Source organism: Colius striatus, chromosome 12, assembly GCF_028858725.1.
Source record: "Colius striatus isolate bColStr4 chromosome 12, bColStr4.1.hap1, whole genome shotgun sequence".
Taxonomy (NCBI): domain Eukaryota; kingdom Metazoa; phylum Chordata; class Aves; order Coliiformes; family Coliidae; genus Colius; species Colius striatus.
The window spans coordinates 4944590-5088768 of record NC_084770.1 but is presented as its reverse complement, the minus strand read 5'-3'; the positions used below and the strand labels follow the sequence as shown (position 1 = coordinate 5088768).

The 144179-nt window shown below is 41.5% G+C and overlaps 1 protein-coding gene across 1 annotated transcript; it reads left to right on the top strand.

Annotated features, from left to right (window-relative positions):
* The first annotated feature begins 32229 nt into the window (after window positions 1–32229).
* Window positions 32230–137515, top strand: EPHA4 (EPH receptor A4). Its single transcript, XM_062005363.1, has 18 exons — window positions 32230–32320; window positions 33281–33348; window positions 37744–38407; window positions 74920–75075; window positions 90218–90556; window positions 110726–110850; window positions 112040–112199; window positions 113287–113398; window positions 118525–118583; window positions 119360–119473; window positions 119655–119840; window positions 123836–123897; window positions 124434–124643; window positions 127172–127321; window positions 129666–129859; window positions 132291–132446; window positions 132727–133609; window positions 135764–137515. The coding sequence occupies exons 1-17, from the start codon at window positions 32230–32232 to the stop codon at window positions 132839–132841; spliced, it is 2961 nt and encodes a 986-aa protein (XP_061861347.1). The 3' UTR covers window positions 132842–133609; window positions 135764–137515.
* The last annotated feature ends 6664 nt before the right edge of the window (window positions 137516–144179 follow it).

Below are 144179 nucleotides of genomic sequence, written 5' to 3'. Positions count from 1 at the left end.
GGTGTGAGTGCACCCAGCACTGAGGATTGTGCTCTAATGTGCCCTCCTGCTCCAGCCATGAATTTGGCTTTTAGACTTATGTTTGTTTGAGTTGCATGCTAAAGGAATGTGCAGGCATATGGGCATTGTTCTGTTGGCATGGAAGTCACCCAGACTTATGAATGTTTATTTTACTGAATCTATGGGATGAAGTACTTGATATGGTTAATTTATTATGAGACATAAATTCAGTACCACGGTAAAGAACTTACTGTGAAATGATGGACAACTTGTATTAGAATTCCTCTACTAATGCTGTGCAGTACTCATTTATTATTATTATACATCCAAAAGTGCTTTTGGCACGGTTTTGACACACTCTGCTAACAGACATCCAGTCCAAATTTATTGCCAAAGATAGATCCCCATAGGAATGGCAAACTATCCACACTGTTCCTGTACTGTCAGATACCATGCTCTGCCAGCTATCCAAACAAGTGCAGGCAGGGGGCCAGGGAAAACATATTATAACATATTATAAAACTCTATTTTGACTTGCACCTTTGTTAAAAAAATAGGAGACTGAGTTTTAAAATAATAATAATAGAAAAAAATGCTTTTGAATTTGGGACATAGTAATCTGAAGGTAATTCAGTGACCTATCAGACTAATCACATATAAAGACTAGGCATAAGCATTCAGTAAAATTCTGCAGTCGGTGCGGGGAAGTGAAATGCGAACTCCTACACCTCACCATTAATTTTTTCTTCTCTTTATGATTTAATATTGAACAACGATGAAATATGTCATCCATAATGGGGGAATTGGCTCAAGTGATTTTCCAGTAATTAAAAAAACTTATGGAATCTGGGTCAGTCTCCCAGCAAAATACCCAATATAAATTGATTCAGAGAAAGCTTAATCCATGAAACATATGATTTCAGTTCATTATCTGATTTCTGAAATGTTGCAGTACCTGAGGATCTTGTTTTCATTATCTAGGTGGATAGAGAGTAATCCAAAGTTCCTTTAAAATGAGAGGGAGTATTGTAGCTTCCTCACGATAGAAAGCCTACTAGCCATGATTGCACTGAGTGTCAAAACTTCAGTGAGTTCAATGTGTAGATAGGTGAAAAGTGTATTCAATCTCTTCCCTTTCCTCGAAGCAATTTTCTTGGCTGCTGTGGTGTTCCCTAGGCCTCTCCAGCAGTGATGTCCCAAATCCTGTTTGTTGCAGCCATGCAGTTAGTTTTCTTGAAGCCAACAGGATTATTTTTCTAAGTAAGAAGAACAGTCTTTAGTTGCATGAATTGCATTCATTTTTTTTCTATATTTGTCCAATAGACTGTCCATTGATTTCAGGTCCTGGCAGGTCTGTGAGATCATTCCAACTGCAAAGTAACTCTCTGGTAGAATATTTATGCCTTTTTCAGGGTTTTTTTGGTGGCATCAGGAACTATAATCTCACTTGAGGCCAGACAGTTCCCCTGTTCCATCATCAGTAACTTCAGCAAAGTGGATTTTTGAGATTTTGTTGTTTTAAAATTAGAATCTCTGTATTCCTATTTCATTAGAAGATGTTCAACAGATTTGTAATAAAGGATTTGAAATCACTCTTATTTAATGGAAGCTCTTTCCTAATATGAATAATAGAACTGGTACATGACTAATCAAATCTATTAGTGCACAAAATGGAGATTGCAAAGGCTCATTTGTCTTTTTGTCCATGTTTTATATTATCATTATTTTACTCTTTTTTTTCCATCTTCCCTTTACCTTTTCTCTGAACTTCAACTGGACAAATTCACTTAGAGTTCACTGTAAGATGGTCCTGGAGTAGATTACATAGTGCTTAATGGATTGTATTTCTGCAAGACCATTTAAACTGTATTTATTAGGGAGTTTAGGTTTATAGAAAATTAATACAGATATATATAAAAAAAGTAACATTGTATATGTTTCTGGGTTCCATCATTTTAACAGTTTTATGTGTAGGTCTACAATCTTTCTAGATCCAGCAAGTGCTACGTCAAAGAAACACATTTGCTGCTTTCTATAGAGTTTTGATGTTTCACTCCAGTTGCTTAAGATATTTTAAAAATCAAGAAGTCTTATAAAAGTTAATTAGGTCTTTAAAAAACGTGAAATGTAATCAAAGAGTTTTGCTTGTCTGAATTTCGGTGTTAGACTATTGGCATCAATTGCATGATTAAGAGTCACTCTTCTAATTTAGCTATTAGACAATCATTAGCCTGATTACTACATATTGACTGCTGTACTTAGCTCTCAGATCATACTACAGGAGGAAAAAAAATATACCAGCAGAAAGGAATAATTTACTGATGACAGCTTTGCTTAACAGTTCTCAGAGCTGTTTTGGTTTTTAAAACATTTTCCCTTTCAAAGTCAACGCTCACCTTGGCATTTAGAGATGTAAAAGCCTGTCAGGTTGTTACAGCAGACTGTGTGACCGGGGCTGGGTTTCATGCTCTGAATGAGGCCAAATACTCCCTTTGTATCTCAGGCTCTGAAGGTCACTCCAAAGTCGGGCTGTATTTTCATACATCAGTAGGAGAATGCAGAGTTTTATTCTGCATCTGAGACCCAGAAAGCTTGAAAGCTGTATTTTCGAAACATTTAGGTTCCCAGCTCCTATTGAAATCATTCTATGTCACAGCTTCCTATTTGGAAAGTAGGAATGATGTTAATTTGGTCTGTCTAGCCTAGTTAGACTGTAAACCCTCAGGGAGAGGGGCTGTCTCTAACCATATGCTTGTGCAGTGCCTGGCACAGTGGGGACGCAACTTCAGCTGAGGCCTCCGAGGGTAATGGCAGTACAAACAGCAATAATATGAAGTCAAAGAGGAATTTTCAACTTGTACAAAGTTAAAGTGATACTGCATGATCTGGAGCCTTCAGCGTTGCTTTTCACCAGAAGCGTGGTGGCAGGGGACAGCCACGCGTAACAGGACCCAGGGGTCAGTGTCAAGCATGAAGCTTCCCAGAGATTCCTCTTCTGCCCAAGTCTTTAAGGCATCTCCTCCCTGCATACGAAGTCAACCCCCACAGGACAAGAGTGAAGAGGAGTTTTTGCTGAAAGAGAGGAGCAAGAAATCTTTTATCTCTCTTTTTCCTCTGTACCTCAGCATCCCCCTCCAGGCTGCCCCAAGCTCATCAAAGTCCCCTTTTCCTGGGACACCTCACCAGGGCACAGGCATGATTTGGTACTGGGAGCATATAGTCTTCCTGGATCTAGGGCAATCCTGAGCACAGCTCTACTGTCTTTGCATCTCTTATAATACTTTGTGGAAATATGCCTTAACTGGGCTCAGGGATGGACAACCAAACCAGGACAATTGTTAGTGTAAAAATGGTTTCCAGTGAAGTGTAATGAAAATTTGATTTAATTTTGGGCAAATTTCTCACTTCTGAGTTTGTTTTGGCATAATCAGTCTTTTCAAAGATGAAGTCCTTGGAACATTGCTCTGTATCACCTGCATTAGGGCTGATAACTGTTGGTAATGACCGACACTTTCATTCTTATTCAGCCCAGCCTCATGACCACTTTTCGTGATAGCCTATTTGGTGCTGAAATGGAGCTGATCATACCTAGGATGAGCACAGAAAGCATTATAATCCACTGCTGCTGTGAGGCTTGCTCTGTGACTGAGCTCAGCAGCATAGTGAATATCATCCATAGTAAGTAGCTAATTTAGCATCTCCTATCTGAAATTCTGGGAGTGATGAATAATCAGTGAGGATTTAAATGATCAGGAACTTAGCTACTTTTTGAAAGACTGAAAGATGAAATTGAGATCTTCTGTTATGATATTCTATGTGTATTATGTAATGCTAAGTGCCTATACAGACACTTATGTTAAAAAGGTAACATGAACATTGTTGGGACTTCACCCCGTGTAATGCATTTTTATTCTCTCACCAAGCAATCTTAAATTATTTTCCTTGTCAGGATGATTGACTGATCTTGATTGAAGAATCTTTCATTGTTAGAGAATACCTTTTTGTTTTATAATTTCCCTAATTAGCTCTAAATCCTGCCACTCCTCTCTGTAAAGAACTGACGTCTGCCAGAACTGAAGTAACTGCCCACATAAATGCAGGACCCTTCAATCGCCTCACAAAAGTTTCTTTTCCATATCAAAAGACATACATGCCACACAATAACGTTAAATCACTTCAGCTAGAAAAATGAAATTAAGCACAGAAAGACTGCCTTGGATAAAACACCAACCTACGCAAGCCTCCTTGGCATACACAAGCCAGCTCTGGACTGCTGGCACATGAATGCATTCTGCTGTCTTTTGAGGACAAACCCCAGCTTTGGGGGCCTTGCTGTGCAGCATCTCTCCATGGCTTTGCTGGGAAAATAGCCCTGATGTGTTTTCTGACTCATGGAGACAGGCTGAGGCTGATGGCTGCCTCAGGTGCCTATTCTTGCATCAAAAGCCCAAAGCATCTCACTTCTACGTCCTGTCAGCTTCCTACCATGCTCCTGAAGGTGCTTTCCCTTTAGGTGTGCAGTGTGTAGCTTCAGGGCAGGGGGAGGCAGAAGGCAGGAGGAAAGCAGAAGGGGCCAGTGCCCAGAGGCAGCACAGCAGTCAGAGTGCCTGTGCCCGGAATGAGTGGCCTGCAGAGCCCTGCCAGGCTGGCTGAGCCATGGCAGCTGGGCCACCCATCCCCTCACCACAGTGCGGCACTGCCTGGGTCATGTCACCAATTAGGACTGTTCCTGTGATGGGGAGGTGACCTTCCTGAAACCAGAAAATAGGACCAGTCTTGGTTTTCTGAGGCTTTCAGCTGTATAAAAGGTTTAGATCAGCTTTGGACAAGTTTCTGAGCTTAAGCTTTTGTGGAGCATGAATCTTTTTTCTGCTCACGTCAATGTGTTTTGAATCAGGCCCCTTGTTGGGATAGGCTGACTCTTTTGATATATCAGCCTGTTGCTGATTAAATATATATTTCACTTTTTAATTTTCGCTTTTTGGAGTAGCCATTGCTCTAATGGAGGCCCATTTAGCCATCGCTTTAGATCAAAAAAGCCAAGCTTCCTCTGCACTGCTATGGATTTTCCATGGAGCTGCCTATAAGAGCCTTGAAGTTATTAAATCCTTTTGTTTTGCTGTCAATTAAAGACGGGTAAACATCTGTCAAGGAAGGGTGGGTTGGTTTTTTTTTGGCTTGGTAATTAATCAGTGAGCCCCTTCTCTCTTTCCTCTCCACTTTCCTCCTCTTTTCTGTGCTTTATTTTATCTCTGTCCTGGTTTCTTTCTAACAGTAGCAGGCAGCTGTAGAGCGTGGACTTCAGTGCTTTAGTAGCAGAACTCTGTGCCTGGATCAGTCACAGCCTCACAAATTAGAACAATCCCTGGTACGCATGTCGAAATATGAAAGAAAATGGTCTCCATTTCATTTCATTTTATTTCATTTCATTTTATTTTATTTTACAGTGCTGCTTTGCACACAGCACACACAACGTCCTTTTACATTAAGAAATTAGTTACATTTCCTTGATGGCTCACTTTCTTATTAGGTCACTTTTGGCATAACTGTTCAGAGCTACTTCTAATTATTCATATAATATCATCTTACGTATGAGGATGGCCCATTTTCCACTAATTTCTCAACTCTGTTTTTCTTTCTCTAATGGCATATGACCAGTTCCTAACATAAAAGAAAAGAAAGGAGGGTGAATAAAAGGATAGGAAAAGAAAAAGAACTCTGCTGTACAACTGAAACGGGTAATTATGCTCCTCTAAGCACATCGCTAGAGCCCAGCTGGCACAATTAAAGAAATAGCTGATCAGTTCCAGTTATTGATTCTGCTAACATGTTTGTTCACGGTTGCTTCTTGTCTAATTAGTTTTTTCTGCTTTCTTAGTCTGAAAGCATACCTTTTCAGTCAAATCTGTTTTCAGGCATCAGATAGCAATGCTTTATTTAGACCACTTGCTAGCCATTTATTTTAGTGCAACAGTACTTCTGTTCACTTTTTTTTTTTAGCCCAACGTGGGGCTGATTCTTTGAAATGGTGTTGAATTTCCTAGAGCTTTTGGAGATAGGAGGAAGTTTAAGATGATGCGTTGTAACAGTGAAATGAACAGATCTGAAAGTTGGGGTTAGGCAACCTCTTGGGAGCACCTAAAAATATGAAGATACCTCTTGCACGTTGTGAGAAATTACTGGCTGTTGGTAATTAGCAAAGAGTGAATGTTAGAGCCTTGTGCTTGTGTTTTCATTGTGAGGACAGGCAATTTTGACTGTTCAAAGACTCTTCTGTTTACCTGAATCGGGTCTCTTTTTTTTTTTTTCCTCTTTTGGAAAAACAGCTACTCTGTAGAAAATAGTGACACAATGGCCCTTCTTCACAAAATGGGGACTGGACAAAGAAAAAACGGAGCGGGAACCCAAGTGTACTGGGTTTTGTCATCTCTGAAGTGCAAAAGTGTAGCTGTAAAAAGCTTTTGGCTTAAAATGTACACTTTACATAACAATGAAGCCAACTGATATATCAAACAAATAATAATTCCTCTCCTGTAGAATCATAGCATGTGAAAACATTTAGAACTTTAGCTTTTTGCCTTGATTCAGAATAGTATAACAAAGAAGAATTCTTTGACTGTTTTGCAGGACAGAAAATCTATTTTCTAACCAGCTCTAGTTCAGGTGTCCCTTTGTGCCACCAAGCAGCTCTCACACTGCATCTCAAACACAAACGTATTTCAGTGGTGGATGAAGCTTTATGTATTTCAATAAAGAATAAATAGATCATTGCAATCCAAATAACTTTTATCCTATATTTAAAAACACCAAACAGGGAAGAACTGCTGCAGTCTCCATGACACAATGTGTGTGTCTGCACACATGAATGAACACAGTAAGTCTAAAATGGATAGTAGTAGTCTTGACAGATTTAAAGGTGCAGAGCATAGAAAAGAGATCATAATTCTCTAACTTAGAAATGTTGTTCAGGCAATGATTTCTTCAGAAAAGACAATTGCTTATTGCTTTGTGCAAAGAGGTTTCAAAGGGTGCATTATCTGGAATGAGAGAATAAAAATTACTTTTATGTCTGTTTGAATGATGCTGTTCTTAAGATTTGGTTTTGGGTTATTAGAGCTGTATAAATACAGGTTGTTATTAGCTGCTTTCAGCACCTGAAGATGTATGTGTGTTTTAGATATTGCAGTAGTCCTTGTCTTAGTGATTGACATCACTCTTTCCTTATTTCCCATTTTCTATTCAGGGGGGGAAGCCAATGTTTGCAGTTTAAACCTGAACACTACAACCTGGTTATTATTCCAGGATCATCTAGCACAAACATCCAAACACTTTGGACACATCTGGGCTTCATCACTTCTTCCCTTGCCAGAATCTTCCATGCAGCTTAATCCCAGGTCTTGTCCCAGCCTCCTTCCCTCTGCTCCCTGGGACACTGTGTCCCTCCTGCTACCCTAAGCTACCTTCTGTGAGTATATTCCCGTGACTACACTGCTCTCCAAATGTGGAGGAGGTGTGGGGAAGGAAGGAAGGAAGACCTGCTCTGTGTACCTGGGATAGGTGCTGGAAAAGTCTGAAGAGCTGCTGCTGCTTCCTGGGGATGTGCTGGGAAAGCACCTGGGGAATGTGGGGACCTGCAGAAGATGGCTGAGCTGGATGCAGCATGCAGGTCAGCATTACCCAGCACAGAGGTATTTCCAACTTTCAGCCTGCCCAGGGCACAGGTGGAATGTTGAAGCAGGCTGGCAGAGAGGCCAGGAACACTCCCCACATTAAACAAGGAATTGGAGAGGCTGAAGTTCAACCTCCCAGCCCTTTCATAAGTTGCCCAGGAGATTTTGGGCAGGTAATCTTATTTCACTCTGCCTCAGTCTGCTGTCTGTAAAATAGAGAAAGTAGAACAAATGTGCTTCGCTCTGCCTGAGGGCATCTGTGAAGATAAAAGCTATCGGGGTGTGGTGGCATGATGGGCAGCGCAGCTTGTGGAGGTGATGAAGAGGAGACTGCCTTTGACACGGGGCTGCAGCGCTGCCTGGGCTGGGACTGTGTGCAGGGCACAGCCAGACGTGGGGGCCGTCTGATCTGTCTAAATGGAAGCTGCAGCTCATTGTGCTGAAGCTTTCTCCTCTTCCTACCATAAAAAAAGATGTAAATTGGAAGGGTACAGCACTTCTCATAAAAACTCTGTGCATTTATATTTAAACACTGAAGTCACACCACTCCCTATTGAAAAGCCCTGGGCTCTATTGTTGCACATGACTAGAGCAGAAAGGGACCATTATTCTCGGCAAAAATGTATTTTCCTTGCTCATTTCCCTGGAAACAAAACCTTCCGAGCCCTGGTGGCACAAACCTCACCAAATGGTATTGATAAAGGCAGAGAAATTGCACATGGCACAAGATCACCATCTCCATCCAAGAGGGAAGGAATAAAGCTCCAAAATATGGCAACAGATGCCTGTGTGAAATGGTGAGATTGCCTTTGTGGCAACACAGAACAGTTTACCAATAAAGCTCTCTCTGGCTGTTATAGTTGTGTTCAATAGCAATGACAGCTGTCAAGGAGCTCAGGGACTTGCTGTGATGCCTTCAACATTTTAATCACTTCAGCAAAGGCATGGAAAAAAGTGTTCGTGTTTGGAGCACTGTTGTTGCCATATAATGTTTAAAAGGAATCAGTAATTGTTATTTACCTAAAAATTATAGAGAGCTTTTGATTGTTGTGATACAGCTCTCATTTCTGTAAACAGAGAAGACAGGTCCTCTCACATTTTAATTCTGTGCAGTTAATTGGTGATTTACATAGCCCCTTTTGCCATCATGCTCTCAATCCTCAAACGATGAACTATTTTTCCCTGAGAAGCTCAACTGACAGATTTTAATATTCCATTAACTTTACAGTTTTACTATAACATTGCATCTTAAGACACTGGGGCACTTTGATTCAAACTACAGGAAATTAATTTTCTGTCTTTTATTATACCACCAGTAACTACCTCAAAAAAAGAGAAACTTTAAAATTCCTGGTGTCATGAGTATAATATGTAAAAAATGACAAGAAGAATTATGAATTTTAATTCCATAAGAGAAGGAAAGGGGGGGGTAATTATAGTGCTGAACCATTGTATTCAATGTGAAATTAAGATACTTTTCTAAGACATGAAATTCTCATAGCGAAGAAACGATCAGGATGTAAATCTTTGCAGTAAAAAGGTATTAACAGTTGTTAACCCCTTTTTGTTGCAGCCAAAATGTTTTGACTCAGTATTTCTATAAAATAGAAAAAAAACCCCCACAAAATCTGGTATCAAGAAGACTGAACTTTTTAATCTTGTCTAAAATGACCACAGTCCTTCGGGGGGTGTGTGTGGGGGGGGTGGAAATAGCAACTTCACTTCAATTTTCCTTCTGATTGAATAAGTTCAGTTTCTTGGAAATATTCTATTGTAGCAAAGGTTTAAAATGTTGTTGAAACACTTGTGAGTTATGGCACTGTATTAACCTAAATTTTATATGTGAATATAGAATATATGGAAGAATCTAGAGTACAGATTCGTCTGTATTGTACAGACAAAGGTGTATCTCAGTATATAAGAGTATGTACATATTCCCTGGGCACAGTCAAACAGTGGTTAAAAGCTGAAATACTTTTGACTGGAAGAACATGTTATCTTTCAAATACTAAAAAAAAAGTGAAAAGACCAATAAAGATTGTGTTTTATGTCATTTTCCCAAACTGCAGAAACGCTATGAAGTCAGGAGAGTTCCTGGCAGATTTCTGTTCTCCCAGCCACTCTTCTCTCTGCTGCCATGCTCCGTCCCCCATTCCCTCTGGAGCTGCTCACCGTTCCCTGTCCCCGGTGTGGATCAGGCACCAGTGCAGTGCTGCGCTGTTTCCACTATCAGGCACAAAATACCTCATTTTTCACATTGAATGCTAGTGACTGCAGGAAATGTTATAGATGGGAGTTGTATGGCCTGACTGTATTGTCTAAGCCCTCTCTCTAACCCTAATTACTGAAGCTGCCAAAGGCAAATTAAAAGAGGGGTTTAGACTCAGCAAAAGGGAGTCCCTGGTGCTGGCAGCCTCTGCCCCGCTGAGCCTGCAGGAAACCAGTGACACCCTGCACTGCTGCACCCCAGGAAACAGGCACGCTGCATGGGGATGCTGCTCCTCATGTTAGCTCTGGGAACCATCAGAGCCCTAGTCTCATCTGGGCCTGCAGAAGTGCAGGGAAAGCTTGTATGGAGCTTTTCCCCAGCTGCTCAGGAGAGGAGATATGAGCCAGAGGCCAGGTGAAGAACAGGAACCCACATGTAATGGGCAGGTGTCAGTGCTGAGGGGAGAAGGAATGGCAATGGTATTACAATGGCACTTCAACTGAGGTGATGCAGATCTTCTTCAGAAAATGTTAGCAAATACCTATCTGAAATGATATCCTGCTCTGGGACAGGATCTCTGTTTAGACCTCTTGAGATACCATTTGTTCTGTTTATTTTTAACAGTTTAGTGATTAAAATGGGACAAGAGGTACAGATTTATGAATCAGTCTGACCAAGCAATGGCTGAGAATATTAAATCGTTTCTGAAATATGGTAGTATAATCCATATTATGGGGATCATGAAGGAATGGGAGGATTTAAAACATCTTTGTTCTACTTGGTTTTCTTTAATTTCAAATCAAACGAGGATTTACAGGCTCTCATGCCATAGAATACTTTTAAAAATGGGATTATACCTATGGAGGTTCATTTCTATTTATCTTACATTTAAATAGAAAGGGTTTTCCTATAGAGTATTGTGTTGGCTTGCAAAAGACCTGGATGTCTGCACACTGTCCAAGAGAGTAAATGGTATAATTGCTGTACAATTTGCAGCTCAGGTGGAGAAGGTGCATAAGTTGCAAGAGGAGGAATCCTGCAAGCAAAACGGTGTTGATTGCAAAGTATCCATTGATTCTGCTTTAAAGAAAGAGAAGAGTAATAGTATGGGAAATGCCCAGCCACAGTAAGAAAATGAGATTTCTGATGCACTTTTGGAAGGCGGGAGAAAATATGAACATTTCTGCCAAGGAGGTTGGGATGAATTCCAGTACAAAGCAAATGAGCACTTGATCTGTATTTCTAGAAGTAAAACTTGCATCTTCATAGAATTGTAGAATCCTAGAATGGTAGGGGTTGGAAGGGACCTTTAGAGATCATCTGGTCCAACACCTTTATATCCATGGGTGAAGAATATCACATGGAGAGGAACCTGGGCAAAGTAAGCAATGTCACACTATATTCCCTGCTGAGATAATGACTCTACTTTCACGACAGGTTGAGTAGAGAGGTAATTGAGATCTCAGAGAAATTAATTACATCTACATTGCAAGCAGAGACTATGGCACTGTTTTCCGTTACCATGACATAGTAGCTCTATCATAACTTCCATGTCCTTTAGAGGAAGCCAAACAGGGATTCAAGAGCTTTTCAGTGCTAGAATATAGTATGAATATATGTGGCTGCTTGAGAATTGTACTGAGATTTGGTAAATAATCTTCGACATTTAGAAACAACTTTCCTGATGAACTTTTCCGCCCCTCATCCTCATTTCCCATGGCTTGAGAAATTCTAGCGCAAAAGTGTTGACTAATCTATATAAATTCTCAGATGGAAACTGTCATTCATCCAACCCTGTAGCCTCCTCTGATGACTCTGTATTTATTATTGATATAAGATTTTGTCTGTGAGGTGATAAGGGAGAGCAAAGGATACTCGTCATGCTTGTGTCACGTAGATCTCCTGTCAGCCCTCTGCAGTTTTAGCCAAGCCAGCACAGTGGAGGGGGATGATAAATGCCAATCGTTTCACAGTAAAGAAGTGTTTGTGAGTGTTGACTGATTTGGGGGTTTGAGACAGTTGTTTTATGTAGCTTTTACCTGTCCATGCTTTTCCTCTTGTAAGTGGAGATCCATCTACTCTTTGAGCTTAATCCCCGTGAAACACTGTAGTAAATTTAGGTCATCTTACTACAGTAATTCTGAGCCCTGGAAATTTTACTCCTCTGTTCTACTTTGATACCTTGTGAAGAACCATAAATCCAAATCCCCTTGACTTCAAGTGCTAGAGCTGGCACAGTCTCCTGGCCCCACGGAGGAGCTCCTTGCTAAGCCCAGGACCAGCACTGCACGGGATACCAGTAAGGACGGCCCTGATACTTTTCCCATTTTAGCATTAACAACCCAAGCACCTGAGAAATCGCAGGGATTTATTGCTTCCCTAGATTTATTTGTATAATACCAGTTGTGGGGTAAGCGGAGCATAAAGTTGCTTTGGATGCTGAAGCTTTCCACCACGGCCACAGCTGCGGAGCCTGTCCGGGGCGGCGGGGAGGGCTGCGGGACGCGCCCCGCTCGCTCGGCGAAGGGCTCCTGCCGTGCTCTCCCCCTGCCGCTTGCCTGTTGCCATGGCGAGCACATTTTGTCATGCACACTAGTGAGTCCCGCGCGGCTCCTCTCTGCCAGAGTAATCTGCTGTCACTGCGGTCATCACAATAACCGGGCTGCTTTTTAATTTTTTTTTATATACTCAGTACCACAGATTACTTTCAGCTGCCTAGGTGCATCCTTGACATTAGCAGCATGATGTGCTGCTCATTTAAACTGGGAGGCAAAACCCACATGAGCTCAGCTCAAAAAAATTGCACGGTGCCACTCTACATCCTGCAAGGTTACTCGGGATACACGTGCCAGTGTTTCACCTTTTGTCTTTAAAGTGATGTAGGATGAGCATCTTTCAAATGAAAAGACAGGCAACTTGGAAAAAAAAGGAGGGGGGGGGAGAGGGAAATAAGTAACAAGATCAAAGACATAAATAGAACAAAATATGCACAGGAGATCTCATCTGAGATCAAAGATGTGAGCATAATTACCATGAATGAGACGTGCAGAGCTCACCAGAACAGAATGGTTTGTGTGTCTGGAGAATTCTGCAGAAATACACCATTCTGTGGGAAATTGAGCGCTTCACAGAGTGAGGAAAGGACATTTATGATGCATTGGCAGGGGGATAGTGGAAAGCCCACCGTTATGGCAGCGTTGCTTATTGCTGGATGACCCCGTGCAGGGCTGCAGCCATCCAAGTAGCTCAAAGAAAAACGCCAAACCCTTTATATTGAAAAGATTCTGATTTGGGGGGAAAAAATCCAAACCCAGCTCTCTAACCCTGGAAGATGTGCAGTTTTCTGACAGATATTTTGAAGGTTAAATGTAGTGATTGTGCTACAGGTGCAGTTGGAAGAAAAACAATTGCTTCTGTTGAAGTAGCTTAACACATAGAAGAATTGTACAGAACATGAAGAATTCCTTTTCACTAACTCTGTTCAGTCAGGGATTGCAAATATATCTGTGATTTTTATGGCTGTTATGTACATGTGCCCACAGGCCCTAGCAGAACATCCTTAAAAATGGAATAAAGAAGTTGTCTAGAAGAGTAGATAAGGAAAGTTACAGTGACTGAGCTGAAGTTGCAAAATGCTGATTCTTCCCAGAGAAAGATATTATGAGCTAATATGCTGGTCATATATACCAGAATATTGTTTGATTTTTAGTGGAGTTACTCCAGATTTATGCTTCTTTTCCTGAGGACATACCCTGGACACTGATCAGTCCTTGCTCTGCTTCCAAATAAAGATGTGTCTTCTCCATGAATACCTCAAATGTGGTGGGAGCATGGAAACTCAGGAAGTTTTAAGAGTGATTTTTATTTTAAGACCCCTCTCTTTCTGTCAGCGTGAAACAGAAATTCAGACACAAGTCCACGTCAGGCTTATTTCCACTTGGAAGAGGGGACAAAAAGCAAAGCATGTACACTGAGCATACTGTCAAGGCTTATTTTCACAGAAAGATTACTGTTACTGGAACTGTGTTTAGCACGTAGGTGATTTTTTTGTTTGTTTCAGCAGTAGCTTTCTCCATCTTTGTATAGAAACATCTGCTGTAGGGAATCTGAAAGCATGAGCAGTTTATAAATGAATATTTCTCCTGTTTTCATTCTTCTGGCTGCTCTTTTTTGTGGGGGAAGAGCCCAGCCCTGCCCATAGGTTCTGCTGACCGTGATTTTGAGTCTAACACTGAAAATACAAGAGCTGCCTGTGTCAGATCTATCGATCTGTGAACTGTACAACCTGTGGTGACAAACCTGCTTTCCATGACAAGAGGCTGTCTCCTTTGCAAAACCCCTATCAACAGTTGTGGAGAAATACTATGATGGATAATATGTTCAAAGGGTCATTTCTGCATAAAGCACATTTCCTCCATTCACCACAAAGACAGGGACTGATTCTGCTGCAAACAAGCATTTTTCAGGTATAGTAGATTTCTTTACTATTAAATGAGAAAAAAAAAGAATCTTCAATTTTAACATGTACCATTTTCAGTTGGAAAAAGTTTAGTTTACTTAGAAAAAAAATTGCTTCCTCTACTCTCTTCAGAAGAGTAGACCCAATTCTATCTTCTGTCATGTCCCCACAGTCTTTCTGAAATAGAAGTATAAACTGAAAGAAGATTTTGTCCTTTTGCAGGAGATATTACTTCACAAAAAGAACTCTGTCAAGTCTTTAGGCCAGGATGATTTATGATTTATCATCTTAAGATCATCAAATGTTGTCAGATTAGAGACTGGGGAGAGTTTATTCTATAGCGTCTGCTACTATTTCTGTTCTCCTGAGACCCTTTGCTTTGACTTCAGTGCGATCAGGGATGTGTAAACTCAGTTAGAAAATGAATAATATCTTGATTGTTTTGTAGTTGTTTTTTTTTTTTTATAGTTTTAAGGTGTTGCTAGTCTTCACAAACGCTTTCTAAATAACAAGTATACAAATGGTCCTGGGCAGCATGCTTGAATAAGGGGATTGGATGAGATACTTCCAGAGGTCCCTGCCCACCTCAGCCAGTCTGTGGCTCTAACTCCTCAGTCTTTTCATTTTCATTCAGATGACAAAATAGAAACCTCTGCCCTATTTTATTCTATAAATGGAATCCATTCTACAAAGTGGGCTCCACAGGAATGGTGATCACAAATTTTCTATGTGTCTAATATATTCAGTTATTTTCATTAGATAAGGCTGTGGGCTTTGGTTCAAAGAAGTGCTTAAATGCCAAAGGCAGGCACGCAAATAATCCCAAGGAAGTTAAGAGAGATGCTTTTCTAGTGAATACTTAAGCTTAAGTGCCTGGCTGAATAAGAACCAGGCTCATGGTTTTCATTAAAGTGGTACTGAGAAGAGTCTGTAGTTTGTACAGTGGAGAGAAGGATGGGCATTGCACTTGTATCTCTTCCATTTCCATCATCTCTGAAGTTTTGATGCTTAGCCAGAAGTGTTAGTGAAAGGTGTAGAGCTGGCTCTGAAAACACAATTCATGCTTAGCAAGGAAGCAAACTGGATTTTGGGCAGACATTGTCTTGACTCATAACCAAAACATTATTTGGGGTTTTGGCTAGTAAAAGTGAGCTGTCAAACCAATTTCCTGAGCCAACAGCAACTGAAGAGAGAGTCTCCTCCCCGTTGCCTCATCCAGCAAGTATTCAGTCAGGTCAAATAATCTATTATTACCTGGGAGCTGCAGCAGCTCATGACAACTGTGAACAGCTGCAAGGGCATCAGAAGGCAGGTGAAAAACAGCACACCAAAAGAAAGCCATAGGTATATTTTTGTGGTTTAACCCCAGCCAGTAACTAAACACCACACAGGCATTTGCTCATTGCCCCCAACTCCCCAGTAAAAAAAGGAAATATTGTGAGTTTGAGGTAAGAACTGTTTACTGATGAAAATGAAATAAAATATAGTAATATCAATCATTTAAAAATATGTAATAATAATTGGAATGAAAAGGAGTATAACAAAAAAGAGAAATGAAAAAAGAAACAAGTGATGCCCTGTGGTCACCACCTGGTGACTGATTCCCAAGCAGAAATCTGCCCCTCCCCACCAAGTCACCCCAGTTTCTATACTGGGCATGACATTTTGTGGTATGGAATACCATTTGGCTAGTTCAGGTCAGCTGTCCCAGCCATGCTCACTCCCAGCTTCATGTATATCCCCAACCTGCTCACTGGCAGGGCAGGAGGAGGAGCAGAAAAATCCTTGATGCTGTGCAAGCACTATTTAGTGAAAAGAAAAACATTCCTGTGTTAGCAGTGATGATTTTTGGCACAAACTAAAAACAAAGTCCAGTACCAGCTACTAGGAAGAAAGTTAACTATCCCATCTGAAACCAGGACAATCCTCAGAAGAGCTCTCCTTTTTTCTTGACTCATTTAGCCCAGGTTAGATTGAATTTATCAAAGTTGTAAGATTAAGATAATAGTGCCCAGGAGCTGGGTCACTACGGCGTGTTGTGGGAGATAGCAAGCTTGTTCCTTGCCTGCAAAAGCATGCCCAGAACTGTGACTGCTCACCATGGCAGAGTGCATAGGCTCATTTACTTTCATTCATAAATGCTTCCTCTGTCTTTACTTGCATCTAAGAAGTTCTACACATCCATGGCATTTAGGTTTGGTTTCAGTACAATAGGATTGATACAGAGCTTTGATATAAGCTAGGGTTAAGCTTTTCATTTTGTGGTTGGTAGTGCTATTTCTGCTGCATGATACCTCCCATTTGAATTGGCAACTTCAAATATGTTGCGCTCTCAAAATATTTTGGTCTGTCTTCTTCCTAAAACTAAAGCGTTCCTTGTGATTCCAGCAGTGAAAACAGTTTTACAGTGGGTGTAAAGATAATGCAAACCTTAGTTTAAGTGGGAACTGGGCCCAGAGTGTGTGTATCGAGGACTATTTGAATTACATTCACCACTGTTTATGGCTTCTCAGGAGTTGTAGAGCCTGTTAAAAATGAAATACTGCTTACAGAAAGGGGCTTATGTTTTCTATTCTGCTGAAAAAAGAAATAAGGAGGAAAACATATTTGTGCCTGTTCAAAGGCTGCCCAAGGACAGCTTTCATTCTTTGTGACCCACTTACATGAAATGCTTTCACAGGAGCTCCTCAGATACTTTTTTTTTAAAAAAAAAAAAAAGAAGGGAAAAAGGGAAGAACATAGATCAGTGCTTCTGATCTTCACCCTGAGGACACATCCAGGCTTGGAGCCATTGATAGATATCTCGCATCCCTAGTTACCTGTATGAAAATTAAACAAACCAAGAGATGAGTAGCACTGGAACTGAGAAATTAACTCTCTCCATGACTATCTCCATGTAAATATTAAATAGTATCATTTAAGATAATTTTGTTCTCAGGAAACAAGACAATCAATTGTAACTCCATCCAGCACAAGCTGACCTATTGCTCTTGTCTTCGTTCTTGTACAATATGAGTACTTTGGGTATTTTGTCTAGTATTACCAGACCAACTTGAGTCCATCTGGAAGCTTTCACTGGCTTTATACAGTAGATAGACACCTCCAAGATGTATGTACAGTGAAAGTGGTGCTTACTGGACTCTTATCAGACAGGAATCTGATGACTTTGAAACCTCTTTGTGTGGCAAGTGAACAGCACTGGTGGGCTTCAGCCTGCTCTACCTCTTGAATACTTACTAGATTGACACAGGAGATGATCCCTCTACTTATATGACTCAGAACAGATATTGTCGATAAATGAAATGTGTTATAGGCCTTGCTACATCCTATCCAAAAAAACAGATCAGTATGTGCTCTGAGGAAAGATAAAGTTTTTTCTGATACTTCTTAATATTGTATCTGAGTGACAGTGTTTGATGCTACTTGGAGAACATGCAAATGGAAGGATGTCTTGGGAGTTGTGGTACATCCCTTTACCCCTCCCAGGTCTTACAGAAGTGAAAGAGAGAGTGCATAGAGCTCCAGAGAGCATTGGACAGCAGTACTGCATGTACACAGCGGCAGAAAAAGCCTTTTGTGGAAACAGAGAGCCACAGGGATAGATGTGGTAGAATGCATCCACTTGGAGCTCCTTTGGATGTCTTGTTCTCAGTGACTAAAGTAATGGTAAATATGTTCTTGGTGTTGCTGCTTCCTAATGAAGAAGAAAATAGAAACTGATAAAGTCTGTTGTGGTTAATGGTTGTAATTTGAAGAAGTTAGGTTATTCATTATTCACTATACAAATTCCCCTGATACTGTGCTGTGTCAGATCTGCCAAAATAAAAAAGATATCTTAAAATTCAAAGTTTTCTTGATACGAGCCCTGAATTCTTGTTTTTCCCATCATATGAATACTGAGTCATTGATATTTTATGTGTCACAGACTAGTTGAGATATCAGAGAAAATTGATGATTTGCATAAACATCCTAGAGGCATTTTTGGCTTTCCAGTATGCAGAAACCTTAGCCTGCTGCTTTTACATGGAGTCTGCTGTAATGCTGCATGCCAGAGATGATAATTCACTTTGTGAAATATGATCAGAAGAACCTTTATGGAGGTGTGACTGATGCAGCTGTAACCATCACTCGAAGCACTTTCCCATAACCTGAAAAATACATCTCCTTCTGATTTTCTTTCTTGATGACTTTTTAAGGTATTATTGACTTGCAACTGTTGCATGCAATTAAACTCCTAAAAGAGCAAGGGGATAAAAAGGTTAAAGTGCCCGCAGCCACAGTTTCAGGAATTAATTGGACTCTAGCAGCTTAACTATGAGCATTCCCCCAAAGAATGGTGGAGTTCTTGTAGGCTTCGAACAATGGAGATGCGTGGGTTGATGCCATCTGCAGCCTAGGGCCTGTGGAACAAAAAGATGTTTGAAGAAGAGGGAAATTCTCAGAGATATGTTAGAATGGGGATGATCTGAAGGTAATCAATCATTATGGTGACATAAATCACAACGCACAACAGCCCACAGCCAGAAGATGTCAAACACCGCCCGCAGCGCGTCAGTCTCTCTGGCATCATCACTTTTGTGTGTTGTGCCACTGCTCTTTTGTGGGCCATCAATTTTGTTGGGCGATGAAACTCAAGAATGCTGCTGTTTCTCCTTCCCCACTAATGCAAGCTTTATGGTTGCGCACCCTAACGTGCACTTAAGGCACATTCATCCTTTGACCCGAACTAACAATTGATTGTGAACCGGGTGCCAAACCCGCCAGATGTTGCTTGATCTCATAATTACGTTAGTGCTGTTGCTCCAGCGCAACAGCATCAAAACAATACCAGCCAACCTGGGGCACAAAGGGAGTCTGCAACTCTCATGTGGTCAGCTGGTCTACGCCTGACATTTTTGCCTAAAGCTCTCAGATGTTAAACTTAATTTCCCTTCCTTGATTATAAGCAAAATGATCTGTGTGCAATATTAAAAAAACATTTATCAGCTGGAGAACAGTAAAAAGCATGGCATAAACTCATATAAATGTTAATGAAAGGCAGACAATATTAAGCAATAGTATTGTGTTCCTTGGGCTCTTACACACTTTTACTTAAAAGAGAATCTAGTAGAGGCTGTCAGAACAGAGTTGGAGGATAAGCATAAAAAACATTGTTTCGAAATTTACTCCAGTTCTCGCGATTCAAAACACTGGTCTGAGAGTCCTGTTAAATGGAGTGAGCATAATCCTCCTTTAACTTATTCCACTATTGATCATCAGACCAGTATAAATCCTAAATCACTTCATTTTAATAGAAAGGCTCCATCTTTCTGCTCTGAAACAAAAGACAGATGATGCGCTGCATGTACAAAGTACCAAAGCAATGACCATGGTGATTGTCTGATGGGGTCTACTCCTCCAGGCTAGAGCACTGCCATGTGCACGGTCTATAGGGCAGACTGAGCACAAGGTTCCAAATCTCAGTGCAAAAATACCTCAGTGCAAATAACCAAAGTGACGTTATCTTTATCTTGTCATATTGAGCTGTAATTTTCTAACCTAGGGATGAAATATAGGAAGGACATTTTCATCCCATTTTCTTCAGCCCTGTGCCAGATAGCCAGTGGGCAGTGTCCCTCTCTCCTTCACTTGCCTTCCAGTCTACACAGCTCTGAGATCTGCACTCAAGTTGTTCAGCACTGGTGGTTTAGGTGGGAGCAGAGGTTTGGGATGCATGAGGGCACCCAATAGTCCACTGTAATTTTCTGCTTTTTTAAAAAATAAAATAAAAAATGAGTGAGTTCTCATCAGCAGCAACTGCAAAATTACAGCACTTTCCTTCCCTCTCAATTGTGAGCTACAACACATATCTCAAACTAGGCACAGGGAAAATTGCAGCGCAGGACCATAACTATCAGCTAAACAGAATTTCTAAACAATACAGGTTGGCTTCAGCATGCTCTACTAATATTCTTCATCTTACAGTATTTTCATTTCAAACGAGAATATAAAGTCCTACCACATATAAGAGAAATTTTATTTCCTGTACTACTACAGTTTTTAAGAATAATGGCCCTTGTAGACCAGTGGGCAAATATTATATCCTAAAGTTTCAAATAATTGTCATCTTTATGCTTCATATCTCATCTTTAATAAATGTTATTTTACACAGTATAATTAGACTTCAGGATGTAAAACTCTGAGAGTAATCCTGACCCTTTTAGCAGAACTAGGTATTTTCAGGGTGCACTGACATCTAGATTCTGATCTAAGTAACAGCACAAATCTGGAGCAATTTCCTTGAAATCAATACAATTGCATCAGTATAAACCTCATAAAAGTGAGATGAGAGTCAGACCTTTATTTCTTTTCCAGTCAGCTCTGGAGATACAGTATTTTCCATTCAGTCAACTGAAAAGAACTGTAAAGGCACAGAAAGAAATGATAGAACTACATTTTATTACGTAACATATGGGAAACTCGGTTATTATTTTACCATAAGCATATGCAGGAAAAAGAGTGTGCTGAAGTAAAATGGAAAATATTCACCTCAGGTGTTGTATCGTGAAATACAAGCAAGTGACATCAAAGATTAAACCTGGTCCATCTATTTTTCAGCTATTTTGTTTAAGTATCAGATTTTCTGTCTGGAGGTTTTCTCTATGCATTTTAATTTATTTATTTGTTGTAAATATGAAACTGAATAAGAATTAAAAAAATTTCACCTTTTCACCTCAGTGCTGCCAGAAGACCCTCATATCAGTCACTCAAATTCTTTTAACAGTTTTTTTGACAGATTTTGTGCATAGAAGAGTTGCAAACTGGGGTCAATGTTCCCAGCAAATATGATGCACTGGTGGTAGTAGCCAAGGAGAAGGCAATCATTTGCCCATGGAGAAGCCATGTCTTGGTTTCTGCCAGAGAAGCCTTGTTATTCAAAGGACATTCTTCTGGATTACCTAGACACATTAAGGCAATCTTAATTTTATGTTAGATAACACTACCCCTTGGTCATTCCTTTTTCTCGAAAGAAGTGTGAGTACTAGCATTGTCTGGGCAGTTAGTGTAGCTGTCATGTCTCCTCTTACTCTGTTAAGCCGTAGCCCGTTGCACCAGCTGGAGAAGAGGTGTGATTGACAGGGCTTCTGCCTTCTCCAGGCTGCCAACCCTTTCATTTGATTCATTTCACTAGGTCAGAAGAGCGAGAGATGATCCCTTGGGAACCATAGGAAAACTTCCAAAATCTTACAGGGAGACGAATTAAATGGACACTAATGTCCTTGTTTTGGTTAACAAGAGCAAATAGGCCATGTAAGGAAGAGCTGAGGTGAGGACAGTGGGAGAGATGGCTCCAGGCTGACCCATTCTCTGTGGGCAGCCTGATGCCCTGGAAGTCCTCAGCACACAGAGACCTTCTTTGTTGCTTTCTGGTAAGGACTAGACCACATCCCTGGGCTGGTGTCCTCGGGATTATTTACCTGGACTTTCCAGAGCTGGGGAAGTTCAGAGGAGTGTGGAAAGCCCAGTACAGTTAAGATACGTATCCATCATGCTAAAGTTTGTTCCAAGTCCAAAACCAGAAACCTTTTTGTGGGAAGAAGTTAACTGGAACTGCTGAAGTTTCTTTTCATGGATTATTTAAGCAGTACAAGATGTTGTTAATTCTGAGTTTCTTCCATGTTATTCAGGAAAGTATGTCTGATTATGTAAATTAAAAGTTGCTGCTTAAAAATATTTTGCTTGAAAGATTGCAAAGGCATCATGGTAAATGAATTAAGATCAGAGAGTCTTGTTCGAGTGAGGAGATTGCATAAGTAACCGCATGTGTTATTGAAAAATACATATTGTTTACAATGTATTCTTGCAAGATCCTTAAATATTTCACTTTGAGATTTGCTTGATATAAAATATTGCATTTGTTCAAGCTGTCACACAGGCTGGGCCCTAAGATGATTTGCAGCTACATGCAGATTAAACCCACGATGCTGTCCCACTGCAATTTTTTGATTTAATTTGGTTACTTTCTGTCTTTTTAAGAGAAACTAGAGAGTTTTCAAACCAAAAGGCATTGACTGCTTACCTAATTAAAAATGTATCCATCTGCTGGTTTGGTGGCTGACTTGTTATTCAAAGCATGCAGATCTAAGTAGGTTGATTTATTTATGAAGACCTTATGACACTGAGAGATACGCATTCAAAAACATGTAAAAATAAATGTGACTGCAGATGGGTAGACACATACAGATCTTTATGGGGTTCTAAATAGTAGATAGGGAGAATTTGGAAAATGCGCTTTACAGGGAAGATCCTTTTATGTTGCTTCCACATGTTTAACATTTAGAGCTCAAATAACAAAGCAGACAGCTAATATGTTGTGAGATAGCTCTAGCCTAAATATCCTATAGTGCCTTTTAAGTTGCATGGATTGTTTCTGAAGGCTTCATGTGAGTGATAGACTCTTGAGGAGATGCTGTGCTTTAAGCAATGCTTTATTTAGAGAACACTTTAAAGTGAATTTTAACTAAAGGAGAAAAAAAAAATCATTATCACTCACAAACATCATGTGTTAGAAGCAGTGTAAATGCTGTCGTCTTATATTTTATTTCATTGATGTATTGGTATATGTCTCCCAAATTAAGTTTCTTAGTAACTATGCTCAGGCTTTAGAAACATCAAGTTCTAATGGATTTGTTCTCAATGCTATAAATACCATTACAATCCTCAGGTAACATTTATGCACCAGTTTATGGGCTCTAGGAAATTCCCACTGTAAAGAAATCATCATATTTCCACATGGGGTGTGGAGCTGCTGGTGTTAAACCTCAGATCATTACTGGTGCAATTCCACTGGTATGAGCTGACTTCTTAAACTAGTACAAATGGAATAATACCCGTCTTGCATATAATGTTCTCCATAAGGCTGAGTTTGTAGGTGGTCTGCACAGGCCACCTGAGAGGTATGAGGAAAACAGAGAATGACGAGGCTGGGAACAACTTTGGAGTAGCTTTATGGCCTCTGACTCTGTTTACAGCGTGGTTCCTAGTGGGTCCTGCTCATTTTTCCTTCCACTCATGTGCCTGGCAGCATGTTTATTCAGGTTTTGTACATGTTTGCATGTGTATTTGCTTTCATAGGTAAAACGAGTAATTTTATCCAAAACAGACAGAAATGATTCCTTTATAGATCACCTGATCATGCTGGTATCCTCTTACATTGAAAATGTCTTGCACAACAGTAATGTTACTTTCAGCAGAAATGTGTCTTTTACTGAATCATGCATTGAAAATTGTGTTCAGCTTCATGAAAAGATATTTCTCTAACACCAGAGTCAGTTTTAACTGGTTCCCCTGTATATACATTCTCAGATTGCCTTTGAGTCTCTTTTTATTTCTATATCAAGACAAGTATGTAGGTTTCTTAGTGCCAACAAAGTATAGAAACACAGTTTGTATGTAGATTTAGCCAAGGAAGATATTAGACTGAGCTGCCTTTTGGTAGGAAGTCGTCCTGGCACTTCTTTGGAAAACTCTAGATATGTTTGAATAATCCTTATACTAACAGTTGTCACCACTGGGAATCTGTTTTACTTTTACAGCTCTTTATTTGAATATCTTGATGGCATTTTTTGATAGTTTGGAATGGAACGATGGAGGAAACTTAAACAAATCTACATTGTCTTTTACTTTGATCTCTTCCAAAGATATATTTTAATGAAAGTTTCAGATAGTAATTAAGAGAAGAAAAAAGAGTAAATTTTACTGGGCTATATCCTTTTGTGTAGAAAGAAGTGGACAAAAAAATGACCAGTAATCCTCTCCTTTTGTTTCCAATACACTGGAAATGGCTATTTTCTGTTTTCCTTATGCTGTGCAAGCCCTTGAAATGGGGAACAAAGGATCACAATGGGTCAAGGCAAAAAGTCACACTCTTCATTAGACTGAACCCATTGTTCACATAGGGTAAGCAAGTTTTACACTACTAATTTTAGTCTTTGTTAGACTATGGCCAATGTGGCAATGTGAATAAGGATTAGTAAAGGTGAATGGGCAGGGGAGAGAGCTAAGGGGAAGAGCCTGTAAAAGCTGTAGTGGTTGCACATTTCTCCCCAGACAGAATATTTTTGCTGTTTACCTCAAGATACAGCAAGAGGAAATGTTTGGGGGAAAAAACCCCAACATGCTTGGAACTATAACCTGCATGTGTGTTAGGAAAGTCTTATAGTAAAGCAATACCAGTGAGTCATTTCTAAAGGAAACCCTGCCATAAGGCAGAATTCAGAGAGATATGTTGCTGCTCTTTACCATCACTTATGGACCTATGTCCAAGAAAATACACTCGGGATTTGGGGCTGACTTCCATTAAATGAATGATACAGTTACTGCTGAAGGAAAACACAGAGGGGAATGGGATTGATGAAGTGTGGTTGCAACCAAAGAAAAAAATGTTTCTTGGTGCTGTCATTGTATAACATAAAAGGACCTAATTTGTAAGCCATAAATTTAAAGAATTTTTAAAGGGATTCATGCCCCTGTGATGCAGGATGCAGGTACAGAACTGCACACGTCTTTTGTTTAATGCTACAGTGATGCTCAGATCCCTGACAGTGGATTTGAGACCTGGTTATGCTAGAAGCTGTACAAGAATATCTCGATATATGACAAGACAGAGCAAATGGGTATAAATGAAAGAGAATAAGGAAATACAGTGGCAGTGTTGCCCAGCACAACAAACTACCTTCCTATCTGAATGCTTATAAGACCAGTGGCTTATAAGAAAAAGAAAACAATGGCTGTCACTTTTCTAACATAAAAGCAAGGAATGTTTATTTTTCTGTTGTCCTTCCTGCAGGTTTTCATTTCTGTGCCTACTATTTTGCTTATATGAAGTTAATTCAGAATTTGCAATGTTGTGGTATAAAATCAATGCAAATACTGAGCTAGAACACATGCATATGCATATACTTATACTCACTTTCCCCATTCAGTGGTTCCTCTAAAATAGGACAAATAATGTCTTAGATAATAAATAACCATTCTATGGTATATATAGCTTCTCTGAAATCAGGACAGAGAAGCATAGGTAATGCTCAGGATTCTGAGGTGAGACCACCATCATTACTTTAAGGCTGGCCAGCCTATAAACCACAAATCTCTCTCTGTCTACTAGATGTTATCAGATGAAATGGTACACAGGCACTGGGTACCTAGAGACCTTTCTGACTTGATATTTGTCCAGCATTGCTGTTTTAAGGCGGGCATTTGAGGTAATTACCTACACATAACTTCAGAAGTTTTGCTGAAGTGGCTGTTTAAGGAAGTCTGTGCAGAACTCAGAGTAGAGCCCTTCTCCCAGATGCAAATTCCCAATATTAATCTTTCTTCCATCCTGTGAATGTATCAGTCATGCCTGCATGCACAGAAAAAAACACACAAATGCTTTCCACTTTTTAAAAAGCAAGGATTTTATATTTAATTCTAAGGAAAATCAAAGAGTCTTCCTCTGCCCTGCTATTAAAAAAAAATAGAGCACGTTAAAAAAGAAGGAGGGGTCAGCTTTGTTTCTTAAACACAGTTTTCTTCTATATGGTTGCTTGCAAACATTTTGTACATAATAATGGGTGGACTACCTTACATAGGATGGTTTAATCTGAGTTAATTAGGATTTACACTCTATTAAAAGCGCTAGAAATCTTCAGTGCTCTATAGGGAACCCTTTTTTTTTTTTTTTCTTTGAAATTGTAAATGATATCTGCAGTAAGCTATGGCAGGAAACCTAAAACTTCAGTATAAAAACAAACATGGAAAATATTTTTTCCCATTTATATTAATTTTAGATTTATTCTGTTTCACATGAAAGGCCAAATTCTGCCTACCTATTAAAGCTTAATAGCTAAGCTGCTACTACAATTCAACTTTACTTTAGTACAGGCCAGAACCTAGTTCAGAAATCTTAAACTGTGACCCTGTTCTTGAAAGAGAAAAGCTAAGTCTGCCTGACTAAATGTTTTTTGCCACGCTGTAGTCAAAAAAAGGGTGTGTGCTCTTGAAGTCTGGATAGATTTTGCAGTTCACTGTGCTTAGGCTGTAGCTCTGCCCTTCAGATTCAACTGAGACTCCTCTGAAATTGCAACAAACAGATTCCCCACGATTTTTGGCAGGGACTATTTGACTTCCATTTGTTTCGTTGTGAGTCAAGCACGCTCTCTCGCAGCAGCCGCTCCAAGGAGCGCTGGGGAGGAGGGCGGCTGTGCAGCCTCCCCGCTGGCTGGTGGCCCTGGCCGCGTCCAGCAGCTCTCCTCCCACCTACGCCGCTTGCCAGCGCCCGCCGGTCCGACAGCTTCATCCTAGGAACTTTTATTTTCTGGAAGCTGACGCTGCTCTCAAATGATCATGAATGAGTAAGAAGCACAGCTGCTAACGACTGGCAGTACAAAGCCAGAGATATTCGAAAGCAGTTTGTAATAATTAAGGTGTCTGTTAACCTCCTCAGCTTTAAATAACCTCTCAATGAAACGTAGGCAGGCACATTCCTCTCCAAGTTGCCAAGCATCTTTGCTAGCACTACAAACAACCTGCAGCCTTACACAGTTATTTGCACCGGTTTATTAGTCACACTTTCACAGGAAAAATCTTTCAGGTTGCTGCTTGCCCCCTCGTCTTAGCGAAGGTGAGAGCTGCAGTGAGCTAAGACGACACCTTACATTGCAGAGGAGGGCACTTGGATTTATTACATTTGATCTGCTTGTTCAGTGAAAAGCAGTGAGTAATACCTGTTTTGACATTCTGGTGCATTTATTTCTCTTTTCTTTTCTCCATCTGTACTGATTTTCAGATTTTACCTTTTGCCAGTGCCTTTTAATGTTTGTTTATTTTAGGAAGCATAAACCACATCGCAATCACTCCTGGCTTTGTAAATAATCTTGGTAATAGGATTTGCTTTCAGGGACTTGATAACTGCATACTGTAAATTTTAGACTAACTATGAGATTTGAGTTATTGGGAGCAATGTAATAAGAGCTACTACTTTAATTGTCATTAAAATCCTGTTACATTTCACTTGTAATCATCCAGTTTTCCTTAGCACTGTTGCTTAGAAAAGGCAAAAAAATCTATGCATCTGCCTGTCTGTGTATTGTCAAGTTGCCACATGTGCCTAGTCCAAATAAATACACTGTCATGGGTCCTATAATCAGCGTGAAGGCAGTAATACGTAGGAAACTCTGGTGATGATGATCATGACTAAGAAAAGGAAGCGTAAATAATTTGCTCACTTTTTTTTTTGCAAAGTGGATTTGCAAATGAGCTGTAAACCTGATCCTTTTCTTATCGAGGTCAGCAGCAAAACTCCCACTAATCCCAGCTGAAACAAAGTCATTCTGCCAGCTTGATGTTTATAGAAATGCACATGGCCATCACATAGATGTTCTCCCACTATGGCTTTTGGTGTTACAGACTACAGCTTCAGCTCACATAAACATGACCTGAGGAATGAAACCTTACTCATATCAAATAAAAAGCTATTGTTTTCCAGTACCTATGAATAAATGCTGTCAAGTAATTCATCGGCAAATGTTTAATACTCACAGGTCCATTAAGAGACAGTAAATCCAGGGAGGGAAGGGCTCGGCACATCTGAGCTCTGGTACTGGTAAACAGTCGGCAGTTACTTGCTGGTGCCAAGCCTGATAAAGGTGCAGCTTTGGGGCATTATTCCTTTTGACAATGAGACTCAGTGTGTGTGTTAAACTTCCTGGAGTGATTTTACACTCTTTTGCAAATAGCCAAGTAGTGTGGAAGTTGTGTGGGTGTAACTGGGATCACATTTTTGTGGGAAAAGGCTTTTGAGAGGAGCTGGGTAAATTTTTCCTTCAGGCTGTGAAATAGCATACTAAAGGAAGAGTTTGTACTTCTCCTCCCAACACCCCTCCCTTTCTTCTTTTTCCTCTTTTTTTTCCCCTTTTCTTTTTTTTTTTTCCCATCTAAATGTACTGCTGGGCCTCAGGAGGCTCATGAACACATAGAGCTTCCTACTGAGGTTGTCACTTGACTGACAGCAAAAAGCTTCTGGGGAGATGGACGAGTGTGAGTAGGTGGACATAGAAAAATGGAGAATGAAAAGAGAAAGTAAAAATAGAGCAGAATGTTCATCCAAAATCACAGCCCTTTTGGGGTCTGTAGTGTATTTATCTTATGAATGCTGCATTTGTGATTGGGCAAAATGTAAACCAACTACATATATGTAAGTGCATGTGAGATAAGTCTATCCACAACGCTCCATTAGAGATGCTATTAACTAGGGAAAGGCACTCAAGACAAACCACGTGTACCAATGCTCAACTATTTGCATACTACTATATCCCTTGGTGCTATAAAATAGAAGGAAAACACATTTTGAATGAATAGGAAATGCAGCAATCTATCAGCCCTCGAATTTTAGGAGGATTAACAGTTTTGATAAGGCTAGGACAAAGGCTGGACTCGATGATCTTAAAGGTCTCTCCCACCTGAAACAATTCTATGATTCCATGTTTGTGTATTCATGTGCCTGTTTGTACTGTTTGAGTCCTATAAGCAGTTGCCTAAATAATTCAGTTGGAGTTGACCTCTGTGAAGCAGCCAGGATCAAACATCCAACACGTTGGCATAATTACTGCAGTGTGTGCTTCAAGTGAATATAGTTTCACTGAGGAGCTGGGACAAATATAAGAGCTGAGACAAATATCAGAGGTGCTGGCTGTGCTTTTTTTTGAGCTGCATTTAATTGACTGTTTAAATGGTGTAAACTTGACTATGGTGCAAACATGATTAGCTCCCATCAAAACCGAATCACTCCTGATCGGGAGTTAAAATAACATAAGTTGTCAGGCTGGCAGCAGCACAGGCTGCTCAGTCAGTGGGCAGCTAAGAAAAATGTAACTGATCAATGGCTGTAGCAAAATTTTAAGGAATAAATTTGGATGTCAGGTACTTCGTTGTAAGGTGGAGTTACTTGCTGAAGCTGAGAACAGAATTTAGTCCAAGTATCAATGACATCTGTTAAACCAAGCTGGGCTTTTACAATCTGTTGAAATGACACAAAGTAAGGAAATTGTGATTATTTTGGCAAGGTTTCTTAAAAAAACCCCTCACTTTTCTTGGAGCCAAAACGTAGTAGAGTTGGTAGAATTGCAAACATTTTAGTTTATGACATTTGTAGGCCCTTTGTACTTTGTCTGTATTTATGTGAACTTTGGAAATAATTTTAAATTGCATTAATATAATAGAAATATTTTTAAGGTTTCAAAGCATTTAATCTTTTTAATGACAATTGATTTTTCTGGCACTGAGACAAAAGTAACTTCAATTAAAAAAAGAAGACTTTTTGATGCTCCACCATTCCCATAAAGTTGATCCTGACTTACAGCAGATCTGTCAGATGCATCAAAGATGTGAAAACAAGAACAATCAGAATGCTTTAATTGAGGACTGCCCATATTTTTGTGTAAATAATAAAAAGGGAACTAATCCTTTTCTTCCTCCTCATTAGGCCAAGAATTCTTGTAGATAATTAAAGTCAGGAAGTACAAGTTTTAACAGTTGCATTGACTTGCTGCACCGTTTCCTAACTCCCATTATCCGAGCAGCAGCTTTAAAGATTTATTTTCTACAGAGAGGAAAAAGTACACCAGTTATCTTTTCGGAATTATCTTTAAGGTTCTGCCAGTGGATACTCCAAAATAAACGTTCAAGGCAAGGGAAAACAATCTGAGCCTCAGACTATAGAAACCTCATTGTGAATACTGTGTTAATAAACCTTTTAAAAGCTGTTTTAACAAAAACGACAATAAAAAATGCACCCTACCTAGATCTTGAGCTAAAATTAAGTCATATGGAAGATACTCTGTATTTTGAAGCAAGAAGTACTAGCAAGAGTGTGTTTGTTAAGTGTTACATTTTACAGATACTTGAATTTGGGAAAAAATAAGGTCATTTAAAGAGGTAACAGCTGATTCACCACAGGCATGTTTCCGGTTAGATAGGCAAACTTCAGTTTGGATTCAAAGTATTTTTTTCACTAACCGAGCTTCTCCAGGAGTTCTGTGCTTAAACTAAAGTTAATGGTGCAAATAATTCGTTTTACCCTAGACAGAGGAAAAAGTCTTTAGAGCGTGTGGGTGCGATTTGCTGAAGCTGGGGTGCTGGGATGGAGCCGGGGGGCTGGGATGGAATCGGGAAGGGTTTGTGTCCTTCGCAGGGGATGCCGAGAGGGCGCTGCGAGAACGAGGCGATACTATGGAGTCAGGGCGATGCTGTGAGATCAGGGCGATGCTGGGAGGACGAGGCCATGCTGCGGGGGACAGTGGTGCTGCCGGGTCAGGGCGATGCTGAAGCTGCCCGCGTACACGCACCGCTCTCGGCTTTACTCCCGCAGGTTTTTGTCCCAGCCCAGGGGCCAGCGTGCCCCGGCGCCGGGAGTGAGGGAAGCGCAACCGCAGGTGAAGGGGCTCAAAACCTCTCTGCTAATCGAAGGGAGGGAAACTGAGGCAGCGCCCTAGCCAAGTACCTGAGGTGAAAACTAAGTGTAGGCTTAGTGCCCGGGAGCAGAAGGCGCTGTCGTTTCTGAAGGTTTTCCAAGCACAAGCAGTGCAGGTTGTTGCTAGCATCGTTACCGATAACGGCAGTGCCGAAGCGGAGCCTGCAAGCCGCGGCCAGGCAGAGCCTTGTCGGGCAGGAGCCAGGGGTGGTTGCAGCCCGTCCCACCGGAGCTCGGCTGCCTGACAGTCCCCGGGTGGCTCTGGAGGCATTGGCCAAGGACGGCGACACTGCCCGGCGCACCGGGACGGGTGTTAGCGGACTCTGAAAAAGTATGGATTTACTGTAAATACGTGTTTAGAGAGTGTGTTTTTTTTCAAGTCTCATGGTCGAAGCGTCCAGAGCAAAGCAGAGGCGTAGATACACACCTTTGTAAGAGGAATATCCTCTGCCTAAAGACGTCAGCCCGTACAGGTGTCACCCGACACCGAGCTGTCGCGAACTGCGGGCATCTCTACACGTGTCTGCCCCGTCTATAGGGCTGGAATGGGTGGAATAGGGGTGCAATAGGGATGTATGCGTGAGCGTCCTTACGAGCTTCGGCCTTCGGAGGGAGTGGCGCGGCACCTTGGGCTTTCCCCAAGCCCCCCGCTGCTCCTTTGCGTAAAAGCATTAACGATTTGCACGTTCGCTGTAAACGGAGGGGACTCGTCCTCTGCTGCTGCTGCCGGGGAAGCTCCTCCGGGAGTTGCCGCGGCTCTGCCGGAGCTGTCCGCTTCTCCCCCTCCGCCGGGGGAAACCCGTTCCCCGGCTGGGGCCCGGCGGAGCCCTTTCCCCCGCCCGCTCCGGGGCACCCGCGCCGCGCCGCTCCGCCAGGTGGCGCTGTTGCTCAACGGTGGCGCCGCGCGGGGCGGTGCGACGGGAAGCTCCCGGGACCGGGGCTGGCCCGGGCTCCGCGGGGCCGGTCCGTCTGAGCCGCGCACTTGCGGCTTCCCCTGCCGCTCCGTTGACAGAGGGAGAGAGCCGCGGGACAGAGGGAGAGCTGCTCCGAGCTTTGTGTTTATTTTCCCCTTTTTCTGACAGTTTTTGGTGTTCGGACACTGTCAACACTAAACAGCCCGGTGAGGCGCCCTCCTCCCGCCGGCGCCGCTGCCAGGGCAGGGCAGAGCGGAGCTCACCCGCCAGCGGTCCGCAGCCCGCACCCCGGCCGCGCTGCCCGCTCGGTGCTGCGGTGCGGCGGGGGCGGGACGGGGCGGGGCGTGCGGCGCGGGGCGGGCGGCGATTGGCGGCCGGGTGTGACGGGCGGCGGCGCCCCGCCCCCTTGGCAATGTCTATCGCCCGCCGCGCGCCCCATGTAGGCAGTTATTCCACTGGGATAGAGCGGCCGGAGCGGCGGCGGCATGGCCGGGGTCCCGTTCTGCGCCCTCCTCCCGCTCCTCTTCGGCGTCTGCGGGGCTGTCACCGGCTCCCGAGTTTATCCCGCCAACGAAGGTGAGGCGCCGTGCGTGTCCCGCGCTGGGCTCCGCGTTCTCTCGGTGGGGCACCGGGGCGGGAGAAAAGTTCGGTGCCCGCCGGGCGGGCGGCGGGCGATGGTCCCCCTCACCGTCTCGCCTCTCTGCTCGCCGCCGGGACCGCGCTTGCCCCGGCCGGCTGCCGGCCGACCGGCAGCCGCTGACCTGCCAGAGCAGCGCTCTGGGGGAGGACGGGGGGTCCGCCCGCAGCGGCACAGGTGTCGCGGGATGGAGCGGCTCCCACCATCCCCGCGCTTTCCCCCGCGCCGCTGCCAGTCGCTCCGGGCCGGCCCGTAGCCGTGCAGCGCTCCCGCGAGCAGCGACGCCGGGGCGGCCCCGAGCTGGGAGGGCGACTCATTAAACCGGTTCTCCCGGGAGCTCTTGGCGGCTCCGCGCCGTTTCCCGGGGCCGTGCCGCAGCCCGTCCTGCGGGACGGTTCGGCGGCGGCGCTGCGGCGGCAGCCCGAGGGCGTCCCGCGGTGCGGGCGGCCGCCGGTCGCGTCGAGGAGCCCCCCGTGAGGTCTCTCAGTGCCGGGCGAGTACCCTGGGTCCCAATAAGCAGCACTTTTGCACTCGTCGGTTGCGCCTGTGCCCGGCGGCGGGAGATGCGGCGCCGCTGCGCTGCGCCCCGGGTCCGCCCGCCCGCTCCCTCGCTCGCTCTGCCCTCCGCGGCCGGCGCAGTCTGGGGAGCGTTGTCCCAGTGGGGTCGGGATCTCACGGCCTCCTCCGCGCCCTCTGCGCGGCTGGAACGAGAGTGCGGTTCCTCAGACCTAAGCAGGAGAGAGTTTCAAATTGGCGCAGTCGGAAGTCACGTTTCCTTTCAAGTTGAAGGTGAATGCGGTCCCGCTCCGCACATATGGAAACGCTCAGGTGAACGATTTGTTTTAATATTGCCTTTTGGCAGCTGGAATTTAATCTATTTTATTTGTACCTTTCTGCAGTTACCTTGCTGGATTCCAGATCAGTTCAGGGAGAACTGGGGTGGATAGCAAGTCCCTTGGAAGGAGGGGTAAGTTTTTTAAACCGCTATCTGATCAAAAGTGTAAAGGGGGTGATTAGTAACTTTCAGAGAGTCCTAATGGCACGATTGTTGTTGATTGTGGCGAGGAGGTCAGATTTCTTCCCTGGCTTACCTAGTGAATTACTCTTTGTTGGAGAAACTCTATACTCCCTTTGGATAGTTTTGTCGTGGAAGGAGTGGAAACCAAAAGGGCAGAAAAGAGGTTTCAGAATTAAGAGATTGGTTGAGGCATAGGCTTAGATGCCTATTTAAAACTGAAATACCAACAAGAAACGTGATCTGGCTACTGGACTGGCATTCTTGACTGTAATTATTATATCTATGGGCTGTCTGGGCTGGGAGATGTTCAGGGTGATTGTTCTGTTTCTGGATGAAGGAGATCAATAAACAAGATAGACCTTTTGGCGTGGTGGGACAGTTGTCCTATTTCAGGGTGTAAATATCATATGTTTTGGTGTCTGAACAGAGAAACTGAAGCACCCAATGCTTGATGGTGATTCCTTGGGGTTTTTTAATGAAATTTTTCAAAGAGACGATTGTACGAGAATATTGTTTGAATTCACTGCCCGGTGGTGATAACATGAGTCACACATCCATCACTGGGGCGCAGAGCCCCTTTGCTTGGTGAGCTTGTGTCTGTGCTAATTCAGCTTTCGATTAGTGGATGGGCCCTGTGCTGCTCCCTCATCTGTGCCATGTCCTGCAGGGTGCCCAGGGCCTTCTGTGGGAAATTCCTGAGATGCTGGACTTCAGAGGTGGTGGGAGCTGGTAGAGCCCCTGCTTCATGAGCTCTCTTGGGATTTGTTTTTTTGAAACAAACAATTAGTAATGCTTTTTCTTTCTTAAAGTGAGCAATTTAAGAAAAAATGCCAGCAGTACACACTGAACATTAATATACTGAAACACCCCACCTTCAAATCCTTTCAATGTTAAATGAGTCAAGCAGCTTAGTATGTTTAAGCAGAAGTAGCTTAAGTTGAACTGATGGAAAATAAAGTCCTAAAAGATCAGGACAACACAACAAAACTGGATTCTCAAGGAAACCTACACATTTACTTTTCTTTGTGCGTTCCCACTTGTAATTAGAAGGAGCAAAGCTAAGGAAACAGCAGTGAGTGGAAGGAATCCGAGGTTGTGTTGGTTGTCGATGCATTATGCATAAGCTCTGAATAACCATAACATGGGAGAATGGGTGATTGTTTTGCTCCCCCATTGTTGTTCTGGGTGAACTTGACTACAGTCCTGGCTTGTGCTCTGCCTGAGCACACTGTGCTGTCCCTGAGCTGGATTTTTCAAAGAGAGGGGAAGTGATTGGCAGGCCTCTGGCAGCGCCGGCGGTTCGCATTCACTGCTGATTGCAGGCAATTGCCCTCATCTTTTGACAGTGTGGAAAGGTACAGCTCTATCTCAGTGAGAGACGGGCTTCCTTGTTAATCCTACATACTGGAAAGGTCAGCTAATGAGACATGATCTTTCCTAGGGCTCTGCAAGGGATGTGTACACTGTATATTAAAATAGGGCCTAAAATACAAGTTTTATCAAGTTAGTAGTAGAATTGATCAGAGGATGCCTGTATATTATTAATGGCTGTTGGACTCCCTCTTTTCCTCCATATTTTCTCTGAAAGCACCATGCAAGCTTGAGAAGGAAATATGTGCTCTGATTGTGGACGTGACTAGTTTCACTAAACCTACATACGTGTGTTCTATTTTTAAGCCAGTAGTGAAAAATTTAAGAGTACATGGTCTGTCTCTGAGATACAGTGCTTGGAAAGCATTTATTTTAACTTCATATGCTGCAGATTTATTTCAAGCATCAGAAATGAACTTCTGCTTTATCTTCCTGGCAAGATTCTGTCCTTTGGAGATGTTTTTCTTTTTTTTTTTCCTCTAACTGTGGGTACTTTATTGTTGATTTAAAAAAAAACAAGTGTTTTTTCTAAATCTATACCATGCAGTTCCTGATGTGTGAGGATTATGTTGATAAGATGGGCTGGAGATAAACATCGTCATTTAGCAGTGACTAGCAGTAATCAAATATATAGTAGCCTGGAGGAATTAATGAATTGCACTAGAAATGTAATTAATGATTTACTCTTGCATTTCACAGTTGAAAAGCAGGCTTTGCACCCAGAATGTTTTTCCTCTGCATCATTTAACTATGGGAAGACTTGAATTACAAAAATAATTTCAGCTTGAAAGCAAAAAGTTGCAGCTTTGACCACATACTTAGAGTAACAGATCATTTACACTGGCTGGAAATTTGGGACTGTAGTTATTTTCAGCCCTAACAGTAAGATGCACTCGGGTTTCTTTTGTGTATGTGTGTTTATGAAATAAGAAACCCAGCTCTATCTGAGTGTTTGTCAGGAGATGGGGGCGTGTTGAGAAACTGATCTGAAACTTACTGAATTTACTTGCAGTCTGTCTGTTGACCTCAGCGATCTCTTTATTGAATCCTCTAGCAGCATCCTCCATTGTGTAAATGTACTAAAGGAAATCCCATCAACAAGTATTATTTCCCTCTGCTTCTTCCTTTCTCTTGTACCACACACAATACAGGTAGCGTAGACAGTCTGAAGATAAGCAGAATGGAAAGTGATGGATCACAGAGACAATATTGTAACAGTAAAGTAGCCCTGGCAGCTGTAAATTAAACAACTTTGTCTTCTTACTAACACCGTGTTATGCTTTACATTGATAGATGGCTTTTTAAGATGTATTTTTTCCTTTTGTCTGAAAAGGACTGACATGCTGAGTATTGATTCCCCTTCCCCCCCGCCCTTCATTTTAATTTGCAGTTATCTCTAGGCAGCAAATAAAATATTATTCTTTCTGCTCCTAGTGACTCATGGAGCTAACTACTGTCATTCTATAAATGGATTCAGCTAAGCTGGAATCTTTTTAAGTAAAAATCACTTGCATAAGAGCAGTCCTTGTGAGAAGAATGCAGGATATTATACAAGAAGCCCCTTAACACTAAGAAGGCTTCTGTTTATCAAAGCCATGGCTTCAGTAGTTCTGAAAAGCACTTCTGGGAAGTCTCTTTAAAGTTACTACTGTTTTCAAAGGATAATTTGATATGCTTCATTGTATCGCCTGCAAACCCAGACAGTATATCATTATCTAATATATTGTGGGTTTGGTGGGTTTTTTTAAAGAAGGATTTTTCTGATTCTAAAGTGCTATGGCTTGGTTGTTTGGTTTTTTTTTTTTTCTTACTGTATCTCTCCCTAATGCCCTACTTTCTTCTTTCTCCCTACCAGGAAAGCACTGTGATAAACTTTATTCTCTCTGATAATACTTAAACCATTATCTTTTCTTTTAAACTGTGTATGTGTGCTTTCCTTTCATAAGTTCATCGTGCTGAACTACTGAATTAGAGCCAAATATTTTCTTTCCATACTTTCCTTGGTTTGCATGTATTATTGTTGTTTCACGTTACCTGTTAGTTTGGTACTTCTGGAGGTGCCTGAACGTGATTTGAGGGGTTTAAGAGTTTTGGAAGTAGGCTGCTACCATAATAATTCAGGATTTACCCTTTCCTGATAACTGTTTTTTGAGAATATGAATTTAGCTATTTTTTGACGTTTCCTCTAGGATAAGATGTGTAATATTCCTTCCTCCTTTTCGCACATTCCTGCTAATAAGAAACTTTGGTTGGATAGCAATGTTATGGCAGCATTGATGGTAGGCTGATGTTATCATCTTCTCCCGTGTCCTTTCATCTCTAAGTGCCACCCAAATTGAGGACACTGTTCTTTGTAGACATCCTGCCCTGCTCCAAAGTAAAGATTATTTGCTGAGCATGCCTGGGATAGTGCTAGGTTAGAGAAATATTAAGGAATGGCTTGAGGGTTTAAAATATGTGGTAGTGATGCCAGAAACGTAGTGTCTCTGCCCTGTGCTTTTTTGTGTGGCTAAGTCATGATATCAAGTTGTTTCCTCCCACATATGAGGTGGGGTCTGTATGTTACCTGCCATGTCTGCTGCAAGGGAAATACTATAGTGCTGTGCTGTGCAAGTCTTTAACTTGCCACATGTAGCACTGATCTATACAGGGTCCTGTGGACTGAACTGTACTGCAAATAAATGCAGCAATTCAGTAGAACATTCTTGGATCGGTTCAGAGGGCCTTCAAAACCCTTTGCTCCTCTGGATGTTACTTTTTCAGGAGAAACAAGCTCAAAATCAGATTCTTCTTTCAATGTGCTGGCTATGACTGGGTCTGAGTTTGAAGTGCCTTTTTTTTAATTTGTTTTCTTGTAATGGGAAAAAAAAAGCCATCTCCATGTTGTGGAAGAGCAAATGATGTTTGCTGCAAAGCTCTGTGGTTCCTTTTAATGCTGATGTGTTTTTTTTCTTCCCCTTTCCCTCTTCACAGTGGGAGGAAGTAAGCATTATGGATGAGAAGAACACTCCGATCCGCACCTATCAAGTCTGCAACGTGATGGAGCCCAGCCAGAATAATTGGTTACGAACTGATTGGATTCCCCGTGAGGGAGCTCAAAGGGTATATATTGAAATCAAGTTCACACTAAGAGACTGCAACAGCCTGCCAGGTGTCATGGGAACTTGCAAAGAGACTTTCAACCTTTATTACTATGAATCAAATAATGATAAGGAGCGTTTTATTCGAGAGAGCCAGTTTGCCAAGATCGACACAATCGCTGCTGATGAGAGCTTCACACAGGTGGACATTGGTGACAGGATCATGAAGCTAAATACAGAAGTACGGGATGTAGGACCACTCAGCAAGAAAGGGTTTTACCTGGCTTTTCAGGACGTTGGTGCCTGCATTGCTTTGGTCTCCGTTCGTGTCTTCTATAAGAGGTGCCCGTTGACAGTTCGAAACCTGGCACAGTTTCCAGACACAATTACTGGGGCTGATACATCTTCTCTGGTGGAGGTTCGTGGCTCCTGTGTCAACAACTCGGAAGAGAAGGATGTGCCAAAAATGTACTGTGGGGCAGATGGTGAATGGCTGGTGCCCATTGGCAACTGTCTGTGCAATGCTGGCTATGAAGAACGTAATGGTGAATGCCAAGGTAGGATGAGCCATATTGTACTCTTCATTAGGGCTTAGTTGAATGTGTAATTGAATCGGAGATGAGAGTAAATGGAGTAAAGCCAATAATTAGCAGCCCCTGTGGGATGTGGTGGGACAGAGGGGTTTAATGAAGAAGTCCGATAGCTCCAGGTGGCAAGGCTCAGAATGATATAATGCAAAACAAATGATGCTGCCATACTAGGCAGAAGGGTGAAACACATTTTCTAGCAGGTGCCTAAATTTGAATTGACTCACAATAGTCACCAAAATGTGAACGACTGCAAACCAGTGCAGTCAAGCTACTGTTGTTTAAAGAGACAAATCTTTGAAGTTTTCTCTGAAGTGAACTTTAAGCATAGGAAGCAGTGGCAAAGGCTCTGTTGGTAATGCAGTAGGTTAAGAACCAGCAAGGGAGGGAGGGAACAGGAGTTTTAGCTGGATTACTTTCTCACTTTGGGAAGGGGAAGTCTTTGTTTTACTTGTTGCAAAATTTTACCACTAAATAACCCTTTGATATTTGACACTGCTGCCTTTGTTAAATATTTTCATTTCTCAGAGGGTCTCTATTGTCAGCTTAATAATAGAGGTGCTAGGATACTCTTAGAAATGCTAAAAGTCTCCACCCCACCCTCCCACACACACCATCCTGTGTGCTGCAGAATTAGGGATTAAAGTTTCTACAAAAGACAGATTATCCTAAACAGAAAACCTATCTTTTTCTTTACGTCCTCTTTCTGGAAAAAGAAGTTGTAAAAGGTTAAGGAAGGAGAGAAGGGACTTTAGAAAGAAGCTGAGGCTAAAGATATTTTCTAAGCTTTTGCTCATGTAAGCATAAATTAAGATCAAACTTCAGCCCACTGACCTGTGCAAAAATCCGTTTAAGTTTGCTGGGTACTGAATTGAAGATGCTCAACTCCTTAGTGGATTTGGATCCATGTTTTTGGAGCCAAATGGCTTTGCTTCACATCTTCTTGGTGTGTTTCTCTTTCATTTCCTTTCATCTTGAGACTGAGGACAAGGTAGTGGTGCAAGTAACTGCCTGCTTTTGTGCTAGACTCCTAAGAGAACAGTGTATTTTGAATGTCCTACTTGATGATTGCTTTTAAATGATAATTTACAGTCAATATGAAGCTCATTATTATGCATTGAAATTAAGCTTTGTCAGGAAAGAAGCTCTAAATGTAAACTTTGTTCTTTGTATCTAATGCTTTTGCTATATGGAAAAAGCTTAGCTGTGTTATGTCTGCAACAATTACCATGGGCTGTAGAGGGAACTGAAAGATGAACAGCAAGATGGCAGGGTGTCCTGCCTGGAGTAAATTACTCTGGTGGTTGCTGGTTTTTTTGAATCCCTTGGAGATGGAAACTCAAACCTGTATATTATTGGACTTGTGAACCTCCTGTGGCAGTGATAGTGACTGGGTGCTGCTGGACAGAGCTGTTGGTGACTAGGGAGATGCTGTTACTTTCTAATAACTGACTTTTGGGCAAAACCTCTTGATACCTTCACAGCCTGGGTTGTGAGATTAAGTGAATTGGGGAGGGGTGGGGGGAGACATCTTGGTTTATTGCCTGGAGATTATTCTGCCTTCTAAAGTCTTATTTGGCCAATACTGGGTCACTCTTGCTGACACAAATGTACCATTTTTTAGTGTCGGTGGCACAGATGTAATGAGCTAATTGTCTAATGAATCTTGTTGTTCAAGGGAAATCTATTGAGGTTTTGCTGGTGGATAGTGGTGACAGTGGGATGCTTTTAAAATTTTACTTTTGTGGTGTTGGACTAAACGTTGAGGATGAATGTCAGTTTAGCTACTGGCTCTCAGCTGCACCTGGGGAAGGCTGGGCTCAGGAAACCTAGCCTTCTGTTTCACAAGTAAAAGGAAGATCAGAGAATGCCATATTTACAAAGGAGATGGAAATGTTCTGAGCCTTAAGCTCCTCAGAGTGAAGTTGGACTGTACTAGTCATTTTGAGGGGATTTGAGCCAGCATGTAACTTGACAGCACTAAACCTGTTTCATCACTGGTTATTTGTGGTTTCCCTTTCTCATACTTGCCATTCTCCATCCAGAACAGTTTACTGGGAAGTTCCTCTCATGAATTCATAAAGCTTACCAGAGCTATGCAGCTTGTTCTCTGGTTTCCAGCGAGTCCGTTAAAGCAGTTTGGCCTTTGACACTGTTGAATGAGGCTTCCCCTTTTCTTACCCCACTTAACTTCATAGTTCAGCAAATGTTCTGCTCTGTCAGGTTTTTGGAGGGGAGGAGGATGAAGTGAGGAGGATTCTTTTGGTTTTGATACAGAGGACTGGGGGCAGGGGGGAAACTTTGAGTTTGGGAACGGCTGTAAAAGGGTGCGGGGCTGGGACTGGAGCTGGTGAACAGGCTCCACCTCAATTGTTTTTCAATAGGTTGACTGTGGCAGGACAAATACAAGAAAAGGTCAGAGGTTGTCTGTTTCCTCATCCATCTTCCCCTGTGATCCTAGGGTCAGAGTTAGGATTGATTAAGATCTTAAATGTTTGACAAAAGCTTGATGGGGCAGGAATAGTTTAGGCCAGTGGATCAGGGCTTTGCACTTGTTGGGAGATCCACAGGAGAGGTTGGAGCTCCCTGTCCTCTTCTGGGACCTGCCTCCCTGCAGTACAGTGGCCGGCTAACCAACTGGAGATTGGATTTCTCTAAAAGCTGCTTCAAGTTCACTCAACCTTCTGATTTTTAAATAATACATTTTCCTTGAGCTGCTTTTGCTTAATTTCTGATGTGTGTGTGTGGGAAGCGTAATGGGAAGCCACTTCACATCTAAAGTGGTTCCTGTAGTGGGAGTTAATGACTCTCTGACCTTGAACAGGAGTTTTAAAAAATTGTCAGTAGTATGGAGGTGTGTGAATAGGATGACAAAAACCTGCCCTTCCTCTGACTGCTTTTTTTTCCCCCATCTGACTATATTGATGATAATGGTCTTGCTGAACATCCATATAAGTGTGTGTGTGTAGATGCGAAAACCCAGGGCAGGAATGGAAAGGAGCCAAATATTTAATCCATATTTATTTGATAAGCTTCACAGATGTGAAGCAGGAATAGTTTCAGAAAATTGGTCCTGATCAGTAGAAATATTAGGTGCGCACTGATTCTTGGCTTACAGCTGAATTTGAAGCTGTGAACTTGATGCTAAGAAAACCTCTAACTCAATGTTGGGTTTTTTTCTTATTACTACTATTTATTCTACTCCAAACTTCTGTGTTAATGGCTATCCATTTGGGAGAGCTTAAATGTGGAATAGCATTGATGGAACATGACTACCCTGACTAGTGGCACATCTCAAGGTAATTAGTGCTTTAGGGCAAAGTTGAGACATAAAGTAATTTTAAACTTCACTTATATGCATCATTGTTATGGAAATTGTTTTGTTACATATTAACATAATGTGGTTTGGATTTACTTATGATTTCCTTATGATAAAAGCATATCTCTAACTCAAAGGAGAAGGGGGGAAAACAAGCAGGAAGGGGGAAAAGACAGATTAAAGAAGCAATAGACTGTAGCCATCTGTGATGATTTTGATGCTGTGAAATTACAAATCTCAATTTTAGACCTGCCATTTAGTATAAATATGTGAGACAGTTGAGATTTTTTACTGTGATATCGTAAAGGTTATGAGAGCCAACAGCTTTGTCTTCATCTACACTTGCTTTTTTGAGTTGTGAATTGGCCAATTGGCAGAAAATCCAGTGTCATTTAAAACATGGCTCAGTCCTGGTTTCATATCACTGCTGTTTTTAGAATTTTCTTTCAAACTTTGATAAGAGCATCCCTAAGAAGTAATAATTTGAATGATAAGATTCTTTTTATCTCGGAGGCTTTGAAGAGTGGCTGTGATCATTGAGAGCAGCAGTTCAGCTTGGATCAGAAGGGTACAGTCTAATTATATTTCTTCTTCTGTGATAAGATTTTTGGATAGTGGGTTTTCTAGGGGTGGGGAAATGAAGTAATTTGTATGTACTCTCCCACTTTTGTCGTAGACAACTTTTTTTTTTGTCAGAACAACACTGATGAACAGTCTGGCTGCACAAAAGGGTAATCAGAAGGGTGACTAAGACGGCACAGATTTGATATGCAGTAGGATTTTTTTTCAGGTTGATTATTTTTGGCAGGGGAAAAAAAAAAGCACAGACTCAACATGTTATGTTTTAAAAGGAGCTCAGAAGACAGAAGCTACCAGGAGTGGCATGGGAATGATACTGAAACTCAGTCTGTCTGCACCAAATTTAGCTGGTTCTCGTCTGCTGAAGATGTGATTTGGTTATGTTATGTTCTCATGTAGCTCAATAGATCTTCCAAGAGTTGCTCTCTCTCTTTTTTTTTTTTTTTTAACACCTGGTGCATTTCAAAATCTCCAAAATGGTATATCAGGCTCTATGTTGCTTTCCTCCTCTCTGGTCCCCTCAACAGTCAAGCTACACTTGTCAAGCTATTGTCCCTTCATGGGAAAAGCCTAGCATTGCTTCTCTCTGAATTCTGGAGATTTCTGCTGGTACACAGGAAAACAATATCTGGTCCTTATTGTGCATGTTACTAGCAAAATGCACAGTCCTCAGAATCAAAGCCAGATGAGCTGTTGTGGTAGGAATTTCATGACAGGTCTGTGTAGTCTTTTTTTGGGACATAAAGACCATTTACTGGGTTTTAAAGAAAAAAACAACACAGAAGTTTCCAGACAACTCATCCTGTATGTGATGACTTCAGTATTTAGATCTCATCTGCGTTTAGGTTATTATCTATCTAATGATGTGCTCCACTGAGCTTGGTCTTTATTGCACTTGTGAAAAGTGATTAAAAAAATTCTCAGCGGTACACTTCAGTCTTTTGAGGCTGCATCAAAAAGCCCCCCCAAACTTGTGAAACAAATATCTGGTTTCATTCCACAATGCCACATCCTTTCCATATGTTTCTGGGAGCAGGTGAGGTCACACAGTTTTGTGAATCACAGACAATTAACATTGCCATGACTAAATGGCCATCTTATGAATATTCAGAGCCTGCTTCACCTCCCTGGGAAGCAAACATGTTGGTTCCCTTCTCTTTCCTTCTGCTGGAGTCCAAGGAAGCTCTCCTTGTGAATTGGGATTGGCAGCTGTCGGACACTTTGCCTTTTGCATGCAGCAAATTCCTCATTTACATCTTTTGTATACACCCTCATGCAAAGTAGTACACCCATTTCCCCATTTCACAAAGGAGATAAGAGTTTCCTTTGGAAACGGCAGCCAAAATCTCCTTCTGTTTATGCAGAGCTCAAAGATTTGGATTTTATGCAAATATGCTGTTTTGATTTTTTTTTTTTAATCTCTTTGTTTAAGAGGTAATGTAATATTTGCACAGTGTGCTCCTGGTGTCTTGGTCTCCTTGACTATGACTGTCACACTTTTCCCCAACCTCTGCAGCTCACTTGCTTGCTTCAAGCCAACGTGTGGGGAAGTGCAATGCTCTGAAATCCTGGCCTCCCTTATACAATGATGGCTGGAGGTTCAAGGAGTAGCGTTTCTCATGCCTGGTGAGGCTGCTGGTCCTTGGGTGTTATCCCTTCTAGATGTTCACCTCTGACCACAAAGCCCTTCTCTAGCTACAGCCTCAACTAGGGCAATGACCATCTTCAGGACCTGGAGTTCCCTTGCATCACAGACACATGTGCATGAAAAATCACTATGTTTTATAATGTGTTCTATGGGGTAGTGAGCTTCATTTTGCTGGCCTGGTGGCAGAAATGGATTTGGCCTACAGTTGTAGTTTGCAAAGGGCGGGGGAAAGGCTGGTAGCACTTGGGTAGACATGCACAAATGAACTGCTGCCTTTATTTATTGAAATAAAATAATCTGTGGGAAAAGTTCTGCTTTCTTAAGCCTCATGATTACACAAGAACACATTTTATTTTCTTTTTGGTTTTAGTGGCTTTCTTTTCTTTTTAACTTTTCTTTATTTCAACTTTACTTAAAATTGCCTTTGGCTTGAAATAAAGCTGAGGCTCATTAAATGCTCCCAAAACACAGGCTTGTTCAGAACGGATTTGTTGAAAGGTTTATTGATATAAGTTGGAACACATGCTGCATGAATGTACTGTATTTCTTTAAAGCACTGTTTTTCATTTTGTGTCTTTATAAATCAGGGGTATGAAATTGTGACCCTGATCATGTTGGGACTACATCCTATAAAAAAGCAGAAGGAAAAACAAGGTTGTGCGGGGGTTTTTGTTGGATGTCCAATTAGTGTTTAACTTGAAGGTAATTTCACAGGGGTAGTAAACTGCCCAGTGTGAAACCTGGTGGCATAATTAAATGGGGGAAAGACTCTTTAAAACAACAAAGGAACGTGCAAAAACTTTGCTTTTGTCTTAATAGTCACCCAGAAGGGGAGGTCATGCTGTTTAAAGTACAATATGGAGACAGGCTTTTAAGGTTGGAGGGTGGAGGAGTGCTATACTGTAATACTGTGCAGTTTGGATTTGCTTTGGCACATTGTTGCAGATGCCTAGAGAAAAATCAGTTTGCGGGTCTATTTTTTTCCCCCTTAGATGGGTGGGCTTAAATCTTGTGAAAGCAATCTGTAAAATTGAAACACCCCCTGAAAGTGGTGAGCTTGGAAACAGGCCTTGTGTTTGCTGGGGGCCTGGCACAATGCTGCCGAGCTGCAGTGAGGCTGTGCTTTGGGCAGGCTGGGCAAAGGTGGGGGTCCAGGGAGGAGGAAAGGGGGATGCTCTTGTGCTCCAGAGGCTGGAGGATGAAGAGGAAGACTAGGCAATGTTCCCAAGGGCACACTGGATGGCTATAGTTGACATCCAAGGGGAAGACTCCATTACTGTCCTAGCTGCAAGATAGCTTCTCACTCCTCCACACTTGCCAAAAGGCATCGGTCATCTTTCTCTAATGAGTTGCCCCTCTCATACTGCAACTCCTTGAAAGATCATTTGAACTAAGGCAATCGATAACTATTGCTTCTGCTTATATGTGTGAATGCATTGCATAGCCACAGTACAAAGCTACAGTACAGTGTCTTAATTACCCAGATAATCCTGTTTGCTTGTATTTTTAAACTATGGAGCGCTGGGTAATTATTCAATTCTTAATAGAAGGCAAATGGCAATGTAAACAATAATTAGGATGTTAGACTAATGTGCTTCAAAGCAAATTGGATTTTTTTTCATACTGTTCAGGATGAAGTCCCATAAAGCAAACAATTTAGTGGCAAGGAAACAAGTTCCATTTTGTTCATATTTTCTGGTGTTATCTCTTCATGCCTTGTTTCTGTGATAAGTTTGCTCTGATGATGATGCCTGTTCCAGAGCCAGTGTCAGGCTGACAGCTGCCACCATTTGGCTCTGCTCTCCCCTAGCTTCTGATGGACTTTTTGTCCCCTGTGGCCAGGGGTTAGAGCTCAGCAGCATCTCGAACTCCCTCCTGCAATGGCACAGGTGAGCGTGGAGGGGGGGGCGTGTCTGGGGCTGCAGGTGCAGCCAAGGCTCAGCTCACTGACTTGTTTCTGGCCAGGGTCCAGAGGAGCAGGCTGAGCTTGGTGGCTGAGGCTCTTCCTTCCTCTGGGTTCACCTCTTCTTCCTTGCTGACCAAGGCTGACTTTAGCCTTAGAAACAGAGACATACTTGAAGAGAAAACCAAGTTTTCAGCTCTTTATTCATCGAAAGCAGGGTAGGATACTGTGGGTCAGAGCTACCACTTATCTCCCTTAGCTTGGAGAGCACTCCTGCTTTTCACAGCTTGTTTCTAGTTTTACTAGAAGCATGATGTGAGCCACAAACATGGGTGCAGAACACACCACTGATTTCTGTTCTGTCTGCAGATCTTATGTAACATATTTCAGTACTTCCACAGACCGCTAATTAAATCCTGGCCTTGTATCCACTCCTCATTGTATTTGGCCAGTGATTGAAGGCTGGTTGTTGGTAGTGAAGGTGTTAGTCAATAACTCTGCAGCTTTCCAAAATATTTTAATAATGCCTTTGTCACATCCAGGGTTTTGTCTGGTCTTTTCTGCTCAATTGGCTTTATTTTCCCCCTTATCAATGCTAAGAAAGGCCAAATTGTTCTCCAGTGTTGATGCTGAATTACAGAAATGTAATTTCAACTAGATTTTACTTCGTTTTGAGAAGTGATGAGGAATCAGTGGAATACTTCAAGAAGTCATGGCAGAATTGTCTTTTTTTTTTTTCACCCTAATGCAGACTATGTTAAAGTATGCACTTAAAGGGTGTGGATTTTTTTTGTTGTTTTAGTTTTAAATCCCAGAGGCTTTTTGCCAGGCCACATTTTAATAGCATTAATTAAGAAGTCTGTCTTTCCATACATCAAACATCTGTCTGGGGAGCTGAAGGATACCGACCAGCTCTCTGTGAACTTGGTGCTTGAATTCATTTGTTTTCAATTTTAAGTGTTTTCTGCAGTTGAAAAAGACATCGCTGCTTTGAAAACAGTTTTCTTTTGAAGTATCCAGCCTGGCAATGCCTGAAGCAGCCACTGGGCAAATTAGCATGTGAAAAGGATCGGATCAATACCTTTCCCTTACCTGCTGTCCTTTCCGGGGCTGGTTCAGGGCAACCCTTGCTCCGGGTCTGGCCAGCTGCACCCGTGCGTTTCAGGGGAAACATCAATAGCGGCGTGGGTTGCATCAAGCTGAGACAGCTTGATCCAGTGCCCAGGCTCTTTCAAGGATGGCAGTTTAAAAATGGATTAGGGGGAATTGATAGCTTTGGGAAGATCAGACAACTCGTGTAATTATGGAGAGGATTAGAAGGAAAGTGTAGGGAGAAATAAGAGATCAATCATAGGGCACAAGTTGCCTGAACTCCTCTTCAGATGCTGGAGTGTATTCAGTTTTGTTGTACTTAGCTGGTGTGTGGAAGAGATTTCTGTGGGCTTTTTCAAAAGACAAGTAAACACAAATTAAAAGAGAGTGTGTGGGTAGTCCTTACTGTTTTGCAGAAATGCCTGGGGGCAGCAGCTGCTGGGTAAGTATAGCAGGAGATGCTTAGATAAAGCTGTGTTTGCTAACAAACTGCAGAAGATGGCTCTGGTTTCCCCAGTGCATGGTCCGCAGCCCCAGCCTATGTACCTCCAAACCTGCAGCAGGACCCTACTGGAGCTCTGGGTGAGGTGCTCTCCTCTGCTCTTGGCTTTCTAGTTGCCAGACTCTGAGGAAGGTCTTCCTGGGGCATCTTGGCAGTGCTCAGTGTCTGTGCCCTGGTGGGAGAGACAGTCCCACCACTACTGCTTGGGAATTAGGGAAGCATTGAAGGTTCCTTCTGTGTCCACCAGTATTAAAACAACAAACAAATGATTGCAGTAGTCAAACTTGCACTAGAGACATTCTCAAATAGAGACTATTTCTTGGTAGGCTTCCTGTGAACTTATGCACCAAAGATGCTGAAAGATCTGAATTCTGCTCTGATTGGGTTTTTTTTAATGGCTTCGATGTTTACATCTTGCAAATATGCCAGCCTCTCCTTAATCTCTGAAGTACTATAACATAGTTAGTAGGTTGATATTTTTTTGTCCACTCATAATTAGTTCCTGTATTTCCTGATTTCTTTTTGTGGTGATCAGAAGTGTCCAGGATAGAGCTAATAAGACAGATGAAATCAGGACCAGGTCCCTGTGCACACTCTGCCTGCTCGTTAATCAAGAACTCTGTAGTTAATGAGACTACTTTCCAGGTAATAGTTAATCTTAGAGTAGCAATAGTTACACTTAAGTGAAATAACTTTTTCTTCTTTCCCCCTCAGTTTGTTGCCAAAGTCTTTCCCATGGCACACTGGAAACTGTCCTCCCATGGTAATCCCAGTCACAGTTCTGTCAGGCTGACCCAAATTTGGACTACTTCTGAAAATCCATATAAGATTCAAATACTGGATCTGACCATTTAGGCTGGACATCACATTTTGGTGTGTGTCGGGTACACATGCATATACACTGGCATGGCTGATAATGTATGTTGTTTTGTAATGCTTTGAGGTTCAAAGGCCTGTCTATGTGAGGAGGAAAGTTGAAAGAAAGCAACTGAAGAGGTGAAGTCAGTGTGTATAACTTAAAGTACATCACTAATCACCTGCAAGACTGTTTCCATCCTTTTTGGCTGAATCTACTCATGTGCAGATCCTTTATCCATTTAGTTGATTCACCTTAAAGTTCTCTGTGGCTCTTTGAAGACGTGCACTTGGTATCCAATTTTAATGTGCCCAGAATTAATGCACTTGGTAACCTTGACTTCAACACACCCAGTAGCTTGGGAAAGTGAGCTCAAAGTGTTGTGGGCACTGTGAAAGCACTCATTTATAGCTTTGGGATATAGAGAGAACTTCAACTTGTGAGAAAAAGGAGAACAAAATCCACCAACAGTGACTTGCAGCAGAGTTGAGTGGCAGCAGAGGGGAAAGCAGTGTGGCCACAGCATTGCCAGGGAGGAAGCATTGTCACAGAGGGCAGCTAGCTGGCTCCAGACAGGTGCAGGAGACCTTGTGCAATGTGAGAGAGCAGCAGTGGCTCTGATGAGGCTGTAGGAAATGCACAATTGGTCTGATCCAGCACCGCAGAGAACTGCCCTTTGTTCTAACAGAAATGGTACAGTCCAAGAACAAATCCCAAGAATCCCAAGTGACCATGTGAGATATTGCATCTCGTTTCAGTTAGGCTGCACTGGAACAATGACTATTTAGAGGTGGCCCTTTAATTCCAGATGAACTGTAATCAGAGTGTGAGAGAAGGGTCTCTTCTCCATCTTTCCTGTTTTGTTGGACAGTGGTTTGTCTTTCCATGCAGTCATAGGACACCTGTAGCTCTAACGTGCCCTGAGATTTTTAGCAGCTGCCAGCTCACTATGGGGAAGAAGCTCTACCCACCATATTGCTCTGCTTCTTTAGAGGCCACTATTAACTCCTCTTTCTTGTGGTTGTGTGTTTAGCCTTCTGCAGGGATCATGGTAATTTGACCTCTCTGTACACCTGGATTAAAGTTTGAGTTAAAAATGCACTGTAGCAGAGCAAAGGAGAGACATTTTTCCGTGGGATTGTTGAGCTCTTTGCGAATGCCAAATGGCTAAGTTAACTCTTGTGCAAACACTGCCTTTTATTTGACTTTGTAGTTTGCCCTTTGAAATACATATTTGTGTCAATCAGCAAGTCTCCCTTCCGGAGTTCTGGTTGACCCTGTGCAAAGAAATGTGACTATGCAATTATTAAAGGTGAGGCTTTAGTTTCAACAAATGCTGAGTAATTGCTATTCACTTGTCTCTCTGTTTCTGTCATAAATGATGGCAAACTGCCCTTTAGCCCAGCTAAATAACAAGGAAGATACTTGTGACAGAGTTATTGCTTCCAAACTAGTATTGTCTCACCGGAATTTGTGGGAAGAGCAAAGAAAAAAGTTGCCTGTCTCGTGTTAAAGTGCAAAAAGCTTGTTTGGGCTTTGAAATTCAATTAAGTTAAATATTATACCTGTGCCATTTGGGCAGAGTTAGTAGGGGTTATTGAAGCATAGTGAAGGGCAGACTTTCCTCATTCTAAAATAATCTGATGTGAATATGCAAATGTGATACTCTGGTAATGTACCTAGCACTTTTTGTGATGGAAAAACATGAAAGCTCCTCCTCTCCCTTGCTTTAGTGTTGGCAGGTATCAGAAAATGGCTCAATGTTTTCCATGAGTTTTTCCACGGTTTGGATAGTTGGACGTGGTTGGTGCTGCTGCCCTGATTTGATTCTGTACAGGGAAGTCATTGGAAGCACGATGGTGAGGCTACTGCTGAGTCAGGCCAAAGAAATGGAAAATCAGACCTCACAGCTGTTTTTGGAGAATAAGCCCTATCCTCTTCTAGATACTCTTTTTGATCTTTTTTTTTTTTAGTAAAAAACTTCTGAAGAACCTGAATTCTGATTTGATATTAATTTTATTAAGCATTATTGACTCTTTAATAGAGATACTACCAACACAGCCCAGTGCTGATTTCACCTGCATCTTCTTCCTGTATTAGCTTGTAATTCCTGTGTCGTCATTCAGTCTGTCTGTGATTTCTCAAAAGAAATTGTGTATTGCCCTGAGCTCAGCATCGTGAATTGTGCAAGCAGATAACAAGTTCATGTGATAAGGAGAAATAATTTCTCTTTAGGATAACACTTTTCAATTTATTCTTCAAAGAGGTTTTTCAGAAGGCAGTGGATTCTGTTTTACATCTTCACATCTACTAGTGTATTTTGGTCTTATTCCAGAAAGAAATAATTGAAATACTAGGTAATATCTGTTTAACTAGTCCAGACCTTGACTGATGGATTTGTAGCCCTCATGCAGGCTTAACAGACTAAGGCATCCCTTCTGCCTATGTTAGCATTTATTGTCCAGCTCCCTTGAAGGAGTTCAAAATTTGGACTTGCTTACAGTTGAAGATACCTTGAAAATGTCTCTCGCCCTCTTTAACCAGAGGTGCACAGAAGCTGGCTCTAACAATGGAGCTGGTAGCACTGCAGGAGATAATGGGCCTAAATTGCAAAAAGAGAAGGTTAGGCTAGACCTGAGGACAAAACCAAATTCATAATCACAGATACTGATAGGACCAGTGCAGAATGTGGGGGAATCTCTGCACTGGAGGTCTTTCAGTACAAGTTAGACACCTTAGTAGCGTGGTTTAAGCACAGGTTGTCCTCCTGTGGTGCAGGGAACTAGACTAACTGGGGTCATCTCCAGCCTTATATCTTGTGGTAAACACTCTTGCACAGTTACTTTGAAACCAGCACCATCTTACAGGTGAAAGGTAGCTGTTGAGGTCTGACCTAGAAATAGAGCCTTGATCTTGATGTTTCCTGACCTCTTTCTCCCTAGGAGCTCTCTCAGGTGCTAGACCTCTTTCTCTGCATTTCAGCTTTCTGGTTAACCAACCAGCTAATTTCAGTTAACCAGAACCCTCTTTAGGTGTCTTGGATACCTCTCTATCAGTTTGTTCCAGTCCCCAGCAGAGCCAGAGTGACACTGAACAGTCTCAATTTTTTTCCAAAGGGTTGTTGTCTCTGCATATAAGGCTGATAACTTCATTTGCTGGCCTTGGTGTCCTCTCCTTATCTGAGCTCACGGTAATGGTATGGTATGCTAGTGAAGCTTTGGGGCAGCCACAAGGAGCTCTCTCTGTTACCTGCTTGCCCAGAGAGACAAGCAGAAATGCTGCTTTTGCCTGCGTCCTTCCTCCACCCCTGTTTGCAGCAATACTTCTTTCATTGCTCTGAAACAACAAGCCGCCTCTAACACTTCAAGAAGCCCAGATGTGTGTAGCAAATGCAGTGCTCTGTGCCTTGCTTTGTGAGTGTGTACTGTGTTTTGGCTTAATTTCCAATTCCCTCCCACTCACGTCAGATATTTGGCAAATTTACCTCTGCTTCTTGAAAGATGGCCTCCCTCACACAGACAGAAACTTTCTCTTTGCATCCACGTTGGTTTTAATGCGCAGCACATATCCTCACTTACAAGTTGAATAAACAGGTACCTACTGAGAAGATATTGACTGCTCAGGTGAAGTCCTGTATCTGTTGGGATGCAGAGAAGGGATATTAAAATTTTTTATGAGGTCAGAGCCATAGTAAGCCTTGCACCACCTTTGAGTTACGATATCATTACCTGAGCTGCAGGAACCAAGAAATAAACCCTTTTACTGTGAAATATGAGGAGTGCTTATGACTTTGAAGTATAGAGAGGAAGAAAAATGTACACTGCGTCCTAGTATGGGTTTTTTTTTGTTCTATTGCAGTGGGTTTGATTTTTGCTTACTGGTGACATATTTAGAATAGATCTGGCATTTGTTCATTTGTTTGTACTGCTCAAATGCTCCTTTATTTTATTTCTTTTGGGGTCAAACCAGGAAAAATGTTCCTTTCTGAAAGGAATAAATTATTCAAGCTTATTTAAATAAATGTGCTATTATTTCTCTACCTGGTACCTGCACTGTTCAAAGTCCAGTCACTTGTTTTCTTTTACCACATTAAGCTTCCTATTCTTTACATGAAGAGTATTTTCTGCTCTGCTGTAGAAGGCATTACTATGACTAGACCAAATGAAAAGTATCACTGAAACATTGATGGAATAGACCAGATATTGCTGAAGCAATATTGATTAAGCTGATTATTCTCAAATAGATGAGCACAGCTAGCAGTTTACTTCTGTTATGAGAACCACTAGCACTTTTTCAAAGACTGAAAGCAGCTGATACCTGAATGCTCTATAGGTAGCACTTTATCAAAACATGTTTTGGCAGTTCTTATACTGTCCTTTATAGGTACTTGTCCCATAAATCACTTTTGTGGAATTAAATAACACTATTACAAAGTTAAGTATCTGCAGAGAGAATTTAAAAGTTATCAACAAGACAGAAGAATGAGTAGATCTAGAAACTGTAATGAATGTGGGATATCAGAACAGAATTATGTGTTGCAGGCAGTGGGAGAGGTAGCAAAGACTGTCCCAGGAGAAGCTGAGAGACAACTGCCATGATGAAAAGCAGTAAATCAGTATTTAGCAGAGTGAACTTTTGGTTTCTTCAGAAAATGGATTTTGTAGTCTCGTGGGTCTGGTGTTATGTCAATAACTTGCATCAAAACTTCCTCAAGTCAGAACATCTGTTGTGGCCAATGGAAAGGCTCCCCTTGACTTCAGTGTGCTTTGGATCAGGCCCAAAATGCAAATAGCTTTTTCTCTCATCCTTTGAAGTCTTTAACATTTCATGGGCTCCCTTATGTTATTGGTAATTTGCACCAGAGGTATTTTGCATGCAAATGAAATTTCATCAGTAGCAAGGACAGCATCTGTGAATATGCATGTGTGTATGTAAGTGTGTGCACACAAATATCAGTAAAGCAAGTTTTACTTTTCAGCATACCAAACTAGAAATTTCTTTGTATTAGTGGGTTGTTCAGAGTTACTAGAACTACCATCAAATGTATTGACAAATACATGTAAAAGACTGTATAGAACTGCCAAAGTATTTTTTGATACCTGTGTGTAGAGCCAATCATTTGTTTTTGTAGGTGGTGCATGTTCATGCATGTTTTCTACGTGAAACTGGCACTTGTCACTAACTTGTTACAGCATTGCAGATGCCAGAAGTTTATATTCTGTAAGTGAACCTGAATTCACTATGGATTTATTTTCCAGATCAAAGACTAACTTCAACCCACAATACTAATTTTGTTTGCTAGTGTAAACTCGTGAGCTTACTAAAGTGCCAGAGAAGGATTATTCCTTTGAATTACATGAGTGCTAGCAAATCAGAAGGGTTTAGTTTTTAATAATCTGGAAGCATTTTTTTTATCTGAGAGATCTTAATGATTTTAGTATTAACACTTTAAAATTTCTTAACTCGTAAAGACTATTCCAATGCTCTCATGGGATTCCAAATGTGTTATTCTGCAATACCACAGCAATACAATATAGCAATAAAATGAGAAGTTTACAGTGACTTTGTTCACTCTATCATAGCAGGGGGTGAAGGTACTTTACTCCCAGTACTTGTCCAGTTACCCCATTTGAAAAACACCAAACACTTGAAGGGGCAGCATATGACATGTCAAGTTGTCATGTGCCCTAAGCACAGGAATGCTCTTTCCCATTTGAAAGTTAATCTTTCTTGCTTCTGTATTTAGTTTTATGCTTTTCTGACCCAGCAATATCATAGAATCAGAGAATGGTAGGGGTTGGAAGGGACCTTTAGTGATCATCTAGTCCAACCCCCCTGCAGAAGCAGGTCCACCTAGATCAGGTCGCAGAGGAACATGTCCAGGCGGGTCTTGAAGACCTCCAAGGATGGAGACTCCACAACCCCTCTGGGCAGCCTGTGCCATTGCTCAGTCACCCTCACAGTGAAATAGTTTTTTTCTTATATTTAAGTGGAACTTTTTGTGTTCCAGCTTCATCCCATTACCCCTTGTCCTGTTGCTAGCTACTGCCTGTGCTCTCAGTTGCAGGGGAATCCTGCTGAATCCCAGGAGTCCCATCCCCTGGGGTTGTCTTTCAGTCTTTCTTGCTTCCTCACTGCCCCAGGCAGGTGGCCTTACCCGTCTTGCTGCACAGCAGTTGGGTTGGCTTTGCTTTGGGGCCACAACCAGCCAGTGAGTGGGAGGAGAAAGGGAAAAAAAATTTGGGTTTCTAATTGCTCTAAGATATGATTAGGAACACCTTTCCACAGAAAAACATCTGCTACATAGAGTATTGCAGGAAGGACTTGTCAGTGTTGTGGCCTGTTAGGAGATCACTGAGTATGACTGGCTATGCAAAAAATTAGTCACTCTTTTTGTACCCCAGGCTGTTATTTAAAGCTGTTGCTGGGAATATCATTGCGACAGGGAGGGAGTAGCAGGAAATAAGGGCTGGGGTCGACAGTGACAATGCTGAGTGATGAGAAGGGATGTGTCAGTGGAACAGAGGTGCCAGTGCCAAAAGGCCTCACCTGTGCCAGGCCAGGTGAGTGCCAGACAAACAGGGAGCTCACTGCCCAGCAAAGTGTTGGCTTTGATCATGTGGGAGCTTCTGCCCAAATTTCTGTGCATCTATTTGTGCCTGTAAGAAAGAACCATGTAAATCATAAAAAATTGGAAGTGTCTTTTGTAGACTGCTGTAAGATTGCTGAACTCTTAAATAAGTTACCAAAAATATTTGTCTGTTTGAAGTGGAAAGTGTTTGAAGGAAAGAAGCATCTTTCTGGTTATCTGCATTTATCTTGTGGTGATTTAATAAAGTTTGATTTTTAGAAAGAGGAAAGATATCATAAGAGTGAATATATGAAGAGAGGTAACGTTGCAAGCCCTATTATGTAGCTGCTGGGTGTACTGGGGCAAGATAAGCTGGGCAACCTGGCGTACTTGAACTGTTAAGGATAGCAAAAATATTTGACTAACAGTGTTTCTGGTCTGTCCAATATTGAAGGGAAGGAAAGGAGCAGGGCTATGGACTAGGCTTTGCTAAAAAGTGGGTTTGGAAGTGCTGTAGAAAGCTGTCTTCTCATGATGCTGTCCTCAGCCTGAGAAGCCCTTAGCCCTGCTGAGCCAACATTTGCAGTCCCACGAGTATGGAAGGAGGAAGAGAGCCTCAGAAGGTTTCATGGTCTTGAGAAGCCAGTGCTGATAAGCACACATCAGAAGAAGCCTGAGGCTGCCTCCTTTAATCCTGGACTCATGGGCTCCTTGAGCAACTTCTGACTTCTCTGTTTCATTCAGATTTTTTGAACTGCAGGGTGGTAATTGAGCCATGCTAGACTTTCCCTCCTCAGCCTTTCTCTATGCATTGCTCAGGGCACAGCCACAGGTAAGGCTTCAGGTGAGCGGGTGTGAAGGGTGTAGTAGCATTCATGCAAACCCTCATCTGCTTTGAGCTCCTCTGTTCAAGCCCAAGCTTGGAGGTTCTGATTCATGGACTGTTCAATTTGCTTAAACATCCTGCTTGCATTTTCTGGTGGCAGGTGGTGTCCCAAATTACTGGGTAGCATGGACTCTTTAATATCATGAGTTCGAGGGCTAACTTTGATATGAGCTGTACAAGCAATGAATAATAGCTGCTTCATTCCTGGCAGAGGCTTGGTGACGGATATTGGCAAGGAGTACCTAGTTAATTTTTGAGCTCTCTTCCTCCATCCAAAGTTAAAAGCTGATCCCACACTATCGATGACAACTAGTACATAAACTAGGTTGTTAAATCTCAACCCATCAGGTTTTGTGTTTCAGGGGTACTGCTCAAGCCACACTGTGACACCCAAGCATGTTTGAAATTCACCTCACAAACATGCTGTTGTGTTCCTAATTCACTGCCACCCCTCTAGAGAGTCAGCAAGTGACCAGTCAGTGCAGCAAGAGCCAGGGCCTGCCCAAATTAGTATTCCAAAATAAGTGTGAGGTATTGCCCAATTAATATGCATCACTTCAAATCATGAACAGCCTCTTTTGTGAGGGCTAAAGTTGTCTTTAAAAAGAAATGATACAAAGATGTCTTTAAATATGCATGGAATGCATATTGATTATTTTAAACACTAAAAAGTCTTGCTTGTTATCTGTGAAACCAAGGACAGTTGTTTTGTTGTATTGAGTCTTACAACATGTTTGAAACACTTCATCTGGGTACAAGTCTAGAATGAGAATGATCTTCTAAGTCTGAACCACATACAAGTTGTAAGCAGTATTGCTATTTCCAATACAGACAGAGGGATGGAGGGAGAAGGGCTGTCCTCTCAGTAATGAGACAGGTTTAACATGCAGAAATTGGGGATTTGCTTGCTGTTCTTTCCCTTCTGTGGTGTGGAGTCAGGTTGTGGGGTTTTTTTAAGAATATTTAGGCCATTGTTCCAGGCTTTGTTCACTGCCAGGAAGGATGTATTTTGACTCTTGAGAGTTACGATACCCACTTAATTGTCTTTAAGGAGTGAGATTTTGGTGAAAACACATACTGTGTAGATCATGCAGCAGATTGCTGATCGCTGGCCTCTGGCCTGTAACTTGCCACCTAACATAACCCCACTGAGATTTACGTGGTGCACAAGTCTGTTTCTGGTGAGTCTTCTCAGCATACAGCCCTTGAGTCTACTTCTCCTGCCTCACAACTTTTATATCACTGAAACTCTGCTAATGATGAGAATTTCAGTTTACTACTTAAATGTATGTTGCTGTCAATGCGAGGAGACTCAGACCGTGTGTTATTGGGCTGGTTTTATGAGAGTAGTGATCGAGCTGTTGAGTCATTACATCTACTTTACACTTCGGATTTTAATTGCTTTATAGAGCTTGTTAATTTTGTTTAGGTTGCTGGTAGCTTATGAATGATTGCTGTCTCTATCAAGAACTGCCAGCAGCTCTTTCGTCACTACTCCTGTATAATACCACAGTTCTTAGAAACATGCAGTCAGGATTTTATTCTACATAAATATTACATCATAGCTTCAAAAATACCATTATGTTTTCTTTTTGGCAGTTTTCTTCTCTCTGTTACTAGGAACAGATATAATGTTCAGAACAATGTGAGCAATAATCAGGACGTCTTAAAGATCAACTAACGTGGGAGATAAAACTACCCAGGTGACGTATTTATAAGTGCAAGCAATAATAAAACCATATGAGAAGTCATTATCTCCACATTTTAAAATGATTTGTTGAGAAGTGTTTTACTATTTACTTAAAATATCCTTAGTATAAATCTCCTGGGAGTACACAGCTAGAATGTGGTGTGCAAGTTCCACATTTTCTATAGGCAGCTGTTCTTTGACCTTGCCCTACATGAGGATTTTGAGACTTTCATTTCTGGATTACCAACTGCCCTCTCTCAGTATCACACATTCACTTTAGCTTTCTAAAAATGCAGTGGTAAATCAGATTGCATTAATGGAAAATGCCGTGGCCTAGAAAACAGCTTTTACTGCTGACAGAATGGGCTGATGAAATCTGGGCTGGTAAGGTATGCTATTTTTGACTGTGAAAAGTAGCATTTTCTGAAGGTTTGCTGAATGCAGTAATGTGATTTCATGTTCTTCTTTGTTAGTCATCTCTAGCTGCTGGTGATGGTAATGGATATTGTTAATGTTAAACATTTAATCACCCAAAGTATATGTCTGCTTCTCTTTCTCTTAATCTGCAAGGATTGTTACCAGTTCCGTATTTTTTCTGAAAAGCCAAAAGCAGCTCAGAGAGGATGAAGAGAGATCTGCTCAATCCATTATATGAAGTCTGTGATTGCAAACAAGTGATTATGTGAAAAGAATTCAGTCTTCTCCCTGGCTGAAGAGGTGCTTGCAGTAACCATTGGCTTGTCATGTCTGTCTCCAACCTTGCTGTGACCATTTAATGAGGTCTGATTCAGACTAATTCCCACAATCTGTAGGTTTTATTACCCGCTGAGGCTGGAATATTTGAATGTCTGTTCAGACATACAGTTTTCTTTTTAATTAGCACATCTGACTTTTTTTTTTCCTGAAGGCCACAACCTCTGTCCCAATCCGGGCAGGTGAAATTTCACAAGCACTTTATCATGGCTCATACCTCAAGCATCCGGACACACCCTTCTAATTGTCACTTATATCCGCCTGTCATTGCCTCTGGCATTTGCTGAGTTCACATTTCCATGTGATTTACTGCAAAACATTTTGTTCAGCAAGTCGCTAACACACACTGACAGGGAAGTCCCCTTCAAGAAACTGAAATAATGATTGCCTTCATCTTTGCTTTCTTGAGGTAGATGCTAAAAAAGAAATCAATCTCTTGGTATCAGTGCTTTAGACTTTACACAAACAAAAGAATTCTTGAAACTGAAAAACTCTGACCGTGATTCTATGAGTGCTTTGAGTTGCAAATGGTTTTTTGTCATGGACTCTGTAACAAGGCAGCACATTTAATCTCCAGTCACAGAATTTCAAGAGCAGTTGGCTTATGAGTCAGTGGCAGATATCTAAGTGTTCAGGTAACTAGTAATAAAGTATTTGGATGCCGAGGCTGCTGCTTAAGAGCAGTTCTAGGAATCTTTTTAATATACCAAGGCAACTGCTGTGTCTTCTGCATGCAGCCTGAAGGTCCGGTGCGCAGCCTGGCCAGGACCCTTGCCCATGGTCTCTCACAGGTTTCTGTTTCTCTCCCACAGCCCCAAGAGCCCTTCAGCCAGGGATCTTGGTGAGCTAGATTTTAGAGCCATGGATGAGTCCAGTGTAGTTGTTCCCATGTGAAAGTGGCTTTCTTTCTTTTCCTTGTTGATTAAGGCAATCTGTGTGTGGGACATCTAATTTAGGCCTAGAACATCACATTATCACAGAATGGTAGGGGTTGGAAGGTACCTCTAGAGATCATTCAGTCCAACCCTCTACTAAAGCAGGTTCACCACAATCAGGTTGCACATGAATGTGTCCAGGGTTGGTTATGAAAATCTCCAGAGGAGACTCCACACCCTCCCTGGGCAGCCTGTGCCAGGGCTCTTGTATGAAAGAAGTTTCTCCTTATGTTCAAGTGGAACTTCCAGCTTGTGCCTGTTACCCCTTGTGCTGTCAGTGGTCACTACAGAAAAAAAAGACTGTCTCAATCCTCTCAACTCCCACCCTTTTGGGTATTTAAGTGTTGATAAAGTCATATTGCAGTCTTCTTCAGGCTAAATAGCCCCAGGTCTCTCAGCTTTTGCTTGTTAGAGAGATGCTAGATCTAGTCCCCTAATAATCTAACTGGCATGTTCACAAAATGTAAGCAAATGCAAAAGAATAAAATATCAAACCACCACCTCCCCTCATCCCCTGGTTGGTTGCTGGTGTCATGTATTCGGGTCTCAGCCTGGCACAGTGCAAATTTACTGACCCCATTAGTGGCTGCTGTTCAGGTGCACCTTCACAAAAGAAAACTACATCTAGGAAATAAACTTGACACCTCAGATGCACCGTAACTAATTCATTACAGCCAGCACTTTTCCTCCTGCTCTGCTTAACTGCCTCAGGTTTTGATTATGTACAAATTTTGTGTTTTGGTTCTAGTTAGAAAATTCTGGGTTTTGTTTTTTTGAGTGTATATTTCTTAATGAATGCAGGTAAGAAAAGGTGCTGGCAAGAAAGAACAAGTTCTCCTGTATTTTTTTTGATAGGCTAATAAAGATTTTGGTAATTAAGTGATGCAGCATCTGAAAATTCAAGCAAACAGTGACCTTCAAAGGACTTGTGGTTGGAGCAACCCAACAAATTCACAGTGAACTCGGTTTTAGCTGTCACAGGCAGAGCACAAGTAACACTTCTATGGGATGGGTGCAGTGGAAAACTCTCTGATGCCTGTGGGTAGCTGTTGGGGCTGCTCTTGAGGGTCTGTAGTTGTATGGTGCCTTACAGTATGAAACAGTCACAGGAAGACCAGGAAGGCAGTGAAGTTTGGCAGAGTGGTTTTGTCTAATTTAGAATTAGTCCACTGATAGTTGACAGAGGTAGGGAGATAAAGGGGAACATTTCTGCCTCAGGACTGTTTGGCTGGAGTGGAGGTTACTCTTTGTGAATTCAAGATCTCTTGAAATGTGAAAATACATGGTCTTGCATACCCAAGTATATTTAAGTGGTGCAAGATCATCTTCTTGAGAATATCTTAAAACCTCACTCCCCTAAGCTATCTTAGATGCAATTTGGATGTTGGTGACAGCATTCTGTTAATTGTTGAGGCAAAATTGAGTCTTGATATGGCTTGGAAAAAGTAATGCATATAAAAAAACTATGAAGCGATAACTTATCACATCAGGAAGCTCATGGGGCAATCAGGGCAGGCGTCAGTCACACCCCAGCTCCAGAGCATGTGAAGCCTTGGTGAGACTTCCTGCCAGATTTCTTTGCTAGACTAAATTTTTGTGGCCTGGACTGAAGTCAGTGGTGCTTTTGGCCATTTCTAAATAGCTTCATGGTTAGCGCAATTAATGTCTTTGTTTATTATCTCACACTAACTTACATAGCATGTAGATATTTGAATCAACAGCTCTGTCATGTCAGCCCTGAAGACTTCTGAGCCAAAATAGGATGTATAGATAGGTTTATTTGCCAATAGTTTTGTTGGAGTTGGATGCTTTTCCAGATTAGAAGGAAAGTTGTGTTTGCTTTGTCACTTTCTCCTAATTAGTAGCTGTGTGACATCCAGAATGAATTTGAAAGGAAGCTTTTCTTCTTGTGAGTCACCATTTCCAGGGTAAAGGTTCTGCAGGATGGGCTGTGTCCTGACCTGTATCCCAGCCCGAGTGACTGTGCCTGCTCTGGTGGACAGGGCTGTAGGAGACTCAGGGCAAAGCCTCACTGAGGATGGCTTACCAGCTGCCCCTGCTTGGGAACAGGACTGGCCTTTGGTGATCTGCTTTGAGAGAGGGAAGAAACCCAACATTTGTTCATCAGTGCTGGCTAGCAATAACTCAGTCACCCGAGAAGTCTGGATTTGCTTCAGCGATTGGGTCAGCTGTAGGCTTGTTCCTTGTGCTAGAGCTAGTCCTATCTTGAAACTGTGTTATCATGCCTTCCTGCAGCACCCAGGGTGTGAACTCCGTCTCCCAGAGGAACAATAGGCACTTCCACTATGTAAGCTTTTAGCCACTGTGGTTTTGCTCCAGTGTGGGTGGATTCATACTTAGGATGCTTCACCTGGAGTGGACCAAAGAGTCTCTGCCTCCTTCTCCACACTCATCACCAGTGTGTCTGCTAAGAGCCTCACTGGAGTTGACTGTCAAAGGCTGAGCTAGAGGAGAAGGGACCTATCACAACTATGTATTTTTCATGCCTAACATCAATTTCTGCAATTCTTTTCCCTAGGATTTTTTTTAATGTACTTTCTCATACAAAGACTTCTGCAGAACTATTGAAGAAAAGCTCAGTTAAAAACATTAATCAAATGGCTGCCTCCATAAACAAACCTACTTTCACATTTTACCAGGTGATATGCCCACTGCACAACTGGCACAAGTGCTGTACTCCTAGAGCAGCAACTGTGTTGTAAATCTGTGGGTTATCTGGACCTTGAAGATGGATGGGTAGAGCTGTGATATAAAGATACTATAGATCAGCTAAAAGGAATTGGTGCATGATGTGTCTTGTAAATTCAGGATAGGAGAGGATTTAAAGCTAAGTCCAGCTCAAATTGTAATTCTTCTTATCCAGAACTCATAGTAGCTACTCACAAAACTTATATCTTTCTAGTTATTCGTTTTCTGAACCCCTTGCTTGCTGGAGTGCTAAAAGAGGTCCCCCAAATTAGCCTCTCTACATCCAGTACCTTTTCTTCACACTGCAGGGAGGTATAATCATGAGAAGAGTCACTAAGAACAGGCTCAGGGGAGATATCTGCACTCTGCAGAGCAAGCACTGATAAACTAGCATTGTGGAAACCATTATTAGTGCACCAGTACAGGGTCAACAGCACAGCCTGAAAAGCAAGTGTGCTGCTTTCCTAGTCCTTCAATACTGGCAGAGTGCCACTGCTGGCATCTCTGTCAGGATGTCGTGATATGCAGCTTAACAGGAGTTGTGCTGCTCTAGTGTTTCCATTCATGACCTAACAGATTGTACTGCAGTGCTACGAGCGATACGCTTCTCCCCAGATAATTCCCTCTCTTGCTTTTATTTATTGGTGATAAAAGACTGTCACAGATAAATAAGCATGTTCTCACTTGACTTGATAATTTACATGGCGTTGCTGAAGGTGATTTATAATTTATACATGGAAGGGATTTGCTGATCTCATTAATAACTTTCCAAACATCTAGATAAACATGCTATCACTCTGAATCAAGTGAGCTTGAAACAGCCAAGGTATTCACCTGCAAGGGCTTTTGGCACTCCACTCTTTCCCAGACAAGAGAAGTTTGACAAAAGAATGTGGGAACTGCCAAAGCATTTCTCCTTACAGCCACCCAGATCACCCTAAGGTGGGAGATTTCATCTGTTCTTGCTAAATTGTTATTCTCTATTGAAAGACTTGTTGAAAGGAACAGATTCTCAGGTCTTTGATTTTTAAGTAGGGTCTGTATTTCACAGCTCTGAGCACTCAGCCCATGCAGACATTTCTCTGCATCCTCTTGAAAATCCTGCTAGAGCTTGTGATGCAAAAGAGCAGGTCAACAGTCTCCACAAGCTTCCTCTGCTGTTGCTGTAAAAGGAGAGCTGAGACAGCCCAGGATATTCCTTGCCGAGTAAGCCGGGTTGTTGCCATGAGATTTTGTTTCATCAGAAGTAATCACCTCTCTTTTAAGGGTACCTTGTTATCTAGAGATCTCCAAGTCTGTATAAGAACATATTGCTTAATTAAACCTCACAACAGCTTTTAGATCTATCTATTGTGAATTTTATTGTTGCTTTGTAAGTGGATAAAGTGAGATAAGGATACTGAAGTTTACCTGAGTGTCTGTGTAGATACAGTGGTCAAATTAAGAGGCCCAGAGCAGCAGCCCTGCATTCTCTTTGACTGCTCTCCGCATCTTTCTTGCCATGAACTCCTGTGAGAAAGAGTTATCCATACCTGGGAACCTCCTGTGATCCACAGGAAGATGAGATGGAAGTTACTGAGCAGAAGGTGAAGCCAGACCATCTGGGAAGGAAATGGATGTTTTATCCTCTTAATATCATGATACACACTGTGTCCACCAATGCCAGAGGAAGGTCAGGCAAGTTGTCTTCAGTCTCTGTTGCAGAGCAAGGAATTAGACCTGGGTGGCTGTCTGAGTCTCTCTTGTAGCAATGGCATTGCACCTCATTGTGAGGCATCAGGTCATAAGAGAGAATAGATGTAGAAGGATGACTTCCAAGATATCTTCCTGCACGTTTGAGGTTTTGAAAGTTAGACCAATGAGGAGCAAACTTTCAGCCTGATTTGCACATCTAGAATAGTATCAGGAAGAAGAGATATCTAGAGAAATTCTGTGTGTATTGAATCTTCCTCTTCCACTTTCAGAATGTCTTTGGTACCAAGTGCCATGTTTAAACAAGGGTGCCACCTGCACATGTCCCATGTTTGTCACTTCTGAAAAGGTGTCACCAATGTCGAATAACAAAACATGCAGCTTAAACAAATGTAAGGAGAAAAGGACAAGCGATTGAGCTGCTGTTTTCCTCTTGCTGAAATTAAGCTTCACGCTAAACTTTGCATTGGTAATGAATGAGAAGTGATCATGCACTCTAAATAGCAAAGGGCAAAGAAGAAAGAAGCAACTCATCAATGTATGACCCTCTCTAAAATGTCATAGGTAATCAAGTGTGAAGTACTTAATGGATCATGATTTGCACGCCACTATTTTGATTGATGTACTACTTAGTACAGGATTGATAGTTTTTTACAGTGATGTTGATGGGAGGCTCTGGGAAGCACCTCTGTCTATTTTCTGTGGTGCTGGAGAGAGCCAAAGCAGTGTTTGTTTGAAGCCATTGTGTTCCCAGCATCTTTGTTAAATGGTCAAAAATAGTGCAGAGTTGTTATCTTGCATAGACCCGGATCTCACCAGAACTGTCTATATTTAGGCATCTTCCAAAACCTTTGTGTCAAGCAATTCTCTGGGGAGACCAACATAGCCTTTTTTTAAAAAAAAAAAAAAAGTCATAGTGAGAGGATGTGATGATTAAACCATATTAAGGCATCTTGCTGTAGCTCTGGGTATACAAGCTTCAACTCTATTCCGGCCTGTTCACAGTTAACTCAAGGATAAAACAAGCCCAGAAAAACACTGTAGATTTCAGTTAGCATGACGTGGCTCCATCACAGTTATGATACAAGTCCAAACAGTAGCAGAAAACCTTACAGCTAAGCTGAGTTCTGCTGCAGAGTGAAATTCCACTTGCACAAAGGAGATGGCATTAAAGGATTTATGCACAGGTTCAATCCACAAATTCTTGACAACAGGCAATTTGTTAAAAGGTGTTAATGTAATAATTATTATGTCTCATTAACATGTATAAAACACAAGCACTTCGAAAATAACTGAAATTAAGATGTTCTTTAGATATTCTTTAATACCTTGTGATTTCTAAGTCCAAGATCCTCAGCTGATGCCTGTGTTAGGAGGATGCGGACATTTTAAACAATAGCATGAGAGCTATGTGTTAGGTCTTTCCATGTCAAGCTGCTACTGTGCTCTATCACAGACTTCATCTAACTTCTAAAGTTTAATTGCCTTTCTACAGAGCTGTTAAGATTTAGGAGATGAGAGATAATCCCAGGCTGGCTGGACAGTGCTTTGAGATACAGATCTCTGTTCCCATCAGTGCTTTTACAGGACTGGGAAGAGAAGCTTGTAAGCAGGTCTCCTGACAAGAGGATTAGGGCTTGTTAATGTGGCCATTCAGGCCAATTAATCAGCTTTCACTAGAGTATATTGTAAAACTTAAGTAGTGATTTTTTTTTTTCCTGTAAAATTTAGTTGCTTAGAGAACAGAAATCATGGTTTTCTGTGCCTGGTGTATTTACTGTTTAAAAAATGCCTTAACTTCTTAGGTTTGCTTAAAAATCTGTTAGTGTTGTGATTCTCCTTGTGCTGCTTCAGTTCAAGGGAAACCATCAACTCTTTTTTCTGTTTCAGTAATTATTTAAAAGTGATTAGTTGACTCATCTTTGAAAGTTTAATCACCTTTATACAAGCTGTAAGATTTAAAAGTTAGATGAACTCCATGATAGGGCACAGTGACAGCTTGAGCACTCTGAACATCCGAACACTTGGCTCAGGCAGTAAGATTTTAAAGATCCTCTTAACACTTGCACTAGTGTACTAGCAATATTAGTACTCTCTGCACTGAAAAAGGACACAGCTGCTCAGTTGGTGTTTTTGCAAAGAGGGGATTTTATCATACCAGGGCATCTGTTTATTGTTTAAATACTAAAAAAAATTAAAATGCAAACCACTGAGGTGCCAGGTCCCCACTTCAGCAGTACATCCCTCTTCATTAAAGCACATAAACGTGGAATTTTTCATGCTTTTAGTACTCTGATGAATTATATCCTATAGCTGCCTGGAAAGGAAGGGACACCTCCTGGAAGCATTCAAGGACAAACAGTCCTTTCCATTTCCCGCTGTGCCTGCCGCTTTGCTTGCGATTGTCAGTCCTAGCAAATATCTTCCTGTAGAGAGCAGAGCAGGTTGAGATTTTCATCCCTTGTGGAAACTGCAGACTTCTCACTGAGAAAGGAGTTTTGGTGATTTGTTTTGGTTTTTTTTTCCTTCCTCCTCCCAGTCAGAAATTTTATGGCCCAAACCGTGAATTTTTAGCTTTCTTATTTTTGTTTTAATTTCAGACAAAAACTTAATGTGATAAACACTGTCCAGGTGCTGTTTTTCCTTTTACAATGTCTTGATGAGACTTTTCAGCTGACCCTCCTTTGACAGGGCAGTGACAAAAATCTGTAGCAACCATGATGGGAAGGATGTTAAACTTACACCCAGCTGTTTCCCCTCAAGTACCACAGCTGTAGCGAAGATGAGTGTTGCACATATAAGCTATTATTATTAATTCATAGACATGTGAGATTTTCAAGTTTGTATGTTTTTGAAAGGGATTTTTTTAGCAGTTATGATCTATCAGCTGTGTATCAAAATTCAGACTATTTCTTAATTTTTTTTAAGAATAAAAGCTAATTTTTCATTTTTAGGCTTTTCCATGCAAGTGCCTATATTTAACATATGAATTGTGTATACATTTAATTATTTTCTTTTATGCTTTAGACTGTCTAGCTTCCTTAGAAAAGGGTGACTGATAAAGTAGGTTTCAGCTTTTAAAATGATTGGGTTATCAGCATAATTATAGTTCTTTTGTATGAGGTACAAGTTGGTTTGAAAACTTTCTTTAGAAGACAAGCACATTTATCTGTGTAAACCCAGAAGAACTGATTGTGCTTAGCAGTGGCACTCCAAAAAATACAAATTCTGTCCCTACAGAGAGGATTTGGAAGTGTAATGATGCCAGCGGTGCTGTAGGTCTGTGCCTGCAGTATGTAGTGTCCAAGAGCATGGTAAAAATGTCTGGGAGTTGACTCTGAAAGCTGTAGCAAAAAAAAATGATACCTGGGTGAACAAGACCTTCTTGGTTGGGTTTCACAGGCCTTTCTAGTTCTTGAGTGAATCATCTGGCAGTTCTGTTTGTGCCTGTAGCTCTCTCTGGAACAGATTGCTGTATCAGATGTCCTGTGCTGTTGTGCTTGTGCCCTTTGCTGATCTGTCGACTTTTTCATTTCCTCAGTTTTACTTCACTGGACTTCATGCATATTAAAAAGCGTTAAAGCCCCAGACTACTGGAGAGCAGATTTTGGCTTGTCAAGGAATTTGCTTGTCAGGAGGGCAGTGAAAAAGCCCACATGAGCTGGTGGGCTGTAAAGGACAGGCTGTTGGAAGCACACAAGCAGCTTGCTGCAGCTGCAGAAGGCAAAACAGGTGTAGCAGAAGGCCAGGGTGGATGGGCAGGGAGCCCTTGGCACAGCTCAGGCATGGAAGTGCCCAGGAGAACTGCATAATCTTGCCATTGCCTGAGGAGGCAGGGGAGGAGTTAGGAAAGCCAAAGCTTGGCTGGTGTTACACCTAGTGAGGAACCAAGGACACCTGCTTCTGCAGACACCAAAAGGAAGGCTCAGGAAAATGCAGTCCTACTGCTCAGTGGGGGAGGAGACCAAGTGCCCAAGGGCATGGAAAAAGCTGAGGCACTGAACACTTTTTTGCCTTGGTTTTCACTGGTAAGGTTGGCTGCCTGGCCTTCAGGTCCATCTGTCAAAGTGCAATGTTCCAAGAGAGAACTGAGTTAAGGGGCACTTAAGTGGGGTGAACATATATGAGTCTGTCGGACCTGATGGGATGCATTGAAGAGTGCAGAGGGATCTAGCTGATGTTGGTGCACAGCCACTCCCTGCTGCCTTTAACGGGCTGTGGCAATCACTACCTTGCAGTCAGCAGTGAGCACCTCATTCCGTTACCTCCTGAGGATTCAAGAAGACATCTTGACCAGGGATCGTGATTCATTTGCACACCAAAAGTCTTTCTGAAACTGAAGAAGACAGTTGAATTTTTTGTCTCCTGAAGCCAAAAGAAAAAAAAAATTAGAATTTGGACACCTGTCAATGAGGAAATCACCTCACCATGGATGCACACCAGGCAGTGCACTGTTGGATTGCTGATGTTTTCTGAGTACTGCTGTGGCTACCTACAGCCACTGCCTTGAGATGCTGACCTCCTCATCGTCTTTCTGTCTGGACCTGAGCCTTTGCTGACAGCCAGAAGAGCTGCAGCAATCATTCCCAGCACAGCCACCATCATTTGGTCCAGCATGGCTGAATCCTCCCTCAGTGGCTGTTATAGGTGCTTGGGCAAGTGCAGGTGGCTGATGGAGAGCCACCTCTGTGGTGCTGTGCACCTGGAGACCACATGCCTGCTGTCTGCTGATGCTTAGAATTATAGCATTGAGAAAAATCCAGACAGATAAGGTCTCCCTTGGAGGATGTGGACTTTGGCTTTGGAAAGGTTACACTTGGCATGACTAGGAAGGGAACAGCCCAGTGAATGAGTGCATGGCTGCTGCCTCTGGCAGTGCCAGCACAGCCTAGGATGGCCTTATCTCAGGCAGCCCCTGAGGATCCTGCACTCTGCTGGGGCTGGGTGCCTCCTCTCCTCTCCTCTCCTCTCCTCTCCTCTCCTCTCCTCTCCTCTCCTCTCCTCTCCTCTCCTCTCCTCTCCTCTCCTCTCCTCTCCTCTCCTCTCCTCTCCTCTCCTCTCCTCTCCTCTCCTCTCCTCTCCTCTCCTCTCCTCTCCCAACACTGGGCACCTCAGCAGCTAAGTGAAGGCTGCCTGGCACACAGGCTAGGCTCATCTGGGGCAGTGGGGGAGAGGGACTCTGTTCTGCTTGCATGTGCTGTTGGAGTGATGTGAGTGCTAGGTGATGCAGCAGCAGCCAGGTCACATCACCCACAGCGACAGGCTGTCAGACCTCTGGTCCATCTGTAGGAGCCATCAGGGGAAGGCCGGTGCAGCCCAGCAAAGAAGCACATGCCTGTGGACAGGCTGCTCCTGCCAGGGCTCCAGATCTCTTGTCATCATGGGGAAAAAAACCCAAACCACAGCACATGCTGCAGACCTGTAGCCAAGCTACACTGGGGAAAAAGTGATCAAAGATGTTTTTGTAAGGTTGTTCATCTTGACTGTATGAAAAGCTCCTCCACTCTGTGCTGTGGCTTTGCACAGGATGTCTTTGTATGTACCTGCAAGTCTACCTGCCTGCATGGTTTCAGTGGCTTAAACAGAGTTTGGATTTCACAACATATGTGTTCCAAGGTCCCTTTAATTCTGTGTTGAACTTTGCTCTGAAGTCAAATAATCTAGACTCTAGTAGAACTGTGTTTGTGTTTCTTCATGTCATTCGTGGAACAGAAATACATGCTTAGTCTGTAGAAATACTGGTTTTCTCATCAGTGATGTAAGTTAAAGATGGGGAATTCCTTTTAATTTGTAGAGGTTGTACAGTCTTTATTAACAGGAGGCAAAGATCTTACAGTGTGAACATCAAAGGAATCTGACGTTATTTGGAAATAGCATTTGGTACATCACATCAAATTCTACAACTTGACTTTTAAGAAAGACACAAGAGAAAGCTTTTTTTTTCCTTTTTTTTGTCCTCTGGCTTCTAAGGATCTTTATTTATCACCCTCAGGGGCATTACAGTGAGTAATTAGATTGGACCAGGAGAACGACTTAATTTTACAAGAAACTCATTAATTCATCCTATTTAAAATCTTCTCATTTCACCCCAAACCCAATTATGCTTGTAGTAGCAATGATCTGGAAAGGCATTGTCTCATAGGTATTAGGGGGGCCACTGGGACTCCTGCAGTATTCATGTCGGGGAGACAAGGGTGACTCCCTTTCTTTGACTTTTAGGTCAAAAGAACTAGTCTCTGGGACAGCTTGACAATTAGAAAACCCTGATGAGCATTTGGAAGTAAAACAGCTGTACAATAACAGAGGGGTTCATGGTGCGGGGCAGAAAGCTCATCAAAAGAGACTATCCAAACAATTGAGTTTTATAATTAACACACAAAAATCTGTTCAGAAATAGTAATAACAGTAAAAGAGAACTGAGAAGATGCTGCCTACTTATGTGGCAGATGTGGTTTTGTTACAATCCAAGAGAGAAAATCCATCCTCTTAAAGAATAAGAACAACAGAGGGGAAAAAATAAAGTAACTTTTTGTTCCTAAGGGTGCACTTAAAAGAAGAGCTTAAAATATTTCCAGACAGGGAAGAGGTGTAGAAAAAGTAACCAGTGATGAAATAAAGTATTAAAATATTTGTTCAAGTCTTTAAACACAAATCTCTTTTCTCACTGAAATTTATAAACCTGACACTGAAATTTCTTTTCTTATTTGCTTTGTCCTTCATTTTACCAAGAATACTATTTTAGTATTCTACAACTATTTAAAGTTTTTTCAAATCATTGTCTTAAAAAGAGTTTCCTCTCTTCTGTTGTGAATGGAGGAATATTTGATTCAAAATTGTATCTCAAGGAATTTTGAAAGTTTCATGAGTATGTAGCTGATACATTTTTCTGCTTCAAAAAAAAAAAAGATTAAATGAATAGTTTCTGAAATTTCAGCTAACTCTACAGATTTTTAGCTGTTATGCACTTGCCTGTGATAATGAATGTTCTCAGTAGTGTTCTGGTCCCTTCTGGGAAGGAGGGATACAGCACTGACATCCCATTAGTCTTTTTTGCTGTTGCTGCAAATAAGTGCTTTGGAACATCTATGTCAAATTTTCTTGTAATATAATATGTTGACTTAATGACATTTACTTGATCAAAACCACATTTCTGTGCTTGTTTATTCTCAACATTCTCTTCATTAGCTTCTAATCTGGAAATGAGTATTTTTCCTGGTTGCGATTTCTTATCAGCAGAGGCTGAGGAGGCAGGTAGATACTGTTTCTTTTGGCTTGGTCCCCAGTTGCCAGGGCTGCTGAAGGAGCTCCTGCCCAGTGGCTGTTGGCTCAGGGCTTGCTGCCTTGGACCTTCCCCATCCTGTCTTCTGCTCAGAGCTCAGCCAGCCTTGCCTGACTCCAAGACTACTTCTCTCTTCCATTCAGGGTTCTGCTTAGCCTTCTGTTGGGTGAAAAGCAGAGCCCTGCCTCCGTGGCACCACCAAACCTTTGATTTGGAGCTCGCTGAGATCTTTTTTAATATATGTACTGCATTTTTAATGATTTAGAATCTTGTCAACAAAGAGATGGGGATGGTTTCTTCATCCAAGCCTTAGCAAGACATTATGCTCTTTTTTTTTTTTAAAAAGAACTATTGAACATGCTAAGTCTTTTCCAAATTGTGATAGAAAGATTCATTGTCATTTTAACAAGGACAAAGGACCAATTTAAGAGCAAACATTTGGGCTTTTTAAAAGAATTTCAAATTCTCAAGAGTAATTCTTTTAGAGATTCTTCCCTATCAGGGGGAAAAAAAAAAAAAACAAACCAAAACCAACCACATGGCTTATTTTTAAATAGTTTAAAACAATTTAATACACACATTTTATTGCAGCTATGACTAAAAGGAATGTGACGAGAACTCATCCACTATGAGATGAGTTTTTAAATTCTGAAATTGCTGGCTGAAATTTTCTAATAGAAAATTCAGCATTTGGAGAGACCAAGCAAGCAGACTTCCCAGCCCACACATGCATTCTTTCTTTTTCCTTTTTCTTTTTTTTTTTTTTGAGAAAGCCGTGAGTCTGAAAATCAGATTTTAATGAGAAAATGGAGTTTGAAAAACAGCTTGAGAAAATTTATATGCAGTTCCATAATTCTTCAGAGCAGTTTTTCCGGTTTTAACATGTATCATTCTGGTAAATTTGGAAAAAAAGAAGGCATATAATAATGGCTAGCAATGTTTGACAAATTTTCTGTCTCACTTTAAGAGAATCTAATCCAAATTAGAAGGTAAAGAGATCAACATAATTATTTCAAGCTGATGTCCATTTAAAATCAGTGTGATTTATTCCAAGGGAAAACTGTGAGCTTTTTCATGCTGAAAGTATTTGTGTTTGAGAATTTTCCTTGGATCGAATGCAGATGCTTGTAACCTTGTTGTGCTTGTGGGTGATCTGAATGTGAGAAAAGATTTTTCTCTCTTCTTTTTTTCCCTGTAAGGAACTAACAGAAAGAACTAATTAAGGCAAAGCTAAGAAATTTAATTCAAAGTTTGCACTGCACATGTGAACTAATCTTTTTACAATGGTATCTTTCGAAAGCTGTGTCAGAACCCCATTCATGCCGGGTCTCACCAGCAAATCCTTCCTAGAAAAGGAGCTGCATGAAGATTTGTCATGAGCAAGCAATAAAGACTTTGAGGGAATAGGTTCTGTACAGGCTTCTTGTTTGTCTACTAAATCATTAACCTTCAGAAAAAGCCCATCCATAGCCTTAACAGACACTGGTTGTAATAGGTATGTCAGCAGTACTTCTTGCTAGGAGCAGCTTTTACAGGATTAGATTAAAGTTTTTAAGTGATGGTACCATGGAGCTCTTAGGGACAAAGAAGTGTTGGTTTAATGCAACAAATTCTCTCTAATATCCTTTTATACTATGTGCTGAAATGTGAATCTCTGAGCATGCTAAAATGAAGAAAACTAAGTGTTCAAGAATAGGTGATTTTTGAAGCAAAATGGCTGTGTGTGCCTCAGGAGCAACCACTGCACTTGGAGAGCTTTCTTCAGGTCTTGAAATATTAATGATCTTGGCTTAATATAGTAGAAAACAAAGTACAGTGCATGAAATGAGGGAGGGGGGAAATCCTTGAGTTACAGACTCTTGACCTTGCAGTACCCACTGAATCCTTCTGTCCCTTTTTAAACCACCAAGTCTGAAGACAGTGAGGAGGAGGAATGGTCACAAAAATCTTTACCTGTGACATTTGCTACCTTTCCAACAGCATGCTGTAGCTCCAGCAGGATCTTCTAGATTGTTTATCATCAAAGTATTTTACTACTAGGAAAATGCTAAAGACTGCTCTTTCTTTCATAATTTCTCTGAACTATGATGTTCATATTAACAGTAATGTTATAGTTTACATGTTTTATTTTTAAAACCTTGAACAATAGAATGAATTTTGTGGATAAAAGCAGTCAGCCTGGTCTCCTCTTGTATTCTGTTTTTCCATGCCTTGTCGTTATATATGGCAGCAAGATTCTGCCTGTTGGTGTCTGTCCTGGTCATATACAAGCTTGGGCGTATTTCTGATCTGAGCTGTGACAGTGGAAACTGGGAATAGTATCACAGATCAGCATCTGCCACTTTGCTGCTGCTGTTAAATTGAGCACCAGAGGACATGTAGTGATAGTACAACTCACACACCAGATATTGCAAATCATATCAAAATATGAAAGGTAATTTTCAGTGGTGAGTTTTGTGTTGGGTTTTTCTTTCCTTTTGCTGGGCAATACATATCACCAACGGAATAAGCTAGTTTACACGAGTTGCTTTTGTGTACTGCTACTGCTTGGCTGATAGACTGCACCCGATGGGTTTGTATTTGTGTTCAGGGACTAATTGTCTCTGATGTGGAGAGGCTGGGTTTGACCCCCGTGATTCTTCCTGCCAAAGCTGTGGTTTCTGATTTTAATCGAAACCCCATAGGCTGTTTGAAGCATGGCCAAAAAGCACCTTGCAAGTTGAGCCTTATCTAACAATGTGATGGATGTAAACTCTGGAAGCACAAATCTTAGTCACTTGAGCAAAGTATTTTTGTAAGATCCTCTGGTCCGGTGGCAGTTGCAGCGAGCAAAAGCAGGCTAGCCTCCCAGGCCCTTACAGGTGGCACATAGCATGTCATAAAGTTAAGACTCATTAAGGAAATTCCATAAATTACCTTGATTAATAAGAGTGAAGTAACTTGCTGTTTCATAAATGTGTCACTAAACTCCCTCTCCATTTCAAATTGGAGGGCTTCATAAGAGAAGGAGGGAAGGAACAAGGGGGGCAGAGTGAAGGGTAAAACAGCAAGGGCAAGCCTTGGCTGTGTGGGGGCCCGCACCCCGCATACTGGAGCCTTTGTGTCATACCAGGGGAACCCTAAAGGTAGTGTAGGTGAGAAATGACGAGATGTGAGAGCGAGTCACATGGTGAATGCTGGGAACAAACCTTTCCTTTTTACGTGTTTGCATGCCTGGGTGTTCTCTCTGTTCTCTGCAGTGCTGAAAGCCAGTGGTGATGGTGGGCTTTTATCTCTAGCCAAGGGAGAAATTTCTAGGATGACATACCTGTTAGCCACTATTAAAATGTTTTATTAATGATGCTGCTGAGTTTTTTCCATGTGATATAAAAGTAGCCATTCGTGTAAGCATTGCATTTACGAAGATGATGTCACTGAAAGCTTGCTAACTTTGCACATGGGACCTAGTGGCAGTGGTGTAGTTACTGCTGTGCCCTGGCTTTGAGGAGGAGAGAGCATTGCTAATTTTCTCCCTTGAGGAGAAAGAGCCAAAGGAATTCTCTCTTGCCAGGAGGGAGATGTGCCATTTCCGGGCATGTTAGGCTGAGCGCCTTGCTGCCAATCACATTGGGTTCCTGTCCCACTCCCTCTTAAAAATTGGCAGTGTCTGGCTGTCAGCTGCCATTCCTTAAGTGGTCATAGAATAAACCAATTGCACCCCTTTTGTCATGCTGCGTGTGTGTGTGTGTGAATGCAGGTGGACATGGGTTAAGCAACATGCAACTCCACAGTAAGCACAAAGAGGCAGCTGATTTTCTGGCAGCATCAATAGAAGAGTATAATTTTTATTTTCTCTTACCATGGCCAAGCCAGCTTTTAAAATGGCTCTTGTTGGAATTAGAAATCAGTATCCCATGACACAGGATTACTCATTAAGAGTGTGATGATTGTTAATTCTTCACCTGGGGCTAAGAGGACATCATTAGATCTCTTTGAAATGTCTCCTGCCTTGATTTTGAATAGGTAAGCTAGCAATTTATGATCACAGCCTGGGCAAGTAACACTCTCCCTTCCTGTTCCTCTGTCTAGCTTGCAAAATCGGATACTACAAGGCTCTTTCGACAGATGTTGCTTGTGCCAAATGCCCGCCTCACAGCTACTCCATCTGGGAAGGCTCGACCTCCTGCACCTGCGATCGGGGCTTTTTCCGAGCTGAAAATGATGCTGCCTCCATGCCCTGCACTCGTAAGTTGGTCTTTGGACAGTCTCTCCCCCCTTTTAATCATCCATTTCTTGTCCCATCTTTTCTTTCGCTGTGTATGTAGGAAATACTACCTGGAGATCCATGTCTCTAAGAAGCATCCTGCTTTTGAGAGCAGCATTTAGTAGCTCATACAGCCCTCTGCAGCTGCAGTTTGCATTTTGCTAACACTTCTGGGAGAGAAAGTGTTAGTCTCAGCCCTGAATTCGTAACAGTGACATGATTGCACTGACCCTCAAGAGCTTACCATCTAAATAAATCAAGAGACTGGGAGGAGACAAAGCCACAAAAGAGGAGTGACATACACTCACTGGAAATAAAATACAGGTCTAAGTTCCAGTCTGAGGACCTGTCCAGTCGATCAGACCATCTTTCATCTCTTTAAATACTGATATTTGTAGAAATTGTGAAAGCTTTCTTTAATAATTGTATGACCTAGGGTAAAATTGCTTAAAATATAGCTGGTGACCCTTAGGAACATAAGACTCTTCCTCTGAAAAGGGTGGTAATAAATCTTAAACCTTAATGAATCAAACACCCGAAGTGTGGTTTATTTTATCCTTTGTAGATAACTACATTGTGCACAGCAAGTGGAATTTGCTTTGGTTCCACCAAAATCCCTTCGGCAGGGAGAACAAGAGATGTAGTGCACTAAGCACACCCACAGCGTTGCTGCAACAATTCCTTGTCCCTTGTTGGTTAATGGCTCAGGCAGCTGAAGGCCTGGGATTCCAGGCATGCTCTGGTGTTAAATTATGATCTAGTTCTTTGGTTTGAAACAGTAAGTGAAAAGGCTATTTTACCAGGAGACATCCGTGTGTGGCTTTTCCTGAAAGCTATTAGAAATGCTTCCAGATTTTTGGGAGTTCAGCTGTATATTTATGTAGAGTGTATGTGTATGAGTGATGGAAGGCTGAGATATTTCTTTTGTAACATTTTAATGTATTCCAAATTCATTTTGGAGAGATGACTCACTTATATTTAAATCTTCATTTCTCCCTTACAAGGCAGAAAGAAAGTATGTCCATAACTAAGCCAGCACTCGTCCCTTCCCCACACCCCATCCAATCCAGCTCTTCTTCGGCAATGTCCTTCTTTTTAGCTGTGAGCTTTGCTCAGTAGTGGTTAAGCAGGTCTGGGTATAGCCAGGAGCAGCTGCTTTTGCTTAGTAGGAAAGCAGAGAGGTCCATATAACCCCTGCCAAACATTGACTGGGAATGGAGGTCTTAACCATATTGTGAAATCTTACTGAAATGGGTAGGAACATTATTTTAATAATATAATTTACAGTAGAAGATATGAAGCTTGACTGTTTTGATAGGAAAAATGTCTTTTTGTGACAATAAAACTACTGTTTGGAAGGTGCACCCTAACTAACGTTATATCAGCAAAAGTTTCTTGTAAAGCCTTGGTCCTAGTGAGCGATATCCTGACCATATTGAAATCGAATTAGTAGTCAAGTGGTTGAATTTAAATAGGCATATGCAGTGAATATAGTATGAGGAGAGAGCAAAACACTTCCAGATGGGGGAATTGTGAGCAAATTATATATATGTATGCTTGTATTGCAAAATGTATCCCTGCAAGCTTAGCCCTTTTTTGTCGAGTCTCGGACCTGTTTCTGGCACCCTTCCTCATTCCTGTCTTTGGAGTCAGTCAAAGTCGAAGTCACATATCCTGATCTTCTACCCTGAAAATGTGAAAGGGGTAGAAGAGAAGGCAAGAGCCTGGGCCTGGCCTCAGTCTTCATCTCTGCAGCAGTCTAGGAGGACTTGGCATGTAGAGGCAAGCCACCACTGCAATCGCAGGGATACCCGGTTTTAGAAAACAGGTTTCTCTCTGGAGGTTCTATTTCATAGCTTTAAATTTTCTTCTAGCTTAAGGGCTTCTTTTTCTGTGATCCAAGGTGGAGGAAGACATACAGATTATTTCTGAGCTGGCTTGTGGGTCAGCTTTGGTCCCCCACTCACTACTGTACTCACTAATATCCCACTAATATCTCACTAATAATTTCAGGTCTGCCGTAGCAGTGTTTACACGTTGCTATGATGGTGGTATCTGCACAGACACAAAAGGCAGCCCTGCATGCATGGTGCACCTCTGTTGTTGCACAAGGAGTTGAGTGCAATGGGGTCCCAAGGACTATTTGTTTGCCATCCTCTCCACACTGAGTAGCCTTTTGCCCATGCACTCACAGCAAGTGAGAAACCATTTAGAGGGCTTCTGCTGCAGGAAGCCCCTCCGGAAGAAGCTCCCTGTTTGTCTGCCTTTCCCGACAAGATGTGGAGACAGAAGGGAGTGTAAACATCAAAGGTTCTTTCAGATGGATTCAGACTCTAATCAGTTCTTACCAGTTGGTTAAACCAGGTGACAAACCCAATTCCCTTGTGCTGACAGCCATAATAATCAGGCACCTTCTTTGTTCATTATGCTCTCTTTAACCCTGGTATTCTCATTCAGCCCTGCATTTAGTAATCGCTCAGTGTGACGGCGCACTAATGAAGAAATAAAACACAGTATCTGAGATCCATTCTTCTAGCAAAAAGATAGACTCTGCTCCACTGGCTTGTAAAATCAGGTTTCTGTTCACTTGGAGAACTATTAGACCAGGTGAATAAAAGTAACATTGGGTAATTTGGAGAGAACACCTGGAATGGACTGTGGATTCATATATTCCTTATTATAATATCTAAACACTTTTTAAGATTAAGAACTTCAGCCTTCTTAGGATGTGTTTTTGTAAAGCTTTGACCCTTGACTACTGATTTCCTTTAGTAATAAACTGGCTGGCCTTGTTGCTTTATCTCACCTTCTAGCTTGATGGAGGAAAACCGTTATGGCTTTCCATTAGCCTGTTTGTGTTAGTGGATGAAAGGGAATTGGAGAATTCCCCTTCCTTTTCTTTTCTCACAATTCCTATGGTAGTAATGAAAGCAACACCTACTTCCTGACATCCTGGTCAGGAAAGGTGCTTCAGAGTTTTCTTATTCCATAATGCCAGTCTGACATCTCCATCTATTATTGAGTTGTAAAAACCATACCTAACCTTCCAGTAAGCCAGGTATCCAATCTAAATGAATAACTCAAACTGTAGTCTTGGTATTCTGCTTGATTTTAACTCTGCTAGAGTGAATAGTTATCTCTGGCTTAGAGCTTGCACAAATCAGAGCAGAATGTGAGCACAGGAGATGGTGGAGTAGGCTGTGTCAGAAGGCCAAACATAGACACCCTGACATACACGTGTTTACTGATGCATCTTTTCCCTCAAGCTTGCCTCATGAGGATAATCATCAGCATGTCTGTCACCACTGAGGAGCAGTGCTGCCCTGGATCTGCCACTTTGACCTAACTCTGGAATTTAGACTTTCAGCTCTGAAGCACAGTGGGCTTGTCAGCTGTGTGCTTGGGCATGGAGATGGTGTGATTGACTTGTAATATGCTTGAGCACAAACTGTGGAAAACAGACGCCTTTCCCTTTTGAAAGCATCACAAAAATAACGTTAAGACAACTAATCAGACCTTCATTATATCTCAGTACTTGCTAAGAGGATGGGTCTTTTATAAGGTTAGCAATCTAATGGAGGATAAAGTCCCTTACCAACGCACAAATCCATGAGGCTGGAAAACAATTAGTCTTAATCATGGTCCTTATCCCTGAATTGCCTTCTCAGTGAGGAGATACTCTGTGGATTGCAGTCTGGCACAGACAGGTGCAGTTCCCATCCAAGTTAATGGGCGTTGGTCCTGTGTCCCACTGTTAATGAGTTGCGTTCTCTAACTCTTTCTTAACAAATGATGTTCACATTATGAGTGGGAATGGGACAGGTTTGTATTGTTTATATTGTCTGTTCGATTCAGATTATTAATGATTTTTAATTGGGAGCCCTTTACAAAAGAGAAATTATAAGCATAGACTGTCCAATTTGAAATCTGTCTCAGTAAATGACCCTGAATAATCTAGTCTGTTGTGCTACCCAATCAGTGACTGACTGATTGATATTTTGGTGTGGCCTGAAATATCGCTAAAATGCTTGCATTTAAGACAGTTTATATTGGAGAAGCTTAGAGATAATGAGAGCAAATTTAGTGAGATGCAAGAGAAAAGTGCCTGCTTTAAAGGGCTTCCTCCAGTTTAGGTTATCAAGAAATCAAGAGCCTGACTTCAAACAGCAAACATCACTTACTTGTCTTTACATTCGCCTCTTCTAATTGAATTTAGTGCACTGCCGTATTTCCTCCAGAAAGTATATTGTTTTTAAATTACCATTTCAGTTCTATTACTCAAGGCTTCTGCTTCTAATGCTTTCTGACAGTTATCAGCATAATGAACCGTAATGAAATGATGAGCAATCTACAGTGGAAACTCAATGTGGATTCCACTAGAGCTGTGTGACTGTGTTGTTAAAATTTGAATGCGCGTTAAAATAACGCTGTCCTCATTTGTTTCCAAGGTCAAGGCCTTAAAATGACTGAAAGGTCTAAACACTTCAATTTTGTAAATGTTGCAGTATAATATGCATCCTTAGCACAATCTTGTGAAGCATTTAATATATCTGAGAGATAAATATTTGACCTGCATTCTCAAAAAAAGAGTGAATTTACCTACCTAATAACTGTGCTTGCAAATGAGTAATTACACAGGAGCTGATTATTTCAGAGTATGTTTATTATGATTGCTTAGACTTCTAAATAAACAAATGTGCTCTTTTTCCTTCAATTTAACTTGTGCCTCTTCTAACTTTCCAGACAGACGCCCATTATCACTGTTCCAGCTTTTAAAAGAATAAGAAAGTAGGGTACAACATGCGGTCACGCTGGCTGGACTGTTGTAGGTAGCTTTGCACTGGCTTTGCCATGCTTGCCTCCTTCTGAGATTTTGCCCATTCATTCACTGCTTCAGTCTAACCTCTACTGTTGAAACCCGTTCTCTATAATGTGAAGTATATACCAATACACCCTCTCATCTTTGGCAGTGAAACTTACAGTCTTTCCTCTGTGTCTTTATATAGCTTAAGTAAATTATTCTATTCTTAAAATATCATACAAGGTTGTTCATTATGTAAACAATAAGTCAAAATGCCTTTTAAGGTGCAGTATGGCAGTTGCAAGAACAGAGGGAACACTGCAGTACAGGGAAAATTATTTTTCCTCTCCATATAGTCTGGGAAAATAGACCATCCATCGCTGCCAGACCGAGAGAAAGGGATTGTGAGTGATGGGAATCTCAAAGGAGAAGGCTGTCTCCCCTTGTCTGTTGTGACGGGCTGAAGGAATTGAGAGAACACTGAATAAGAAGGGGAGTGGTTATGGCTTGAAGAGACAGGAGTAATTTGACAATGTGTGTTTATAATCAGTAGACTTCAAATCATCGCTGCTTTAACTACAGCAACTGTTTATTAGCTGTCTTCTGATTTTCTGGCCAGAGCCTTAAATTAACAGAGACATTTACTCAATTAAGTGGGGGCTTTGATTTGGTTAGTGAGGACCCAGTTCTGTAGAGTTGTTGAAGTAAATTAGAGGGCTAACAGAGTAAGAAATTCAGCAGTTGGGCCACTGACAGAGCAACTTATTTTTCTGGTTGGATTTCTTTCCTGTCAGACTGTCAGATATCTTTCTGGTATCCGCAATGGATTTCTTCCTTTTATCTCAAAAGAGTGAGTGAACATGGGTGGTGGTGTCTGCAGCACTGTGTATTAGAGTAGATGTGATAACGTGTCTTAGCATATATGTCAGTGCAAAGTGCTCTTCTGTGGAGATTTTGGGAAGAGAAACTCAGAGCCCACAGGGGTGGTGCCTGCAAGCATCAGTTTTCCCACGCCTCTGCCACTGGTAACTGGACTTCTAACTCAGCTTGGAGAGAAGAGAAAATATTAATTGGATTGTTCTCCAGGTGAAAGAAACAAAGCCTGTTGTGAAGCTGGTAGCTAGGGTTCTTTTGGTAAGTAAATAGGAAATCATACAAGCCAAATAAATGGGCATTTTATCATTGGTGCTGGTCCAAGATCTGTAACTTGGCAGAACTCCCACTGAAGTCAAAGGAATCTTGCCTGAGTAAATAAATTAAGAATTGTTTACCAAATCAGTTGCCTTATTAAAACCCAGTTGTAATGCTAACCATGCACAGAAAGGAGAAGAGGGGAGGAAATAGAGCAGATGACTGATATTTCAAGTGGCGGCTGCATCTTGCAGGCTGTTGACTTTGGTCTTGCCAGTTGTAAAAACACATAATCTGTAATGATAAATGGTCAGGAATAGCCAGGCAGACAAGAAGTGAGGTTGCCCGAACTGTCAATGCTTGTGTAAATTATCTCATGGCAACTGGAGACCTGTCCACAACTGCTGAAAGAAGCAATTAGTGGCAGCAACATATACAACTGTCACAGGAAAGTGTGGGCTTTATTTCTAAGCCTAAACTTACACAACCCAGGTGTTTACTCTGCATTATAACTTGTCTTTCAGATGGTTAAAGATCAACAACAAAGGCTTATCTGAACGGCTCCACAGTTCACATGCTGAAACATTATTGACAGCTCCACAGCTGTACAGGTTTAATGAAACTTTATTTGACAGAAAGAAGAGGCCAAAGTGCTTTTTCTTGAAGGCTGTGCCTGGCACTGCTTTGCCAGCCATTTTAGTGAGGGAACTTGAGAGTTTAAACACATTGATTATTTAATAATTACTTTCTTTGCATCCACTCTGAAAATAGTAAACTCTATTTCACACTTGGGCCTGCCTCCAGGGAGATGAATTTTAGGATCATGATCAAGTTAAAGACTATTGATCAGAATTGTTAAAGATGGTCCATATAGTGATGGCATGGTGAGGCCTTGTTGACAGAATGGCACCATGGTCATATTGATGAGGCTGGCAACACAGCCAAAAGCCTTAGCAGAGTTGTGCTGCCTCTTAGTGCCTGAGCTAGCCCCTTCAGAGGTACTTCATGTTCTTCCAGTGACATTTCATTACTCTCTGTAAATATGCTCCAGAGATCTTTGGAGTTGTTCATTGTATGGAACTTTTCTTTCTCACACCTCTTTATTTGTGCTCTTTATTCTTGCTGTGTTGTACACAAAAGCTGACTTTCAGATCTTGTGCAAGAGATGTGCTAAGCTTTCCACTGCTTCTGATAGTGCATTTCTAGTTAGGTTTTCTGGCTACTAGATAGTTGGATGCTTACTCCCAGGTGCCTGCTGCTCAAGTAACTTATCAAAGACTTAACTGCTCCTCTGTAGTATAGCCAAGGCCAAGTTGGCAATTCAAAACAGGCCAGTTCATACCAGGCTCCTTTTAAACAACGGTGAGTCATAGCAACCTTCTCTGTTGTACGAATCTTGTTTATTATGTAGCAAATTAGCTCAAGATTTCTGAATACCCTGAGTTTCCTTTGAAATTACTGGAGATGAAGAGGGTCAGCGTCTCTGGAGCACACTCATAAAGAGAATCTTTTTGTCAGTCCCGGTCCAAAGCCCATTGAAGCCTACTTGTCTGCCTGATTGACTTGGATTAACAAACCCTGTGGTTGGCACTCTGTTGCATTTACCAGTATGTTTACAGAGTTTTCTCACTTTGAGCGTGAAGTTAGAAAGCTTTGAGCTGCATCAGGTTATCATATTATTTTTACTGTTTATTAGAATAATTTTTAATCCTTTCTGAGCCAAGGTCTGCTTTTTCTGCCTCAAAAAAGAGATGATACTTTCCTCAAGGAGAGTGTGGGAATGGTTAAAGAAGATTAAAGTCTTTTCTGCATGCTTGAGGTTTTCTGATGTCTGGTGGGAATTGCCAATGAAGCTTCCTTCCGATTTCACACTGTCAGGCAAACGCAGACTGAATGCAGGGTGACAACCCACTTGAAAATAATTATCCATTGCCCCAGCTACAGAGACATCCGTTACCTGATAGAGAAATGTGCTTTTACACACGTGCACATGCAGGCTGAGTAAATTATTTTTTAAATAATTTTCTCCTTCCACGATTCAAAAGCTTCCTTCTGCTTGTTATTTAGCCACGGATATATCTTTTGAAAGCAGCTTTCTTTTAAAGGAGAATACATTTTAAGTGCACTGATCTGGTGACTGACAGAATGCTCGTAATGAAGGTTTGCCTTCTTGAGGGTATGCATTTCAAATATATCCATTAGTACTTCCACAGAGTGTGTAGGTTTAAGCTTGCATTTTTGACAAATATTTCAAGGTAATAAAGAACCATAACATAGATTAGTAGTAAACAGATGTGATAAAGTCCAAATACTGATAACATCAATTTAGGCCTTAATGGGTAATGTTGCTGCCAAAATAATCCACTACTACTGTTAGTGGCTGAGGACTTAAACTGGCATAGAAAAGAGGGCTCCTGGTAAGGAGCTCTTTTCCAGAGGACAGGCTGTAACAGGAGTGTGGGCAGGTGGCTGTTTGTGTCTAGAGAGAGCTTTATTTTGAGTGCCATCACAGTGGGTTTCTCTTGACCATTAAATTCACTTTAAAGGCATTATATGTTGGAACACCGTGCTGAGGTGCTTTTTGGTTTGTTTTGTGATGTTTTTAGTTTTCAGCCTAAGAAAATAGTGTATAATACTTGGATCTGATAAAACTGACCAAACCAAAACCCACAACTTTATCTTCAGTGTGTTGTCCACGGGACCTCTGAGAAAAGGAAAAAGAATTTTTTACTTGCCTTTAGCTTTGATGAACAAAAGCTGTTTGTCCAAAGTTTGGAGCAGCTAATTGTCTAAAAGTGGGATTCTGCCATCCTGTCAGCCTGGGGCAGCAGAGAACCAAGCTGCAAGGTCCTCCTTATTTCTTGCTATTTTTTGGGACAACAAAGTCATCCAGGAGCTATTTTGCTGGGAATCATTTCTTTCTGTTCCCCTTTAATCCACGCCTCTTAACCATACACTGTTGCTGAACTAAATGAACTGGTTTAGTGAAGACAGTATTCTTTATGTCAAACAAGTCTGGCTAGTCCAGTTGTAGAAAACTGTAATTGAATTTATTGCATACACCCACAGAGACTTTTAGAGAAGCTCCTTGCTGGGCAGATCAGTAATAAAAAAGGAAGATATAAAACCAGGGATATTAAAACCTTTGTCATAACCATTTAAATACAGTTCCCCAGCATGGTGCACTTCTAGTTCTACCTGCAGATCCCAGGCTTAGTTTCCAGAGGTATTTTTCAGTTGCATTGATCAGTTGGGTTTATGGCTATAGGGAGGAAGGATGGGCTGACTTGGTTGGAGTCTGTCTGCACACTTGACAGATCATGCTTGTCTTGCTGAAGTCCCTTCAGCTCCAGGAGCCCAGCTACAGCACATTCTTTGACGTGAGTTTGTGGTGTATAGAGTTTGTCAGGGGAGAGGCTCTCTCCTTTTTACTGTGGCTTTATGCTGGTGCTGAACTTGCAGTCCTGGCATACTCTGGTTAGTCTCTGTCCCAAGGCATGCCAAGGGTCCTGCTGTCTGTACTTTCCCTTTGGCATGCTTGAAGGGCTGAGTGCGGCTCATCCCTGAGGGCCTCAGTTGCAGCTAATCATTTATGTGGTCTTTGCTTTTGAAATTGTTCATTGCATTCAGGGTAGACTTTCTTTTTCCTTGACAGAATGATTTTGCCAGTTCCACTAGGCTTGAACCTCCTACACTTGTACTGTTATGCCTTGGTGGCAGGAAGAAAGGGACTTTGGGATAACTTCCTTAGCACGATGATATCTGAACAGCTGGCAAACAACCAGTTGATGGTTGAGCCTCTGATCATCCCTCTGTGTGTAGGACAGCTGATTTAAATGCAAAATATTGTTCTTGCAAATAAACAATTTACTGAAATGTCGTTACACCCGGTATTAGTCTGAAACCTGCTTCACTTCACAGCCATGGCCCCTTGCCATCTGCACCCCACAGATGCTAGTTCAGGCCTGGATAGTGAGTTCATTACTAGGTCTTCACTGCAGAAGCTGCATGTGAGTCACTTCAATGCTTGGACCAAGCTTGATCCCTGTTGTGAATCACAGAGGCTCCTTAGCAGTGACCATAGAGACCTGTAATCCACAGAGAGCTGGTGCAAGGGTCATGTAGCACGTGGAGATATCCTGCAGTCTGGATGGCAGAAGGAGACTGTCAGGTATTGATACATGCCTTTGTCATGGCTTTCATGAGGTCTTAATCAGTCTTTCAGTGGTGTACTGTAAGCTTCTGACTTGGAGAGGGACCTGAGTGCTTTGTAGGAAGGAAGGGAAAGAGATACTGATGAATGAAAAGTTAAACACTGAGGTTGTAGTAAGAATGCTAAAATACATCAGTCCTTTTAGTACAAGTAATGCTCATGGTATTCACCTCTTAAAAACTCAACTTTTCCTGAACAGTCATTTGACACAGGATACAAAGTCATCCTTTAGACAGCTCTATCTGTGGGTGAGACAGATAGATAAAATGGCTATAGCTTATTGCAGCAACAGAAAACCAAACAATCTGCATTGCCCAATACATTTAAGTAAATCTAATGGGAGGGTTGGAGAAGATAGCAAGATTAGCTTGACAAAGATTAGTTGTTGCTACAGAGACTCTTCAGTCTCCTCAGCCCTGACACACACAATGAACCGCTCCACCCAGGGCCTTTGCGTTTGCTTCATGGCTCAGTTGATTTTGATGGGTTTATTGTAAAGCAAGATTTATGGATCTCCAGGAAGGAATAAAATTGAAAACTTCCGTTCCCTGTGTTCCCACAGAGGAGTCCCCCATGTCTGCTCACGGTGCTAGTGAATGGGCTGGGTAAGGGATCCAGCTTCTGGGTCCCATGATCAAACCGTGTTCTTTTTGCAGTCCCTCACGGGAAGCACATGAGCAGCTCTGCAGATCCATCTGCCTGGTTCTATTGTCTTGGGCAAGGCAAGTGAGAGCACTTGCATTTCTAACATTATAAAATGAACTCTAGAATTATTTGTTTTACAAAATAACAATGCCTAGATTTTTTTTGTTTGTGTTTTTTTTTCTGTAGGGACTGTCACGTTTTTAAGCTCTTCTGGGCTGTGAGACTGTATTAGCTCCACGCTTTCAGAGTGCTGAATGGCTCACACAATAGCATGCTTCCATCAGTAGTTTTTAAGAAAAATGCTGGAAATTGTGGGCTTCAGGGCAAAACCACAGATGTTGGCACTACTTTTAGTGGTGCAGATCCTTGTCTCCTCTCTCATCTTCCCCATGGCTAGATTTTCTGCAGGAGGACAGAGGGTTTGTGTGAGGGTGGTGGTCTGGCTGTGACAGGCTGCTATTCCTGTAGGATGCTTCTAGCTCAGTTCTTGAAGCAGTGCTGGCATTTCCAGCCTGCCACAGCCCTGAAAGGGTTTTTATCTCATCTATCGGCAGTGGCTGTGTTGTCAGAAACAAAGCAAATCCTGATCACCACTGAAGGAGCAGATACGCCCTGTGTTTCAACATCTGAAACCAGGCCCATCAATCTGAAACTATTCCCCACTCCCATTGCCAACAGCTCCATTGATGACTGCGCTCCAGAAAGAAAAGAAATTGCTTTTCCCCTCACTGTAATGTCAGCCCACCATTTGGAGACTCCCCCGCATCTTCCTTTTCATGCTGGAGGTGGTGCACTCATCTCTGTGACCTGCAAGCATCTGCTTCCCTGGTTTTCCGCTTCATTGCGTCTCTGTTTAGACACTGCAATGCCCTGTCCCACATACTAATTACTGACTTTTTGCTTCTGAGCAGCTTGATTCATTCTGGCACATTTTCCCACGTGAAACTGGACCTAGAGCCTTGGAAAATATATTAGTGGACATCAGAATAAATCTGAGTTTAACCCCAAATTGTCTGCTGCATCTGAGCTAAAAGACATCTCTTTCAGACTGTAGCAGTGTCAGTATGAACCTTCCTCACAGGGAGTACTTTATTCCCTTGGAATGAGGGCAGCCCTGACTGAGCCAGGCATTGCTCAGGGAGTGGAAGTGTTTGTGCTGGCAGCACCTTATCTCAGCTCTCCTGGACATTCTCCAAGTTGATGCTCTCCCTTGTGTGTCTGCAGCAACTGAGCTCTCTGTAAGAAAAGGACTTATGCTTTTTTCTCTCTTGCTGTTTCCCACGAGAGCAGTTTCTGCTCAGAGGTTGCTGCTGCCAGGTACTGAACAGCCTCTGGGACAGACAGACAGACGGACATCCTCAGCTACCACTGGCCCTGGCAAGGTCAGACCTTTGCTGTGTTACTTGTTCTCAGAGTCTGTTGAGACTGATGATGTCCTCCAGGAGCTTTTGTTTGTTCTCCTGCCACCTTGACAGAGCTGAGGCACAAATGTATGTCACCTTGTGCTCTTGCCTGCGCTGAACAGAGAGCCCTGGTGTGAGGGAGTGTGGGTAGTTCTGGGGTAAATGAGATTTAGATCAGTTCCTGGTCAGCAGTTCCTGTGCCACAGCTCAAGTTCATGATTTCAGGAGTGTCTTCCAGCTCATTGCACTCGGAGTGTATTTTTGAAAGGAGGCTCATGTATTTGCAGGCTAAGCAGAGACTGTTTTCTTCTGCCCAGGGGAGCTGGCAAACCCAGCTTTTAGGGACAAGAGAGCTGGCTACAGGGCAGAGGCACTGGGCTGAGACTTGAGAGAGTTGTGACCGATTCCCAGATGTTCAAGACATGTCTTCTGTCCCCTTGTCATCTCACTATATCTCTCTCTACCTCAGTTTCCACGTGAGGAATGAAAACAGTTTCTTTCCCTTTTCTCAGCTGCTTTCTAAGCATTTTTGGTTTTGGCAACTGATCTTTGAGTAAAAGGGCTTTGTCCTTAGGAGTCTTAACTGCTGCCAGTGTATAAATCAAAGCCATGAATGGTAGCCCAGTGGTGCTGTGGATGGAGGGCTCCTTGTGGCAGGGGCTGGCCCAGGCGCTCCCTTCTCCTCGCAGTAATTGTACCTGTCAGCCCTGATTAACTCAGTAAGTATTCCAAAAGTTTGGCAGAAATGGAGGATTTTCCTCTTTTCAAAATGAATATATTAATTTCATATTTCTGAAGTGAACACAGAGAAACAAACGTTGCTCAGCTACTGTTGCAGCAGAGGCCTTTCATTTGGGTACTGAAGGTAAGCAGATAAGTTTGACCTCTGCGTAACTTAAGACTCTTTTCTTAACCTACCTGCCTCTCCTAAAATAAAAGTCCTGTCTGCTGTTGAACATGGGTTACATCCTGGTGGCTTCAAGTACAGACCCGAAGATGCAATGCAGCCCTCAAGACCTTGTTCTTCACAGTGTGCTCAGGTCTCAGACTTCCTTTTAGATGAATCCAAGCATCCAGAATTAATCTTCACCATAGTCACCTCTTAACTGCTTAACCTCTTTGCTGCTACACTTGAGTCACTTTGTTATTTCAGCAGAATTTCACCATAATATATTAGGTTCCCATCTTAGCCTGATGGCTGGTTTTGTACCTTTGGCAAATGAGAGATTATGATTTATTTATTTATACACTTAATGAAACTATTGGTGCTGGCTGATTATTTTTTTTCCAGTTTCATAACATTTGAGAAGTAGCAGGAATGGAAAACCTGGAATGAAACGTGCCAGAATTTGCTCTTTCCCTTCCTTTTCTGCCAGGAGATTTGCCTGAAGTTATTTTGAATTTCAACCATCAAAAGTATTTTAATGAAACTTCAGCAGCTTTCACAATCTCTCCTGTGTCTTGAATAGAAGTTGAATTTGTGATTTTATACAAAATTATTTCCACTATTTGTCTAGGAATAGTTGTATTTAAAGATCTAACTATGAGTAATTACTAAGGACTGACAGTTTTACTGTATTCTGGTTTGGATCACTACATTTTTCAAGCTTTATTCTCACTCTCTGTTTCATTTCTGTTTGGTACAGTATCTACCTTACGTCCTGACCCAAAGTATTGTGTGTGTGGTCAGAGTGCCCTCGTGCTCTATCCCAGCACAGGCTGTCTTCTGATGATCAGCAAAGGTTTTTGTGATGTATAAAAATATCTGTCTGTTTCATGGGGTTGCTCTGAATCATCCTTGTTAAATGTAAGGGTACAAAAAGTGTGTCTCACCTCAGCTGTATTGAAATTAGGAGTCACAAGATTAGCTCTTCTGTATTTTCAATGTCCTTATTGGTTGTGGACCTGTGGGGATTTAAGTATGTGAATAAGATTTCTGCTTGTGTGTTGGTTACAGAGCGAAGAAAGGCTCTGCTGGAGTTAGTTTGGCCGGTCAGGCAGGGCTGACCATTACAGTCCCAGAGGGTCACTGAAAGGAGCTGCTGCCCAGGGTGGTCCTCTCCAGCCTGCTTTCTGCTCCATCCCCATATCCTGAAGTCCCTGTGCTGTGGAACCAGCTGGCGACTCTTTGGCAGCATGTTCATGAGTCTCAAAGTCTCCTGTTCCTGCAGTGCAAGAGCTAACCTCATGTCTCTGATTCAGTCTTATTTCTAAGCTTTCTGTATGGTCTCTTGGTCCTAACCAGTTTTCTTTGTCTCTTCTTTCAGCTTCTCACCATATTTTCCTCCCCAATTCTTTCACATTCTCCAGCACTGTCCTATTGTAACCTTTATTCTCCCTCCTTCAAATCCTTAGTTCTATATCTGGCTTTCTACTCAAATCTCCTTCCTGCATCCTAAATTGTTACGTTCAACTCCCTGCTTGATGGGTTTCAGTGTTCACCGAATGTGATCTGACATTAACTTGTCCAGAAAATACTGTACTTCTAGTCTTAAAAATTAATAAAATATCGGGAGATAAAGAATTTCAGTGAGAGTAGGTAATGGAGGATCTTAAAAGTCTCAAGTGAAGCAGGAGTTTGTGCATTTGGTGCTTTGCTCATGAGCTCATGGAAAAATGAATGCAAAATATATACATTTTAAATTTTTCATAAGTACAAATAGTGAAAGTGGAAAAAAACCCCACTGTTGTTGCATTGCACTCTTTAGAGCTGGAAAAGACTATTAATCATCAAATGAAAAGGTCAGTTTGCTTGCAAGTTAATTTTTTCCCTTCATTAAGAAGACAGAGAAGTCAAATTCTGTGTGGTCTCCGCTATCCTTGACTTAACTGGGAGTTGCACATGCTCAGTACCATGCAAGACCCTAAGTCTGAAGATACTATATAAGGTTTTTCCAGTTACTAAAAACCTGTGGTCTTTTTCTTTCTAGGCCCTCCCTCTGCTCCCCAGAACCTGATTTCCAACGTCAACGAGACATCGGTGAACTTGGAGTGGAGCCCTCCTCAGAACAAAGGTGGTCGGGAAGACATCTCCTACAACGTGGTGTGCAAGAGGTGCGGGGCCGGTGACCTCAGCCGCTGCCGCTCCTGTGGCAGTGGTGTGCACTTCAGCCCCCAGCAGAACGGCTTGAAAACCACCAAGGTCTCCATTACTGATCTCCTGGCACACACTAACTATACCTTTGAAGTTTGGGCGGTGAACGGAGTCTCCAAGCAGAATCCCAGCCAGGACCAAGCTGTGTCGGTCACTGTGACAACTAACCAAGCAGGTAGGAACCTAAACACAAATTCTCTTCCTCTGTCTTCTGCTTGTTTTTTAGGAAAGCTGTGATTTCCATTACATTTAGCATTAGCAAATGAATGCAAAGAGCCCAAAGATGGGTAACTGGGTCAAACCCTGATTTTATGGTCATTTATATGGACAGTTTAAATTCTTTAGAGCTGGACAAATAGAGGAGGGTTTGACTCCTGTAGCTGAGAGGATACTTGCTGCAGCACGTCGGGAGGCATTCTGCAGAAGCAGAGCAGCACAACTGCCCTGAGGAGCGAGCCAGGGCCATTAGTGGCTTGGCCCATGGCAGGGGACATCCTGAACATTGACACGAATATGCACTTGGTGTTCACAGAGCACAAAATACACATTTGGGCCTTGCAGGATTGTGCTTTGCTTCTGCCAAAAAAGGCTGCCTAGGATTCACAAAGGGGAAAGGGTTGGTGCCGGCTTGCCTGCCTGCTCTCTCTCCTCTCCTGCAAAGTCAATTAGATTCTGTCCCATTGTTAAATAAATACCTCCTTAACCTGCTGCTAACAACGTTTCAATTGATCAGAGCTGGCATTACTTTAGAAACCCTATATGAGCTTTCATCTCTGTGCAGGCAGATTTTTGCATTTCACTCATCTGGGAGAGTAAGATACTATTTCTATTTGTATCTATCTGATTGTTTCAGATAACCTAGGTGTTCGACTTTTTTCTATCCCCTGTGCTTGACCTGGTAAAGGCTACAGCAGATTGTGGCTTAGTTTTCATGATCGTTTGAAGGATTTTTTTTTTCTTCTCTAATTACATGTGAAAACGTTTCTTGTTTGCAGCTAGCTAGGGTTTCAGGCACAGGGCTCCGCTTGAATTTGTAATTTAATGCACAAAATTATATACATTTGAATATGACACTCTTCTATATGCAAATTACATATCCAGACTGTCAGACAGGCTACAAGACAGTCAAACCTGTTATCTAATCGCTCACAGAGCTGATTGCCTTCAGGTCCCATGGATGTTGCAGGCGTTATAGCTTACAGGGTTTTCGTTTATTTTTAGACCTGAAGTGTATGGGACAATATTAATATTGTACGTTTTGATAGTACTGGGCTATAAAAATATTTTGAATTCTGTTTCCTCATAGATGTGCATGAAAGATATGTATGGATAGTTTACAAATTTTAGCTATAGTCCAGAACACTTCAATATTAACAGTGAGGGATACATTCAATTTTGCAGTGACAGTTACAAGCCAAATTGTCAAGTCCACACTGAAGCTCCTTTGAAAATCAGGTTCGGTGTTTTTTGTTCTTTATACACAGAGTTGACAGCATCCCTTTTAAATTATGATTCAAAAATTCAAGCTATCGCTTTGCCTAGTGAAAAGAAGACTAATGGAGAACAGGGGCTATTACAGAGTCTTGTGAGAAAGCTGCGGGAGAATGCTGTCATACGCTATACGAAAAGAGAAGGTTGAGAACAGCAGCAGGGACAGTGTTTTTGTGCTATGAATGCCTAGCAAAGAGAGTATTTCTGACTGATTTTGGCATGTGTAAGGATTAGTGGATGCATATATGCATGAATAAGTGAGTGGGATGCATCTACCGTGTGAAAATTCTACCATCTTATGCTTTAATATGCAAACCGAAATCTGATTGAATATGCAAATAAGAATTGATTTTGTTTATTATCCATGAGTAGCAGTTCTTCACATCAGGAAATTTGTATTTTTGCCAACATTTCCAATTTTGAAACATGCCCAGTCTATCAAATGCTTCAAAGGGCCGGAGAAAACGGTACTGGTACAAATGAATATTAACTACAAGGTGTAGACACTCTCCCTTCTTCCTACTACTTTGTGTATTCTGATGCATAGGAGAAATAAACAGAAATGTGTGGACTAAACCTGCAGATCTGAGCTGAGATAAATAGTTCTTACATATGCAAATAATCTCATTGATTTCAGTGAAACTGCTTGCTTGAGTAAAGGTTTATAAAGTTAGACCCTTGGGTTTTACAAATACTGATCGGTTTAATCATTGTAAATGTGTGTCTGGGGTGCATTAAAATTCTTGTGCCACTCATTTTCTTTCACTATATTTCATTATAAAGAAATCATGTCATGGTAGAGCACTGCCACGGGCTTGGTTTTGATCTTGCACCTTTCTTAGACTAATGTAAAATACCTTGGTTTCTTTGCAGCAATTTCTAAGTTCAGAGTAGAGCCAAGCTCCTCCTGTAATAACACTCTTTCCCTATTTTGCTAATAAAAATGAAACTACCAACATGGAGAATCCATAAATTACTTTATTTAACTTTTTTTTTTTTTGCTATCTGTGCTTGTGCTTTCCAATGTTTGATAGAAAAAATGATGTTAATATAATTCTTTATTTCTTTTGACACGAGCAGTGCTTTTGGGTCACGTTCTGGGGAAATTGCTGGAATTGTATCTTAGAGTTAAATTCAGTAGGGATGATAAGTATGCAAGGGAACAGGAAATCTTTCCACTTAAACAGCAGTCTCAAATTGACCATCCAAAGATGCACCCATATAATCTGAAGAAAATATACAGCAGTTTCAGAATGCAGGTTTTGATGTCAGAATCAGAAATTTAAGTGTTTGTATGTTAGCTTGCATCAGTGCCAGCCCCTTGGAAGGAATGCCTTTGGAGATGGATAGAAAGCAATGAGAAATCAGTTACTAGCGTATTTAGCACAAAATTGAAGAAATGTGTTGCAGTGACCTAAAAGGTGCAGTTGTAAGACACAGGTGTGTTTTTTGTTTGCTCTTGCCATTTTACTCCTGCAGATAATGAAATGAGGCAATTTGATTTCCCCCTTTGTTTAGAAACTCTTTTCTGTTTCAAATACCATAGAAAAATGTTTAATGAAAATAAGCTTTTACCATTCAAAGTAGGAGCAAAAAAGCATTTTTTCTGCTTCCTTTGAAAAAGTCCTGGGTTTTTATAGCTTTTTTATTTTTTCTTTTTAGACAGAAGCTAAATTTCAGGCTTTGAACCACGTAAAAATTCCATCTCATAGTGAAATACATTAATGCTGTGACATTTTAGGAATTTTGAATGGTGAATTCAACTCAATGTTCTACATGTTTAGTACAATAATTTTTTTGAGTGATTTCAAATGGGAACTGCTACTCTTTTCCCATATAAGATTGAAAAGAAATTAAAAAAGGAAAGGATGGAACACTGAGCTGTTGAAACTTGGAGCCAGCACCTTTATCACAGTAGAGTACCGGGAAATGGTGATATTAAGGGTCTCCACTGTCAGTGGTGACTTCTGTGGCTTTCTGTTTTCGATCAGTTGAAATCAGCACTTTGTCCATCTTTTAAAGATGTGACTTGTGGAAGCGAGCAAACCAGCAATTCTCATGCGATGCTGCTAGGAGAAGCCGATTCCAATGAGAAACTCTACTGAATAGCTCAAAAATCTTGGGGCTGGGTTTTTTTTCGTGTTTTTTTTTTTTTCCTGCCAAGGATAATGCTGCGAAGCTGTTCAAAATTAAAAGTAAATCTCTCAATAAAGAGACCTTGTTCAGAGCAAGCAGGAAGCTTTTGGTTTTTACGACGAGGCGCTGAACAGTTTATATTTTTATTAAAGATTACAGCTGAGCTGAGCCGGGTTCACTGCTGAGTTCGTCTGGGAGTGTGTCCGAGGGGGCAGCACCACAAGGACAAGGTTTCGCAGGGATGCTAAAGGCGTGCAGGGGAGCAGTGTGTGGGGGAGAGCCTACACCGGCTCTAAATGAGATTTAAAATCCAAACTCATTGTGCAGCAACACTTCCTTTGCTGCCTTCTTTTTGTGTGCATTCTATGAGGGAGGAGTGTCTTTCTTGCTCCTTTGCTTGTTGGAGCTAAAACGATTGATATTTCTGAATAAACAGACTGCCTGGTGATTTGTTACCTTGTTAGGTTACCTTGGGCTCAGTGTGGACCAGCACAGCTAGATGGAGGCAGGATGTGCCAATTAGGATGAAAATGCAGTATAAATAAATAAACTTACTCTTTCTCTCTTTACTGGATGTTTCCAGGCTGCCTGTGCTCAGGATCAAGAGCTGATCTCAGGCTCTCTGTCCCATTTTTTCCTTTCTGTGTCCGCTCCACTCCCCGTCTCCTTTGTCTCTGCAATCCCCCACACCTTGCCTGTCTAGCTGTCTGTTCGCCTGTCTCAAAGCTGCTTCATCTGGGAGGCAGAGCGATGTGGCTGGCTGTGCTGCAGTCCTTCCCCCCCCCCCCCTCTTTTGTATGCTCCCCTGGCCCCTCACCGTCACTCAGAGCCCTGCGGTTGTTCAATATCCATTTCCAGGCAGGAGCTAAAATGGGTCACAGTGCCACAAGGACTCGAGCATTGCCGAGAAGACCCATGTGGATCGAGTATTCTTCTGGGACAAGCTGCAGCTGTGGTGACCAAATTGGGATGAACCCAAAATATTGTCATTTGGTGCAGGAAAGGAGAATGTCAACTGTTAGTCAGTTTTATTTAGCCTTTAGATTGTTTTGTCTTTTATGTCTTAATTCCATTACTAAAAGGCAAAAAAAGCACCCTAAAAGATCCTGATATTTTGAGGATGATTGTGTTTTAAGTTAGAAATAGGGGGAGAGAAGTGGGAGTTAATTTTCCTCCAGATGACTCATAAGTTCTACTGGACCTTTTGGTAGGGGAATATATATTCCCATTTTGCATTTCGGTGGGTCTTCTTTGAAAGCCCACGTTTCCTTTCAAATGCTGATTAGCATTCCTCACGTGTTGTACAGAACAGCACAGAAAATGCATATAAGGTCTTACATTCTGCCAGTGTGGTTTAGCCTGTGCAGAGCTAAATTTTCAGTCAGTAAAAATTCATGGACATACATTGCCCTTGGTCAGTGTGCACTGCTCATATTGACAAAGTAATAGTTACTCGGGCAGATCAAAAGCAGCACATGGCAAGGCCAGGGAACCTAAGGCTTTCAGTATTTTCTTTTTAATGTGCTATTTTCCTGGATATTTATAATTTATCTATAAAGAATTGCTCTGTAGTGAAACATCAAAAGACATTGTTAAGTAGATTTCAGTCACAGAGCTTTCTTAGGTGGCTGCATGAATAGCCTTAAACTACTACTGGCAAATAAAATTAACAGATTCTCTGAAGATAGATTGATCCATCTGATTCTCTAAACTCCATCATGTTCTTTGAATATATTCCTGTTTTCAGTAGAAATAACCGTAAAACATTTTGTGTTTGCCGAGAGTGAACATCACATTTTTATGTTTTGTATGGTGATATTTATGTGCATATTGAGAGTCTTATCGATAAGGAAGCAGTAAAAAGTTCATTTTGCTTTGAAAAATAGCCAGGTCTGTATTTGTTCAGAGTCCTGTAGTTTTATGCTCAGCTCTTACAAAAATTTTGCTTTTTTTGAATACAATCCTGGTGACAAGCTGTTTATTGCTGCATTGAAACGTAATTCTCAAGGGCTATGAAACCCCAAGGAAGATGTCATCTCCAAATAGCCAGAGATGGAGCTCTGAGAACTTGAAGGTGGGATTCACCAGACAGTTGTGCTGGTTTCACAGATCCTCTAAACAAATGTAAGCTGGCAAAATAAGTCATTTTGTGTTCTGACATCACCCTTCCCTTGTGCCTGCTGAGGATACTGGGAGACTCATGCAGGTCAGCTCCTCTTTCATGGCTGGTGGGTTTTCTAGTCCAGTTCCCCTCTGGCTCCTTTGGGTGTGTGAGGACAGGGCAGTGCTGGTGAGGTTTCAAGTGCTGTGGAGAGCAGGATTAAGGTGATGGGACAGGTCAACTGTTTGAACCAGTTGGGAAGTGTTGAGGTTTATAGCAAGTTGGATGGCCCAACCTGGAAGCTGTGAAAGTGACTGAGTTTATGTGTCTGGCTGAACTGAGGGGTTGGTGGCCCCTGGGATGCTGGGCACAGCAGTACCTGGCTTGAGTCCTCCCAGACATCCAGGGCTCAAATATTTTTTTCAAAGTACTTGCTAACAACATGGTCCCACCCTTTCCAGTTACTTGTTCCCTGCAGCCAAAGGGTACAAATAGCCTGTTCCAGGAGTCCTTTTACAGACACACAAACCCGGGAAGAAACTTGTGCTTGTAGCTGGGTGTGTATAAACAGTCACAGCACCCAGGCCACCCAGTTCCCTGCAAGCCTGATAGAAAATAATCTCTTGGCAAACAGCTGGATACATGCCAGATGTCCAGAGCATGGGATGTGTGTGATACTTCCAGCTGCTGCATTCTTTTTTCTGCAAAATGTCAGAGTAATGGAAAAGGGGAATTGCAGAGGGATGTTTTCATTTTGGTTTAAAAGGTGTTTGGACTCAGGATGATGGATCAGCAGTCTCCTTGTTCCTCACATGGAGCTGTGTCACGCATGAATTCAATAGGGAAAGAGATCCAAAACTAGTAAGCAGGGTCTTGAAAAAGGAGTGATCCATGAGCGTGACACTCCGGGTGATTTGTTGCAGCATCTTGCAGAATTCCAGGCTAATTGTATGCAACTTTCTCATTTTGAATCTAAACCCATGTTGTTTCTAAGGCTTCACGTTTATCTGCTAGATGGAAGCAGCAATCCCCCTCTGCCCCCCTTGTAGTACACACATTTTCAAGCAGAAAGGTTGGGACAAGTTGTCAGCTGTTGTAGAGTTTCACCTGCTGTAATCAGTGAGGTGACCTGCCAGGTTGTGCAGGGCGGTGACTGGCCTTGGTCTGCTCTCCCTTCCTCTCTCTGAGGGAGCTGTGTTTAGGCTTTTGCTGTCTGAAGATTTACATTGAAGGGAGTTACTGTGAGCAAACCAAATAATGTATTTTGGGAAACCACAGACCTTTCAAATATAAACGTGGTGGGAGATCCAAAAAGAAGATAAGTGATCCCAGCACAGGAAAAATGGGAATTGCTTGAAAGTAAATGGTTAGGAATACTTTTGAATGGGCAAGTTTCAGCATTGAGTGTGAGATTTCTCAGAGCTCCAGAGATGTCACATGTTGACCACTTCAGATTTCTACTGCACATTTAATTATGTGTGTAAGATAATGTGTCTGAGTAAGGAGCTTCTCCAAGCTGGCAGATGCAAGTGGGAGTTTCTTATTAACAACTCTGTTCTTGCACAGGCTGTAGCTGTCGGTCTGTAATAAATGCGTAGTTATAAGCATACGTGCTCCCGTCTTAAAAACAAAACCGGGAAAACTATTGTTGACAGAGATTAAATTATTATTTTAAGGTAACTACAGCTTTCCACAAAGAAATAATAATTAAAATAACAACTGCTTGCTTGCTGGCAAAGCTCTCTGCACCACCCATTTCCATGAATTGGTATTCAAGGTGGGGGATACTAGTCTTGGTTGGAAGGAAAAAAAAAAGTGCTTTCTAAAGATCCTTAGTAAATAACCAGCTTCAGGGTTCAGCGAACAGCTTAGACAAGTTGCCTGTCAGAGCCGAGAAGTAATTGCAGCATTTAAATAAAAGTTTGGTCACATTTTTCAAGTGGTCTCACGGTTTGGTATGGAAAATGGAGGTTAGTTACATATCCTCATGGGGAAAAGGGCATTTAATTTCAGGACGGGGTAGCGAGCATTGACCATGTTTAAATTATACAAATTTACTTTTAGGAGGCATCAGATCAGATGGAATTCTGGTGATGTTGGTGCAGATGAATATTTACAAAACTGACAGAGGTGGTGATAACGGTTCTGCAGCTTTCCTTTGCTCTGGGCTATTTAACTGCACCTTTCCTTTCACTGGCAGTGCACAGAGGTTTCACATTTGTGAAGCTTGCTGTCCGGTCTTAGCACTTCCCTTGAACAATGGGAAAGGAAATATTTTCATGTGGAAGGAGATTTTGCCGAAGAATGTTTGTGGCTAACAAATGTTTAGATGGGCTTCTAAATTTTCTAGTTGTTTTTGCAGCTGACTACATTAATTGGAAAGCAGCCAGAGAGACAGCAGAGTCCGGTCTGTAGTTGAGCAACAATAAAAGGCTTCGGAGAACTTTATCAAAGCTTCCATTAACCCCCTGCTGATGTCCTCAAACAGGATTTTTTTGAGAGAGTGGAAGCACAAAAGGCGGGCTCCACAACTGCCCCTGTGTGTCCATTCAAAGGTTTTAAATCCGCACAGTTACTAATTAAAATGCCATGCAGAGCAGCACAAATAAACATCACTAGTCTCTGAAGCCTAAAGTTTCTGCACTGGCTCATAGTTTGGAGGGCAGGATGCTGAACTGACCCCATAGGGGTGGATAAAGCAGCTCCTTTTGGTTCAGATATTCTGTCTTTGCGTGAGGAGTTGCAAAACCTATGTTGAGTCCATCCATATGCATGAAATCATACTCCCAGAATGTCATCTCAAGGCAACCTGTTGGTTTTTTATTTATTTTGTGCACAGCATTGGGTTAAAGCGTGAGCACTAAATAGAGCTGTGGCATGCCTGATGCATCTCTATAATCACGTTTGCCAGATTTTGGCGGACATCAAAATGCTGAGCACACGAGTGAATACTGCTCCTTTCATTGAGAAATGTCACTTCAGATTTAGCCCCACGTGTGAACTGGTGTGCGGGGAGCGCTTTATTATTATGGCAGGGCTCCAGTGGGCTTCCCCTCCCAAACAAAGCAACCAAATGCATAGCCTCTATCTGCATCTACTTCAAAGATTTCATGGCGTCTCCTTAGATTAAGGTAATCTGCCTTCATTACTAAATTCAAGAACCAGAGTCCCAGAACTTAGTAGTGCACTCCGAGAACAGATTCAGGGTCTCTGAAAGTTGTGATTTGTAAGCTGATAATAACAAAAGTTGATTGTGGTTTTGGATTTATTTTTTTTTAAAGTATAGTCTAGAGAGATGTAAGAAGCTCAGCCTTTTTCATTTTGTTCCTCTGGTCATTTGTATTTCAAGACAGCCCTTATGGAAAAAAATCCTACTGTTAATTTAAAAGGAAATGATAACTTTTGTCTCTGCCTTCTGAATGGTTCCTGCAGAATTCATTAGGATTTTTATCCCTGCTATTAAATTCTATCACCTCGCCTTAAAAAGACGATTGACTGATTCAGATTTTTTTTATTAAATACTACTTCTGTTCCATAAAATCTCTTTTTGGTTTTGTCTGAATTAAAATCCATTGAAAATATCCATGTATTATTACAGACAGAAACCCCCTTAAACTGTGATGTGCTTTGGATATAAATGTCTTTCAGTTCCATAGATTACTAAAAAGGAAAGCACTGAAATTTTTAATTAGCTTTTTATTTTTTGAAGTTTTCTATGAAATGGTCCCACCAATAAATAATAGAATAAGACAGCTTTGGCTAAGCAAAATAGGAAGTTATAGCGGGCTGGAAGAGATGTCTCATATATGAATTGAGTTTTGCATGGTGTCTATTTATTTTAGCAAACAAATAAAGGCATGATCTCAAGACAACCTGCTACAACGGCTCCCTGGGAGGTTGTGCTTGTCTCAATAACATACTGCGTTGCTTAAATCTGTCTTCTGAATCAGCCTCAATGTATCTTTCTTAGCATAAAGGGGAATGCAGATGGAATGGCTGCAGCCTCCCTCCTAGTTTGTCAGGATACTGTGCGTGCACATAAATAAGACAGAAGGTGACTGGAATAGGTAAGTGGCTGAATGTTAAATCCTGTGGTTTTGAAGCTCTCCAGGCACAATGAGACAGGGTGGCCAAGGGGAGCCTCGCAGGAGCTGCAGAGATTTGTGGGCTCTCCATTGTACTTCAGACATGATGTGCAGACCCAGCGGTGCCTTTCTGGGAGTTTTTCAGCCCTTTTCAGAAGAAGACTTCTTTAACACCACTTGCAGACGTGGCATTTTTCTTTAACAAGAGAACGTTTGGTTTTGTTACACCAACAAGCTGCCAAGTTCACAGGTTAGAGGGGCTCTGCAGCACAGGAGTTTCATTGCTTATTGTCAGTCTGACTGGTCCTTAAATGGGAGTTACCAGCTTCATCTGGATCAAATGAGAAGATAATAAAATTTTTGGACCTGTTTATGACAAGAGTGAACTAAAAACAAAACCATGAACCTTACAGGGAGAAGAGACATAACCTTGAAAAGTCCTTTGTGTGCCCTTGGAAGAAGAATTGAGTTTTGAATTGCAGATTTTGATTGAAGATTGTTTTTCCTTGTGGTCCATTCTACCCAGTCAGTACCCTTTGAGGCCTTGGAGGGGAAGAGAGACCTGCTGCAGAGATCTTTTCATCGGGACTCAGAGTGGACTCTCTGTGTCCTTCTGTCTGGACTCATAATGCAGACCCATCTATGCAACTTGTGAGCTAATTTGGGGTTATTGCTTTCATGGGCTTTTATTTGCCCAGACTCTAGCTCAGTAGTCCTCCAGGAAATTAACATGGTTGATTCGTTTGTACAATTCAAAATCTTCATAACCTCACAACGTTGAATTTTAATATTTTTTTATTTGTTTATCTTTTTAGGATTGAAATTGTTCAGACTTCGTAATGGCACTTGCATTGTACAGGAAACTTTACCAATTATCTTTCTGACTGTTTTCCGCTGAGGCAGCCACCTTAATATTTAATTGCTTATTCCATTTGGGGTTTTTCTAATTGACACAATTTTTAAATGAATAATGCACTAGTTTTCGGTATCCGGCATAAAACCAAAATAATGAAACCCCTTTATAAGTTTAATTATGTGCCATGTATGATGTCATCAGATACTGACATCATGAACTAAGATTTTAATATTGAGATTTATGTCTTTCAGGAAGCCTAAGACTTGACTTTCTCTCTCTCTTTCCTCTCTTTCCTCTCTTTCCTCTCTTTCCTCTCTTTCCTCTCTTTCCTCTCTTTCCTCTCTTCCTCTCTCTCTCTCTCTCTCTCTTTCTTCTTTCTCTCTTTCCCTCTTTCTCTCTTTCTCCCTCCTTTCTTTCTCCCGCCTCTCTTTCTCCCTCCTCTCCTCCTCTCTCCCTTTCTCTTCACTTTTTTGCAGCAACACTGTGTGCAAAATACTATTTTCTCTCTCATGTCTATTTCTGATTTTTAGTTTCCTGAAGAAATCTGCCTGTTGCAGATAGCGAGGAAGGGGCTTAATTCAGTTCCATGGACATGATAGAAGAGCTCCAAGTGTGAGAGTTAGGTGTGCCGCAGTCTGATTCTTTGTGATACTCTTGTAAAAGCACAGAGTATATTTTTCCCTGAAGAAGAGAAACTTTGATGAGGAGTATGGCAGCGTGTCTTGCAGCATCCTGGAAGAACTGAGGATCTCCAAATGCTGTCAGACCGGTGTCCTTCACAAAGCAGTACTAATGTAAGCCCAGAGCATCCCAACTTTGGTTCAATCTCATGAGTTTCTCAACAGCCCAGAGGCAGAAATCATATCACATCAAATCCATCTAACCTTTGTACAGAAGGTGCTTTACTAGAGTTCCAGTTGAATGCTCTGAATATCAACTATAATTTATAGACCATTTAGCTGAAATGTAAATACATAAATGCAAACCTTCTGCACCAGCCTCTTCTGTGTGATGGACCTTAAAGTAAATAAAGGCAAAGTTCCTTAACTTTGTTAACTTCAGAACAATTTATTACTCTCAAGTGTGAAGATGGGAATTCTGATTTTTATTGTCAGACAAGTCCTGTGTTTTGATTCTTTTCAGTACTCCAAGCTCAGAAAGGCATGTTTGAGAGACAACCTGCAGTTGCTGTTGGAGCTGTGTATCACAGTTGAAGTAAAATATTTATCATTTTATTATTTTTTCTTTCTGGAAGACTCTTGCCTCTTCTGACTTTGGATGATTGATCTGAGAAACCTAAATGGCAAAGTCTTAACTCTCTACTCTTACCATAGCACTTCAGAAACCTGGATGAGACAATGTGGCCAAATTTATTTATTAAAATAGCAAATGCTGCTTTAGCAAAATGAGTCATGACATTTATGTATTTATTTTGTTTAGAAGATACTTCAGTGTTTCCAAAGCATCTAAGTGGCATACAGAGCAGAGGCTTATATTTCTCTGGATTTCAAAAAGGCTTTTAAGCAGCCCTTTTTACAAAATCTAATATTCTCAGTGCTGGAAGTAAGTGATAAAGGAAGTTATTTAGCACCTATATATATCATCTAGACATCCATGTTTCAAGTAAATAAAAAGTAACTGTGCAAGAACCAAGGAGAAAGCAGCATTAGGAGATGTGGTGCCTTGGCTGCCTTGACAATTGCATGCTGGCCCTGTAGTGGATTAACCTTTATACCATAACTATTGTTTTATGAATTGTTGGTACACTATTGTAAGTGATTCAAAAGCTATACACAAGAAGTGATAATTTATTTTGTTGGTCTTGTACAATTTAAGAACAGCTCTACCTCCTTGTCTGTTGACTCATGAAGTTTATGCAGACATGTCTTAACTCCTCTTGTTTGTGGGGAAGAGGATGGGAAAATGGGAGGAGGAATATCTGAATGGTTTCTTACCTTGAGGAACAGCCTAGGGAATGGGACAGGAGTCTCATCTAAGGACATCTGATACATTTTTGAGAGTGACTTGGATGTTCTTGTCAAAAAGGCTGGAAGGGGAAGAGTTTATTTTGAAAAGACAGCTCAGCAGATCCTCCTCCTGTGCAGCAATACAAAGGTGAAGGACAGACTACTTCTGAGGAGTCATTAGCTCTGATGGCTACCTCAGGCTTCCTGGGAGGAACAGCAGGGTATGTGGGTGAGGTAACATTGCCCTGAGGAGATGGTGATGAGTGAGTCAGATTGCTCCAGACTACTTATTTTGAGTGATTGGAGAATGCCTTGGGTCCGACATTATTATCTGTTTGAGTAAATAGAGGTTATGGTCTCTAATTTCTCATTCTGACTTCCCCAGAGCCACTGGACCCTGGGGTGCCATACACTGTGTCCCAGCATCAGTGGTTTCTGGCAGTCTGTGCTTGCTGGACTGGGAAGTAAATGGATGATTACAACATGTGCTTCCCAGAAGTGTTCAAGCCAAATTCATGTTGTGGGATTGATTCTGTTTCTAAGCATGACTGGTCAGGGCCCTAAAGGAGCCCACTGTTACATCAGTCTCTTTGTCTGGACTGTGTGGTCTATTTTCTCTGCTTCTCTCAATCCAGTATAATACAGTGGAGCATCAGTGTTGGCTTCTTTAGGCTACAAAATTTATTGTTGTTTATATTGGGTCAGATTCTAACCTCAAGTAGAGGGAAAAGTAACTGCAACGTGACCTGTTTTGTGACCAGCGGCTCCAAACCTGCTCAGGTCAGACAGCTGCTGACTAATTCCCCATCTTAACAAATTGCTTATAGCTCTAGAGTTTCTTAGAGCAATTCACAGTGCTAAGTATGTTCATTCTGCTTGTGTTAATCATTCTAGTTTAAGCATTTAGAAACGTTTCAGTGCTGGGTTTTTAAAGTGGTTGTAATGTTCAGACAGATTTTTATAAATTGCTTTCCAACTGAAAGACTTGTTTTCCTGTTTGTTTTAAACTGGCACTCATACATACAGGAAATACACAGTATTCTGCCATGTTTCTGTTGGCAACTATTAAGTTATCCTTGTCAGAACATGCCAACAGGATTTCTTAGCAAGCTAGCAGAAATAAAACAAGCAGTTCTCAGACTAAACAGACCCCATGCTTGAGTTGTAATACAGATCTCTTGCTAAATGCTGTGTAGATTCTGTAGTCTTTTGGTTTAAGGCAATCTTTGGGATTGCAGGTTAGATTCAAATCTTTGGAATTACTCCAGACCTGCATTGCATTAGCTGACATCATTATTTGGCCTTCAGAATTGGAGGGCCACTACCTGAAAATAATGTATTACTGTCAAGAGCTGGTCCTCAGAAAGTAATAGCCAGAACAAGCTGTCTCCTGGGTCTGCAAAGTCTTCTTTGTCACCCTTGTCTCATTGCAGTTCCTGATGTAAACCACAGGGAATCATGATCAGACCTCAGCTCCCATTATTGGTTTGGTCTAAATTAGAGCAGTTCTGGTATGCCAAAGTGGTCTGTGCTAAAAGTGGACATGCAAGCCAGAAAATACACAGGCTCTTTGTGGATCCCCAGCAGCTACTGCATGTCTCCAAGAACTGAAGCTGGAGTAGAGTGGTAAAAATACAGCACTCTAATAGTCTTCAACTACTACTGTTTGTTGCTGCTAACAGCCTGGGTTTTCCTTCAAGCTTTTGATTTGATGCAAGTCAGAGCCAGCTTTTGTGGTTTGGCAAGATTTGAAGCACAGGTTCTTTTGGGAGAGGCAAGAAATGAAAACCTTAAAACAGAGGAAATGTTTAAAACATAATGATGCTGCGTTAACAGTCTCTAAAATCTCCTTTTTTATCCCCTTTCTTTATGAACACATCATTACAATGATGTGAGATGGTTCTTAAGTCTAAGAACTTGTCACTTGGATTTCTTTGGAGCTCTTTGGCAGTGACTGGGTTGCGAAGCCTGGAAAGAAAGGGAAGATCACTTGTGCCTGTTATTTTGGGATGGAGATGTCCTACAAGGGTATCCCGTGGCTGAGCTGGTGCTTTTCCTGAGCAGCATAATTTCTAGTAACAAGGAAGGAAAGTTTAGTTCAGAAATATTAAATTGAAGGGATTGAGAGAAAAGCCAAGCTTTACCTGTCACACCATTTCACATTACATTGGCCAGGATTTCCAAGTGTGGGTGTATAACCTCGGGCACTTTACTCCAGCGGTGTAGATTTAAAGTCTCTACTTTAAATGCTTAAGCTTGAAACTGCTGCCCTGAATCTTGGAGTGTCTCAGTTTCCAAGTTGGGAGGTTTTCCTCGCCAGTCGTCATTCCTGGGGGAGGGAGCGGCAGACGGTGGGAAGACAGAGGACTCGGGAATGTCTTGGGAGGCTTCCAGTGGCTTGGTTGAGCAATCAGGCCTCTAGATCCTTGGCCAAGTCCTAACCTGGCCCAGTGATCACTAGTACAAGTGTTTGCTCTGCTTATACAGAGAGCAAGCTGGAAAAACAAAATAAAGGCAGCATATGATTAGCTTTTAAAGTGCACAACCAGCCTGCAGACTCTGGCTGGTCCCAAGGAGGAAGGCGTAGCTGTCCTACTGGTGGAGGAGAATGGGAGTGCCATACTCTAACTCGGTGCTTCAGACATGCACAGACACCTAGTCTACGTGTGCACATCAGTTCACGTGTGCAAAAGCCTTTCATGTGCTTATCCTTCTCTGTGTATGTGGCTTATACATATGTTATGCATATGTTTGGAAGTTAAGTCATACTAAAATGCATTCTCCTTTGCTTACAAAGCCATTTGCCAGGAATACTCAGAGCACATGGGTGATATTACTCAGAAACAGGAGCATTTCTGTCTGTACAAGATAGAGGAGTGGATAAAAGACCCAAGGGACTAAGGAGAAGCAGCATTGAACACCAGTGTTTTAGGAGAGAGCACAACTTCTTTCTCAGTTCATTCTGGTAAATGTAACTGAATAGGGCTGGATGCTTCTTTTGCTTGAAGACAGTGCAGCAGCTAATAGTTGCTCTCCTAAGTGAATAAAACTGCCAGGATACCTAGATAATGTTGCCTTTAGAAATTATTAAAAGCATTTTTGATTCTTGGTGTTGCATATCCTTTTCCTGTTGTAAGATTGATAGTGTAATTCACAACATCCCATGTAAAACCCCACAATATTGCAAGAAAACTATTCAAAGAGAAAACCTGAAATGTGCCAGGTCCCTTTAAATGTGTTTTTCCCTCAATCAAGAGAAGATCTTTTATTGTCTTGTTTTGATTTCTGAGAGGACTTTTCTTCAGTTTTATGTTTTCAAAAATCTTTGGCTTTTTTTTCTTTTTTTTTAAGTAATTAATAATGGAACAGGCTTTTAGTATCTACCCTGGAAGGTAAAAACCCTTAATCACAGTAACATCATTAGTGCTTTCAAGCATTTAATTTTGATGCTTGACAAAGAGCATAGCCATTGATAAGAACAAATAAGTGTTGTTGTGTGCAATTGAGGGAAAAAAGAAAAGCATGAAAACCCCTAAGCTTCAAGTAATTAAATTTAAATATGTTATTTGAATTTAGCTGAGATAATGTACAAACTGTGGGTATATTTTTCAATCAGTGAAAGACCCCTTGAGTAAACATGATCCATTTAAATTCAAATCATGGGGAGTGGAAAGTAAACCCTGCTGTGGTTAAGAAGGCATCTTCACTAAAACACTGGGCATTGTGTATCTTTGATATCTGAGTACTCATGTGTTGTAGTTTTATAAAGGACTGTTTTCACTCGTAGATGCCTAGATGCCAGAGACTTTATTGCATCTATTTATTTCCTGTTGTGTTTTTTTTCTTCTCTCCCCCTCTTAATTTGAACCAGTAATGAAAAACTGACACTCTGATTCTACCATCCTTTAAAGTGCCTCAAAACTGTTACAATTCAGCACTTACCAGCCTTGGGATATGGCTTTATGGCATTTGGATGAAGTTTTTGTAGTACATCTGTGCTCTTTCCCTCTCTGTAGGCCACAAGCTCAGAACCACAGTAATAAAACTAGTAGTAGGTGTTTAATGTCAGGTTATTGAGGAAGTAGATAAAAGAAAATTGCAACATTCACATCAGTAGGGAGTGGGGTTTTTAAGAGAGAGGAACTGCTGAGCTTTGAACTAAGGAAAGTTACACTTGGTGCTTTTGTTCAAGGGGACCCCTCTTTAGACACCAAAATACCCTTGTCATTCTTCCCTGTGGAATGGGCTGTTCTAGTAGATTTGGTGCTTGGTATGTACAGTCTGTGCCTGTGTGGCAGAAACACTTGCTGTTCTAAGCAATGATGACTGAGAAACAAGTGTTTGCTTAGTGTTCCTTTCCAAATATCAGGGAGCATGGAGGAGGAAAGTGCAAAAATTGAAAGAAAAAATGATCTCCCACTCTCTTCCAAAAGTATCGTGTGATCTGATTGTGAACATCTTAATTGTGTTCATTACTCTTTTTGGTCAAGTTGTCCTCAATATGTTTTGTGTAGGAATGTGTGTATAGAATGCATAATTAGCCCACGCACATATAAGAGAAGATTCCATCTTTTATTGTGTTCATGATCGTAGCATCGTTTTACACCCTGTTACATATTTATCTTCACATCATCCCTAAGAGGCAATTTACTAGCAAAAGAGAGAAGAACAAAGAATGTAAATATTTCACAGAAACTCAGAAGGCTGTGGCTGCTGCCTGGATTGCCTGAACTGGCAGTGATGATGTCCTCTGTCCATGCTTTTCTTTTTTCCCCTCTGTCCCAAACTGGATTCTTACACCCTTTTGGTAAAATCTGTCCAAGGAGACAGATTCTTCCAGAAGCACAGTCTTTCAACTGCTCAGGTCAGCAAGTGGATCTTGGAAAACAAGGAAACAAACCTGATTTGTAGGGCTATTTGCAGAAATAAGAGAGAATTTGTAATGAAGGATTTTATCCATAGAGTGGCATAACTCTGTTACTCCCTGTAGTTACTTGGTCCAGTTCTTCAAGGTCCACAGAGTTGCAGATTGCATAGACTGTCATAGGTCTATGCTGCAGAGATATCAAAGAGCTCCTGGACAGCTTCTTGCAATTCTGATTCTTCAGCACTCTTATAATTTCTGTATAGCACATGGAGAGGCTGAATCTACAGTGAAAACAAACAAACAAAAAGCTAGAAACAAATTACTCATCTGCAGAATACAGGACAAAAGAGATTAAAGTGAAGTAGGATGAATTTGCATATAAAGGACAGGAAGGCAAGAAATAGGACTATTATTTCAATTGTAATCATAAAGAGTAAGAAAGGAATTGATGTACAAGTCTTCTTTGTGTCCTGGAGTCCAGGAGTGGGTTGTTTATCCCAGTGTGGTGTACTGCCTGAGATCAACTGTCCTTTTTTGAAAGACATGAGAGAGCTCTTGCTAAACTATATAAAGCTGAGCATCTTTCACAAGAAGGATCAGTTAATATATATTCTTCTGCTGCAAACAGAGATTTTACAACAGAGAAGAAATGTGTTTTCACACAGCACTTACCAGCCCAATAGTGAAAGACTCACTAAATTCCAAAATAAATGCTTGCAGAAACGAAATGGGAAACCAAGGAGGTTAAAAAGAGCATAAAGGAAAGAAAGTGAACTTTCTACAGTTCTTGAGGTCAGACCAGTTTAAGTGACAGATTCTCAGTAAAAAGAATTGCCTGCCCTGCCCTGCATGAGGCACTGATTAAGCAGATTTGTCTCCGGTTGGTTTATCAGTAATGGCACAAGCATGTGTGTTTTAGAGTAACAAATCTGATTTCTAATTTCTTCACTGAACAATATTCTTACTGCAAAGGGGAAGAAAAAAGAAGTCTGCTTCTCTGTTGAGGAACTGTGGGGTTATTAAACCAGTTCTCAGTTGTGCCACAGATATAACTTGATGGAGCACACCTGGATCCTCCCTCTTGGCTGTGTTTATAGTCTCCTCTGTCATCCAGTATTTGCCTTTGCATGTGAGAGACAGACAAGGGAAAAGAAAGAAAGGTTTCTGGAGGCATTTCTAACAGAGATGCCAAACTGTCAACTAGTATATCAGGGAAGTAGCTCCCTGATGGTTTCACATCAAGAGGAGACACCCTTTTGTGACTGTGGCGTCTACTGGTTATTTTCACTTCCATCAGAACTGTCTGATATGGTCAAGTAGGTTTGAGGCTTTCAACATTCAATTTTCCTTTCATTTATTGTGACTGTTTTATTTATTTGTCTTTCTTGGTAGTTTTCAAGGATACTTTTTATTCTCTAACATTTTCATGGATCATCATCCCAAAGTTAAGGGTAAAAAAATAGACAAAAAGAAAGGAAAGGAGGGGAAAAGAGGCAACATGACTACAGCTTCAGGGGACAAAAGCAGAAATATATTCAATTTAGGAAGACCTCTAATCTCTGGTTATACAGGACAGCTTTGTTAGATAAGATTAAAAATTTCATGAATGTCCCCTTTTATCCCTGGAGACTCTACCATTTATACCAGCCATTGTCAGCATCAAAAGAGCTCGATAACAGCTGGCTAGAGACGTGACCACACAGCAACACAACAGCAAGAAAGGGGGGGCCGGGTTCATAAATCTTCAGAAAACCCATTCCCCTGGTGTAGCCATGAATCTGCTGCTATCACAGTCAAAGAGAGAGTGCATTGTCCCCCAGCCAGTCAAAACCCTGAACTTCAGCATTAACAGGGGCTCTATTGAAAGTGCAGGGTGCACAATGAGATGTTTTCCATTATCTTCTTCATTGCAGCCTTATTACTGCACACAGATACAGTTTAAAGAATCTTTGAGGTTAGCTTGTTGCTAGGTAGAGTTTTTCCAAAAATTGCCCAGCCCTTACCCTTGGCAGTGTAATCTTGCTTTTTCTGTTGATGACATCAATATCATGTCACGTGGGGCAGGGTCAGATGATGCCAGTTGGGTACACAGTGAACCAATCTCTGATGCCTTCTGGCCGGGAAGGAGCTATCAAAGCCAGAATCTGGCCTTTGGGCGCTGAGCTTCCCCGTCCTCCAGGGACTGCTCACAGGCTCAGCCGTAAGTAGGGCAAGTTAGGAAGCACAAATTGGCTCAAGCTCTTGAAATACAAGTTTCCTGGTTTTCATGGGAGGGTCCAAATTCATATGTACTCAGCTTTATTCTGGTCTTACTGAATTCAGTGGCAGTACTTTCTCAGCTTTAGAGAAAGCCAGATTTGGCCTTCGGGAAATTCATAATTCTTGTAAAGCAAATAGCTAATGAAGTAACATCAGTTAATTTTAGGAGATGGAAGAAGAGAATCGTTGTGAACCAAAACAAAAGTACAAGTCTGTGCACTGTGCCTAACAAAAGACAAAAATAAAGCAGGATCTTTTAGTAACTTAGCCTCTTATGGAGGTTTGTACCTGTGCATTGTGAACATTGTGGTGTGGTGTTTAGACAACTTGTATTGTTACTTCAAAACCCACCTATCTGGCATTTCCCAGAATCCAACAACATGCTTTGTTAGAGAGGATTAAATGCAATTTTGTCAGAGAAAACAGGAGAAATACTTAATGCTTCTAATCTCCCCACCCAACAGGAAAAAAGATTCTGAAAGTGCTCATATTGTGAAATATTTAAAAAATATGTTCCTCATTAAAACTAAATTATTTCTTTTTGTTTTGTTTTGTTTTTTGTTTTAATAATTGTTCTGGCAGCTCCATCCCCAATTGCTTTGATTCAGGCTAAAGAGATAACACGGCACAGCGTTGCTTTGGCTTGGCTGGAACCTGACAGGCCAAACGGAGTCATCCTGGAGTACGAAGTCAAATACTATGAAAAGGTACTGCTCAAAAATGGACAAGCAAGGAATTTTCTTTCAGTTTGGGGAGAGCTTTTTACTTAATTTCCATTACAGTTTATTTCCAGATAGGATTCTGTCATTTGAAACCACATAGTTTCAGTTTAATAAAATCCAATTAAGGATTTCACGCACTTGAATGGTTGCTTGAAAGAATAAGACTCATGGACTGTTCCAGCTGTATGGTACGAGTTGATTTAGTTATTTTTTCCTACCTAGGAACTGAGCTTTTGTAGCAAGCATATTTATAATGAGAATCAATAATGTTGGGCAGAAGTGAGACATTAACTTTACTTCATAGACAGAAGTATAATAATAAAGTATGATAACACAGTAATAACAGTAAGATCTGTTTGCCAATAGCTTCTTTAGAGTGATAGTGTGGGCTGGAGAGCTTTTACTGGAGAATAAGGAAAGAAAATTATGTTCTTCATACTTTCCAAGTTAGAAGGAGATGCTATTCCTACAAATAACGTCTGAAGTATGGAACTATGAAAAGAGCTATTTTCTTTGAAGGCTCTCTGCAAAAATGAACAATTACCTGCTCTTGCTTGTGTGCATTCTCTCTCACACACATGCATACTTCTATGGGTTTTTTTTGTAAAGATAATCACGTATGTGCTTCCCTAATACACAGAAAAAGGTGTCTGATTTGCAGGGAACCTAGATTATTACATTCTCTGATGGATTTTCTAGCCAGAAATAGAACAATTTTTAAGATTGGACTTTCTGGAAGACATTTTCTAAGTCTTTTCTTTCTTAAAATATTTTATTTTACTCTTTTTATATGGCTCCTGGCTGGTAGGAAGAAAAAGAAAGTGCCAGCATGTGTGAGTAAAATGTTGCTTGTTCATCAAGAGGATCCTATTTGAAAGCTTGGCTATTTTCCAAGGATTTCATTGTGGGATTTCTTAAATAATCAGTGATATATGAGCATCATACCTACTGCCTCATCATCCTTTTTTGGCTTGCTCAGAGCTCCACGCAGCACGCAGTGCTAGGGGTATTGAGCAAGGCCAACAGCAGGAGCCCTTGGGACATATTTTGAGAATTCAGTTGTCGTTAGTCATCTTCTTTCATCGTGACAGTTTTGGCAAGGAAGTGGGGTTTCACAGTTCACGGTGCAGAGAGGCGCTTTTACTTGATCACCACTGTGTTCTTTTGTTGTTAGGACCAAAATGAGCGCAGCTATCGCATAGTGAAGACAGCCTCCAGGAATACTGACATCAAAGGCTTGAACCCTCTGACTTCATATGTGTTTCACGTGCGGGCCAGGACAGCAGCAGGATACGGAGACTTTAGTGGGCCATTTGAGTTCACAACTAACACAGGTAACGACATGCCCACTGATTTCATTTTCTTTGCCTTGAGCAAAGAGTGCAAACGCAAGTGATCCATGTGTTGGGAGTTTCCCATTGGTTGCCTGGACCGTGGTGTGTCTATTCTGGGAAAACGTTCTTCCACGGCTGCATGACTGTTAGTGATGCCATGAATCTGACATGAGACATCAGTGTGGATGTGCTATATTCTAGATTTTAGCAGTGAAAATACTTCGGTGTGGCAGAAGGAGACACACACCTTATATAAACACTTGGAAGCCATTGGTGCTTGAGAGAGTTATATACTTATTTTGTTTACTGTAAATGCAGGTGTTTGCACATGTTTTTTGGAATAACTCATTTGGAGGAGAATAGAACATTGTTGCTATCCTTTGCAAGCTATTGACAGATTCATTTGGTGTCCTACATCAGCTCACCTATTTGCACTTTTCTTTAGACTATCCTATAAAGACAGAATGTTTAACTTCAATTGTCAATTGGACTTTTCACTTTGCTCAAGGAAACATGCAAATTTACCCCCCAGAATGTTTGCTTTTTGGTGGCAGGAAGGCAGTGTGACCAAGCCTGTTTTATTTTGGACAAATAGCTCTGCTTAAATCAATTTAAGGTCATGCCAGTTAACAGCAACATCCTTCAGTCTGTTAACAGCTGAAAATAATCAATCCAGCAGGAAGAGGGTAGACATTTTAAAATAACTTATTCTCTTTGTGTCAGCTTGGGAGTGATCGTCTGGCCTTGCTGAGAGAAAAGGGAGGAGGAAAGAAGAGAGGAAAGCAATTAGAAAGGCAAAAAAAAAAGCGCCTTTATACCCCCAGAGCAACACTGAAGGGGAGAAGGAGAGTCCTTGTTCCCAGTGAAATGAAGTTCCCCAAATGATTATCAAACATCATGTCTTCAGCTAATTAGGGCCTTATTGGAAAATTGTGTCAAATGACTATGTAATAGAGGCCTGAAAGCAGATTTCAGTGCTACTCTAAACTGCTTTCACAAGGCAGAAAGCCCAGAAAGCTTCATTGAGTGCTACCTAGATTGATTTTTTGAGGATATCTGAAACTAATGCTCCCTTTTCTGTTTCCAGTTCCTTCCCCCATCATTGGCGATGGTACCAATCCCACAGTGCTACTTGTTTCAGTAGCTGGCAGTGTTGTTCTTGTGGTCATTCTCATTGCAGCCTTTGTCATCAGCAGGAGGTAAGAACTTAAGCTTCTCTCTCCTCCTCTCTCTTTCATAAGGGACCTTTTGTCTCCTCCAAACAAAGCTAAATTCTTTGATTAGCATCATAAACAGTGCATTTACATTACAAGCCTTCTCTCATGTAGCTTTGATCTTCTCAACATTAGTACCAAGCAGCATGTGATGTAATGGCAATAGTTCCAGCTTTATTTGCCCTTCAAATGCAAAGCTGATTCCAACAACTAGCATTGAGAAGCAAGCTGGCTAGAGATTTGTGGTTAGTGTAATCTGAAGTTAAGTTTAGGGTACAGTAGATTCTCTTCTATCAGACTGACTCCTGATAGACAGGGAATAAACAACTGCACTGTTGTGAACTAAGCCATCAGACTGCCATACCTGTGATTTTTTTGTGTTAGTCTGTCTGAGTCTGCATTAGTCTTTTGGGTTAGTCCTTCCAGTGATCGTAAAACAGAAGCCACAGTCATTCAGCATCATACACAGTAACACAGCAGGCTGGATCGATAGTTGTTTCATCAGAGCAGAACCATAATCTTCTACCAAATACTTGTTCATTCTCCCAAATTCAACCTAGGCATTAGGAACAATCCTGTGAATGAGAGGACAGTGTAGCAGAAACATGATGTGTTTCTGTCTTCATCTTTGTGTTCAGTCTTATTTTAAAAGATGAGCATGGTTTGGCTTCAATGTAATTCTGAGATAAGACTGGACATATCATTACTGTATCTGAAGCCTGGGATGTGAAGGATGCACGTTGTCTCAGTCTCTTGATCAGTTTAATAGCATCAGCCATAAATATACACAAATTCCTCTTTATTTGCTCTCTTTAAATTGTCTTAAAGAGCAGTTAAATCACTGTGATTGTAATATCTGGAAAGGAGACATACATTGTTATGGCTTTTTGTGGGTGTTCAACTCAAAGCCTCCATGCTGACAAGAGGAGAGAAGAGCAGAACATATGAAAATGTAATGCAGAGAGACAGGTTTATTAAAAGCCATTGCAACAGAAAATAGCATCACTGAGCTTGATGACTTAATCTCCTCTCTGCTTTTATTGATCACTATATTATTTAAGGCAGGATTGATAGCAGTATACATTGGATTTCTAATTATGAGTTGCCACCTCAGAGAATTGAGCCTGTCGAGCTGCTTTGAGAAGATTCCTTCCCCTCCTCCCCCTATATAAAAAATGTCGCTTCCTAAGGCTGATAAACACTGCTTGGTGATTGGCCCTCAATGGATCACTTTTTAGAAAATGAAATGTCAACCCCTTGCCCTCATATTGATTCTCTTTAGTATCGGCCATAAAGCTGTCAAGGGAAAGGCTGCCTGGAGCCAGGTACCTGACAGACTCGCTGATGCGCTGCACACTCAGCCGGGTCTTCTCACTGCTCGGGCTGTCTGTTCAGCTATCTCTGCCCACAAGTGTTCAACTTGGACAAAAACAAGACAGAGAGCAGGGACAAAAGGCTGGTCCAAGCACTGGTAGGAACGGAGATAAAAGTATCCTGGTGGCCATGAGTTCAGAGATGTCCTACAGTTCTGCACTGGTAGGTTTCAGAGAGGCTGTGGAAGACATAGCAAGATGAACAAAATACTGGGACAGTGAGACTGTTCTGTGTATACTAATGCATGATGCCTTGCTAATTAATTGCCTTCCTCAATACACAGCACTCCAGTAGCTGGAAGTAGCTCTCAATAAACAGAATCTACTTTAATATTCACTATTACTCCAATGATTTTAACCACTTTACCAATGTCATTTAGAGATGTGGGCTTTTGGGATATGTCATGATGTTCCTACACCAGCAGAAGTTAATAGCAAAATAATTATACTTTGTTCCAAAATGATTTCACATGAGAAAAAGCTTTTCTGTCCATACAGTCCCCATGAGGAGGTTTTGTAATCTAGCTATGACCTAAAAGTCATATTTGTACAATCAAACCTGTGCTTTGGCCTGCAGACGTGGCCTCTCTGTATCTGTGAGCCAAATATGGGAACTGGGCATATGCTATAGGTGCCCACTTTTGAACCCTGGCTTATTACTACTAATTTAGCATTACATTTTTTCAAGTCATTGCTCAAATTTCCAAACTCATCTTTACAACAGAATTTGTCAAAGGATTTTGCCTTCAGGCGGTTCAAGCTGTTTGGTTCTGTCCTGTGACCACAGTGTTTCTGTTAATATAAGTACTCATCTGCCTAAATGTTAGTTTAAACATGGTGAGCATATCCATAGAACATAATGCTGGAGGTAGCCTGACTCCTGACCGTTTCCAAACAGTGAGTGAAATTACAGTGTCTCAAATAGAGTTGTAAAGGATTTGGGAAAGTTTAAAACAAAGAGACACTTTATAAAAGGGCTTGGATGGAGTAAGATGGCCCTACAGCATCCTCTGGTCATCTAAAAGTTTCGTAAGAGATTCTGCCAATTTATCTTCTGCTCCATCAACATCTGAACCCTGTTGCCCAGGTTTTGCTGTTGTGTTGGATCAGATGATCCTCTGTGTCCTGCAGCATCTCCAGCCCTTCTTTTCTTTGGGGAGGAGGAGATGGGAGCTGTGGTGCAGTGCTGGGTCCCTGCTGTTCCACCTCAATGTGTGCTAATACCCTCCACTGTTGCCTCCTCTTTATCACCAGCCCCCACCTGTAGATCTGCCTGAGTCTCAGACCCCCACAGCTCTGAAAGCTTCTGTGTTTTCCTCCTGAATGGTGACTATTTAATCACCACTGCCAAAATCCCTGTAATGACTGGGTTCAGGTCTGTAACAAAGGCTCTCTTCTGCCACTCAGGTGAGCTGCCCCAGAGGCAGCTCCTACCCTGCATGCCCCGTGGCAGGGGGGACTCTTGAGTTGCTCTCTGGGACAATGGCAGGCAGGAGTGTCCACCCCTAGCCAGGCGGGAGAGGTCAGCAGGTGACACAGGAGGAAATGGTAGTTAGTTTGGAAGGTACTATTTAAACTTAATAAGCCACAATTATATTGCTTGAACAGCAATCTCTTTGTTTCCCTTCGCTTTTTGCATGTCTTTGGGTTTTAGTGGGGGAAGGTTATTCTTTTATCTGTTGTTAGGGTGATTGTACTTTTAAAAATAAAATAAAGAACATTTTTCTATAGTTAAAATGCTTTCATGCAAAGCCTGTTTGTGTTTCATATTTCCCATCTGTGCCTGAACATTAATAAAATGAATTTGAAGGGGTCCTGCTTAAAATGCAGAATCTTTCTTTTCCCTTTTTTTTCCTTTCCTCTGAGAGTTGTGTAATACCTGAATCCATCTCTGCCATCACCTTAGCTGACTTCATCCTGTATGGCACTGAATGAGATTTGTGCTGCCTCTTCTTTCTTCCCAGGTTCAGTAACTGGGAGCAGAACATAGTCCTTTTATTTAATTCAGATGTTATACCAGTGCCCTAAGTCCTCAGGCAAATAAATGGTTTAAACTCTGTTTGGATCCAGTGTGGTTTTTAATAATGCTCTTATTATGATTTTGAGGCATTTGTGTTTAATTGGCTTTCATCAAGAAAAGAAGCTCTCAACTGTTTATGGCTGGATGTGTACCTGCTTTTTATGTCTGTTGTTGGGAGCTGTGAGGCCTGGTTCAAAGATCAGGTAGTCTTCACATATCAAACTGGATTTCTTTTTTCCTGCTGTTTCTTGATGAATGTATAGTTTTTATTATTGGCATAGTGTGTCTGACATGCAGCACTAAAAGACTGCAAAGGCAAAGGCTGGGAAATGGCTCTTCAGCTGACAGTGATGGGAAGCTGCCATTCCCTCAGGCCAGACACAGAGTGGGAAGTGAGATGCTTTTTGCTAATGGGCAGAAGAGTTTTGCTGTTGGGAGTGGACTGGTGAGAATCAGGAAGATTTGCTACAAGTGAGACTCTCAGTGCTGTGTTTTCTTCTTGTTATCTGTGAGTTTTTGACCCCTTTTAACCCACATCTTCTGACAGGATCTTCCTCTCACCTACTCCTGTTTTCCTCTTCCACCCGTTCTCCATTTTCAGCCTTTGAACCTGCTCTCACCCCTCTCACTGCAGTGTCCCTGGCAGGCCTGGCTGACTCCTGCCCTGCTTCAAGGCAGCAGGTTGCACCTTGCAGGCAGTGCCAGTCCTGCCGTTCATTCTCCAGTCTTGGTTTCTCCTTCTTCCTTCCCTGATCATCATTCCAGCCCAGACTCTTGCCAGTTAGCTATCCTGGTACTGACACACTGGGACACAAACAGGCAAACAGCAGAGAAGGCAAAAATAACCTCTTCTTTTTGGCAATGTCTGTTCTTACACCTGGTTCTGAACTTTCAGAGAATGATGGTAAAAGCCCAAATCAAATCTCTACATCAACATGCCATTAGATGCTCGGGAGCTTCAAATCTCAGTACACATTCGGCTGAGCTGACTCCTCAGTATCTTCCCTGACAGACTGAACTCTTGTATTAACTTCTCATAATGCCACATATCCATTGAGATTTTAAGCTGAACAAATTAAATACGTAACTGGATACAGTATCGTGTGTGAAGGTGTAGAATTAGTAATAATATACTATGCTGCAATATTGTCTCCTACTCAGAGGGTTAGTAGAGGAGCTCTGCCATCAGGAGTTCTTTGCCTCCTTCTATTATATAAAAGAATAAACAAACTTCAGTTTTGATGGTCAGTGCTTTTTACTGCCATTCTGATTTCTGTTAATAGACTGTGCTGTTAAATAACTGTGTTGGTATTGGCATTTGCCTAATTATGTTTGAAAATCAGTCTGCTAAAATGCCTCTGTTGTAGCATTTAAATCCATCTATGGTAGGGCTAATTGCAAACATACATTTGAAGAAAAAGTAGCCAAAATGCAAACTTTCTTTTCATTCTTTAAATGTCATGATGCAAATAGGGAGATTTGTGTTTCCCTTGATGCACTGTTGATGCCAGTAGCACTGAGAGTGGTTTGAGGAGTCTCCTACTTGGCTTGCAAGTATATTTTGTGTCATGGACTGCTGTAGGGGAGCTGCCAAGCACAGGTCGTGGCAGGTGCAAACAGTTCAAGTCTCAGCAGGTCAGGAAGACTGGGCTTGTCTCAAAGTAAGATACTTATTTTGAATTATAATGCTCTTTTTTTTTTTTTTTTTGTCCTGACAGACGCAGTAAATACAGTAAGGCTAAGCAGGAGGCAGATGAGGAGAAACATTTGAACCAAGGTAAAAGGCAGCGGTGCTTGGGCTTTTTGATTTGGTTCGTAAAGCATGTCCCGTGTTCTGATGCTTGGGAAATAAGGGATGACATTCCTGCTGAGATGAATATGTTTCCGTTTTCCTTTGCTGCAAACCTCCTCCTTCAAAACCATGCACTATAGTAACAGAGAAAATAGAAGTATCTGGGTAAAAATTTTTAAGATGACAGACGGGAGAAAGGTTCATCAATTTTTTGCATTGTTCCGATCCACTGAAAGACATCTGTTCTTGGCATGATTTTTCCCCATGATACACTGCTAAGGCAGTTTAAAGATAGGATAGATACAGTCTGTCAGGAAAGGAAATGTGAACTTTACTACCTTTTTTCCACGAGTTGATCTTACTGTTACTATCATCTCAGTTATCTAAGTACCAAACTTGGGAGCAGAGCTCAGAGTTTCTGTCTCCCAGTAGGGAAGTGTAGTGTGTTTTCATCTCACAGGTCCATAGACAGGCTATTGGCATGTTATTGATGGCAGTGATTTGTAAAGCTCATCTGTTGGCAAAAGCCTGATTCCTTACATCAAAATTGGGAAATATTAAATGTTTGCATTAAAAAAAAATCTCATCAGGGGAAAAATGCATTAAGTCCTTCCTTCCTTCATCAGTCATTCCTGGCTTACAGTACATTTTTATTGTACACTCTCTTAGCTGTTGTATATCATTAAGGCTTCAGTCTCATATGTTCTGTGTTCAGCAGCATGTAGATCAGTGACTTCAAATAAAACATTTCTGCCTTGCAGGTGTTAGAACATATGTGGATCCGTTTACATATGAGGATCCAAACCAAGCTGTGAGAGAATTTGCCAAAGAAATTGATGCCTCCTGCATAAAGATTGAAAAAGTTATTGGTGTGGGTAAGAGCCAGAATTTTTGCATTTTTTTCTGTAAATATAGTTTTAAATTTGCTTTTAGGAAACGTGGGATCCTATGAGTTTTGTATGACAATTTCCCCAAAATGAAGTGACATAACAGTTTGACAACACAAGTGTAGGCTGCATGTTCATGACCATGGATTCTTCTGCCTTTTTCCTTAAGGGGAATTCGGTGAAGTATGCAGTGGACGTCTCAAAGTGCCAGGAAAAAGAGAGATCTGTGTTGCTATCAAGACTCTAAAAGCTGGTTACACTGATAAACAAAGGAGAGACTTCCTGAGCGAGGCCAGCATCATGGGACAATTTGACCACCCAAACATCATCCACTTGGAAGGTGTAGTTACTAAATGTAAGTAGGTCATTTTCATGGCAAGACCAATTTGGAAGTTACTGAGAAATTAAGCCTGTGGTGATGTGTGCTGGTTGTTTTTTACCCTCTTCCCTGTGAAATGACAGATGGAACAGTTCCACTGATAGCTAATAGGAGGAAATCAGTGCAGGACAAGTCATTAATCTTGTTGTCAGCTATAAATGGGTTTATGGTTTCAACTGATACTCTATCTGTAGGCAGCTTGTACAAGATTTTGTAGAGGGAATTAATACTGCAGGGGTTGGCTTTTTTTTTTTTCCCCCTTCTTGCTATGCCAAGCAGGTATCTTTCACATCTTTGCTAGACTGAGCTGATTGTTACAGGATAGGCAAAAGCAGATGGTGAGCAAAGAATTTAAAATGGTTGGGGGAAAAATACCAAAACAAAACTACAGAGTCCCATATTTCAGATACAAAGCACAGATGTAAGGAGCAAGCCTTTGAAATGAAGTAGGCTGTTTTAGTGTGAGACTTGCTTATTTGTTTTCTCTGATTTACAAGTGTGATAATTTCACTCTGCAGAATTTACCTAGCTGATCTTTTTGTTTGTTTTGGGTTTTTTTTTTAAGTCTTGGCATTCACTGTGGCATGAACTCTGCCTTAGAAAGAGAATGACAGTGCTCACTGGATGCTGTTTGTAGGCTAGAACTGAAAATAACACCTTAGACAGATGTACTTGGGTCTGATTTGCTATGATGCTGCTGTGATGGTGTAGTCATTGTCCCTACTCCAAATGCCTGGGAAGCATATTGGCAAAGCTTGGCACTGATCACTAATCCTAAAAGACCCTTTGGATGGAGAGGCTTACGCTCAGGGTAGCAAAGAAAGCAGACAAGGATCTTGTGAGCTGCTGTTAAAGGGTGGAATTTGTGAGGCTTACCTTCTGCAGCTGATGGTGTGCCCAATGAACATGGATGAAGGATATTAATAGTGTTAGGAATTAAAATTAGATAAGGATAAACAGTTAAAAGTAAATTATTACTAGAAGAACAAAATATCTCTCATGGAGGGTTGTCATAGCCATCAACACCACTGAAAAACCTTGTCCTTCTTGAATGTCAAGAGGAACTGGATGCTTACTCTACCAGTTGTGTTTCTGGAAATCTTGTTGGTACTCATTTGTGTTTCTGTCTCCTACTCTGCTTTTTCTCACAGTTGTTGAAAATGGCTCATGCAGTGTGTCGCTATTTGCTTTTCAGGGCAAATTCCAATGGGAAAAATAGGGATTTGGACTAATTTTAACCATTGTTTACTGAGAGCCTCCCTCAAAGCTGGAATGAAAAGATAATAGTCTGTTTAAATTTTGCAGGTCTGATTCTCTCTTTTTGTTGTTGTTGTAACAAAGGGAGGTGGAGATAGTCAGGCCATAGTGTTTGCTGCAGACAGTGATTTTTCTAGCACCTCTGTAAAAGAGAGGCAACAGGGGAATCTTTGTGCTGAAATCCCACTGAGACTGGAAACCCCTGAGCTATTACAGCTCTAGCAGTTATAAATGACTGTATGCATTTGCATAATGCAGTTGTCACTGAATTAAAATGATTTTGAATTTCCACTGAGCGGGTGGTGGCCTGACCCGAGAGCTCGCAGTAAGGGATGCTTCCCTGGGCAGCCAGACTGCTTACCTCCCAGTTGCTGCCTTTGGGAAAACAGGGCTACTTAAGGAGACATTCATCTCAATTTCTCTGTAGGTTTTCTGAATGCTGTGATAAATGAATGCATTTAATAAACTAAAAATTTAAATGTGAGACTTATAGTGGTGTAGATGAGGATTCAGAGAGGCAGCAAAAAAACCATGAATATATTATTGGCTGCTAGTCAAGTACTTTAATAATTGACTCACTGATGGTAACTTCCCTCTGTCTGTCCCTCTCCCCTGCTAAAGAAGTGCCTGAGTAATGAAATTACATGTTAATGCACTGAAAGAGTCTCCCTTTCTTCCTTTCCACGTTGACATAGTATCTTTTGATTGAAGAAGGTTAATTAAAACTCATTTAGCTGTATTTGTTCAGTGGAAGGGTTCTAGTCACAGTCGCAAAGGATAAATGAAACAGAGATATATGCAGATTTGGTTGGTGTTTTTTTCAGTTTCTGAAAAAGAATGCCTGCAAAACTTAATTGAAGGGAGAATGATGTTTTATCACATTCCTTTCCCCGAGAGTGCAAGTACTCAGACAAGGTCACTAAGCCCTTTAGCCAGAGCAGTTTGCTTTATGCAAGACCATCGCTTCCCTGCTGCAATTGTGCAAATCAGAAAGGGTTCAGATGCCTGAGTGGCATTTCGTGGGCAGGCAAGTTTGCATGGGACCAAGGCAGTAAGAGTTTTGGCATAAGTTGGGAAGGGAAAGATAAACAGGAACAATGAAAGGCCTGCAAATGACAGGTTGGGAATAAAAAGGTGAAATAAGTGAAGATGAGTGACATGAGTGATGTAATGCATATAGATATTAGCCTAAGTGAAATGACATAAAATTTTCAGTACAGTGAGTCCTTACAGGATGTTGTTTTCTAGTTAAAAAAAAGAAAAAGTTGCTTCAAAAATATAAATCACTGACAAATGAAGAGCAAAACATCTTGATGAAAAACTCATGAAGGCAGAAATGATATGGGGAACTTTCAGTGCTGCAGCATTTCATGGTAGGGTAATTTCCATGGCTGGTTTTCCTGGAGCAGATACTTGCTGGTGACAGAGGCAAGGAAAAGTTGAATAGTTCTGGTACCTCTGATGCCAAGAATTGAGCCTATCTATGGTCTATGTGACGTGTCCATTGAACTCTTCTTTCCTCATAATGTTCTCTTATTCACAGCTGCTCTAGGAAGTACAAAAGCAAAGTTTCTCTGTGACACTGTCTTTTATTTAGTAAGAAACCCTATAGTTCCTGTTGCTAAAGCATAACCAGGGGGAAGAGTTGCCATTCCAGCATGGCACTGGTCACCAGGTGTTCACTTGGCTTCAGGTGGACTTAATAATGCTTATCTTGAGATGAGGCTTTTACTGTTTGACCTTTGATAAGTCACTTCTCTAAATTTTCCATTGCTCACTTAGAATGGAGGTGATATTGGACCTGTTTCTGCTAATATGTAGATGCTGAATATCCAGCATGATTTAATCTTGTGAAATAATTAGTGTTACTTTTATGTACTGAAATGTTTTCAGTCTCAGCATCACATGACTTTATGAAGCTCTTGGAGACAACATCAAGCATTATTTATGTATCTGCTGTTGTTTTAGGCAGGAGAGTGCCTAGAAAGCATCCTCCTGTCGGTAACATTACATTGCGTTTCTCTTCAGGTTGCTCAGCTTGGCTCTCTGTATCCCAGCATGGAAAACTGAGTGCTGCTGAAGCACTGTGCCCCACACGTGGCACAATTCATTGAATCATTTATCCCGTGGTTGACTTCACGAGGCAAATGGCTTTGGCTCATTTATAAATAATGAGAGACAGGGGATACAAATTTGGGATAGAGGAAGTTGAGAGAAACAGCTTGTATTTTGCATTCTTGAATCCATTTGTCTTGGAATACCTCATAGCTGCCAACAGCTTCTATCTAACTCACCTAAAAGGTTGATCTTTCAGAAGAGGCAGAGGGTCCAAAGCATTCACAAATTCCTTTTTGAAAGAGGAAAGCTTTCTAATCTGCAAGAATTTTAATTACACTGAAGATTTTTGTCAAGTTTGAACAGATCTTTGTTTCTTAGCTCTCAATTATTCCTTAGAAACAGGAGCTGCTTTAGTTAAAACCTTGTCAGTGAGTCAACCAAAGGGTTAACATTCCAGATGGGGCCCTTTAAATGTTTCTGTCCTATAATATTTCTTGTCTCACTCCCCACAGCTGAGGCATAAGCTTGGTGCTTTTCAAATTAAATTAGATTGTGTAAGCCAGGTGTCTTGGCAGTAAAATCATGTGCAACCCATTTTTATCCCATTAACATCAGTGTTCATCAAGGAATTGTGTTTTTCTTTCTGCGAACTCTAGGTAAACCGGTAATGATCATAACTGAGTACATGGAGAATGGCTCCTTGGATGCCTTCCTCAGGGTAGGTGATTTCTTCATAATAAGCTAAGGAGATTTTATACTGGGAAATATTTTCTTGTTTTCATTCTCATTCCTTTTTTTTTTTTGCAGACAGATACAGAAAATTTTTAAAGAAATTATGTTTATACTTGGGAAATGCTTTTTTTCTGGTGTTGCTCCTATCGAAAATCAGAATAAATGTAAAGCAGAAGAACATAGAATAAATGTAAGGTTTAAAATAGCAGAGTCTTAAATAATCCATGTTTAATGGCAACAGTTCTGATCTGCTCCATTTTTGAAAGCTTTGCAGTGCTATAGACTCATTAAAACCAGATTCATTGCTGACTGGATACTGCATCACTGGAAGCTGTGACAGAACCTCTGGGGTTTAGTTTGCTGGTGAATTATAGACACTAGTCAAGAGAGTGAGGAAATAAGATTGCATTTTATTTGAGAGAAGATGGGAATCCGAAATTTGCTCTTTGCCAATTTCAGCAATGGCAGTAATGCAGCTTTCAGCTTAATGCTCTGTGATTTTCTTCCTTTCCCTATATGCAGAAGAACGATGGCAGATTTACAGTCATCCAGTTGGTGGGGATGCTTCGTGGCATTGGCTCAGGAATGAAGTATCTGTCTGACATGAGCTATGTGCACCGGGATCTGGCTGCTCGAAACATACTAGTCAACAGTAACTTGGTCTGCAAAGTGTCTGACTTCGGCATGTCCCGAGTCCTGGAAGATGACCCTGAAGCAGCTTATACCACACGGGTAAGGAGGGAAAGAAAATGTCCAGTGGATTTTCTTGCCCACATACTGGTGTTGTCTGACTGTGTATGAGGTGACAATGATTTGTTTTAAAATAACCTCAGTTACAGGTGAAAGCCTATCTATCTCACAACCTTAAAATAACATTGGCCCAGACTCCCTGTCTAGCATAAATTGATGTACTGTTATTGCTACATCAGTGGCTACATCAGTATTTCTTCTCTGAGGATGTGACCCATATACTTCTCCAGTTTCTTCAGGGTGCTAGAGTGTGTGACAGGAATCTGATGCCAGAAATTAGAGCTTGGGTTTCTATTCCTTCTGATTTCTACTGACATGCATAACAATTTCCAAGTGGCTAGTCCCACTGTGGTTTGATACAGCAAGTGTAGATATGCCGCCAAAAAACGCAAACACAGATAAATCCGCTTTTGGCCATCATGAAGCTTAGTTGTAAATTTGCCCTAAATAATTCAAACTAGGAAAAGTGTGAGGACTGCATTCATTCCCATTTTTTGTTTCATTCCCATTTTATCTATATTTCAGCATCTCACTGTTAACTAATTTTGCTAAAGCTGTTTTAATATGCTGCACGTGGAATAGTACTAATGCAAGTACTTCTGGCCACAAAACAACATCCCAACCATTACCAGCCTTTGTACCAATACCTCTGTAATTAACATGCACATGAAGGAAAAAAAGTCAGAGTTTATGAAGTCTCCGCTTTTAATTGCTTATTTTCTTCGTTTTCAAATATCTGCCATTCTCCATCTGTTCTCCCTAGTGCAGAGTTCATTTACAGCATCCGATTTTGCAGTTAATCCGTGCACTCATCCTGTAATGGATTCACAGTTCATTACAGGGAAGGATAGACTCATGTAGTATTAAATGCTGGCCAGCCTTGGTATTTCTTACTCATAAAGATGACAAGCGGAAGAAGCAGAAACAGCTTTCTGAAGAGCTGTATTCAGGGAAATCAAAGTTTAGACAAACACACAAGGGCAAGACAGAAATGATTGAAAAGCTTCCCTTTGAATTTAGTGAGTGGAGATGTAGTATTATGTTTGCTCTCAAGAGTAAACTGCGGGGAATCAGTGACATTTGCTTTACAGTGCATTGTCTTCATTTGCTATCAGTAATGAAGGATTGGGAAAATTTGGATGAACTCCACCATAGCAGCTAAATCAAAAGGGCTTATTGACAATTTTTAGAATGACAACTATGTTTAAACAATGTCCATGCATCTGTTTCTAAAAGAAGGGATAGAGCTTTTCCATAACCACAGACAATGCAACAAAATGCAATTTCCATGGTGTCCTTTTTAAGAGTGGTGCATTCTACTCCCTGTTAGTATAACTCAGTACAGTGAGGGCATCTTGTAGCCACACAGGACACATACTGCTACAACCGGATTCACTAAGGGCCTGATGCAAAGGCCAAAGAAGGCAGGAGAAAGACCCCTTTTGATTTCACTTGGCTTTGGGACAAGTCCATATTAAACACTTGAGAGAGATACTAGAACAATAAACCATTAAGTATGCACATGCTGCACTCAGTTATGGGTAAAATATATCTCAAAGATTGCTGAGAAAAAACTTAGCAACATAAACTTAATCAAAAAGACATAAAAGCAAATGAAAAAAACCCTAAAACCTTTGTTCAGCTTAAGTTGTTCCCCAGATGGAACTGCAGGAAACCAAAAGCTCAATTAAAAACACCTTGCATATTAGCATAAACAAAAGGAGAAATCCCTGATCTGGGATCACTCAGCAAAGGCAAAATCAGATGAACAGGATGGAGTGAGTTCCTTTCAAAACAGTGCAGTACCTCAGTGGCCCAAATCAGATGCCTAAGTGTTTTTATTTATTTAAAAAAAGTATTGTAACAAGAGACAGCTCTCTCCAGCAGGTATCAAAAGCAGCTTTGGACCACGGTCTGGTGTTGAGCTCCTGCCATGGGGACTGTGAGGGTTGCTGACCTCAGAGCATTGCTTGCCACCTCACATCTGTGGCAGGAGTTGGGATATTATGCCTGGGAAACACCACAGTATTCATAAATCTTCAGTTTATCCTCTATTTTACCTTTTTGAAAAGCGAAATGCTTGTAATCCCATTTTTCTGAAGCAGGCCAAACAGGTTAGACAAGCAAGCAAGGAAATAGTAATTAACAGCATGTACTTATTTGTTTTGTCAACGAAATCTCTAATACATACTCTGTAAAACCTCTGGCTTGCTCTCATGCTTCAGCATAGCCCTAAGCAGAGATCTTTTAGAGGACTGATAAAAATACATTTAACAATTTACTGGTTCGCCTCCTTGTGACTAAAGAAAACAGATGGGCAACATTGCCTCCTGGTTGGATCTGACAGTTTTATGGCAAGAAAAGGAGAAAGTGAATGCCTTTTTAAGAAGGATTCTGGAACTGCTTACAGAAAACCATTTTGTATGTTTAATGGTAATGTAGAACAGTGTCAGCCACACACGTTACTGGTCAGTGACTCACTAGCCTGTGGTATCTTTTGTTTGTGACAGGGTGGCAAGATCCCCATCAGGTGGACTGCACCAGAGGCAATTGCTTACCGTAAATTTACATCAGCTAGTGATGTGTGGAGCTACGGCATTGTCATGTGGGAAGTGATGTCCTACGGAGAAAGACCTTACTGGGACATGTCCAATCAAGATGTGAGTCTCCTTCTGAGCTTCCTCTCCCTTTTCTCTCTCTTTCCCCCCACATCATTATCTTTGTCCTTAGATGTCTGATGATGTGTTTCTGAATCAATTGCTTTATCATTCTAAGACGTTTACTCCAGGTTTTTAAAAGGATGTCATGGGTGTTAGATTCTCATTTCTCTGGAACTAAGACTTCCTTGAATACTTCAAGCCTGGTCTATAATTAGGAAACAGAGGATTCTCAAGTTAGTGTCTGTAACTTGTGCTGTGTGTCTTTTCTCCTTTTTTTTTCCTTTTTTTTTTTTAGGAAAACTACTATAAGCAATTGCAATAAGAAAGAAGAATGGAAGAAATGGAAACAAATGTGTTTCAATTGTCAGATTGTAACACTGTCAAGAGGGAAGATTTGAATGTTGATATTCTATCTCAACTTTATTGAAAGTCTTTAAGAAAAAAACACTTGAATTTAATGGGGCTTCCTATTAGTAGTTCATTCTTCAAGCCCCAGTGTGCTTGTAATTCTTTCAGATTATTTTATTTATGGAATATCTAAAACAACACGTATGAAATCTAATTCTGATTATCAATCAGAGCATCCTTGTGACAATTGCATAGCTGCCCCCTGAGGACATTAAACTGCAGCTTTCCTAAATGACCATTCTTAAATTATGCATGTCGTGTTTAACCGTACCATCTGGACTACTTCAGTATATTCCAAGAGGGAGCATGCACAATGGCTGCTGTTCCAGGAGAGTTTTTAATAATACTAATGCTAATAAGAGCTTTTGCTAATAGAATTTTTATTAAACGAGAAAAAAAATCGGAGTGAAAATGAGGCATAGATTATCCATAATTCTTTTCCCAGGGGATTTACAAGCACATAAAGGAAGAGAAAATGTTCATCTGAATATATGGTCATGGGAGTGGTTAAGTCATTTTACAAGTCATCTGCTTTCTTATGTAGAGCTGAATGTTTTCAAAGAGTCTCTGGATGCGAATGGCATTTAATCTAAATGGGGGATATAATTTTAATTTCCTTCTGATGTGAAATGTCTCTTCTGGCACCCAATCTTGCCTTCCTTTGCTAACAGGAAGTCATCAAGACTTAGAAAGAAAGTAAAATACCAGATGTGTCTCAGTTATATCAAGCATGTCAGCAGAGCAGAGCCGAGTGCCACGGCTGCAGGGCTGGCGTGTGAGGCTGGTGTACGCTGCGGTGCTAGGCTGTGCCGGAGGGCTGGCCTGAGCAGGACAGGGAAAGCCAGTGCTACTGTATTGATGATGGTGTGAGCAGTAATTTTCACCAACAAAGCAGAAGTGGATTTCAGCTTATTCTCAGTGCCTGTTGAATCAAGGGAAATCAAAATGTCCTTCACGCTTTCTGGAGGAGCGAGAGACACTTTGCTTATGGTCAAATAGCCGCTAATAGTGCAAGCATATCTCTTGCCTTGTCGTCACAGTGGATTTTACCTATTAATTGGACAAGATCAGAACAAGAGAATTTAGTGCAATTTAGTCTCTTCACACTCTTGGTCTCTAGTCTCATGGTGAATCCTGACAGCAAAGTCCTATAGATTAATTAAGATCTGAAGGCTTTTGGGTCATGTCACTGTCATCAGAATTGAGTCCTTGTCACGTCTTGTTCTGAGAGAGTTAAAAAGCCATCAGACTACTGGGCTCTGGGCGGTTTTTGGAGGGTTTGAAATTACTTCAGCTTGTGAGTTTTTCTGGTTTCTACTAAATGTGAAATGCATACTTAAGCTGCAGCGTTGGACTTGTCTGACTTTCTTGATAAGGCTGCACAGAAGGGATTCCCATCTCTGCATTTCTTGGTTCAGAGCATATGTTGGTGAGAGAACAAGTTCTTTGCAAGGCCTGCTTTACTGGCTGAGATGAGCTAGCCCAGCAGGAGAGGTAGAAGAGGATGATTTGCTGTACCCTAAAAATGATGGGGAAAATATCATCTTTAAGATACTGTACTCAAAACTGACAAATATTAAAGATTTGCTGTAGAGCTGTTGCTTCTCCAATCCTCTGTCCAACAAAGATAGTTTCTTAATTCTAACCTGGGCTGACTTGTCAACCCTGTATCCCATATGCTTCTTTGTGAAACGTTGCTCTGCTGTGTCTGATGTCTGCTTTGAATCCTGTATTCTTTTAGTTTTGAATTGCTGAGGACAAATTACAGTTTTGAGACCACCAACTGCCTGAGTCTGAGTGCAATTTTCTCTGTTTTTCCACTTAATTGTGGATTTGTTTCTATATTTTGGATTGCCTGAGGATAAATGATACTGAGCTGGTAGATGTGAGTAGTGTCTGATGTTCTCTAATGTCTTCCTAATTGTTCCATTTATAGGTTATTAAAGCCATTGAAGAAGGGTACCGACTGCCACCCCCGATGGACTGCCCCATTGCTCTGCATCAGCTGATGTTAGACTGCTGGCAAAAGGAACGCAGTGACAGACCTAAATTTGGACAGATCGTCAACATGCTGGACAAGCTCATCCGCAACCCCAACAGCCTGAAGAGGACAGGCAGTGAGAGCTCCAGGTCAGCGGGGCTTTTGTAACAGTGATGTACGAGGGAGTGTAGGGAGATGGCAGGCAAAGATACAAGTCACCTGAACCCCTGCATTAGGCCTAAATCCTGCTCTGTAGCTCTGCAGAGCCGGGCTGCAAAGCAGAGGAGTTGTGTTGGCACACTGCTGGATGCCGCTGGGCACCCTAGGCCCTCCCAGGTCTGAGAGAATGAAGCTTGAATAAGCAAAGCTGTTGCTATATCCCACTAACACTGATGAGGTTTACATCACAGTGATAGGCACATTCTGAAAAAGTTCTGATGCAGGAAGACAAAGTTTGCTGCATTTTTTTCCCTCTCCCCCCAGTGAAACCGTAGCCTTAATGCAACACAGCTAACAGGAGTGATGTGGTTTTCTGAGGAAAAGTACATCATCAAATTTTATAAACCCTAGACTTGTGTAGGATTTGCAAATGAGCGTTTCGGTGTTCCAGCCAACGCCTCGCGGGCATTGGGAAGGTGTGGATTAATTTTTATGTGAATTTGAATTTAATTTTGTGGAAAGCCAGTTTCATGTCTCCACCGATCCCGCATTACATTTGTCTTTTGTTTTGTTTGCTAAGCACGCTTTACCTGGTACGTGCAAAAGAAGCACAGTAGGAAGGAAACTCCCAGAGCGGTAGGGTAAAACCCAAATATCTTTGTTGGGACAGATCAGTAGTTTGTTTAAGCTGGTGAAACACTGATGAAGTAAGAGGAGCTTTACTAATTTACACCAGGCTTGTTCTATTTTTTCAAATGCCTTTGCTTTGTCAGGTAAATTGCTTACAGCAAATATTGTAAAAAAGCTTAAAAGAAACAAGAGGAAGAGAATGAGAAAATGTTTTTCAGTACAGAGAAAGGTACAAAAATGTCCCTTGCGCAATACAAAATTGAGTTTCTTGAAACGGTGAAGGAGTAACAGAGGTTCTGTTTCAGCCCCCCACAGAACTACATCCTGGAAAAGCTATTTTTATTTTTAAACTTGTAGGTCCCTTTGAGACTCTTCCTTACAATGTACATTATCAGAAGAGCGATCATTAACCCTGTGAGGCCACTATCACCGTTTATCTTCCACATTGCCCTAATTCTGTTGGTAGACTGGCAAAAATGCATCCACTCTTAAAGCTTAAATAATTTACATGGTGAGAATCACAATATGATCTACTGTGATAATTTGATTTGAGAATCACAGTATGAACTCCTCCATTTTACTTTCTTTCCAATTTACAGGTGCCCTTTGAAAAGACGTAGATGTTACAAAAGTTAATAACCCATCCAAGGTCATTTTGTGTGTGTGTGTATGTAAATTCATAGCCTTTTCAAGGTCATGTCACATGTTTATGGCTATTTACAGCTCTTTATTCCAAAGAGAAGAAAAATATGAACTTCAAATATGCATAGAACATTTTTAATATATCACTTGATACATGAAGGATAATTGTATGTAATTAGGTTGCCATCATTGGTCTTGTGTTAGATAGTGCAGTAAGAGTTGTACCAAGTATTACCAGCACGTAGTCAGTGCCTTAGGCAAGTCATAGCTATGCTATTGCACACCTAGTCTTTGATGATGTGCGTTTTCAAATAAATTGCCAAATGATAATTGTTTTGGTTAGATAGATAATAGTAATTTATAGTGGTTTAATGAAAATGTGATTTACAATATACACAAAATAATAAATGGGATATTAATAAGAGAAGTGAATTTTGTAAAAATGGTTATTTGCCAACGTGTGCAAGGGAAAATGAGAAGCACGTAGCACAGTGCAAACAAAGAACAAAGCTCACATGATTCCCGCCACTCCTGGCACACTTTGGGGTCAGGAATGGATTGATTAAAGAAGGGATTAACTCCCTGCTGTCTTGGTTTTGATTGAATGCACCCAGCTTGCCTGCGAACCTGGCTAGAAAGAGGATTTATGTGAACCCGCCCAGAGTTTTGCCCTCCAAACCAGTCTGGCAGGTTGAGAGCTCCCAGTCTCTTTGCATATACTTGAGCAGTGTTTCTATAGTTGCTGAGCTGAGGTCTGACACATGCGGGATTGGCAAGGCCTTGCATTGCTGCCTGTAAGATACAGAACCAGTGGACTGAATGCCTGCCAGCATTGCCACCTTCTTTGGTTTTTGAAGTAAAAGCATTTTCTACGAACTTGGTTGCATCTGAGGTGGAAATTGTAAGCGCATTGTGGTTCAAATTAGATCTGAAAGCAAAAATAGAAACCTAAGGTCAAATTAATTCTTTGCAATAATTGACCTGTTCTGTTAAGGTTCTTGCAATGATCTGGGCTGCTGTGCCACCAGTTCTGCTGGGCACTTACTTTCCCTCATCATAGAGGATGGTTGTTGGAGAAACCAGACTTTGATTTGCCATTTGTGATCCATCTGACCCCATTTCTCTGTCCTTTTGCTTTTTGGCATCCAGACCCAGCACAGCGCTGCTGGATCCCAGCTCCCCGGAGTTCTCGGCAGTTGTTTCTGTTGGTGACTGGCTCCAAGCCATGAAAATGGAGCGATACAAGGATAACTTCACAGCTGCTGGCTATACCACTCTAGAGGCTGTGGTGCATATGAACCAGGAGTAAGTACTCAGCGATGTAACAAAAAAAAAGGGGTAAATCTGGATTTAATCACCCTTTTTTGCTTTGTGCTGCATATCATTACACTCATTAAAAGAATGGAATGCCTTTCATTTGGATGGAGGATAACGTAAAAATGCCTTCACAATGCCTTACTTAATTAAACATTTCTGTACATCTGCCTTGCTTTCGCTACGTTGCTTGTGGTTGACAATACTTTTCTCTGTGCCGGCATCTTATCCACAGTTCTCAGCCCCCCACTTCTTCTCTTGCTTTCCACAGGGACCTGGCGAGGATCGGGATCGCTGCCATCGCGCACCAGAACAAGATATTGAGCAGCGTTCAAGCGATGCGCACCCAAATGCAACAGATGCACGGCAGGATGGTTCCCGTCTGAGCCAGTACTGAATAAACTCAAAACTCTTGAAATTAGTTTACCTCATCCATGCACTTTAATTGAAGAACTGCACTTTTTTTACTTCGTCTCCTCGCCCGTCGAAATAAAGATCTGCAGCATTGCTTGAAGTACAGATTGCGGAAGCCGAGCGTGTGTGTTGGGAGGGGGGCCTCCAGAAATGACAAGCCGTCATTTTAAACCAGACCTGGAACAAATTGTTTCTTGGAACATACTTCCCTGTTGATCGACAATATGTAAAATACATGTATCTATATAAATATAAAGTCACATTCAAGTTTTGATGCTATGTTTGCTGCCAGATACTGTGCTTAAAAAACAAAAACAAAGTTACTTTCCTTCTCCCTGTGACCTGTAGGATTACAACCATAGTGTTTTATTTGTGGGTGATACCACCGCTGTGCATCTTTCACTGGAATGAAGAATCTGCCCTGGGATATTTTTTGCAGACTTGATGCATCACTAAGACCTTGCAGAAACCTCAGTGAGAATACCATTTGGCTAATCAGTGCCTGCCAATTAGTGATCTACCCATTTACGGGCTTGAGATGTGAAATGACCCACCTCATGGATTACTGGGCAAAACTGGACCTCTGGGGAGATTGTTGGCTGTTGTGCCGTGCTGAAGCCCTATCACTTAGAGACATTTTGTGAACGTCTTGCCAGTAGTCAGTTGCGACTGTCGTGGCTGTGGAGATTTCAGACTTCTTTTCTCTTTCAAGGAGCGATGCCCTTTGCCACATGGAGAAGGTCAGTGGAAGTAAAATGTTAAACATGTTCATGGTATTTTATGTCTTAAATTGTACCAGGATTTCATCATTGCTGGGAAAAAAACCCCAAAAGTGCTATGGTGTGTATTATTTGGAGTTCTCAACTGGTTTGTATGAACCTGTGCTGGTTTCCCAGACTAATTGCTTAGTGTTTCCTATCATTTGCTCTATTTGATGACAGTGAAAATTACACTGTCTCAAAACCATCTGTTGTGTGTTGGGATCTGCAGATGAGGTGAAACCTGTCTTGGGACTCTCTCAGTGCAGTTCTTAGAGCTTGACTCCACTTTGCACAGAGAGTGGTAAGGATGCCCTTACTTTTTGAGTAGGAAAGCCCACACATATCGATCCCATAGAAAGCAGGAATAAGCTTGTAAAGTACAAATCCTCATAGATACACCAAGAAGAACCAAGGACTTTTCCTACCCTCTCATGAATAACAGTAGAACCAATATTTTTGATTGAGAAAGATCAGTCTCAGTTGCTGTGTCAGTGATTTCATGGGATGGGGAGCAGAAGGAAATGAGATTGTGATTGTAGTCTTCCTGGTTTTGCACAGTTTGTCTTTTGGACATGGTGATAGCTCCAGGTTGTGGAGCAGTATTACACCCCAGACATGGTGATTCAGACTCATTGGTTGTGGGAGCCAAACTCACTTTTGAAACCAGCCCCACAGGCTGGATGATCAAGGCAGATGTGTGGGGGCAAGGACCAGATGTATGCTGCATGGCTGAAGTCTAAGTGCCCCTCTGCAAAAATGGCTTGCCTGAAAAGCTACCTTCCAACTCCTATAAGAAATAGATGGACAGTTGAGGGAGTGAAAGCAATCCCTAGGTGCTAGGTTGAGATGGCTGCTGTACAAATGTGGTTGTCCTCATGAGGTAACACAGGTTAAAGCTTTATTTGGTAATGCACTGATCACATTTAGGCTTGAGTTTTCTTTATACTGAAGCTTTTGCTACTCTTTTTGATCACAATATATGAATGATATTCTTTTTACACTCCTTTCAAGAGCCAGATTGGTGAGGTAGCCTTAGAAAAGCGACAGGATCAGGCCCACTTATGCTGGGTAAAAGGAGAATTTTCATGACACATCCTCTAGAACAGACACTTCATTTGAGCTGTGCCAGGTACAATGTCAGAAAGGTGAGATTTGTATTTTAGTGGATCTAAGACTGGTTCTTCGGTCTGTAATCTTTTTTTTTTTTTCCCTTTGGTTCCACTCTGCACCTGACAGAAAATTCAGAAGTGGTTTAGTGACTTTGTGTAAAAGTTTTTTTAATAATTGCATTTTTTTAAAATCCAAACAGCTCACTCAGTTGGACAAGTTACACTTATGGTATCATCACTCACATCACTTTGTCACTTTTAACAATAACTCACCGATTCTAACCACAGGCTCTCCCTCACCCCCAGCTTTCTCAGAAAACAACTTGTTCAGAATATGAGATGCTAAATTTGGATCCTGTCAAGTCATGACAGCTTAGTAAAAACTGTTCTGGAGTATTACTTAGAAAAGCTTTTCCAGTTCAAGAAATTTAAGATTTCTTTTAAGAAACTGCTTGAACCAGCATGTTTTAATGTCATTTTGCCAGGCAACATAAGAAGTGGTTCCTCATTTAAAGACCTGACACTTGTACTTTCAGCAGCAAAAATTCTTTTGCTCCTGAAGTGCAAAGATACTTTGTTTCCTCTTGCTCTAAATCTGTTGCATTCTTCAGAGATAGTCTTTTTATGTAAGAACAAACACACCCTATTTTCTGTCCAGTTTGTAGAATTGCTTTCTTGAAGTCTAGTGACAGTGATTTGAAACACTCCCATATTTCCCCTACAAATGAAAATCTGAGAAATTAAAATGAAAATTTTATCTCTCCCTGCTTTCTCCTCTGTGCTTTAGGAAATCCTTCTCCCCAGTCCAGGCAGAGGTTTAATTCCATGGCCCTGCTGCCATGTCACGTACTCACCAGGGCAGAGATGCGTTCAGGTCTTTTCCTTTAGTGTGAATCAGCACTTGGCAGCAGCTGAGGAGGGGCTGGCTACACACAACAGTGCTTCTGCTGTAGGCCTTTGGGCAGGTCTACATATCTGTCTTGTCACGTGTTGTTTAGTACATTTGTGTTTTCTTTTTATGCAGGGAAATTCGATTTTGCTCTCATGGCCTCATAGCCCATCCTGTTGATCATATTGACCATGGAGGAACATAGACTAGACATGAAGCCTTCAGGATCCACAGTTGTGTCTTCCATAGCACTGATTCTGGAAACCACATGCTGAACAGCCCTTGGTCCCTGAAGAGAGTGTGACTTTTGCCATCTCTTTTTTTCTTCTGTGCCACCCACTCCATTTTTTTTCATCGTTGAGAGATAACTAACTTGTTAAGACTGGGTACCCGTTTGTCACTTGAGGAATGTACTGTGTCAAAGCTCTGCAGACTTCTGGATTATTTTTTTTTCCCCTCCCCTTCTGCTTTTTCTTCGTACCTTTGGTTTTATTTATATGTTTGATTATTTTCTCTCCTCATTTCCATGGCTGTCACTGCTGCATCTCGGACAAGTGCAGATGATGGAGCACTACATGGACACCGGGTCAGGTGCCGCAGCAAAGAACCCAGTTCCTGTGAGCTGCCTATATGTGTTGCTGAAGTGACATCTTACACAAAACGTGCCATTGCAGTGATATTAAGTGTATTTTTTTTCCCCTTTGAGTGGATAATGAATTATTATCTCCTCTGGAAGGTGTGTATGTGTGCTTGTGTGCGTGCGTGTGCGTGTGAGTCACCTCCTGTGTGGAACTGCCTGTGAAGATCTCTGGAGGTGCAGGAGTTCCCTGTCGTATGAGAGCAGGCCAATAGCTCATGTCTGCAATGGTAGCAAGAACACACACATTTAAAAAATGTTTAAATTCCTGTATCTATAAGTGTATTTTTCAGCTGCCAGACTAACCTTAATGAGTAGTTCCACAGCCTGAAACGAGGGAGATTTCAAGTTTTGGAGCCATGGATCATGGGATCCAAAAGGGTGCTAAAGGTTTTCCTAAGTGTTGTTCATTCTTAAGTAATGCCCTGTTCATGATCCAGACCAACCAGTTTCTCAATGGCAAGGTGATGGAGGCAACACCTGCATGTCCATCCACTGGTAACCCTGAACCAAATTCTTAAGTAGCCTTTTTTTTTTTTTGGCTGCAAAAATAGGATTTTAAAGACTTGTTGAATGCGAACAAATATATGCAATTCTTCCATTCACAGAAGCACCTTTCTCTGTGTACAAGCTGTGAAAACTTGTAACGTAATAATCAAAACACTTCATTTGCTCCCAGCACAGTTAAGGAACAAAAATTCAACAAGACCTATGGGGTTACAGTAGCAAGAGAGTTGTGAAATGCGCCCTGTTCCTTGTGCGGGGGATGAAGAGCTGGTGAAGTGCAGTAGAAGGCACTCTTTCTTCCATGGCCCGAGGGACGGTGCTGCGAGTTATTGGTACTACCTAGAAAAGCTTTCTGTGTTTGGAGAATTCACTGCTAGTGTAGCGCGAGCCAGAGGGAGTGGAGCTGTGTGCTAGAGCCCGAGGCGCAGTGGGAGCAGGGCAGCTGCTTCTCCCCCGTGGCTCCTGGCCGTGGGGCTGGTGCTGGCCGCGCTTCCCGGAGCAGCCCAGCGAGCGGCCGGGGGCCGGCGGACAGCTCCGGCAGCGCTGGGGGAGGCTGGATGCGCTGCCGTAACAGCACGGCCGTGAGCAGAGCCGTGACGTGCTGTCCCAGAGTTGTCCTGCTTCCACCTCCTCGCCGACTCCGAGGTCATCACTGGCCGCCGCTCTGCCCAGGAGGAGCGGCGGGTCGCGGAAGGGACGCGAGGGCAGCGCGGTGTCGGCGCAGCCGGGCACGGCCAGGGCAGAGCGGGCTGCCAGGCGCCGCGGCCGGGGCTGCTCCGCGGGCAGCCGGAGCGGAGGGAGCGCGCGTCCCCCGCGGGGTCGGCCACCGCCGGGGCTGCCCCGCATCGTGAGCCTCTGTTTGGTGAGAAATTGTCCTGCTCACACACCACTGGTTGATGTTTGTCCGGGTTTCTTGCTGTACTAATTTTGTGATGGATCTTATGTATTAAAAATATATATGTATAAAATACGAAAGGCTGGTGAGTTACCAGTAAACAGGACTTAAAAAGCAGTATTTTTCTTTTATGTGACATTTTCATAACCAGAAAAAGAAAAAAAAAATCTGAAATACTAATCAGACAAATAAAAAGAGAGTGCATTTATTTTTTTGTATCACTGCAAGTATGTTGGAATATGCAAGGACTGTGGTTAAAATTAGAATGTATGAGGCGTATTATAATTTAGTTCATACTGAAAAAAATCTAACAGCATTTCTTGGTTCGTGCATTTGAACTATCTCTGGGTTAGATATATAGATTTTTCTATTTTGTTTTAATTTGTAATTTTTTTTCCCCCTCCATGAATTTTAGGTACACATAACTTATGTCATTTATTTATGGTCTTTTATACCTAGTTTGTAAAATTGTAAAATAGCGAACAATGCAAACATTTGCATTTGAAAATAATAAAGTAGTTGCTGTACAAACCTGAAATTGATTCATTCTATTTATTGCATTTTTTCTCAGATTTAGTGTTTATCCCCAACAGATACGAATCTAGAGTAATCTATAAACAATATGATTTATAAATAATATGAATATATAAGTAATATTATGTGTAAATAATATGTAAATGATCCTGGTCTTTGCCCCAAAAGGACTGATTCTTTTGAGTAGATTTTCCAGGAAAACACTCCTGAAGTTCATTTAAACTGCGTGACTCCTGCATGTACCTTAAAGCACGTGACTTTTTCTTGTTAGCACCCTGGATTTTGTGGTGCGTGGAATATTTGTCACATGGGAAGGATACTGCAGCCAGACTGACCTTATTAATGACCTCAATGATATTTCTTGGGAGACCAGGTACTATTCATGGGCTCCACACCTGAGAAAAACCTGCAGGATCAGAATATTGTTTCATTTGTGCTCCTGGGATCAGTGGGGAATATCCTTCTAGCCCTATCTCCTGCTGCCTGGACCTGCCTGGTCTTGGCAGAGTCCTACAGTTTTTGCAGCTTCCTTTGGGCCAGGATTTCACCTCTAATGTGGGAACTGTGACCTTGCTGCTGAGCTACTGCACTTGCTGCTCTTCTTGTGGGTTGCATTTGCATGGGTCAGATAGCCCCTGCTAGAGGCTCATGGCTGAGGAGGGAGAAAGGTGGAGGGAGCAGGCAGGAGAGGCTGAGGGATGAAATGCAAAATAGAGGCATGAGAGGGTTGGGAGCAGCAGAAAGTGGGAGAGGAGTGGCTCTCGTGATGAGGGTTCCAAACCAGAGGCAGCAAGACTGGATATTGTGTAAGCGACATTGCTGTGTAATGGTAATGCACGTACGGGCACGTGCTGCGTAGTCTGAGCGCCATGGGTGTCATGTCCTTAACCATTGCTCCTTTACATTCCTGCCACTTGGTTTTAGATATACAGGCTTTCTAGCACATGAACGATCTGATTTATACACACACACAGTTCAGAGGTACCACAGAAAGGATGGGGGCTCTTCTAGAAAGTTCCATTGCCTTTTGACTTGTCGACTTGAAAAGCATTTTTAATCAAATTCCTTTTGGGAAAGATTCCAGTGGTGCCAGTAGAACCATATCATGCACCATTGGTCCCAAGAAAGTCCCACCAATGGCACTGGCCTTACTGTATTTTGAAAGCAAGCTTGTCACTTCCTTTGTGCTTGAGAGAGCAAACCAGCCAACAGGATGTTTCTCTGGTGCCTTTACTCAGTGCTAAGAAGGAATGTGTTTTGGCTGGAAAAACAGATTCCATTTCACAGTCATGAAGAAGTTTTCCAGGTTACTTAGTTTCATTGTGAAAGTAAAACCTTTACCTCTTCTTAAGAAACAACTGTTTCAAAATGTCCAGTGAAGGCTGAACACTTGGTTACTCTCCTTTTTCTTTCTGATTCTCTGCTCTTTTTTTCCTTTTATGTTCCAGATCTAAGAAGTCATCCCATCACAACTTTTTTATCCCAATGGTTTAACTTTCTTTCAAATATATGGATTTTACTGAAATATTTCATATACCAATAAAAAGACGTGATCTCTCTATATTCCTCACTCCTTCCATGTATTTATACAGTAGCATGAAGCAAATGTCTATTTACTAGTAAAGCCTATATATTTGCATCTCAGTGATGATGAGATGTACATATGTAGCTGAGCGTGGAATAGTGCAAAGAACAGACGTGGTTTATCTAGAGGCACTGGGGCCGTTCTAGACATGTCAAGAGAAACAAAATGGGTTTTGACAACTGAGAAGGAGGAAAAAAAGCATGTTATGTTCTAAATCAACAACATGATTAAAAGTAGAGCCACGTTTGAGGCCTTGACCTCAGTTATTCTACCCCTGGGCCATTGACTGATTCTCCGTTGAATGGGTTACAGACCTCTGACATATCTTATTTCTAGTAATGGCCCTGAACATAATTCTTTGTTTACAGGAGCCTCTGAGACAGTTACATGAATATGTAGACGTTTTCTTTAAAAAAATAAAATTAAAACCTAAAGCACTCTGTTCCAATCAGCTTAGTAAAATGTTTTCTTCATGGGTGGATGGAGAGAGTAGCCATAGGAATATGTTATGCTAACTTACTTTTATACATATACATATCTATATGTAGGGCAATTATATTCCAGTAATCTGCTGTGGATTACTATCCTGTAACCAGACCAACAAAAGATAATTAAATCCTTGTTTTTATAGTGCTCTTGAAGTTACTCGTGATTCTGTTCTATAAAATCTTGTAAAGAATTAAATGGGCTGAGGCAGTTTGGCATTCTGTTTTGAAGACTGTTTTAAAAATAAGTTTTAAAAAGCACTGGTCAGCAGAACAGAACCACCGTCAGGAACCCTCCTCTCCTCCCATTTCTGCCAAGGCAATTTCTGCCTCCCCTGGGGTCAATAACTAAAATCTCAGGGCCAGGCAGTCTTGGGCTCTTAGGCAATTACTGGTGCAGGTAGGTGCCTACTGCCAACTTTTTAATGATGCTTTGGAGCTGCTTAGCCGAGGGGTGCAGCAGCTCACGTAACGAGCTGCCGCTTCCCAGTTGGATTTTCAACCTTGCATTAATGCTGACGAAGCTCCTGAAATGTCTCCATCATAATCCTTGGGGGGAGAGATTTTTCAGAAGCCAACCGTCACAGCAAGGAGCCACATAAGCTCAGAGAGGCTGGAAAGCTATGGAGGGACCTGCTGTGATTCTCTGGTGTGTCTCACACCTCAGAACCTCTTGCAATCCCTACCCTGAGCTGATCTCTATACGAGAGCTGCCTGAGGCAGGTCCTGCCCTTGCAGGCTCTTCTTCTTTCTGCCTCCCATTGCCTTCATAACCAGTGTTTCGCAATAAAAATGTTACTGGGATGGTGTTACTGGCTTTCACAGGAGGTGTTGTCTTGCTTCCTCCTCTCAAGCAACTGACCTGGGCCTCCTGGCACTATGCCTGAGCAGGGTCAAAAGATCCTTCTGTGAGCGAGGGGATGGGGAGATGTCCCTGAGCTCCTTCTCATTTGATGACTGAGGTAAGCTTGGGCACAACATCAGCATTTGGGCTGATTCAGCAACTGTGGCTGGCCAAGTCACACAACCTTTGAAAAGACACACATCCAGGAGGTGAGCAGCCATCAGAGAGAGAGTTTTCAATAGGTTTAAATCCAAAAGGCACTTAATAATTTTGGTCTCAGATTTTCAAAAGTGCTACCGAGCTTGGTATCATTTCATTGCCACATGCCAACAGAATCACCTGGCAACAACACTTAAATTCAGCACAAGAATCCCCAGGGAAAGCAGAGGAGTGTCTGGTTTATCAGCTTGATTAATCTGCATCTGAGAGGTTACCTGCACCTTTCTAGCAGCTGATTTGCGATACATGACAAGAATTAGAGAGCATTTACTTTCACTTTTTTGAAAAATTGTGTTCCTCCACACTTAAAGAGGGTTCTGAGCTGACTGAAGCACTATAATGTGAAATACCTAGGAAAAGTGACTCTGACAATAATAAGAAAATAAGGATTAACGGGTTGATGTGGTCCTGCAGGTGGTGCGAACTATTTTCACTCATCTGCCCTGGCTTGCATAAGCTTAAGGATCTAGTGCTTAGCTGCACAGAACTTTAATGTTGTTTTTATTTCTATTTTTTCTCCAGAAAGTATACTTTACAGTGTGTTTTGGCAAAGACCTAAGTAGCAATAGCACATACAGGTTGATTTTCCCATCTGTTGTATTTTTTTTTATATGGCCCTTACTCATGCAAATATTTGGAGTACATGTTTAACAACACAAAATAATGGTGTCCAACAACAGACAGGGAGGTTTCTGTGGAGTCCCAGAAATCTTGACTTTGTCAGCTTTGTTTTCAGGTTCATATTATAATGGTAGATGGGTTTTGTTTGGCCAAATGGTTAGAATTGTAACACTGCATCCTCAGAGACCTTTTTTGTCATTTTTGCAGACTCCTTCTGAGGGCTCCACTATGCATGTTGAAGAGGTAGAACATTGGATCATTCACCAACTTGTGATTTCTAGAATTCAGGGGTGGAAGAAAGAAATGGAAAACTAAGTGTCCTCCTCTGCCATTAAATAATTTTCAGGGTTCAGCACATAGACACAACATGCTCCCAGTCATCCAAAAGACTGGATGGGCAGTAGCCACTCCACTTTGCCTGGAGGAGCTGTGGGAATGGCAGGGGCAGGATTCAGGGTCTTTTACTGATTTTTCTGGTCGCACACAGAGGAGAAGCAATGCAAGAGGATGGCTGTACCATGGTTATTTTTTTCAGAAGTGCCAACCAGTGCAGTTTCTTTTGCTCTTTTCACACTGTGTGTGTTTCTGTTGTGGCTTCTGCTGTGCTGGGTGAGGGGAGGAGGAGAGCCTAAGCCAGGGACAGTTACTGAGTATTTGCAGGCAGCATCTGCACTCTTCCCCTACCCAGGGATACTGCTTTCCTAAGTGTTACTGGCTTCAAAACTTGGTGTCTAGAATTTTTTCTTACACAGGTGTTGCTTTTCTTTCCACCTGCTTTTATCTTCACACCAGCCTGTAGCATGCTAAGAGCTACTTTTGACTTCTAGGGTTTGGGAGGTGATTAGTTTTGGAGCTGATTAATTTTTGAGCCAGTTTATCATCCTGAACAGGTGGAAGAGATCATAATTTTTTTTTTAATCAGCTTTGAAAGTGGGTGTAGTTGATCCAAGAACAAAAAGCATTCACTGACTGCTAAATCCAATCAACCGTGGGTGACTGATTACTTTTAGCTTTCTTAATTGATTGACTGTGGCATTTCTATGAAGAAGTTATTCTGAAACCCAAGGAAGTCCACACAACTGTTTCAATTCTGGGAATAACTAGTGTATTAAACCTGTGTTTAATGCACTGTGTACTGAGTATTATGAGCAAAATATACAAATGGATGTACAAGAGCTGTTCTGGATTAGAGTGGGTGGGGTTTTTTTTTCTCTTGCTTGGTTAAATAGTGGGAGGAATAAGTTTATGGATCCTTTGAAAAGTTCAAGGATTTTTTCCCAGTAAAAGGTTGCTGTAATATTGCCCAGTAGCATCCAGCAATAGAATTTTCAAAAAGAGGCTCCTTTCATCCCAAAAAGGTAGTACAAAATCTCTGTTTATTGATGGGTATGTGAAAATGCCTTGTATGCAAAAGAGCTTTTTTCTGGCTGCATGTGTCGGTGTGGTGCTGAGCACTGCACTCCTGCCTTCACCCCCTGTCCGCCCACTCTGTCAGTTATTGCTGGAGGGGGCTGCTGAAGTTATGTTTGACGTTGCACTGACACACCAGCTCTGCTGCTGTGCCAGAGCTTGCTCTGGAGGATGTGACCATAACCTCACTACCATCCACAAGCTACAATAAGCTTACCCATCCCAGGACCACCCTTAGGGACAATTCAGGTGGGCTTTGCAGTACCACTGTCAGGTTTATGCGTTCAATTACTTACACAACTGAAAATGAAGCTGTCAGGTGCTGAAGTACCATTTCCACAGCAGTACTACTGTCAGTATATATTCTAGGGCAAATAATTCATGTCATTATTGTTTATTTCCAATGCAGTAAGACAACTCCATCTGCAAATGAGTGTGCATAATACACAGGGAGGCTTTTGGTACCATACAAAGCAACCCATCAGAAGGTGATTCAGATACAAAGGTACAAGTCCTCATTCATCAGGACTCACTCATCACTCTCAGCTTTCAGATGTGTCTGGAGATGGACTGGGCTTGTCACAAGCAACCAGGGTCCCTGAGAGCAATCACTTTCCATGTAATGCACAGACTTCTTCCTGGTTCAGCTTCTTCAATAAGAGGAATAGAAATATCTCTTATTAGAGATACTGATGTCTAATAAGAAATATCTTGGGAATATCTAAGTAAAAAAACCCCAAAACTGTTCATTCTTATAAAAGGACTTAAGTAAGTCACACCAATCTATCCCTGAACTTGACTACAAGAGCTTGAG

Coding starts and splice junctions, on each gene's coding strand:
- EPHA4 (XM_062005363.1), top strand. CDS start 32,230: ATGGCCGGGGTCCCGTTCTGCGCCCTCCTCCCGCTCCTCTTCGGCGTC. Junction 38,408..74,919: donor ACGTAATGGTGAATGCCAAG/GTAGGATGAGCC, acceptor TCCTCTGTCTAG/CTTGCAAAATCGGATACTAC. Junction 124,644..127,171: donor AAGCAGCTTATACCACACGG/GTAAGGAGGGAA, acceptor TGTTTGTGACAG/GGTGGCAAGATCCCCATCAG.